Source organism: Quercus robur, chromosome 7 (assembly GCF_932294415.1).
Source record: "Quercus robur chromosome 7, dhQueRobu3.1, whole genome shotgun sequence".
Classification (NCBI taxonomy): Eukaryota; Viridiplantae; Streptophyta; class Magnoliopsida; order Fagales; family Fagaceae; genus Quercus; species Quercus robur.
The window spans coordinates 9,550,376-9,694,554 of record NC_065540.1 but is presented as its reverse complement, the minus strand read 5'-3'; the positions used below and the strand labels follow the sequence as shown (position 1 = coordinate 9,694,554).

The window sequence follows — 144,179 nt, the reverse complement described above, 5'->3', positions numbered from 1 at the left end:
AGAGAAGACTTCTTTTTCCCCTCGATTTTTAAAGCTAAAATTGAACCAGAAAGGACAAAGAGTTACAAATGCATGTATCTTTAGCTCTCAAATAATAAGGAAACCATTTTGAAAATGCTAAAATACTGCTGCTAGGAACATATGCCATATTCTTTTTGGCTGGATAATCTGCAGCTAGAATATTATTTTGGGATGTGATTACTGCAGTGCCTGACTATGGTGTCCATGGGCATCATTGATATGGGAATGTATATGTATCAATCTTATTGGAAGCTTAACATTGGCAAGTTATAATATTTGGGAAAATGAGAGAAAACATGGTTGGGGAGAAAGAAGAAAATAAACAAATAAGTAAAGAAATAAGAGATGAAACATGGGGCGTGGTGTAGTCAGTGGCGGAGCCACTTGATGACCAAGGGGGGCCTGGCCCCCCAAAATTTTTGAAAAAAATAATTTTTTTTTTTGAAAATATCCTAAAAATTTTGTAAAATTTTTAAATTACCTTATCATTTTGGCTCCCCATATCTAATAATATACATATATATTTAAGAAAGTCTAAAAATAAACTTAATTTTCATTTAAATAAAATACAATCTATAAATACATATGTCAACAAATTACAATAATTAAACATTCATCATCTTTAAAATGAATACATAAATATTTTAACAATTATCTCAACAAATAAAAGGGAAAAAATTGAGTTATGAAGTATTGTATATTATTAGTTTACATTTCACACACACATACAAAATTTTATATATGGCCCCCCCCAAAATAAATTCCTAGCTCCGGCATTAGTTGTAGTGAGAAATATCACATGAAGTCCAGCTACAGCTAGGGATATACAGAAAAAGTACTTTGGCTTCTAGTTATAGAAAAGCCACCTTCTTCTCCTTACTATTCTTGGAACTGAATCCCTTTTGCTTTGAAATGACCTCTGAGCACTAACACTCATTGCTCTCGGCAAATGTGGTGGAGTTCCTTTATGCCCTGAGACCCTCAAAGAATCTCCGAAAATAGTAATTTTCTATATGTGCATATGTAATCCAGGAAAGTTCTATGATTTTTGTTCAACAATTTCTACTTTTTTATTACCTTAAATGCAAAAGATGATTTCCCTATAAGAGCAATGTTCACAAAGAACCTTTTTTTTCTTTTGAGAAACGTTCACAAAGAACCTTGTTCATCAAAAAAATGAAAGGAAGAACCTTAGGAGTTTCCTCTATTTGCTTTATGTTTTAAATATAAAGAAGAAATGACAACTTTTTTAGGAAGGACCCCACGTGCAAAATTTATAGGGATAGTGCTAAAAGGTAACACAAGGCTATTATTTTAACAATCTCGACACTCCTATTTTTCAAAATTAAATTTCTAGACGAGTGATGGTAGAGATATTATAAAAATTTATTATATTGAAGTGCCACTAATCAATAAAAATGAGTTATACATTTTATTATGCTTTTTAAATCCATCAATCATATTTATCGTAACATTTGTTAATGTTTATGAAGTAAAATTTAAAAAATCATATAAAATCTTTAGAATTTTCCTATTCAAATATTACAAATAACTTGTAAATTGAGGACTTACAATATTTCATGCTGAAAATTTTCTAATTATATAATATCTTAATTTATAACTTTAACCCAAAAAAAAAATCTTATTGTATGAGATTTCATTTAGCTACAAATATACAGCAAACTAAGAACCAATTCCTAGGGACCCAATACGAGAGAGGGGGGCTTCACATACCTAGTTGATTTCATAGAAAACAAACCACTAAGCTCTTGACGTGCCTAATTATGAGAGAGAGAGAGAGAGAGAGAGGTGGGAACAAACTCAGTCTAGTAACCTCTTTTTCTAGATGTCAATTATGCTATTCTTTTATGCTCAATTAACCTCAAGGCACATTAAGATCTAAGTGACTTGTAGCCAGGGTACTTCAAACTACTATAAATATGCTGTTTCTATTTCCATGCCCAATAGCAAACACCTGAGTTATTCAACCTCTCAAGTCACTTCTCTCCCTTTTTCACTCTTTCAATGGCAAGAATATCTGAGCCTCTCATTGTTGGTAGAGTCATAGGAGATGTTCTTGACTCTTTCACACCAAGCATAAAAATGTCTATCACTTACAACAACAAGCAAGTCTGCAATGGGCATGAGTTCTATCCTTCCACGGTAACCACCAAACCTAGGGTTGAGGTTCAAGGAGGTGACATGAGATCTTTTTTCACGCTGGTACTTTGAATCCCCCTATTTTTCCTTATTCTCATTTCTCTATCTTCATTATTGTGTTGCTTTATTATATACCTCTCTCTCTCTCTCTCTCTATTATTGAAGTGCTCTTGATTTTTTTGCACCTTGTGTTCCCTCCCCTTTATTGCAGGTCATGACTGATCCAGATGTTCCTGGCCCTAGTGATCCTTATTTAAGGGAACACCTACACTGGTAACACATATATATAACAGCTAGCCCATGTCTAACTAAATGAAAAATAAATGTAAAGTTAGATAAATATATAGATAAAAGTGATTACATACACTTGGATATGGTTATTTCACAGACCCCAGATGTTCAGATACAAACAGCTGTAAGGCGCTTAAGACTGCAGAAACACTATAGCAGTTGCTGCTTGCTAGAATGCTTCATTTGTGTCATAGAAAATTGCAGAATAACCTTTTAGCACTAGCACATATTTGTCTATCCTTGTCCTTCTATATCAATGTTTTCCATAACTGTTGTAACCAATATGTAGTATATATAACATGGATTAAGTTCTTAAAATTTTATCCATTTATTTTGAAGCGAGTGGATTGAATTTTACCATATCATCAATATTTAATTTCAAAATGAATAGATAGGATTTTAAAAACTCCATAATTAATGGAGTTACCCTAATCAAAATGTTTGGATGATATATACTAAGCTAAAATTGTACAAACAGAACTAACCATTTATATATTATGTTACAGGATAGTCACAGACATTCCTGGCACAACAGATGCCACATTTGGTATGTTCATTCTATTAATTTCACATACTGGAAAGGAGAGAGTAATACAAAGATAAGGCTTTAATCTATAGTTTCATCTTTTGTTGGGTTTTTTTTTTTTTTGTATATTACAGGAAGGGAGGTTGTGAGCTATGAGATTCCAAGGCCAAATATTGGGATCCACAGGTTTGTGTTTGTTCTGTACAAACAGAAACGCAGACAGTCAGTAACCCCACCTTCTTCAAGGGATCACTTCAACGCTCGAAGTTTTGCAGCCGAAAACGATCTTGGCTTACCAGTTGCTGCTGTTTATTTCAATGCACAGAGAGAAACAGCCGCAAGAAGACGCTAAGTTAAGCCCCCCCAGCAAAAAATAAAAAATAAAAATGTTAGTGCAAATGTATTAGAATAAAGTGCTCTACTAAGGCTTTTTAAGAGTTACATCTCTACTCTCTATTATGCACATGTAATTATATAAAATTAAAATAAACTTGCAAAATATCAATCACTCCCTCCTCTTGTGCTCGCTTTCATTATTTGCTTTCCATTAAAAGCTAATGAATTTGTTACTGTTTAGCTGGTCTAAATTTGTGTATAACAACCTTATCATATGCTAATGCCTGTGAAAAATCAAGAGGAGGGGCGTTCTTATTTTCAATAAGAGAATCATACGTAGGACACGTGGCACACAACCCAATGTTCAATTATCTCTCCAGCTTTTTCCACTTGGTCCAGTTTAGGGTTTTGGCTTCAATGTTTTATAGTTCAGGTTCAAAGAAAAGCATGGGATTGGTATCACATCAGTCTATCATTTCCCATCTTCCTTTCTTACCAATTATATGTCAGGTGCAATATCAAAGCTCTCAGAGTATGAGTAGGAAGGGGGTTCATCTTAATGCTACGTTCACAATATTTTCATAATAATTTTATAATATAAATTATAAGTGTTAAATTGTTATTAATAAGTAAAATGTGATATTAGTGGTAGGTCTACATCTAAAATTTATTATAAAATTGTTATGAAAATATTATAAATGAAACACTACTTTCCCCCCCCCCCTAAATGAATAGTTAATTTCCATCTACACTCTACAGCACAACAAAAACTTCGCTATAACAGTACTTAGTGGAAGTATTTGACTGGATAATTTTCATTCAGAAACCTAATCCATCACCAGCATTCCAGTTCCGTGTTATAAAAAAATCAGCAAATTGATGGGTAATGATCATGTCTAATACAAACTTGCCACCCAAAATATCGAAGTCCAAAGTGCTCAAAACAAAAAGATCAGATGAAGGAGACGTGTGTGCTTAACGTATCAGTAGACATAATTGTATTGGGTGGTGTTTGTCGAAGTACTCAATGGTTAGCCATTAACATAATTGTTGAAAATATGAATCCAATCATTTTTTTGGAATCAATTTTTTTAATTAAAGATATAAGTTTGAATAATTTTAATGGAAGATATAATTAACATAATTTTTTAATCAATTTTAATTGAAGATATAATTAAAGGAGTCTTTTTCTTTTTTTCTTTTTTCTTTTCGGTTTTAGATATGAATCCAATAAGATTCAAACTTATGTACTATGACGCCCTTTCTATGATAATTATTTTTTATCATTATGTTAAGGTATCAATAAATTTTGTTGTAGATAATATTTGAACTCAAGTCTTTTATTTGACAACAAACGATTTTAACGGTTTAATTAATTATGACCCATTTAAAGGAGCTAATTGAGAGGATGGCAATATATAGGTGTTCAAAATATTGATTTTTATTTTCTTTGTTCGATTGTTATGTGTTTATATTAATAGTGGAGCAAGAGAACTAGGAAATACACATGCAAAGCTTCAAAACCTTATAAATCAGAAGTCCAATATTTTCAAAGTTAAGGCAATATTACTTTGTTATTTAGGTGGAAAAACAAACAAACAAAAAATACAGTAAATTTTCCTTTAATTAATGTATACTTTGCATAAGTGTGCCACTGATGAGCACTATCTATAAATGTGAGTTGACCACTGAGTAAAGATTGACCATCACTTTTATATTGATAAAATAAATTTAATTTTTTGAAAAATTTAAGCCATATAAATGACATAAATAAATTATAAGGGTATTTGCAAATCTCACATTTATATTTTTATGTGTGGTTCATTTCAGTCTTTGTACTTTCAATTTGAGAAATTAAGTATTAGAATATTTTCTTATTTTTTTTGTTAAATCTTAATGCAGTTAATCATAATATATGCACATGATTTAGTCACCACATCTGTATTTTTGAGTTAAAGATATCATATACACACATATAGAGAGAGAGAGAGAGACCCACAATATTGAATTTATTAAAGACATATTTAGTACATTGTATTGATAATTATATGTGAATATGAATCAATATAATAATGCTAGGATTTAAAATTTTGAATTTTTAAAATGTTGATTTATTATAATGTTGAATACATTTTGTAGTATATTCAGAGATTTTCTCTTATTATGGTTGATAGATTACATAAAAATTATTTTCTATTCAAACTTGGTATCAGAGAGATTTTTCTTTATCATGTTCTCATCAATTAGGAAGTACAGATACAGACACGGGTACAACATGATAACACGAGCAATATCAAAATAATTATAACATAAAATTGTTGGTACGACATCGGTATAACATGGGTACAACATCCAAAATAAAGTGTCTATACTTCCTGGTCCATCAATGATTCCTCTTCTTCTTCATCATCATCCTCTCTCCATCCCAATAACTCATCTCTCACTCAACCTTCACCACCTTCCCTCACAAAATGCCCATCATTTTCTCTACCTCAAACTCCCCATCACTAATTTCCTCTATTGGAAAACCCAACTTATTCCTTTTTTCCGTGACCAAGACCACCTTGATTTTATTGATGGTTCAAACCCTTGTCCACCAGTCACAGTAACACCCAATAATGAACAAGTTTCCAATCCGGCCTTTGTTTCATGGACTCACCAAGATTAGCTTCTAATGAGTCTCATCATTTCTTCCTTATCAAATGAAGTCCTACCTACCCATCAAAAAAATAAAAAATGAAGTCCTACTCTTGTTGTTGACATCTCCCTTCGTGATATTTGGATTAGACTAGAGTCGTGTATCTTGCTTAAGCCTCCACCACTAGATACTCAAATTTGCCTGCTTTGATGTATAAAACATGTTTGATTTTTTTTTTTTTTTTATTATAAGTACATGTTTCCTAAAAGTTTAATCCAACCATATTTTAAATAGAGAAATTCATAAGGTTTCAAGATTGTTATGCTTTTGGTATGGTAGAACTACACCAGATTTTATTAAAACAAATATCAATTAACCTAGATTTTAAATAAATAATGAGCTTTTCAGATACAAATAACATGAGAGAGAGAATATATTATGTACTAAAGAGATCACGAATAAGAAAACAAACAAACTCAGGGCGCACCTATAATTGGTGGAAGTAAACTTGTAAAGCCATGGACCAATGGTGGCAACAGGACTATTAAGAATGGATCCAAAATACCAATCAAATCAATTTTACAAGTTGAATTAGTTCTGCACGTTTTTTTTCAAGTGTAATATAAAATGAAGAATATATTCTACTGCAATCGGTTGATGCAAATCATCTGCATTCGTTTGCTTTCACAGTGTTCTAAATTCTTATCATGAAATGAGTCATAGTCGTACTAGTACTTAGGAGGCAATAGCAGACCCCAAAAAGAGATTTTGTTTTGAAGCCAAATCATCATGATATTTATAAACAGGTCAAGATAGACTCAACAATTTAGATTAATAACTTATTGAAAAAACATAGATGGATTGTTCACTTCCTCCCTCATTCTAAGAAGATCTCAAAAATTGTAGGTCAATAGAAATCTAACCCAATTAAAATTCTAAGTTGTTTCACTAAAAAGATTTGTTCTAAGTGTCAAATCAGCATGGATGATTAATTTCTTATAATGACTTGATACTTCAATGTTTGCAAGTAATTCTCCTGCATGATAAATTGTCAACTTTAGCCACTTTTATGTCTTAAATTTGCCTTTATTTGGACAAGTTAAGGCTGTTGGGTTATTTCATTATTAAGTGATAAATTAGGTTCTATTTTTTTTATACTTTAAATTTTATTCTTTAAATTTTATTTTGTTATTGTCATATTATATTTTATATTGTAGAGAATTTTTTTTGTAAATATTTTTTAATTATAAATGCTTATTAGTCAATATCATAATGGATGTAAAAGCTTAAGAAAAAAAAAAAAAAAAGGAATAGAAAAATTAATTGAATCTCTAATAGAAAATTTATATTGAATCTCACTATTAATTTTGCGAAAAGAATTTTTTTCAAAATTTAAATGGATAAAATCCTACTTAAAACCAACTATATCATAAAAACATTAAGCACATTAGTTCTATTATAAGTTGAAAATGAGATGTTCACAAAATCTAAGTACAATAACTTAATTAGTAATTGATCATCTCAAAAAATAAGAGGCGTGAATTTTAAATATTTAAAAAATGGGCACCCCTTAAAATTATCGTTTTATATCTCAAACTATATTGAGCTAGCTTTGATCAAATTTTAAGAGAACTTGACGCTAATTTAAACTCTTATAATTATGCAAAAATTATCTAATTTTTCTAAAAATGCAACAGTAAACTTTTTTTTTAAATTATAATTTAGTGATTCTTTGTTATGTAAATCAAACATAACAAAAGGAATAGTTAAAAGAAAGAAAAAAAAAAATCAATGGTTCAATAGACCAATGTTTTTCTTTTCTTCTCTTTAGTAGGCTTATTGGATTTGATCAAGTTTTTGAAGAGTGGGAGTGGGAGAGTAAACTTTTGAAAACCCAAATTAAAAAAAAAAAAAAAAAGTAAAAAAAAATGAAATTAAAAATTTTGAAGGCCAGGCCCCCCCTCCTCCCTAATAATAACGTGACACGTGGCTCCCTAACAGGTAGAATGGGCTCCCAAAAGAAGCGAATGCTAGAGCTCTGTAAAAAATTAAGGAGCGCCCAGAAAAGTGGTCTGGCATCAACAACAACAACAAGAAAAAGTATGTACTGTATGTCTGTATCTGTTGTACTGTGCATACATACAAAAGCACTTTGAGCGTATACGATTAATTTCCATTTATGCACCAGGCACATTATTGTCAGTACTTAGTAGTAGTACAAGAAGCACTCACTAAAACAGAGGTATAGTGTGAAAGTAAGTACTAAATACTTTCACGTTTTAGGTCCTGTTTGGTAGCTTAGTTTTAACACATATTTTCACATTTTAAATAATATTACACATATTTTCACATATTTTTTTACCCACAAGTATATAAAAAAGAACCTAAACAACATTACTCAAACTTCTCTACTAAACGGACCCTTTAAAATTGAAAAATATTTAGAACTATACGGTTTTGTGCCACAACTCTGATATGGCATACTACAAGTAATGAGTTTACTGTAACACAACTTTGGGCTTAAGGTATTATGGGCTCGTTTGTTACTATTGTTTAATCAACAGTTTTCAATATTTAAACAATATTACATGTATTTTCATACACTTTTTTACCCACACATATTTTCAAAAAATACAAACAACGTTACTAGAACAACATTACCAAACGGGCCCTGTATATGCAGAACATGCAACTTGATGCCATTGCTCAATGATATTTGTTGAGCTATTTAAGTTTGTGTTTGGAATTAAAAGTTTTTTTTTTTTTTTCTTTCTTATAGGAAAAGACAGAAATGAAAGAGCTGGTCTCCCTAATGTTAGGCCCTCCAAACCCAACTGCAACGCAACTTTGAGGTATTATGTAGAACCGGGGTTTAAGAATAGGAATTTTTTTAATACATTTCAACTTAATCCTCTAGTGAAAATTGAAATGTAATTGCAAAAATCTCCTATGATTCTATACCATTTAAATTTCATTGTAATTTCTTTTGACTCTAAAGCCAAAGGCTATCCTAAACTCTTGTATATAAACAACATTATGTTGTGTAGGATTAAGGGTTCAAATTATATATTGGGCCTTGGGCGTTGTCCAAAAGCGTGGGTAATCCGAGGAGGAACGAATAGTGAAGAACAATTCAGGCTCAAGATTTAATGAGTAAGATGCAAATAGGAAGGTTATCCGAGAAGGAATATCTCCTCAAATACAATAAATACAGCTCAAATATGTCTTCCAATGATCAGAGTGACCTTCCATGAAACTCCAATGATAGAAACATGCATCATGAACATACAAGAAGGAGGAGAATCCAAATTATCTAAGAAAAAGCTGATACCACAGCATTGAATGCACTGCGACTACTTTCCTAGCCGCATTCATATGGAGAAGACCTCTAAACTGTACTGCCTTAGCAACCACAACTCACAGAAAGCCAAAGAGTACGTCCAATGGGACATGTACTCAAGTGAAGGCTTAAATGATCAACAAATATAGGATCAAGATGGTCTTGAGGGAGATATATAATGTAAGAGACCTCCCATGAGGAGGGGATCGAAAAAACCGAAACTGAATACTATAGCAATCAAAATTGTACCTGTACTCTGTTTAATTGATTTATGTGAAGAATAACCTCCTCAGACAGTGAATTCATTTAGTTCTGTATTCCTTGTTCTTACTTGACCATCTTCTAAATCTATTCAAGCCATTATCCAATTCATTAAGGCCTAGTTCTTTAACTCACTCTCTACAAATTTATTGCACTGAGCTCATTAGGCCAATATCCCACACACTTTGGGTTTGGGCTGTCAAACGTGTCCCTACATGTTGTAATATCCGCACCTAATTTTGTTGGGTTAAAATGAATTGACCTCTTACAAATTAATTAATTACCCAAGTTAATTAATTAGTCAAATTACATGCAATGTCGTGGTAACATAAACAAATCACTAAATAACTAAATGCAATGGAAAATAAATTTGACACAAGTGATTTATTTATGAATGGGGGAAACTATTGAGGCAAAACCCAACTGGGAGAATTTAAGATCATCACTCCTGAAAATCCACTATTATCAATCACAAGCGGTTACAAGTATGATGAATCTTACCAAACCCTTTTTTCCTATTCCGAAATACCAACCTATAGTTGAACCCTTATCCCAATACCCAATTGGACTTGTATTGTAGTGGCAATCTCTCCTTTCAATGCACAAATCCCAATACGTGACTAACCAATAATGCACAAATCCTAGTACATGACTAACACACCAATTTGAGGAAGATTGTTGGTTGCAAAGTTCTTCAGTTCATCAACAATAAAAATCAAGAATTTCCTTGGTCACAAAACCCTTGATGTAAAGACGCAGTAGCTTCTACAGAGAGCATGATGAATTAGAGTAATTCCTGCCTCCGGTCACAATATACATGTATTATCACTTTGCATCACCTCATGATGGCCCTTAAAATACTTTTTATATATGTTTAGGATTATGAGAAAAAAAAAAAAAAAACTCTACACAAATACTTAAGGATATGCATGTAATTAGATCTAGAAAATCTAATTTCGTAATTCTCGACAGATATAGCTTGTGTCGAACTTCAACATTAAATCTCGATAAAAGTCTTTCTATCAAGATTGTTGTCGAGCTTTAATGAATAGTACTTCCTTCACTTATTTTTTGGTCAGACTTGCATAGCTTCAATACTTAACTTGAACACTTGTTTCTTGAAGTACTAAACTTATCCTTGATCTACCCAATTACAAGTGAAGTGCGTTTTATCAAAAGATTAGCCAATTACATAAATATGTCCCTAACAAATTCCATACTCAACTTAAAAAACAAAAATATTTGAGAATAACTTTGGTAAAATCAAACTGACTTTTTGTTCTTTAATTTGAAATAATAACGTGTAATCTGAGAAATTTTCTAAATTGATTTTTTTGTTATTATTTTGTTAACAAATTCAAATAAATTTTAATATATATAAACAAGAACTTTCACTAATCAAAGAAAAGAGCCAACATCAATACAGTCAACCATACAAGAATCCAAAATACTTTCATGGGCATGCTTTATTAAAACAGAAATGGCTTTTGAGCCTAACAGTAAGTTTTGCATTAAGATTGTCAACACAAGTTCTAGCATCACCTTCTACGATATCCTGTATCCAGTTCTCTCCAGTAGCAACGTTGTCGTCTCGGCTTGCAAAAGAGAGCACATCTCATGAAGCTTAATTGGCCTAGACCTTGAGCACTTCACTAGAACTGTCTCTAGCCACCACTACCAGGGCAATTAGGTTGTTATTGACAGTTGCATCCACATTTAGTTTGACCATGCATATAGGTGGGGGTTGTCATGCTTCAAGTTCAACAGCTCTATTAAAAATCTTAGGGCCTGTACAGTGAGTTAGTTTGAGTAATGTTGTTTGAGTGTTGTTGATATACGTGTGGATAAAAAATGTGTGAAAATGTGTGTTATGTTGTTTAAAATTTGTAGTTTTGTGTTTGAATAGGGCTGCCAAACAGGCCCTTAGAGCACTCACAGCAGTGAAGGCATATTGCTATATTGCTAAAATTTAGCTCCACAAACACAAAAATCTTACTGCAGCAGTGGAGCTAAATCTAAAAATTTTAGCTCCATTGCTACAGTGCACATCTATAAATAGATGTGCACCGTAGCTGAGAGCTAAAAATAATAATAATTTTTTATTCCTTAGCCAAATTAAAATATTATTTTTTCCTTTTTTTTTTTTTTTCTTTTTATTCTCTTCTCAGAACTCTCACAATCTCTCAACTTTCAGACCTCTCATGCTACCGCCCCCTGACCCACGCTGCCGACCCACGTCGCCGACACACACCGTAGACCCAGTTCCGACAACGGCAACCCTCACCACATCAGTCACAAATCCAACCATACCCACACTTATCAAACCCACCACCATCAATATCAATCACCACCTCCACCACCACGGCAACCCCCACAACCACCACATTAATCACAAACTCAACCACACCCACACTCATCAAACCCACCACTACCAGGAAAAAGAAAAAAAAAAAAAAAAAAAAAAAAAAAAAAAAAAAAAAAAAAAAAAAAAAAAAAAAAACATGAACCAGAGGTTGATAGAGGCATGGTGGTGGACCTACTAGCGTTGCTTTAGTTGGGCTAAGCGGAATTGAAGCTTGTGTCTTGGATAGAGAAATAAAGAGAGAACAATTGAAAAATGGAGAAGGAGATGAGAAGAAAAGGTAACAAAAAGATAAAACAATAAAAAAATAAGAAATGGTTGAAAGTTAAAAGGTGTGGCTGAGGGTGGATGAGATAAGAGGATTACGTGTGTGGAGGAGAAAAACAAAGAGGAAAAAAAAAATGCAGAAGGAGAAGAAAGAAACGTGCATTTGGATAAAAAAAATAAGATAATGGGAAAAATAAAATTAAGAATAATGAGAAATTAAAATTAAGAAATGTTACCATAATATTTTTGCAATAAATTTTAAGTGGTAGGTTATTACTATCTAATATTGGTGAGAAAAAAAATAATTTTTTTGATGGTGGCGGTGGTGGTAGTGACAGTGGTGGTGACAATGGCTATGATTATTGTTTATTGTAGAGAATATATTATTCTATCATGTGGCATCGGCGGTGGAAGAGTTGACGATGGAAGAGTTGGCGGCGGCGGCGGCGGAAGAGTCGGTGGCAATGGCGGTGGCGGCAGCGGTGATGGTGGTGGTAGTGGCAACGGTAGCAGTTGCGGGTAGTTATGATTGTTGTTTATTGTAGTGGATATATTATTTTATTGTGTTGAAAGCTAAAATAAATCCACTGCTACAGCATGTGTGTAGGTAAAATAGATAAAGTAACTTTTGGTGGAGCTAAAAAACTAAATTTTTAGCTCCACTGCTGTGGATCCTCACTAGGTAAAACCAAGGCATATTCCTTGACCCTATTCTGTATGATGTTAGTGATGGCCATAACATCCCCCACCATTATGCACACATTTGTTCCTCAAACTCCAAATTGAGTCCAAAGTGAAGGTCATATGCAAATAGCACATGGAAGCCTCCTCCCTATGTAGATGAGTACCTGAAAAGTGATTAAAAGGATCTTTATTAATGTCTTCATTTGAATTAATTGGGCAAAAGTCAAATCTCATCCCCCACTTGCCAACAAACAAGATGACTCTTGTAGCAGGGCATTTAAAGAACAAATGGGCAAAAGACTATTGTTAAGCCACAAAGAGCACAACTTGGATCATCAATGCCAATTATTTAGAGGAGGTTTTCTTAAGTAGATAATGGGTTGGAGCCAATCTTCCAAAGTAGCATTTTGATTCTTTCATGACCTTTGAGCTTCCATAGTATTTGCCAAGGCGCATTAGTATTAGATGAGACAGTTAGATACTCTTTAGAGATTCTATAAGCATGTTTGACAAAGAAGGCACCCTTTGGATTCTTTATCCAACATAAATTGTTAGGTTTAAGCTTAGCGAGGATAGGGATTCTGAGAATAGCTTGTATAGATATAGGGTCAAAAACTCATGTAACAATTTGACAACCCAACAGTGAAGTTCAAGAAGCCTGCTAACCATGGTATCCAATGGTTCAACCAAATGTTAATGGAAGCTCTATCACCTACCAGATAACAAGCTCCTTTAGTGATCAAGGTTTTCGTTTTCTTTATGGCTCTCCAAATTGGGGATGCATTCGTTGTAAGTTCTCTCCGAAGCCAATCTTACCTCACCTTGTATTTACTCTGAAATAGCCTTATATACAAACTAGCTCTCTTGGATGCTACCACCGATGCAAGCTTAGCAATGAGAGATTTTTTGATATCCTTTGCCTTTTTAAATCCAAGACCTCCAGCACTCCTACGAATGCACAATTTGTCCCAGGCCTCCAAAGCTAGGTCTCTACCATTTGAATTTTTGGGATTCCACCAAAATTTCCTAGATAAGGTATCCAAGTTGTCACAAATTTTAGTAGGAATGTCAAAAGTTGCCATAGTACAAGTAGGGAGGGCTTGTGCCATAGCTTTAATCATGGTACATCTAGCCGCCTATTAGAGGCCCTAGCTTCTTCAACCCTTCAATCTCGTCTCCGATATGTCTGAAGGAATTTAAAGTCCTTCGAAGGTGCTTTGGTAAGGGACAGAGGAGCACCTAAGTAAATGGAGTCTTTTTTTAGGGCTTTCACGTTAAGGGCCTGCTTGATAATTTAGCATGACTGATTAAGGGTGGACCTAGAGAAGAAGATGCTAGATTTATTCCTATTGATGAGCTGACCAGACCAATTACAATACTTGTCAAGGCAATCATTGATAGAAATAGCATCCCCCCTTCAAGTTTTGGAAAACAAAACAATGTCATCAACATACATGACGTAAGAATAACAGGATTCTCGATACTGACTTACACCTCACTAATTTTTAATAAATTTTACTTTTAAATGAATATATTATTAAATTGAATCACTTGCATATCGCTTAATGAATTTTCCATTCAATATTGTTAACAAAATGGCAATCAAATGATTAATTTAGACATTTCAATCAAAATTCAATGTAGTAACCCTTTGGAAATTTCAACTTCAAATTTAAACTTTGTTATGTTCTATTTTTTTTTTTAACCCCCGTCCCCCACACCCACACACGCATGTACCTGATGACGCCATTGCTCGGTCCCTGGTAGTATGTACATGTACGTGATGATGCCATTGCTCAAAAGATGAGAATCTCGAAATATTTATCCTTGTTTGTGAAAGAAATTTTCTTTTTTAAGAAGAAAAAAAAAAGGGATAGAAATGAAAGATCTAGACGGGACATTCAAAAGCATCAATTGGTTTTTTTTTTGATAATCCAAAAGCATCAATTGGTAGACAGGCATTAAGAAGACAAAAGAGTATCCAACTTATCTGTGGATATATGAATGCACTTTAATTTGGACGTTGCAAGATTATTATTTTTCGTTTCTGCTGCCGGCAGGGATTTAATGGTAGTCGTCTACCAGTACAAGCACTAAAAGAAGGTGTGCACTTTCACATTTTTACTTTACATGCTCATCACTCATGACCTGCTATTAACCCTCCGTGCTTGGATGTGATAGAAAAGCCAGTATCTGCCAATAGCTGTTTTGCATGTCCTTGGGCTTTGATTGTAGGTATAGGGAGCTGATGAGCACAGAAGGAAAATGAGGACAAAGGCATGCAATTAAACCATTGAAACAATTTGTTAGTTTCGTACGTTTTTATTTTTGTGAGATGACATCCCAGCAGAGATTTGATTCACCACAACAAAACCAATCTATATATATATGCCGACAATAAAATTTATACCCCAAACACAGACACATAAACATGCACATGCACATGCGCAAAACATATGCAGGCCGGTACATATACATTGCAAAAGAACACAGAGCACTATTTAAAATTCTGGAAAATTCATAAAAGGATATATATTATTATTATGTTAATTTGTTGGGCTTCTTTCTATATGAATAATCATCATGTTAGTAAATTTAAAGTCAAAATAACATGATGTAATCAGTAATGCTTTAATAGAAAATAAATGGGGTTGGCAGGAAAGTCACTCGAGATATGATAGATTGACTAAAAGCCGTGAGATAGGACAAGATTCTTGACAAAAACCGACTGTCCAACTCAACTCAACTTTGGTACTTACTAATTACTGTCCATAAATGCAGGGATAAGGGATCGGAGAGTGGTCAACTCATTTGTTTTGGATGAACTCCTCACTTGGTCAGTTAAGGTATTCCCATAGTCACGGGGAGACAATCTTCTGGTCAGGAACGAAGGAGTTGCAGAATTGGTTCGATGGCATTTGAAGCCTATGCGCATATTCGAATCATGTAAAAATTTACTCTTTTATTTTATATATTCATTTTTCAAAATAGTTAAATTATTTTCTTCTTTTTTTCTTTTTCTTTTTGCTACATTTCAATAAAATAATATATTTTTTATCAATTTTTTTATTATTATCTCAATTCATCTCTTTCTTCCTCTTTTAATAGTCAAACAAAACTAGTAAAATATTATTAAAATATTCATTTTCAAAGCTACAGAGACGGTATAAATTTACACAATTACTACATTACAAATATATTTTTCCACAACAATACATATAGACTAATGTGGGAGGTTTTAAGGGTTGGTTGGGCAAAATGTGAGGCTTATTCCATTTTACAAAGACTAATGTGAATGTTTTACAGCAATATTAGTGGACAGGTTTTTTTTTTTTTTTTAACTATATTTTTAATGTATATTTAAAATATATTATAATTTTTTTTTTTTGAAATCCATATAATTTCTTAAATTATGTGATGAAAAATTACTAATGGTATGTTTGGTGCACTGTAATAGGTCATGTAATAAATTGCTTATTCATGTGGAATAGCTATTGATCATTTGGTTAGATTTTTATTACAGACATTGAATAGTTATTTATCAGGAATAATCATTCTTCATTAAAAGTGATGTAATAACTATTCCTCAATACATATAATAACTTTAGAAATTATTTTATTTCCAAAATTATAAATTATCTTTATGTGCATTATAATTATAATAATTTTCAAATTATTGTGTTTCCAAAAAATAATTGTGGGTGCATTTTTTGCTACAGGGAAACTCATGTACTCCTGGCATTTTTGTTGTCCCACATCAAAGAAATCTCCCTCCCCCTTAGGCCTTATAAGCATGAGCCGAAGAAGTAATGGTACTACTAGTTCTTTAAAGAACTAGTGGTACCCTTACTTCTTCGATGTGGGACAGCAAAAATGCCAGGGAGTACATGAGTTTCCCTGAAGCAAAAAATGCGCCCACAATAAAAGGAAGAGAACTAGTGGTACCCTTACTTCTTCGGCTCATACTTATAAGGCCTAAGGGGGAGGGAGATTTCTTCGATGTGGGACAGCAAAAATGCCAGGGAGTACATAAGTTTCCCTGAAGCAAAAAATGTGCCCACAATAATAATTTGTGGCTTTGTTCCTATTTTAAAAGTAGGATTTTATCAAATTTAATATTGAAAAAAAAAAGTAATTTTGCATAAACTATCGTAACAAGTTTTTTTTTTTTTTTTTTCAATTAAATTCTATAAGAGTTGTATGCATTTGAAATGAAAATAATCTTTTATATAATTGAAAATTTGACAAAAAAATTTTGCATATACAATTGTAACAAGTTTTGTCAGTTAAATTCTATAAGAGATACATACATTTGAAATGAAATTATTATTTTGTTTAATTGAGAGGTATTATATTACATGTTTGATCATAATTATGATTATTTTTTATCATAATTATGATTATTTTCATTGTTATTTTTCCATTATACTATATCATTATCTACGAAGTATTTTTTATGATTTTCTCTTTGATTGGTGAGATTTCATATATATATTTTTTTATTTTCCTAGTAATAGATTTTTCAAGGGATCTTATTTGATATTCAACTAATTTTTTATTCTTCTTTCATTTTTTTTCCTTAAGTTTTTCATATCCAAATTGATATTTTTAGTGAGCATTTATTATATGAAAAATATTTAGAAATGAAATAAATACAATCTAATTATTTTTATTAATTTTTATTTTTTTAGAAATAATTAATTTTTATTTGGATAGGAAGGATCACATTTATTTTATTTTGTGCCATAGTTTAAAAGACATGTTAGGATAATGTTTAAAAAGAGAGTGGGCCGAACAATAATGTAGAGAAAGCATGATTAGTCTAAGGCCCATTTCTATCATGTCCAAAATTAGTTAGTTAGAAAACTCTTTAAATGAGAGAAGAGAGCCCAGTTTTAAAACGATTTAAGCACCATGTTGGTTTAATGTGCCCATAGTCTTGAACATTCTGGAAGACACCTCATACCTCCACTTAACCAAAATTATTCACCTACTAATTAAACACCATCAGACAAAGTTTGGCCTACACCAATTTGAAACTATCTTCCCTAACATGCTACATGGTGATTTATAAAATGTCCATGTGTATTATTTAAATAAAGGAAAAAGTTTAGTTCCAAACCAATTTGGAGCTATCTTTTTCAAATCCTCAAATTTATTATGTGGCAATTGAAGATATTAAATTTAGTTATACAGTTTTTTTAATAAGTCATGTAAATTGTTTAAATAATATACATGAATAATCTTACATAATTCGCCACATAATAGGTTAGAAAAAGTAGCTTTAAATCATTTCGGAGTTAAACTTTGTTTTTAAACCTTGTTGTGCCCTAGATCTGTTTGATCACACTACAATGTAGTGTATTCTCTAATCCCACGTAAGTTTAACCAACTTAAAGCCATGCTCAACCCTTAACACACAATCTTGTACTTACATTTATGTTCAAACTCCCAAATTTGACACGAATCTCATGTAAGTAAGCAAAAAATAAGGATATGGTACCAAATCCTCTTCCGTTTGCTTTCATGCTACTCAACTTTAATTCGCTTGACTACTTTCCTAGCATACCCTTTGGGCCAAATAATTCATGCTCATCGATTTTCTATCTTGTGACATAGGCAAAAGTCACATGACATATAATAATTAATAAGAGAGTGATAGGATTTACACAGCAAGTAAAAATGGACCCATTCTATTACCTCACTGAGCAATGGTTGTGACAAGCATATGTAGTATGATTACATGTTACTTTTTTTTTAAAGTGTATGTCCTTATTTGTTAGTGAATCTTTCCGATCATCAAAAAAAAGTTAGTGAATCTTTCCATCGTACAATCTTAGACTAGTCTTTTTGCAACAATCTAACCCAAGTTCTTTGTTTGCTTGCTACCCCTAATACCTAATCAAGATCTCACATCTGCCATTTCCAGGTTGCAAGATCATTGGAAAGAAATCATGCACGGTCTGTTTACTAGTGTAGGTCTTATCCTAGAGCATCCACAGCGGCAGATATGCTAAATGTGCCAAATGCTAAATATTTGGCACACCAAACACCAAAAAACCCTCTTTATGAGATGTTCCAAATCTCATAATTTTTGCTACATGTGAACGGTATCTTTCCATTTTGGAACGGTACGGACAAGAATGCTAAAAAAATAGTTTTTTATTTATTTCTCTCTCATCCTTTTTTACTTTCTCTCTTCTCTCTCTTTCTTAGTGTTTGGTGGGAGGAGTTAATATATTATTTTAATGTATAAAATTAAATGATAAAACATCTGATAAATAGGATGTTGTAAAATGATATGGTAAAATAATAAAGTAGGCTTTTGGTGTGTCAAAATGACATTTTTTATAGAACATCTGCTATGGATCTTAGTCGAACTAAGTTGATGCTATCAATTTGGTGTTTCTCTTTCGTGCTCTTTAAATGCATGTTGTCTTTACACGCTTTCCAACGTATACTAATGGTCCGTTTGAGTTGAGGGGGAGAGAGGAGCAGTAGAGCAGAGTAGAGTAGATTTAACCCAAAATTAGTCTATTTTCAGCCAACTCTACTCCCCTCCACTCTCCCTCCTTCTCCCTTCAATCCAAACAGGCCCTAAAAAACACAACACCTCATCTTTGTGTGCTATCCAAGTGTCCAAAGCTATCACATTTTTATTTACAAAAACTCAAGTATACACACTATGTGGTATGTAAGTTTTTTTTTCCATGTGTGTATTACTAAGGTGTCCACCAATACCAAAACATGTCATGAGTCCATGACATATCCAATATCATGTGCGTGAACAAGGACAACTACAAAACAGCTACAGCTTAACAAATTCAAATGAGTATTCGGAGAGATTCAACACAAATGTAACTTCTCAATTAAAGGTGTAAATTTCCTCTTTGGTATTGGGATTCCTATTACAAGCAAAAGTGGACATAAAATTTCTTAACCTCATAATCTAGTTTTAGCAACTTGTTGCAACCTATATATGTACTTCAAGAATCCATTTCCTCACTCCTTTACCAAAGCAACAACACTTACAAGGCCATCATATCACCATTGAAGACATGGTGAAGCTTCTTAACAGGTTTTTATTTTGCAACTACTTATTGCGGCGGTTTAAAAGCACAGTAATAGGTTTGTTAAAAAAAATAAATCAATTTTGACTATTGGACCTATTGCGACGCTTTTGAATCGCCGTAATAGATTTTAATGGGAACTACCTATTCTGGCAGTTAAACAGCTGTAATAGGCCTTGTATAAAAAGAAAATGAACATAAAAATTAAAGCGCCGCTATAAACCCATCAAGTGCCGATATAAATTTTCTGTTGTGACGCTTTGAAAACGACGCTATAGATCTAAGATTTCTAGCGGCATTTACAAAAACAACTGCAATACCACTTCAATAGATTACTTATAACGGCGTTTGCAAGAAAAACACGCCGAGATAGTCCCTTTTTTTTGTAGTGCCATCATCTCACTAAGCTTGGTGGCTCATCCAACTAGTTACTATAATTTAGGTTTCAGGTAAACCTAAATTACTATTCCAGATTTTCCCCATAATATTTCTGAGCAAATATACTTGCCCCCACTCAATACATAGTCATGCCCACGCAAAGGTACTAGAAAAAAGAAGGGCAGAATAGAAAAATGTGAGTCAAATCCAGTTGAGTGTACGAAGAGTTTAAACTATAAACAAGAGGTGGAAGGGCTTACTCTCAACAATAGAAGCAAAAGGCGGTGGTTGCTTCAAATACTCACACAGCTTTCTTTGCACTGGGGCTGCTTTCTATTTATCAGTCAAAACACCCAGTACATTGTGGTATTATTGGTTGATAATTGTTGGATTAAAACGTTTTACATGGTTATCTGTACAGGATCACGTACAAGTACAAGAAATACTGGTCGTATTTCCCAGTGCAATACAACAATGATATAACTTTTGTTGATTGGTCAAAGATCCATTCGGATTTCCCAGTACAATACAGCAATGATATTAAAAGTATAACTTTCGTTGATTAGCCAAAGAGCCATTGACGAGAAAATGAGCTTGAGTTAATAAGACACATTGTACTCTTATTAAAAAAAAATCTACAATCAGTACAATCACGTGGAAATATTTATTATTACTGCAGTTGGTAGGGAGGGACCAACAACACAGTTGATAGTAAAGATTTCTGCTGCCCAAACACGTTTGAAGTCTAAATTTCATTAACTTATTAATTTATTTTAAAGAAAAAAAAAAAAAGGTAGCAAAGGCAACAAAATAAAACAAGCCAAATTCAAATTTTTCGTTTATAGTATTGTGTAACAGCAACAGGCTAATCCTACTTCCTGCTAATAGGTGTCACTGGACACCCCGAAAAATGTACCACCCCTGTATTGTAATTGGTCTATCATATACATTATGCTTTCATTTGCCTGTGTGTCCGAGATACCCCAAAACCACCCAAGAAAGGTAGAAGCTCACCTAGGGGCATCGGCTCTGCAATCACAACAAAATTAGCTTCTCCCGCCAACGACAACGGCTCGCTTGATTTGGATACCACAGGGACAGCGCTAGAAACATCTTTGGATACAATCGGAACAGCACTGGAAACGTCAGATATGGGCAGGAGACAATTCGCTAGCAGCACATTTCCAGTCGCCGTGAAATAGCTATCCCAGTAATGTGGTGGAGGGATACTATTTACGGCTTCCAAATTGATCTCAAAAAGATCTTCATCCTCCATGTCTGCTAAACCTACACTGGACATATCATGTTCTACAGGATCTTCAACTACAGAACCCATGATGGCTGGCTTGTGTGATTTCATTAAATCACTGAAGTTATATATATATACCTTGAAATTTTTTTGGTGGTGGTAAGTTAAACAGCCTCCAACAAATGTGGTTGGTTTCAAAAGAGTATCTGTAGCAGCTCCTCTAAATTTGATCTACCATAATGCTGACACAGACCTATCCGTGTTCTCTTTCATTTTCAACTGTACTTTTTCAACACTAATAGTCTTTATAGAAACAATATAGTCATAAGGTATTTTGAAGTAAACACAATACATAGACTACAGAATTTAAAATTTAAGTCAAACTACTCAATTTCCTAACTTGGTAGTTAAATATGTCTCCAATATCCACGGATGTCAGTGAAAACAGCTTCGAAAACAGTATAAAACAACTACCAGTCGATAACAGAGCAGTGAGAAGCATCTTAAAATAAAAGGAAAGCTCATAATTTAGTCTTAATTGAGGCTTCTCATTCACATCTACCCAATCCATCAAATAAAGTCAAATGAAGTAGACCTAACTACCTCAACAGAAACTGACTATTTTGTACATTTTCTTATATCTATATATATAATCAAGCAACAGCAGCTTAAGTCACAACCAACCATGCCAAAAGCAGGACGACTACTCCAATTAGAAAGGTAGATCACAATATTTCTTTCAGTTGCAATTCCAATAACCGACAGCCCTGACCTATAATATCCTGATTCAAGGATTGTTTTCCCCTAAACAAAAGTTTTCAACTAACATCAAAGCTAAATTCCACTAAAATTTGTTCAAGGAGAAAGAAATAAGTCAAGAAGAGAGCCAACACATGAAAGAGTTGCGCTATTTCCACAACAACAAAAAAGTCACATTGTACTCAATTACGTACTTGATTTCCAAATTCAAAAGGAACTGCTAAATTATGAATTCATTGTTAATGGGACCTTGTGAAAATGACTCTATTACAAAAAAAAAAACATACTAGGGAGAAATGTGCTCCTGGGACATAACCCTGCCTGCTACACCTAAATACTAGGAAAAACTGGACACCACATTATCTATGGTTCGTCAAGAGAATCTCGTCTGCAGTGCTGATGTTTTAATAATTGAACCAATCAAGAGTTTTTTCTTTTGATAAGTAATAAGTTTTATTAAATGTATAGAAATGCATCAACCACGCTGAACCAGTCAAGAGCTGCTAGAACATTGCAGACTGAAAGGCAAGATTCAAAAATCTGTCCTGAAATCTCAGTGCCCTTGGAAATAACCAAGCACAATCCACGTGAACACATTAGAAGTCTCCTACACAGAAAAACTCCCAAACAGCTGACTTTCACTAATATACAAAATAGAGAAAAAAGAGAGGAGGGGGGGCATAAATGGAGAGATAATAAGAAGGATTCTCACAAACCCATTGGGGCTAGATTTCCATACCATAGCTAGCTTATAATTAATTTTATCCACAGGCCTTCTTGGCAACCAAGTAGATCACGATATCCTAATATCCATCAATGTTTAGAAATTCCCAATACACCAAAAAATTACCACAGCAGCATTGCAAGTTGCATTGATGAATTCCCAATAGGCATCCTTTGCAATCAAAGAGACAATAATATCCATCATCAGCGATGAATTCCCAATACACTTTTAAAGGAATACGGCCATAGATTTAGAAAAGGATGCTAAACAATTTTCATGTCCCTTGAGTTATACTTCATATTGAAAATAACTTTGTACAGAAACATGCTTTAAATTATGAATAAGCTTGTTAAAGTAACGAATACATTCCCCAACAATAACTAATAATAAAATATTCAGTTTTGCATTTCCAAATCTGGATAAAGCATGAACAGGTTGGAGGGGTTGGCATAACAAACAACTTACTTCATAATCTTTTGCCATTTTTGTTGACTGCAACAACATCAAAGTCTCAGCTCTTAGGTCTAAAACTTTGAGATTGGCTATGAATTGATAAGTCTTGAACCCATGACCATACTCTCCTCCCTGCTCTCACAGGGGGAGGAAGCGACCCCATGAACCCAATCCGACACCATGGATTGATTTTTTTTTTTTTTGATAAGTGACACCATGGATTGGTTTTTAATAGGTTGATAGGTTGAGTTCCATTTGAAACTCAGTTAGATTGGGTTTAGATTCACAAAAATTTCAACTTGATTAATCTGAACTAGTTAACACTGTTAATAATTTAAAATTTATTTTTATTTAAAAATATAAGTTTAATTTATTTTGAATTTTAATACTTAGCTTAAATTTATTAGTTAATTTATTTTGGTATTTTACCTTATAAACAAAAATATTTTGGAATTTTAAGATTTTTTGTAAAAATAATTCGATAGCTGGGGGAGTGAGGATTTGAAACCTAGATGTCTCCATTGGAAACACTTAGTGTCAACTAAGCCACAAAACTCTTCATAGAATTTAAGACTTAGTTTGATGGAGTTGGAATATAAGGTTCAATTGTGTAAATTGCAATCATTTATAAAATAAAAGACTTAAATAGTTGAAATAAAGCCATTTTTATTAGGTTTGACAAAAGTGCCCAAACCTAGGAACCCAGCCCAACCCAACCCAAGTTGGGTTAGGTTGGTTTTTAGGACTAGCATGGGTGGTCAAGGATTTCTCAACTCAGAGTAGGTGATGCAATGTAGAGAACACGGATAAGGTGTAGAAGAGTAAGAAATTCAAGCAACAAATAAATTTTTTTAGGCTCAAAGAGCTCAAGAAATATTCAATTGTGAAATTTCATAAAGTAGATGAGTAAAAGACTGCCTACAATGACTCAAAATAGGCTATTTATATTAGCCTTTAGAACCCTAGAATCATAACGCTTCATCTTACATATAGCTATAAGTATATAACAAATAAATCTTAGCCATCCAACTACATTAAAAGCTACATGCTAGTCACATGACCTTTTAAAATACTACATAATACTAAATAAAACATGACATCTAGAAATAAAAGACAAAATAATAAAGCACGTCTTTTTTTTTGGGCTTAACTTTTTAATTTATTCTACACTAGTTCTCTCTGGGTTGGAGAAGATTCGTCCTCAAGTTCAAACCATCCCCACCTCAATCTCTCAGATGTCCAACCAATCCTTTCCATCCTTGTATTCTCCTTTGCAAAAAAAATGAATCAATTTGCCACATATAAATCTTTTCTTGCTCATAATAAATCTTGATGAGTGAATTTTTATTCTAGTCCTCTTTTTCCATGGGGGAATACGTGAAGAAAATACTAAATAGGAAATGAGGACTCCATGCATACATTGGTAAACGTCAAATTGCCTCCTCCACAAAGTTTAACCAACATCACTCTTGCACGCCTCTTGCTCATCTTTCCTAATTCTTGTTCAATAAATTCTTCCCAAAAAGGATCAATAATGTTCTCCATTCATTTTTCAAAAGCAAGGTTAACTTATCACCAGGGAAAATTTAAGAGAAACTCATAAACTCTAGTAAAACCATAATGTTGAATGTGTTCAAGCTCTGGGAAATTGAAACTCCATTCAACAAAAGAAAACCTTTCTATTACTAAACAAGCTCATTAAAACATTGAATGATTGCCTTCTAAAAATCAATGGCCCTTTGTACTTGAACAGGGAAAGCCAATGTTGTAAATTATGGATCACATTGCATGCATATGACTTTATCTTCATCAAACCCAATCTTGTATCCGTGACTACTTTTACATAGACACCATATTCTGTAACTTGCTGTCAACAGACTTAGTTCAATAGCTTCGCTTGAAATACTTTCCAACAACCATGAAGTATCTAAAAATGGTTTAATAGATGCATACAATAAAATAACATTTTTTTAGGCTCCATTTCTTCTACTGCACCTTGGTAGACCTAATACGATTACTGCCTACTTCTCAGAAGACAATAAGTTGTGGCTAAAGCACTTACATGCACTAGTTGTTCAGGTCTTGGGTGCTGCTTATGTTTTTGTTCAAGCCTGGACGACTGCTAAACTTAATTTTCTAGCAATCCCAATGTTCATTGCTGGGACTATCAAGTATGGAGAGAAGACTAGGGCTCTCTGATTCCTCATCCCAACCCGGGCCCCGAATATATCAGATTCATGGTTTCTTCCTGTTCACATCTAATCACAAAACCATTGATTCACCCCCCCCCTTTTTTTCCCCCAAATACTTTGTATATTCCTACACTATTAGAAAATAATCACCAAGCCTAGATCATCATCTTTTTTCGTTCTTTGGACAAGCATGTAAAGGTGTCATTAGACATAATAAGAACAGTAAAATTATATTTTTCGGCCAAGAAAGATGAACTACAAAAAAAAAAAAAAAAAAAAAAACCCCAACAACAACAACTACAACTTTAGAATCTTATATTTGAACTCATCACAACAAAACCAAACAGCATAATGGCATTCAATTAATGGACTGTGACTACATATTTCATTTAATAATATCAAGAAAAAACTAAATCTAAATTTTCTTTTATTCTCCTATACTTTCTCAGCAACAAAAAGTTTCAAATTTCAGCAGCAAACAAGAATTTCTCTAATGAATTAACCGAAATAATATATGGCATTACTCTATCCAAGTTAACAATAAGTTAAACACATTTTTCATAATTATTGATGGGACCTATTATTAGTTGGTGCAGAATACAAGTAGCATAATTGGTGTATTAATAAATACATTATGTTTTTCCAATCACAACTTATAAACTTAACAAGAAAATAATGGGAATTGGGGCCAAGTAAAAATCCTTTTTTCTTTTTTCTTTTTTTAATTGAAGAGTTATTTAGAGAATTACTCAATTACCACAAACAGGTAAAAGTGTAATTGGGAAGTAGAGGCATTTTGCGACAAATCAATTTATCAGTTTAAATATTATATATCCCCTCCTCTACAAAGCTTCATTTCTCAAATCACCCATTAGCTAGATTTCAACTAAACGCTCACTTGATAAGGAAATTCCTTGTCTCATTCCACTAGATTAGTAGGGAAGCTATCAAGTCCATTTCCCAAACTGCTTCATTGCCCAATGGAGTCACTTGAGCTCTGTTTAAACTATCGATGTGAAAGCAATATTGAATTTTACAACAAAAATTACAGGAAATGACAAAAAATGTTATGGTATTTGTTAGTGTAAGACAAATGGTAAAAATCTAAAGAGCAACTATGGTCTGAAAGAAAGGGCAAAACTCAAAACTTAGGTACAATACCTTAAGTATAGTACCTTAAGTTCCCCTTTTAATATTAAGACACATGGCACTTAGCTAGACCCAACAAACGGCGTTAAAATTTCGCAAGAACTAAGGAAACCCAATCCAACAGCTCATTCTCTCTCACTTCGATTGAACTCAAGAAACAAAACTCTCTCAATCCACTCCTCTCTTTGCTAGAAATCAAGCACCCATACCATCAGTCATCACCTTCAATTGTAACAAACTGTGGAACTCGTCATATCCACCAAAGTAGCACAATTTTCATACGCCCAATTGCTTGGCTTATGAAAATATATCTTAGGAAAGAGATTAAGTGGCCATTAGTCTTGAAAATATACCTTTAGAAAGAGATCTGATGGTTCATTCTTCCAACTGATAACACATTGACAAAACATTGCAACCATAATTTGGAACATGTCAACAAAAACCACAGACAGCAAATCTTGACACCCTCTATCCAACCCGTTGAAGTTGCAGGAAAAATATCGACAAAGGCCCTAAATTGGATAAATTACTGAAGTGGGTTTGCATAACCTCCATTTACCACCGTGAATTTGTCAAGTACAATGCTAATTCAGTAATTCTTGACTAATTCTCTCATCTAAACTAAAAAAGATTGAACCTAAAACTCTAATTAATCTTCAAACCCAAAACCTGTGTATTTGCGTAACCACCCAAAACTTTTGTACAATGGAGAGAATCTGTTGTTATGAATTGGAGGGGCTAGATTTGAGTATGGGAAACTGCCGATCTGTTGTCTCCCACCTTCCAATTTCCAAAGCCTTGGAGTTCCACCTCTAATTCGAATTCCAAGCCCAACATCACTCCTATCAAAGCAAGTCTATCAAAATTGTTTGATTTCTCTTCAAAAGGGTATGGGTGCTTGATTTCTGGCAAAGATAGAAGAGGGAGGTTGAGAGAGTTTCACTTCTTGAGTCCAACGAAAGTGAAACAGAAAAGGCTACTGCTCAGTCCGTGCAAAATTTTAACGCCTTTTAGTGTGTCCAGTTAAGTAGCCAAGTGTCTTAATATTAAAAGGGGAACCTAAGGTACTAGTCATAAGGTACTGCATCTAAGTTTTGCCCAAAAGAAAATATCCTAATGAACAGGCCAATATTAGGCAAATTATCACAATAATCTTATATAAGCTGTTTCGAGAACAGAAGATAACAATTTATGACACAAAATAGCAGATTCTCTCCAAACAGGGTCAAATAATAAACCAGCACATGGGCACAGATTTCTCAATCTAGTTCAGCCTCACTTTCTCTTGTTTTGGTGATCAATGTTATAACTCAAATACATTATAACAAGTAATCACATTACACATGAAACTCCAACGCCAAAACAAAAATCTATCGGCTTTGAAAGTTCAACAATAAACACACCAATGTAGCAAAGCATTCACCTAAAACTTCAGACAATTCATTTACAAATAACATATCCATTTCCTCCATATCAAACGCTCATTATAGCACATTATAGCACAAAATTATAGCATTACGATCAATATCAATTATAAGCCAAAAATTACATCTAACAAAAGGTTTTTTTTTTTTTTTTTTTACTCTATTAAACAGAAATTTCAATACCAAACAGCGAATTCCAAAACCAAATCCCACTAGAATATAACAAGCAACGAGAACAGAGTGTAAATCAAGAAACACGCATACGCTATTAAGCTGCGATGCTCGTCGCCGCCATCAGCGAGCGCAACCATGAGTGCCGTGGAAACCCTAGTCGCCCAGAACACGAAGATCCCGGCGATCGAGAACCTGACCCCACCGATTTGAGGCAGGAAGAGCGACACGGCCGAAAAGATCACCACCGGCAAGAGACAGTAGCCAATCACGCTCGTGCACGTGTGCAGGTCCAGGTTACCGTTCCTTCCGGCGAGCATGTTGTACACCACGTAGAGGAAGATAGAGGAGACGACGATCCAGCCGAGTATAACGCCGAATTGGAGCTTACCGGCGAGTAATTGGAAAAGGCAGAGCGCCATGTAGAGGAGGATCGGGCCGGATAGATCCGAGTCCTTGTGTACGACCGGGTTGACCCGGAACGGGTTGAGAATCGACTTGGTTTTATTCCAGATTTGCTCCGGGTGGATCCCGAGCTCGTCGAGCAAGGGTTCCTCGTCCTCGAAGCTAGCACTTCCGGGCATAGAGCCACCTCCTCCGCCGATAGGACCGCCGTAGATCGAGGCTGAGGAAGTGGAGGCCGCTGCGGATCCCATATCGAATGACATGAAGGGGATGCTGGAGCTCGTGGGTCTCTGTGGCTGAAACGGTGCCGTTGGGACTCTCCTTTGCTGAACGCTGGTTCCGGCCACCGGATTTTGTCCGGTCGGGAAAACCACCGGCGGTACGGCAAACTCCTTCATTTTTTTTAGGGAAACGGAGAGAATTCAATTTGCTACAACAGTTCAGTTTGTTGTTTTTATTTTAGTGCATGAGGGCAATTTTGACATTTTGTGCTGAAAGTCTATCAATTCAGGTGGGTTTTAACTTTTAACGGTGCGATGTTTGAGAGGTGACGTTTCTTTGGATATGGTATTACCTTCTTGCCCTTCAAAAGGAAAAACGAATTACTTTGCCTTTCATGAGAAGAAACGCGTCTCTTGATACATCGAGTGGGAAGCACGTGGTGTCCAAATGTAAATTACGGTGAAAAAATGTAAATTACATTTAAATTTTGCACCAAAATATTATTTTGGTCCTAAATTAAAAGTTTCTTTTTTATCTATAAATTTTGAAAATTTCTGTTTTCATTATTAAATTTGTAAAGAGTTTTTTGTTTTTTTAATTTAGAGACAAAAATAAGGATGAAAAAAATAATTCTAGGATAAAAAATATATTTTAAAGTTTATAAATGAAAGTAAAATATTTTTAATGGTTTAGAAATAATTAAAAAACTTAATTTTATATAATTTAGGGACAAAAAATGAACTTATTAAAGCTTAGAAACAAAAAATAAAATTTTGGTAAAATTTAAGCACCAAAATGCACTTAAATTTTGAAATTGTATTTGTCTTGATTTTTACACTTTAAACATTTTTATGATGATATTTTACGTTTGATTTTATTATTATTTTACATTGACTTTATGTCTATTTAGTTAGTAATATCACTTCAATGATATTTAATATTCAAGTTACTAATAAAAATAAATGAAAAAATCAATATAAAAATGAAATTAAACGTAATGGTCAAAATTTTATAATAAATATTTAAAATGTAAATAATCCCAAATTTTGAGAGCTAAATTTATACTTTCATATATAAATTTTTTAATTTATTTTTGGTAGATGACTCTTTTATATATATATATATATATATATATGTGTGTGTGTTATTATTTCAAGTGATGGTTATGATTCAAAATGAAAACAATCCCAATTTTTTCATAAAAAATATAATTAGTTTTATTGAGAATAATCAAACATATACATCGGGTAAATTTTTTTTAAAAATGTATAGTTTAATTTAAAGCAAGCTTAAATTATTTTCCTAAAGTACATAAATAAATGATATCTATACTTGGAACTTTGACAACCAATTTTTAATAATTTTATAGAATAAAAATTAATGAAATTATCATGTTTCTCCCCTAATATATATCTTTATATATATATAATAGTTAGAGTTTTGTTGAGTATTAAATGTTCAACTTTGTCGTGATAATAAAAGTAAAATGTTTAAGTTTAGCTTAAGCTAGAACCAAACCTACAACCAATATTCGAGCTTGAGCTCATAAAAAAATCCCAAAACTTGAGCTTAACTTGATTTATTCGTTAAGTTTAACTCGATCTCAATATCCAATAAAAGTACATTATCAAGCTTGATATTCATCAGCAAGATATGAGTTTATTTTTAAAGCATATATCAAACTTATTACTAAGTCCATAATTTAGCCTAGGCTCAAAATGTTTTTTTTTTTAAATTGTAAATCAAGTTTTATTGCTCATGTGTTTGTTCACAAAACAATTTGTTTTTCATGGGCTAGACTCATGTGTTAAACAAGCCTTAAACTAAAACTCAAGTTTGGCCTATTGATAGACAAACAAACATAAATGAATTTATTGTCAAGCCATATCTAAATTTTTTATGAACGACCCACTTTTTATTGATCAAATACTAATGTGTTTTTATTTATTTTTTATTTTTTAAATCAGCAAATACTATTTGATAAGTCACGTCATTTAAAAAATTCCATTGAATTTTTCCATTACATACGTAAGCAAAAAAAAAAAAAAAAAAACTAACAAAAGTTAATGGAGAGACCAATAGATCTCATCTTTAAAACCTTAGGGGTTAATAGTATTCATTTCAAACTTCAAGAACCCAAAACACTAAGTAGGTAAACTTTAGGAAGCAAATGTGTAGTTTCGCCTATAATATTTGTGGGGGTAAATTCCGTCAGTCGACGTTGGGCCATAATACATGTACTAAGCCCAACCACGACAAGAAGAAAAGGCATGGGCATAGGATATCCCGGCCCAACCATGTTGGGCTGGGCCTGCTTAGGGGCGTCCGAGGAGGATTACCTCCTCGGACTCGCCAAGTGTGTGTCCAATTCATACCCTATACATGGCGAAAAGTCATCCAATACGAAGGAACAGTGCGTGACGTTCAGGGAGGGGGGCAACCACGATTGCCGCATTAAATGCCAAGGAGCTACTTTTCCAGCCGCATTAATGTGGAAAGGACAGGGGCACAGAATTATCTTGGCCAGTGCAACTCACAGAAAAGAGGGAGGATGTCCTATGGAACAGGCACTCAAGTAGAGGCCTAGATGATTAACAAGTGTAGGGTCGTGATCTTAGGAAGAATGCTATATAAGAGAAGGAGATCCCCATGGCCAGAGGATCGGAAGCAGAAAGAAGAAAAAGATAGAAAAAAAGAGAAAGGAGTTAGAGATAAAAAGCAGAAGATACAGCCCTACGGACTGTTATTCCAAAAGCTTGGAGGAATATCCCTACGTCCAACTGGTTGCATGGCTTGTTCATAACTACGTTTCCTCTGTCAAAAACCTAGTTCTGTAACCTACTCTCTACAAATTCATTGTTGAGGGACTTTTGGGCCAGAACCACCCGCCTGTTGGGCCTGAGCCCCAAAAACCGCCCCTACAATATTCATTCAAAAAATGTTTTTTTTTTATTTAATTATATTTAAGTTCAAATATAGTTTTTTTTTTTTTTAAATAAAAGATAGGAATTCTATTATAGTCTAATCTAAGGGCATGTTTGGTAGATTGTAATAGGCGCTGTAATGTAATAGTTATTCCTATAGTTTAGTTATTCTTTAGTTTGGTTATGTTTTTATTACAAGGAATAGTCATTCCTTATGAATAGCTATTCTTCAAAATGAGGAATAATTATTCCTCTTTAAAAGCTTGTATTAGCTATTCCTTAGTAAGTGCAATAATTTTAAAACTTAATATATTTCCAAATAAACTAACTTTCCATATACATCTAACAATTATAAAAATAAAAAATTATAAAAATTAACACATATCTCTCTCAAATTTACAAATAACAATTTTTAAGGAGATATAATTGTATGAGTAAGATATTTCCTAAAATAAATATTAAGTTTCATTCTAAGGTTATAACTCACAACCAAACTAATGAATAGGTTTAGTTATTACATTACAACACACTTTATTATAAGTAATAAAGATTACAATTCTTGTCGTAATGCTCATTCAATGTACCAAACGTACTCTAAGTGTATACGTGTGTGAAGTGAGCCCATAAAAAATTATACTTATAGAGTGACCATCGCGTCAAGAATGCCTGGTAGTAAATATAGTTTACTTAAAAACCAAAAAAAGTTGTGATAAAAAAGAGAAATGCTAAAACCACATCAAGTTACACAGCTCATTACAGGGCGCAAGTTGTGAATAGTATAGGTGTGCGTTTGGATATCGCTTATTTTGCTGAAAACTTATTGCTAAAAATATTATAACAAAATATTTTTTATTGCTACAAATTACTATTCACACATTTTTATCACTTAATTGATCATGAGCAGTGCCATGGGACCATAAAAAAAATTAAAAAAAATAAAAAAAAAACCCGCAATGCACGCAAACGCAACACTGTCGCTATGCAAACGCACCTTAGATATGGCGTATCTTTACCATGTAAGAAGTTAAGAACACGTGGCTAGTTGCAACAAATTTTGTACCATTTCATTTGTTCCTAAGAGCATCCACAACTCAAATGGTATATTGTATATGTTGATATATTTTACCATCACAGCCTTAAAATGTTGCTCTAACCTGACTTGCAAAATGTGTCAATTCTAAAAATTTTTACAATACTACTATAGTACCATCCTATTTCTAGGATGGTACTGTAGCAAGATTGTATAATCAAAAATTACTATTATATTATCTCTGATTCTTCTCTCTCTTCCTTTCTCATTTTTTTCATTTCCCTCTCTCTCTTGTCTTCTTCTCTCTTGTTTGTTCTCTCCTCTTCAGACCCAAAACCATGGTGGACATGAATGCCATCACCAAGCCACCATGGTTGGACCCACTGCCACAGGCCCCACTGCAAGCGACCTGACCAAGCCTCTCTCTTCTCTCTCATCCCCTCTCTCTCTCTCTCGCCATTGCTACCAATGCCAAGCTTCTCGTCTTCTCCGGGGATCATGGTGGATCATCTTCTCTGAGTTCTAGGTTGGTTTTTTTTTTTTTTTGTTCATTGTGACAAGTGCTTAAAGGAATTGGGTATGGCATTTTGCTATTGGTTTATTTTGATTTTGGGATGGATTTTTTTTGTGGGTTCATGGTGGTGGAGTTGGGGGTTGCCGTGGTTTGGTTTGATTTTGATTTTGATTTTGTGGGTTGCCATGGTTGCCAAAGTTTGTGGCTGGGGTTTTAAGAAAATAACAGTTTGGGTATGTTTTTCGTGGTGGTGGTGGTGGTGGTAGCAAGTGGTTACAGAGATGATTTGGGTTTTGGGTTTTTGTTTTTATTTGAGTTTTGGGATATATTATTTTATTGTGTAGAAATATTATTTTACTGTATTAAATTGTAAAATAAAAGTTAAAATGTTAGAATATTGTAAAATGATATTGTATAATTAATAAAATAACTTTTTAAATTAATAAAGTGGAATAAGATAGCATTTTGACTGCGGATTTACCTTGTTTGACAGTTTGAAACCTTTCCGTTTTTTCTAGTTATTTTTACCTTTATTTTTGGCTCTTGGACAGGCCTAGTGGTCAAGACAAGAAATAGTAGTGAGTACCGAGTACCAGTAGAAATGGTAGAGAGGGATTCCATAACAGTTACACTGAGCACAAGATAAGTATAACAAACCTCCAATCCGACCTTCCAAGTAAACCACAAAAACCAGCCTCAACGAAATTTCTCTCTCTCTCTCTCTCTCTCTCTCTCTCTCTCTCTGTTTTAGGGTTTGTGAAACAAAAGGTAAAGCTCATAGCAATGGAGGAAGAAGCCATTTCGAAATCGGCGGCGGTGACGGCCTGCACCGCCATGGCTTTATTGTACGTTGCGATTCTTCACGCTCCCACTTTGATCCTCCGCCTCCCACCTCCTCCCTCCTTCAACAGCTTCATGATCCGACGCTTCATTTGCGCCGCCATTTCCTCCGTTCTCTCTCTCCTCATCTGCACTCTCATCCTCCCAGTAAGCACTCTCTACTTTCACCAGTAGTGATAATGAAGTGGTCGCCTCGGCTTTTGTGCCGAGAGCGACCATTATGAATGAGTCACCTGACACCAAAATTAAGCAAAATTGAAATGACACTTGGCACAAATTTAGAAACTAATTTGAATTTTGATTGTGTATGATATAATGTTGAATAATTTCAGATAAGAAGTAAGGAGGCGTCAATTCTATTCGATGTTTACGGAATCCGAGTTGATCATATAGTGAGTTGATCGTATCGTTTATTTGATTGAATGTTTGCTAAATTTATGTTGCGAATGGTAACTTTTCGATTTGCATTTTTTTTTTTTTTATTTTTTTTATTTTTTTTATGGTCTGCAGATTGGAAAAAGAGTGAATGGTTGCTGAAAATTGCGATTTTGTGTATGAAACAGTGGCAAGCTGTGGTGTTTCCTGTTTCCTTGACTTGTTTAATGTACGCGGGATCTTTGGTCCTCAAGGCTCTGCTCTTGGTGGATAAGTGGAGAGAGCGTGTGAGTCGAGGTGAAGAACTTTCGTATGAGTACATCCAAGGTTCATTACAAGGGTTTATTGATTTGATAATTTCGGTTGCTTCCAATGTTTCGGCTTGGCGTAATTTTGTTGTGGTGAGTATCTTTACTGTTTGGTGTGCCCTTTGAATTTAATTTTAAGGATTTATGCCAGATGGTATCGATTTTTTTTCATGATTAACCATTGTAATGATGTGTACTATCTTTTTTATTAGAATATCCCATTGTTGCAATTTGTTTCTTGTAGGTGTATTGGAAAATGATAGATAGTAGATACATAATAATTTAGCATAATCCGGACGATAACTTTGAAAACTGCTAGTTTGTATAATATAGGAACGTTTGTGCGCGTGTGTGTGAGAGAGAGATACTCATAAGACTTCAACCATTGACGATATTAGGCCTAATTTAAAATGCGTAATGAATCTTACACCTGTTTTCCCCCAACTATTGAATTATCAAAAATAGAGTTTCCTCATCATTGCTTTGTTTGCTTATATTGCGAAATTTATCACGATGAAGGATTAGTTGATTTGTGATTTCCCCTTTCAATATTGAATCTTTACTGATTACTTGTAATTCGGTTGATTGAAAGATGGAACCCTAAGTATTTTCAATTATACCTCGATTTCTAATGTTGCTTTTCTGAACAGGCACCACTTACTGAGGAGCTGGTCTTCAGGGCATGTATGATACCTCTACTTCTCTGTGGAGGATTTAAACCGTACACTGCCATACGTCTGTGCCCTATTTTCTTTAGTTTAGGTAATTTGATAAAAAGTCATTTTCAGCATATGTTAAATCTATGATTTGGATAATTATGAATCATCTTTTGTGATGTACATAGAGCATGGCGTGATGGTGGTCACTTATGTATACCATCATTGATGTGTTTTAGGAATTAGATGGTCTTTAGGATTAAGGTAGTTATGCAATCAATTTCTATGAAACTGACATTCAGGTTTAATGTGAAAATGGATTTGCACATAATCTATCCGTCATTGCTTTGGAGTTAATTATAAGAAATCATGATTAATTTGCCCTCATGTTAAAATATGACAAAAGTGAGTTGCTATTGTGGAAAAGAAGGAGAATCCTCTTACACTTTGAAGTCATTAAATAAAAAATCCAGAGAATCCTCATCCTGAGTTTACCTGAGCATTTAAAATATTCATCCTGATCATTGTTTATTCCCAGTCTCACTGTTTTTTACATTCTTGGCAGCACACCTAAACCATTTAATGGAGTTCTACAGCAAGCAAAACTTTAGCTTGATAAAAACTTTCATGGTTGTAGGTAAGCCCGTGACTTACTGTTTCCATGGGATACATGCAATTTCTAAAAACTTTTCTATCCATCAGATGTCAATTCCCTTGTTATATGTGTGGTTTTCAGGTCTCCAGCTTGGCTACACTGTTATATTTGGTTCATATGCATCTTTCCTCTACATTCGAACTGGTAAGTGATTTTTGACATGTTGGCATCTTATAACTAACGCAAGGGCCAGAAGTATTTTTTAAAATAAAAAATAAATACTCGATCTGCTGGCTTCCAAGAGAATCTAAGATTGTACTATATGTAGTTTACTATATTTTTTGGAGCTGTGCTGCCAGTTGGTCAATAAGATAAACTACCGTGGGCCTAATTGAATTTTCTTGATAATAATTAGAGTGGACATAGACATGCATATAATGGTGCTCACCTCTATTTTATCTATAAGTAGTCCATAGCAATTTGCAATTAGGATTGTGCTAGGCTAGATAGCATACTGTATCATGTTTTCATTGCATTGGAAATTCTCAGAGTTTTGTTGATTTAGGCAATAGGGTAGTAGTTGTTACTCAAGTTTTAGAATTAATTATACCTTTTCAAAATGAAAATGGAAGGGTCTCAGGCTTATGATTATAATCACAGTAGACTGTAGAGTTTAAACTCTACAGTTTATTGTGATTACTGAAGAACGAATGTTATGCAGTTGTTTTAAGTATTTTTGTCATCTTCTTTTGAGTTATCTAAATTTATCATTTACCAGAAAAAGATGAATGTTTTATTATTTATTTAATCTTGATAAGTGATGTGTTATTTTATTTAGAAAATGTGCCTAAGCACAGATATTATTCTGTTCAAAGATCAATGACCCATGCTTGAATAACATAGTTGTTGTTGGTATTTGGGTTTGGCTCTTGATCCTTATATATAGTCATCCAAACAACTTAATTAAGATAATTCTAGATGCTTTTAAATTTTCCCTCTTTTTTTCCCCTTTAATATTTAGTTATTTTACATGGATTCTTTAACAGTTCATTCTTAGGTATTGGGAGGCTCCTTTGGTCTCTTTATTCATTTTATAATATTCTACCTCACTTGCTAAGAACCTTGTAGCTTAGTGGCATTACATGGTCTCCCTCATAAGGAGAACTAGGGTTCAAGTCCCCCTCACCCACTTGTCTTAACAATTATAAAAAAATAATATTCTACCTCATTGTTGTGAACTTTTACTCATTTCAGGACATCTTCTTGCTCCAGTAGTTGCTCATGTCTTCTGCAATTTTATGGGATTGCCTGCGCTGTTTTCACGGAGGAATGGTATGCCATTAGTTGCTCCTATGCTATTGAAAAAAAAAATCTTGGATTTATTTGTCACTACAAGTAGTTCTGACCTTTTCTTGATGCTGTTCTTTAAATCTGTTGATAAAATATCCAACTAAGTTGCAAGCCTCTTGGCAATGCTCTGACTATCTTAAAAAGAGGAGGGGTGGGAGAGGGGGGGGCGGGGGGGGGGGGGGGGGGTGTGGGACACCTTAATGTTCTGTCCAAATGTATGGTACTAAAGGTTGGGCTGTTAAGAAGCAACATGTACATAAAATGAGTGTAGTTGAAATGAGAATGTTAAGATGAATAAATGGAAATACAAGAAAAGATAAAATTCGAAATAAATAAATTCATTTAAAGATAGGGGTGGCCCCTATTGATGAAAAGATGAGGGAGAGTTGGTTGAGATGATTTGGTTTCAGAGATGAGCAATTAATGAATATGTTCATTAAATTTAGGGGAATGAAAAAAGGTACAGGAAGACAATAAAATTCATAGAAGTAGTACTGTAGTAAAAGGTACATATTAATTTAGGAAGTAACATAGAGTATGCTTTCAGATAGAATAATCAGACAATAAAATGGCGTAAAAGAATACATATGGCAGACTATAACTAGTTTTTTGAGGATCCATAGCTGACCGCAACATTTTTGGACTAGGGCATGGTTGCTAGTTGGTTGGCTCTCTCCAAATCTATGTGGGGAAACTTTAAAATAAGTTTTTCAATGTTGGCCAAGCTTCATCATCTTAGAAATTTCACCACTCTGTTCTGTCTTTGACTATAATCTAAACTGCTGGGGATTCTAATTTCAGTGCTTTGGATCTATTAAATATTAAACATGCATTTGCTCAATATAATAATATATTACAGATTTACATGCGAACATAGTAAAATCCTTTGAACTTCAATTTTTAAGTCCTTGATATCACATTTTATTATTTTCTTGAACCTTCTTTTATCAAAGCTTACCTCTGTTTTTTTCTTTTTATCAATTGTTTCAGGAATGGTAAGTGTAGCATTTGTTGCAGGAATGGTGGGCTTCCTCTGGCTTCTTTTTCCAATGACACGCCCAGATTTGTATAATGATAGATCAGATAGTTGCAAATGTTGGCATGGATATTGTTGTTGGAGCTAATTATGTGAAATTTTAGAGAATAGATAGTTTTATAAAAAATAAAACTTGAAGTTGAAAATTGGGGAAAATAGAAAGAAAGCAAATGAAACTGAAAAAACAAGTTTATGCAACCCCTTCGGTATATTACTTGTTACGTCATTCATTTCAGCTACTCTTGGCTATTATTGGGCCATAATCTCTTCCCAAATAGTAAGAAACCTTTACCTACCATGAGATTTTGTCTCTGGGCTACACCACATGCATATAACCATTGTCCCATTGGCATTTCAGCAAACCAGCACGCCAAGGGTGGCTTGTGTTATGTGAATTTGGTTTTGTTCATCTCAGTTTGTACATACTAAACCGTCGTCTTACTCCGTGTGTTGCACAATGTCCTATGTGCTATGTGCGAACATGGCAATGGGTTGTACTAGGTGGTTGATTGATTGAGACCAAGTTTGGGCACATTCTCATCTCCACTACACGTTAGCCATAGTTTTCAATTTTGTACTCCTTTTATCTTCTATGCTGTGGGCTTATAGTACAAGCAAAAAACATTTGTGAAACTTTTAATAATGTGTAAAATGGGCCTATCCTGGGTATTAATACAAAGACATATAAAGATTATAAATTTTGAATATGCTCATTCAAAGACTTCGGTGGAGTTATGGTAGAAAATGTTGTGCACGCAGAACCACCAAGATTCAGATTACACTTTTGGAGATTAGCATTCACTGCTCACGACACAGCATTCCATTGTTCCATGCACAGGTACCATCTTATTTGCTTCTTGAAGGGTATCATTATATATGGTTTGGATAAGAATTTTGGTCCGTTAGGTGTGTGTATGAAAGCGTAGACACTAGAGAATACTGCAAGGGTGCTACTGTTTTTGGGAAAATATGTTTTTACTGGTCTTAATTTTTTTCCCCTTCCTTTCTTCAAACGGTACAAACAGAGATAGAATAAGACCGATTCCCTAAATGCCTCTTTGGATATTCTTCAATATCCCGGCTATTCATGGAAGGCTTCCAGAAGTATCTCAGTAACACCCTGGCTTGCTTTGTCGTGGTGGTTGAATGATGGAGATGAGAGAGAGGCAGAGAGGTGGATGGGGTAGAGAGAGGAGAGACAAGGTCAATGGACCAGGTCATAGAAATGGATTCAGAATTAGGCATAATCCTCGAAGGATTAGGGGTAAAAAATTAAGAGGATGGTGTGTAAGATTTTCACACTTGATATCTGCCCGAATACCCAAAGTTTCGTCCATCTTAGATTTGTTACTTGATTGCCCAAGTGACTGAGTTTGCCCATGATCTATTGGGTCGAACCCAATTTGTTGGGTGGGTCGGTTTTCTAGGTTTTGAGCACTTTTAAATAATACAATCGGTTAGGAACCATGTCTCATGAGTGGAGGTTATTATTTTAATCTTCTCTTCCCATTTCTTTGGGCTAAAACTTACTTAAAATATATATATATATATATATAATAAAAAAGTCTTACTGATACAATACCTAGAGAAGTAGTTCTTGAAACTTCTTGTCTATTTTTGAAACTTCTTCTCTAGTGAGCGGTAATAATCTTCATTTAGGAATGAAGCACGAATACTTCAAATTAGTAGTTGTAACTGTATCGGGCATATTTGATTCTCCAACACTACAAAATAATTCTTCTTTCTTATTTTTCTTGGACTCACCCGCTAGCTTTCTATTTGATGAACTAATTTCTTATACAATTTTGTTATTTTTTTTTCTAGGAAAATAGAGTTTTGTTATTTAAATATATATTTTATGCCATTTAGCATATATAGATTATCTTTGAAATTAAAAAAAAAAAAGGAAAAAGAAAAGAATAGTATGTCCTTCTAATTTTTTTTTTAAAATATATATATATATATATATATATATATTATGTACCAAAGGGATTGGAAACCAATATTCATGAATGGTTAGGTCTCTATATCACCGTCAAATTTGCGACCTCAGGCCAACTCAAGGTGAATGCCAATTAAGCCACGCTGCATTGGCCTATATCCAATCATGATGATGCACAAAATCGTCAGTGAATAGATTATCCACACATGCGCCAATTAGGGTACTCGAAGAATAAGAGAACGAAAAACCAATAGAGAGCATTGGGTGGGTGCTGGCCAAAGACCCATGCGAAGGTTAAGTCAATGATAGGAAAATCTCCAAGAACTCAATAGTGTGAAAGTTAGGAATTTTCACATACCTTAAAGAAGAAGAGTTTTGGTGCTTATATAGTGGTGTAGAGCTAACCAAAATCTCTTGAATGTAGGAGCTTTTTTTGTAGAGAAGATTTTGGAGTTAAGGCTCCAAGATCTTAGAGCTTCTCTTCCCATTCAGGGAAGATATAATCATATGAACACCAATGCATAAGGTGGCTCCGCCCCTGGATATGAACATGTAGTAGGGGTCTTTAGGTGTAGTGTGCAAGTAATTTCCATGTAGGGACATATGTGTCGAGAACACATAAAAGCTTGTGCGACCTCATGTACTCAATTGTCTATATGATCATCCATTCATCGGTATGATCATCCATCTGTCAGTATGCAAATGGTGAAGTGTGAATCGTCCGAGCATATATGTGGGCTACCCGACTGGTCTTCAAGGAGAGTGGAGTGCTGAATCGTCGGGCTTTAAAGGGATTGAATGGGGACTTTATCCCGACGGGTCCTTGGTTGGTAGGTCCCATTGGATGAGGCATGTATCCTAACAGATCAAACACAAGATATTTCATCTGATGGGTCAAAGTGCCCAAAATACTTTTTTAGACGAAAATACCCCTAGCTAATAATATTAATCATAACTAAAATGAAAGGACACATTTGCCTTTGTAAATATTAAATACTGACTCACTGGGCCATCACAAGAAGAACCAAGAGATGAACATTTTGGAAATTGGGAGGGGGGGCGGTTTGGGTGTATTCTGATTTCTGAGTTTCTGACTGTTCTCATTTTACCTTCTGAACGCTTCAAGGTTTTAGATATTGTTATGATGACCCAGAATCTGCAGGGTATCTTAGTGAAACAAGGGAAAACTTGGCAAATATTATATTCAACCTGTTGTAGCCACACAAAAGCCATTTTACCCGTTTCAAAATATTATATACACACACAAAGGTCGTATTATTTAAAATGTTTTTGGATCGTTTCAAAAATCCAAATGCCACCTCTTGTCATGTCATGTGTTCATGACATTCATTCCGGCTTTGAGCAATAGCCAATAGTAGGATAGTTATTATAGAACCTAAGTTTTACTATAACCCTTTTTTTGTTTTTACTTTTTACAATTATTGTAGGTGATACTAGTTGCTTGTCATTTTTGTGTGGATCCAATGTTAATGAGTTGTGACAAAGTTATGACACAAAATGTTATAGTCCTAAATTTTCTCATAGTAAGAAGCATTTCTTATAATTTTTTTTCATAATTATTGATATGATTTTGTAATTAGGATTTTATTAACGTATGCCCTTAGGGCATAAGTTAATAAACCATTTTTATTTTTAATTTTTATTTTTTATAGAAAAGTGAAAAAGTGAATAACTTTTTAAACAGTCTTTTTAAATTTTTTATAAAAAATTTATTAAAATAAATGATTAACGTATGTCTTAAGGGCATATATTAACTGGACCATTATTATTAAAGTAGCATTATTTTTGTTATACACCAAAAAAATCAAGTCATTTGAATAATTGTGAAAAAATATTATGAAAGATATTGCTTAATTTTTTATTTTGATAATTCAATGATAGAAATGAAAATTTTAAATTTTGAATGTTTTTATTAGAAATACTTGACTGATGGTTGCTCTTGACAAATTATTTAGGGACCGTTTGGTAATGTTGTTCTAATAACGTTATTTGTATTTTTTTGAAATACATGTTGGTGAAAAAGTGTGTGAAAATACGTGTAATATTATTTAAAAACTGAAAACATGTTATTAAACAACTCTACTAGACGGGCCTTAGCTTTTTAGTATATATTTTTAGAAATTGGAACCGAGTCTAACTGTTAGCTGACCCCATTCCTTCCGGGTAATTCTAAAAGCCTAGATTCAGTCATCATAGCTTGGCCCTTAATTGAGCTTCCCAAATTGACTTGCTGAGTTGGTGACATGGTGTTGTGACTGGAGTCCAGAGGTCTATAATGTGCAGGGAGGGCCATGGAGATTGAGGCCTGGCTTTGTTAGATGCACTTGAGTTTTGATTAGACATTCTTCATATTATTGTGATGGGTTTGTTTTGTTTGTTTGATGGTCAACCTGGCAAATGCCATGGGGCTATGTCTTGTCCAAGAGTTTCATATTTGTGGCATTGTGGTGTGGGTTACCACTTTATCAAACTTAATAAACCTTCATTGACTTTTTTTTCTGCTGAATCTTTTATGACGTTCTCTTTGATTAGATCCTCCCATCAATTCTATTCTGAGACAGAATCTGAATGAAAAGCCCTTTTCTAATCTTAAAATTTTTTGGGTGAAAACTTTTTTCCTCTTAAAAAAAGACACACTACAAAGCTTGACTTCGTATCTTATGTAGTGATATGGTCAAGAGTGTACAAAGTTATGGCACTTGGCAATCTTGCCAAACCAGCACTTGTTTCAGAGTGTGCAATTTAAGGTCAAGAATAAACTGAGGGAGTAAAGAAAATTTTGCTTGCAAGGACTTTTAGAAGCTCTGCCAACATCCTCATTAGGATTCAGTTTTTCACAGAATTTCCTGGTGGATTAGGTATAGACAATGATGATCACGGTAGATTTGCGTGATAATTGGATTCTGAACAGCTAACAAGTATGACAGCAAACTTATTTGTTGGTTACTCTGCTTTTTCTAGTATTTGGTTGATGTAGAACTAAGAGTCCAAACTTTCATTGGTTATAAAAGTATCAAACTGTAAGAAGTTTGAAAAGTAAAATGCACTAGCTAGTAGAAATCATCATGGCCAATGATAGAATTTTACAAAATTTGGGGCAAGGAGTTTGCAGCAAATCCTCAAAATAGTGATATATCAATATTTGAGAACACCACCTCTCCAGGGCAAGTAAAGTGTTGAATTTTGCAGAATAGCTGTTGTTCTCGAATATTACACATCAATATATTGTAGGAAGTTTGCAGCAAATCTTTGCCCAAAATTTGGTGATTTAAAGGAAATCATCGTGAGAATCAAAACTCACCGTCTTATGACCATTACATATGCCGCTTTTTGATTAAATTCTTTTATTTAGGCTAGATCTATTCAAATTTGCTATTTATGATAATTTTTTCATTTTATTATAATTTTCAATCAAGATTTTTTTTTTGAGGAAACACTTTTTTTTTTTTCAATTAAGAGTTAGAATAAGGTCTTGTCAATTTTTGGGTGTTTCCTAGAGTTTGTAATATTATTTTATGTAATGTTCTCAAATTTTCCTATTTTTATCCTAATTTTTGACCTAGCATTAATTAAGAATTTTTTTTTTTGAGAAAAAAAAAAAGGGGACTCGCGTGTGGCAGTTATTGTCCCACGCCCCACAGTATAGTTGGGTAAGCCCATGGGTACCACCAGCTTGAATTGGAGCTCGGAAACTCCGAACCCACACACACCCCAGACTCTATTGGTTTCTGGGACTTCCAGAAATTGCAATTACAATCCTCGTGAGAACTCGAACCTAGGATGTGGTGAAAGCCTCAGCAGTCACCTACCAGTTGTACCACATCCGTTGGTGGTTAATTAAGGATTTTTAGCTGCCCTTAAATTTCTTTAGTATATAATTAGTAGTTGTAACTCATGGACATTCAGACTATTGAATAATTAAGATTTAGAATGTTTCTCATATATATATATATATGTATGTATATATATATATGTATGTATGTATTTATTTATGGATTCCAAAGAGTTTTTCCTTATGCAATCAAGGAGACTCTTAAGGATTTAAAGGATTATTCTTGAAATAAAAGTGTTCTATTTCTTGTGGCTACCCTTTTGATAGCTCACACAAGTTTACGTGAAAATGATTCGGCTCAACATATTCTATTTGATACGAGTAGGAGAAGAATCCAACTTGGTATTCTTAAAAAAAGAAAAAGAAAAAAGAGAAATAAAAAAACATGGTAAGGTAAGGTATGCCTTTTTTTATATTTTACTAGGCGACATCTAGATTTGAATTGGTGAAACACGTTTTACAGTCTCCCGCCTCACTGATCGATCCGTGATCATCCTTAATTTGTCTGATATTAGCCATGTGTTTAGACTTTGGACACAAACACATTGTAGATTATCTTAAAAAAAAATAGTAATAATAATAAAAATGCTCCATAGGCAGGACCTATACATTTGTCTGACATACGATACGACATGGTAGCCGTTTGGCATCATTTGAAATTGTCACCATCCTTTGATAAAAAAAGATGAAAAACATTATAAATAAATTATCATACATATTTCTAAAATGAACCAGTTTTGAGGGTCATCTTATCCTTTATGCTGAATCTTGGGAAATAAATGGATGCCACTTGATGTGGTTAAAACCAAAGAGTCATCTACAGAGAACAGGCCAGGGTGACAGTGCATTCTATTATCTTTCTTCTTTTCTATTTATTATTTTCTTCTGAATGGCTGCATTCTGATATAATGAATAATGAAAACAGCAACTGGCTCATTACAGCTAGCTAATAATGTAGATATTAATTTGATCTTAAATGTAAGAGAGAGAGATAAAAAGAGCTAAAATTATGATAAATATTATATTCCTGTCTAGCAGATAGTCTGATACATCCTTGTAGTTCAGAAATCTATATCTTAACCCCCCCCAAAAAAGAAAAGAAGATATGATAAAAGATAGAAATAGAAGCAAAAGTGACCCTGGTAGAAAGATACTACAACTGTCCTATATAACTGAAACTGGAACTAACACTGGCTGACTATGGTTTTACACAAAAAGAGGAAAGGGCATCTAAGTGGGGTCAATGATACACATATATCCTGCTAGATCAGTTGCTGGAACTGGAAGGATTTGCATTTGAGCTGGAGTTGAGATTGACGTCAGAAATGTTACTGTTTGGAGCATTGTTTTTTGGGTTTGGTCCCTTGGTCAGCTTCTGTTTGAGCTCCGAGAGCAGTGCTTGATTCTCTTGGTTAAGAAGCTGTGCTTTCTTCCTTAGCTTCTCATTCTCTTTCATTATGTAACAGTTCTGCAAGTACAGCTTTGAGTTCAGCCTATCCATTGTTATGATAAATGTGTTCCTAACTGCTTGTAAATTGTAATGCCCCTGAAACCAAAAAAAGAGAAAGAATCAGAACCATGAGAAAGAGTATCTTCTGATAATGTTTCTTAATACAACACATGAGACAATCTTATTATACTATATTTTATTATAACAAAATATCTAATATTTATACAGAAAGTGTACAAATATATATATTGATAGCCATATAAAATGATAAAGGAAAATTGTTAAGTGCACCTAGTTTTGTCATGGACTAGTGGTGTATGAACCTATATAAATATTTAAAGAAAAGTTACCCAAATTATTCAAATACAAGGTGGAAGTGGAGCCAGTGCGATCTCACACTAAAGGTCCAAAGACAAATCAAAATCTGTAGCAATTAGTCTTGCTTGGAAATTTCTTGCTGTACCCTATGCTTTGCTAGTTATAATTAAATAAATAAATAAAATGAGAGCAAGAATGGAAATTATATCACAGAAAAGCAGAGCAGGTGGAGGGCATGAGCAACTCAATATTTGGACCACCCTGACAAATATATAGAGCAAATTGGTTGTCTTAGAACAAAAAGAGGATATATTGATGGAATATGAGTTGCCTGAATCTGCACTCATTAGATTTCTTTCGGTTGTCCATACAAGAAAGAAAAGGATAAAGCTCATATAACATTCCAAAATGAAGATTTAAACTTGTTTTGTGTTTATATTTGTGTCTATTAAGTACAATTCTAAACATGCATACATACACCAAAGAAGATGCATCTTTTAAACAATAAAGCAGTGGGCCGAAAGTTAAATTATACATACAAATACAAATAAAAATTAAAAAAGAAAAGAAAAGAAGAAGACGGCAACAGCTAGATAAAGACAAGAAGACATTAGAAAAAGTAGGAAGAGAAGCAAATGTTGAGAATCCAAGGTGGAAAACATTCAAAAGACAAGAACATTCTCTCCCACAAAATAAGGTTTTTTAAGATAAACAAAGAAAACACAACAATGTGAACCCTCTCTTGCAACTATCATACAAAATAGAAGAAGGAAAAAGTGAGACAGAGTATGGCATATAGCATATAGCATATAGCATATAGACATAGAACTAGTTGAACTAGTTGAGAATTGCCACTAAAACTAGTACCCCTCTAGTGAAAGAATAGAAGATAAAAGAAGTTTGATAGAGGGAAAGAGAGAGATAGAGTGAGAGGTGGGGACCTCTTTCTTGGTTTCTCTCTCTTTATGTTTTCAAAAAAGATCACCTTTTAGTGGTTGGTTAGAGAGAGAGCCTTGGCCGAGGAAGTAGAAGTAGCAGCACTAAAAAAACGAAGAGTTGTAGTAGTGAGTGACAAAGTGAAGAAACAAGGGTGTCAATTTATAGAGCAGAAAAATAAAACTTAAAAGAGAGAAATTGATAATGGGGGGGTGAGTTTGAGTGAGTGAGTGAGAGAGGGTGTGGAGACATGCCTCTCTCTTTCTGACACAACAATCATGCATGTGTAAGCATGTAAGGCGGCGAGTTAGGCTTAGGAACCTAAAAGATTTTAATGTATTTTTTTTGTTTTTGTTTTTGTTTTTTTGGTTTCTCTATGAATATGAATATGATGATGGAAATTGGCGTCATGGGAATTATGATGGGTTTTTTGGGTTTGTGCAGAGAGTAAAAGGACATTTTGGGGCATAAATTGGTAGCATTATGGGTATGAGAGGGACAATTATGTGACTTCTGGCTAGGGCTTCTAAAATGATGGTGGGCTAGGCCGTCCCAAGATTCGCAATGATGGTTTGGATTGGCTTCGAACCATCATCACTATCCACCACACCCCTTCCTTCATCATCAATTACTCTTTTGTTTTATTTATCTATGTCTTCCTCTTCTTCTATTTTTAGTCTATTTTTTCTCTTCCAATTTTTTTTTTTATAAAAACTTCCTGGTGTTGGGAACTGTTGGTAATAATCATTTTGTGTTTAAGACACATTTGCGTATGTCATTGTTGTCTAATAATTATTCCCAACTATAGAGTCATACCAAAAGGATTACATCTATTTGTAGGGGGGTAATTATATAAATAAATAAAAAATTGGGAAAATCTTATTATTATCTTGGGGACAATATGTTGTTTCAAGAATTATTCATGATGGGTTTTAGTTTATGTGCCTAGGGGAGTGTATTGTGTAACCCAAATGCGAAATTTTAGAAAAGGGTTTTCCACAAATGAAGGAAAAAAGAAGGATTACATGATGGCAATGTTGTTTTAGTACGAGTACCTTGTGAAAGGTTTTCCTAGAGGATGTTGTTGCATGCCAACTAAAACACCATTTTTACCTCCTATAATTTGTACTCTTTGCACCATTGATGGTGTTTTGTTTTACGTTATTATTCCCATAATTATATTTGTAAAACTAGTATCATAAGTAAAGCATAATTTTTTGCCAAATATAGGGGTTTCTAGGCTTGAAATAATGGATTGGAGGGTTTGGGTGAGAGTTGGGGCCAGCCCTCATGGGTTATGAGTAGCTTAACGTGAAACATCATGGTTGACAGGTTGTGTTTTGGATGGGTCTCTCTTGAATGGGTGAAATTGTCAACAAGTTTTTGGTGCCCCCTCGTGGGGCTCGTTTATATCATATATATCACTCTTCATTTGGGGGGCTATATACTTACATCAATGTAATTATGGGGGGTTCTCAATCCATGGGCTGGCACTGCCTTAACTTACCTTATTAACCTTAACGGTTCTTTTCTTCAATTTTAATTTATTGAAGAACAAAATTCAATTAATAGGTGCTACATAGATACAAGAAATTTAAAAACTTACCCAAAAAAACCAAGAGGAATTAGAGATAAAAAGGCCATTTGCTGCATATATACTTCACAGTGTCAGTTTGTTTCTTTTAAAGCATTTTCCCTTACTTTTATTTAAGGTAGGAGAAATTTAAAAGTTGATTACCAAACATTTTTTTATTTTATTTTATATTAATTGTATGATAATAATGGAATGAAAGTTATAAATTTAAATACTATTGTGTCTATAATAGCTAATACAGAAAGATACTTCGTTAGATTTTTAGGATAGTTGCTTTGGATTATTATAATAGATAAACATGATATTTACAATAGTATTTTTTTTTTAAATGAAGAACTGGAGGTTGCATGGTAAAATGACTCCCAACTTATTGGTGTGATTGGCTGATTTTCGTGTCCACCTAAAAGATAAATTAGTAAACAAATAAAAAGGAAAGTAGGAGAGGCTGTCCTTGTGTTGTCTACCACTACCATTTGATGGAAAATGTCTTAAAACTATATATAGTAAAATAAAAAAGGAACTCCCAATCAAATCATATGTTGTGATGTTTGCAAATAATTGAAACTTCACTCAAAAAAAAAAAAAAAAAAAAAAAAAAAAAAAAAAAAAAAAAAAAAAAGAAAAGAAAAATAAGGAACGAAGAAAATGGAAATCCACTCCTATGATTGAGGAACCCATTTAAAATTCTTGATAATTTATGAAAAAAAAATAATAAAATTATTACTAATTGTAGGAGAAAAAAAAAGCACTATATGGGGTTCTAGTGATTGAGTAGATGATTTGCACAATTAATTTATACAAACTATAGGGTAAACTTCCACAATGGGAGATTAAAACAACTAATTAAAAGTTGATGAGAAACAATAAGACAATTTATAGATACGTAGATTGTTTTCTCGAGATATAAAGCGTTGGGCTGAAAACTCAAAGTTCTTAAATCTACTCAACTATTACAAGTTTCACTCCCTTGTTCTTCCTTAAACTTTTTTTCTTCAATATTTATGAACTCCCTCTCTGTTGCACCCTCTCCCCCTTTTTATAGACATTTTTCCTTCCCTTATCTCCCTAGTTGGCTTGCTTTCAGCTAGATTTTCGGGATACTTGTCACATCACTCCTCTGTTCTGCTCCCCTTTCATATAATGAAATAGGATTTTTGGGGGTGTCTACATTGTTCAGGTTAATCTATATGCATTTAATGTAGAACAGATTAGATAGATAACCTCTCATTAATTCGAAGGTGACTGCCTTTGTGATTCTTATCCTTTCAAGGTGTTTTCTGAAGCAAATTTGATAGTAGTGGCATCTCAGATCAAAAAGGGAATTGGTTGCCTGTGGTCCCCTACGTATCCGTCAAAGGACAAGCCCCGCTTGTTACCTCGGATAAGAGTTTTGGTAATGGTAGCTAACTCGGATCTCCATGGGACCTGTTCTGGGGAATTGCCCTTTATTCCTTAGGTGTTCTTGCTCCCATCCACATTTTTGGGTTTGGCCCATCTCTTAAAGCGTGAACTTCTAGGCCTTTGGGCCTTGACCCAGAATCAAGTTCATCCCCCCACACTAATTTTTATGGATTTTATTTTTATTTTTATTTTTATTTTTTATAATTCAATGGTGGGGGGTTTAGGAGAGATATGACTCATTGATGTCTCTATTGGAAATATCACAAAAATAGGAAGTGTCAAATAACTGAAATACAAAACTCTTGACATAATAAACTATTTATAAGTTGACATGATAATGAATATGATTACTGTTATCTCAATAATATAATAAATTAAAACGATGCGATATTTTTTATTTATTTATATGGTTTATTTAGGAATAATTTCTTTAAAAAAAAAAAAAAAAAAAAAAAAAAAAAACTCCAATCAACTTATCTCTTTTTCCCTTTGCCTATTATGTAACCAATAGCCATTCTCTTCATAGATAATTAATCACATTCAAGAGGGGGGAAAACTTAATTGTAATTTATTATAAATTTTTTGGGAGTTTAATTGCAATTTTTTTTAATTTTATAAATTAATATGAAATTGTATATTTATTAATAAGTCACAATAGGTGTTTCATCTTACTCCTTGCTAACATACATTTGAAAATCCATATTTACTTTTGTCAATAGCCTACCGGCCATTTTATGAAAGTTTTAATAACAACATTTTCATAAGAAATATAAAAAGCTGTAAAAAAAATATAGTTACTTTTTTTTTTTTCCTCATAAAAGGTTGCTAAAAATAGTTCCTAAGGCAAGAAAGAGTGGTGGTTTTTTCTTCTCCCCCTTCTCTTTTTTATTTTATTAAAGAGCAAATTACAACTAACCTACCTGTGGTTTGGCTGAAATTTAAGTTGCTTACTTGTGGTTTAAAATTTGACACTTTACCCACTTGAGATTTGATCGAAATTTAAATTACCAACCTGTGATTTGAAATCCCATGATATAAGTGTTTCGTTGGATCCTTTTTTATCTTATTTGATATTGTACTTTTATGTTCTTTGTGTTTTTGGAGGAGAGAGATATAAAAATGAAGCAAAATTCTATATTTAGTCGTGTTTTTAACAGAGATGAGTTATAGAATCTAACTAAGCTAACCTCAAGAGGCTAAAATGTCAAATTTCAAACCATAGGTAGGAAACTTAAATTTCGGCAAAACCACAGGTGGGTAAGTTGTAATTTGTCCTCTATTTTATTATTATTTATGAACTCTAATGGCTTGTGGGTAAGAAACATTTAAATTCAAATTAGGAAAAATAACCTAAACAAGAGTAATAAGTTATCTGAACGTGGGTTTTGTTTTTCTAGTTTGTCGTTTAATCATTTGTTACAATACTTTTTTTCACCTTAATTTGTATTTTTGAGAAAATAAACCTAAACTAAACAATAAGGATATTTTTTAAAATTACGAAAATTGGACACCAAGAGTTATATTCCAATCATGGTTTTAAAAACTAGTACGGTCTAAGAATTAGATTTAGATCTGTTTCCTGATTTTTGACCAGTTTTGGCAAGTTATAAGGCTTTTTACAGGACCAAATTAGTGCTCGATTCCCAGTTAAACCGATTGGTTCGGTCTGATTTTTAAAACTATGATTCCAATTATATATATAAGTTTCAAATATTACCATGATACCATCGACAAATAACAACATTACTTTTTATAAAAGAAATGATATAAGAAGAAATATTGTTAAAAACCATTATTAATCTTATTCTTTTTAATGTTAGTGGTACCCCAAATAAGGTTACTTTTTTTTTTTCATTTATTTTAAAACATATAAAATAAAATAGTTTAGTTCCATTCAATTCCAGACCTTTGGGGAGTCAAATATAATAATTACAAGTAGGACTATCCAGACCAACCGACCACATGATGGAACTATCTAATTTGGCACCACCTGAAATAAAACTGACTCGATCTAAGCAAAGAGGCGGTCAACAACGGGTCTCTGGCTTTAGCAACCATTGTGAGTGGATTGAGTGGTGGGTTAAGGGTTTGAAACTCGATAGAAATCGAATTGATTGACCCAAAATCATTAAGATCATCAAAAATCACAATTCTCCCTCAACTGTCGTCCTCTCTCTCTCTCTCTTAGTCTTAGATCCGACGAGATCTTGACTAAATCCCGTGACTTGCCTCACGACCGCTCCTTCATCAATTTCGAATGAATCCAACCATTGTCCACCCAAACTGGAAACGACTCGACCTGTAGTTTGTGGCTTTTGGCTTCTTCTGCCACCTGATGTGAGCAGTTTAGGTCTAGATTAAGCATATAAGACAACCCTAATAATGAGTTAATAAATTAAAGGTCATGTTAACGAGTGTCTTTAGGGCAATAATTAATAAACAATTTAAAGAAATTTTTTATATCACTTTTATGAAAAATTAAAAAAACTGTTAAAATATATATATATTTTTTTCATTAAAACTTTCTTAAAATGATTCATTAACAAATGTTTTTAGGGCATTCTATAACTTTTCTCATACACTAATTTGTAATAGAACAAAACCATACGGAATGAATTATGGTTTCCAAAAAGATTGTTTTTTTTTTTTTTTGAGAGGCCAAAAAGATTGTTAGTTACATTTAAAAGGGGTCATTCTACATTACTTGCTATGGTTGTGTGACTTTTGTCACATTACCACACTGTCGAAGTTGACAAGAATTTCTATATTAAATTGAAGTATCTACAAATATCGTTGTCCAAGTACATCTTGATTTAAAGTTTTAAACAACTATTATGAGTACTTGCATTGAATTTAAAGTCTAAACCACATTTCATTATTTCTGGCTCATAGAAGGCTCTACGCCACAACCTATACTCTTAGCTTGATCATCTCATTCAGTTCTGTCACACATCAATTAGCAACATTTTTCCAGGTCAGCCCATCCGTCATTCAAACTACGATACAGTCAAAGTATAGGGGGGCAAAAGGGGTCTGTCAAAACGTGCAACAGGGAAGTAAATAAATTTTTGGCTCAAAACTGTTAATGAATATCCAGGGTTATAAATCTTCTCTGAACACAGCCAATGATGGCACCCAAATAATAATGGTTCCTTCCCCTTGTAATCCTTCAAACCCCTCTTAAATAAAAAGCATTTCTCTTTTTTGTGCAGCAATTTAAACCGTCCTTTAATTTCAAAAAAGTTATTAAAAAACAAAAAGAAAAAAAAATGAAATGAAATGATTTTGGGGTTATGATTTAATGGTGGGTAAAGGGGTGGTTTATTTTCATAAATGTGTTTGGCAGTGCTCAAAAGATTTGCATGGCCACGGATAACAGAGGCATTCATGAATATTTATCATCATCATCATCATCATCTTCCACATTGCCTATAATTACAATTTTACAATTATGCAGTGTGGTAATGACCCTTCAATTTTTTACCCAAAGAAAATGTGTGTGAGAGAGAGAGGAGAGAGAGGGAGAGATGATTACCTCACCCGTGGGGGGAGCTAAGTGGTTGACCCGTGTATTATGATTGGACAGCATGATGCAACATACACGTGAAGTTTTAAAAGATTTCTATTCTCTATAAAATCGAACAAAAGCACAGAAAAAAAATCCCTAACTTTTTAAGTTCTATGATTTTATCCATTTCATGTAGTGATCTGATTGGCAGGGTTTGTAGTTTACGTGACCCACAGGTAATGAGTTAGGTTATGTTTTTAAAACCAGGCCATGGGCATGAGGTCATCAATATTATTGTGAGAGCCTTTAAGTCTCTACCACCCCCCCTTTTTTTTTTGTTCTGAAGTCATTTTAATGATTTCACATAATACCAATCCCTGCATGGCTAATGATGAATTTTTTTTACAATTATTATGGGTTAGCAAGTGCATTGAATATTTGAATCCTACACGTGAACTAAGAGGGGGTTTTTGATCTTAGGCCTTTGATCACTCATCAGTTACCATTAGTAATGTTGACTTTAAGGGACCACAAGTTGGAAAAAAAAAAAAAGAAAAAAAAAGGAGAAAGTACTCATGGAACCCAACTTGAACGCGTTGTCTTTGTGTTCATACGGCTTGAGTCATAACTTCTTGAGATTTTCTTTAGGATCAATGCTTTGCTTGGGAGGGTCATGGAGGGAATGATCACAACTAGATATTAATGGCTTTTTCTTTTTTCATCCTCGTTTAATTACATTTTAAAGAGTGTTTTCTTATCATGTCTTTGTATTAACAACGTAGTTGGATTCAATTATTGACAAACCAAGATATGGTACCTAAAAGTTTTGTCCTAAAAAAAAAAAAAGGTGGGGAGGGAGGGAATAATTACACTTTATCACCTTAAATTATATCTCTGATTACATTTTGCACTATGAAGTATAATTTTTGTTACACACTTTGCATCTTGATATTAAGTTTGTTGTTAATGTGAATGAAAAAATATGACACCACATGAAAGACCTAATTGTACATCTTCTCAATCTTTTAAAAACAGAGGAGTAATTACATTTTACCATTCTAAACCATAATCTTGATTACACTTTAGATCCTAAATATCTAATTTCCGTCCAAGTTAATAGTAACCTTAACGTTGGAATGCAAATTGTAATAAGGGTCATAGTTTAGGGTGTAAAATGTGCATTCGAAAAGTTTAAGGTACAAAATATAACATGAGGTATAGTTTTTTAGTTGACTCTCAAAAAAAAAAAAAAAAAAGAAGAGGGTATATTTTTTTAGTATAGTAAAGTGTAATTTCTTAAAAAAAGAAAAAAAACCTATATAATTTTACTAAGTTTTGTCCAAAGCTTTGATTTTGTTCTTTCATTTTTCAAAGATCCAGATTGAATACTTATCTCTAGTCTCAACTGCTCCCATCCTGTAATCTGAGCTGGGCCCCAAGGATGTTTCTCAAAAAAGAGATTTGGTGTTGAAGTATTACCACTAATGCTAAAAGGTTACCTAAAATAAAAGAGAAATCAGATTTTAATGTCTACAGCAGTTGACTATTTGAATGAAATTAATGACATAGTTGCGGCCATGGTCACCTTAATACGAGTGTTGAGTGGCTTTACTTTGTGCACGGGTAAGACATAGAGATCATAATCATCAATGCCATTGTTGAACTGATACATCCTTAGTGCTTCCAAATTCCAAATTTCCAATCATCTATTTTGCACTGTGGATGGACTATAGAGTGGAGTCATATCCTTGTGAGCTTTACCCACGGAAAAGTTGTTATTCCATCATGCTTGTTGAAAATCTTTGGTTAACAGCCAGCAACCTAATCCATTCTTTATTGGGTAAGCTTGACATATCTAAAGTGAAAAATAGTAATTTGCTATCTCAAAATTGTATTCCGTTGAATTTGTAATCTAATTTGGTTAATCTTTTTTACAAGCACTTTATTTGAAATGTTATACCTGTGTAGTACTCTTGTACCCGTATAGTAACAGTGTCCTATTTGTCATATCATGTTATAATTTTTCAAAAATTGTTCGTGTTACCATATCGTATCCATACTGTGCATCCTAACTCTAACTCTATAGTCTACACTCTACAGTAACAATCTAGTCTCTGTGGCAGCATGATATTCTTGGGCACAACAGTTTCCACATAAGACCATACTTTCATTTCATTGTGATAACGAATTATCATTAAGTTTAAATTAGGGAAAAATACAAAACAAAATGATGCTTTATCTCCTTTTTATTCCAAGGCTAAAACTTTCAATATACTTCTAACTTCTAAGACAATCCACAAGGGACCACCCCACCGCTGTGTACCTCATCCACACGTTCCATAAAGATTAAAGAAACCAAGATTTCTTCACTACACTCATTTGAGGTACTCCAGTCCACATCAAAACTACAGTTTCATAAAACAAGAAGATCACCATATTTGACTTTTAAGAACATCATTATGATTACAAAGCATAAGGCTCGGGTTTTAGGAGGCATAAATTGTGGCAAAGATGTCTTTAATGGCCCATGGATAATTATTACAAACTATCAATGTACGCCACATTGATAGGCAAGAACATAACGATGTTTGTCTACAAAATTTCACTTTGCAAAAAAGAGAATCTCATTTTTGGCCTGTGGATGGGTTGCGAGGAATGTCAAGGAGATGATCTGTGGTTGAAATCTTGTTGACTCATTTTTGGGGGACATCAAATCCAACTTCTTCCACAGCTATCATATTTTTCACATTGTCCAGTATATCCAGTTGCAAATCATCCTTGAGACCATATGGATAAAACCAGATATGGTAATGGAATCAGTAAAATATGAAAGGGGGAATTCTGAAATTACTGAGATTAAAAAGATCCTAATGTCCCAACCAAAGACAAAGAGGAGGGAGAAAAGTCCTAATACAGCTGAACAAAAAAATAATGCTGCACAAATTACGCTAAATTGTGATATCGATTAGCTTTCATTTACATTTGATTATCTCATGGCACCATTCTTTTGGCTAATAATAAAGAATATTCAGGGGGAAAATATAAAAGAACAAAAAAGCTGCAGCAGAAAAGTATTTGCTATGGGCAACACTTGTCTAGCAAGAGCAATCCAAACTCAAATTACATTAAAGTCTTGGGGAATCATGACCAAAAAGAACTTCAGGGGAATCAATGGAAGAAAAATGGGTGTGAAAGCACAATGAATCTTGCTTTTCACAAGATATTACGCCAAAGTAACCAAGCTTTAAGAAATGGTCAGAAAGTTTATATTATATTGTAATCTAAGCTGCACCCTGCAGCACTCAAACTCCACCCCCAAGCCTTAAGACTTGGCGAGGTACCAATCCAACTCAAACTCGGTTGGTTAAAAATAATCTTTTTCAATTTGATAATTCAATAGTTATAATGAAATAGGGGGGATTTGAATGCTAGATGTCTCCATTGAAAACACCAGAATGTGTCAGTTGAGCTATAAAAGCTCTTAGCATCTCATTCAACTTTCACACTGAATTTTTGATATTTGCATCCCATAATTAACCCAAGGAAATAGTACATTATATTAATAAAATAAAAATAAAGCTCAAAGAAGGATTCCATATCCCTTAGTGAGGGCTATCTTTCTTAGTGAGAATCTCTCATATTCTAAAAAGAAGTAGGGAAGGCGGCTATTATAGTCTACTTAATATTTTTCTTCAAATTTCGGCTGTCCAATATGATAATTTCCTTTGTATGAGTTAGCCATTTGGTGATAGAAACTTGTCCTGCGATCCCCTTCTTGTAGACAATTATCTTGTAGCCAAACTGTCCAAGACTTTTGCCTCTAACAGGTTTCTTCCATAAGTATGATCTTTTCCAATGCTACTTTATTATTTCTCTCTTCAAACAATAAAAATCCCTCCTCCTCCATGAAGTTGATAGCTCGTTTGCTTAACTAAGTGAATGACCCCCTTCTAGTGGAAAATCCACCAGACCAAGCTAAAAATAAAATTTGAGAACTCCCACATAGTTGAGGAATCTCTTGCACTTTGGAATCTGGTAACGTTGAAATCACCTCCTATATACCAAGGGCCCCCCAACTAATTCCTACAATCAGATTGTCTTTGTCTACATTTGGGCCATTGACTCAATTTCAAAGAATACCCAAGAAAAGCCATTAACTACATTTTTGAATCAACAAGAGATAGAATACTCACCAACGAATTCATCAATCTTAACAACTATCCTTGTGTCCCACAACATCCATATGCCTCCTGAAGCCCCAATGGAGCCAATCAACAAACTGATTTCCCCTGATACTTAGGACAGTTTCCCTGTTAGTTCCTTGCAAACAGACAACATCCACCTTCCAACTCATTAGAATTCTTACCCTTCACTGTTTCAACTTATCATTCGGACAATTTTATTTATTTATTTTTAAATTTGATGGTCACAACTATAGGGGAGGGGGGATTCAAACCTTGATTTTCCTCATAATTCATTGAGTAGATTAAATTCTTCAACTCCCTATATTGCCTTCCAGGATGATGACCGTCCTTTTTCAACCACCACCTCTGCACTCAGTTAAATTCAATTATTTTCCAAAGGTATTGGTGCATCTTTGGGCCCTGAAGACTTTGTCTGCCTCTCTGTTAGTCCTTATATAGTCCTTGGACCAATTTGCGTGAAGAGCTCAACCAATATGGCCAAGAGCTACCTTGCACTATCATGTCCCATGAATGCAGAACATAGATAGTATTTCCCCCTCATAGATCCTTAATGTGAAAACATTACCCTTTCATCCATCACAACCTCAAACAGTTTGGATTCAATGTGAAAAGCTGCAAGCCTACCATGATCTCCCTCAATCAGTAGTTCACTAGACCTATCGAATGCCTCAATGTGATAAACAGATAGAAAAGAAAAATCCTATGAGACTACCAAGTTTTGCTGTCAAAAGATGACCCAGAAGGTTTGGTGAAGTTACTGGTGTTTCCCTAAAACAAAGGAACACTTATAGTCTCTTCAGGATACCCTTCAAAAGCTCCTGCTTACTTTAGAATCAATACACCTAAAACAACTTATCATGAACCCTTTGTCTTCCCCATTCTGCCAAATTGACAATTTCTGTTGCTCTTATATTCCGTATAGAAGTACACAAGGTGGCTATTTTGGAATACTATCTACTAAGTTCGAAAGAGTGGAGTTTTGACCCAAAAAAAAAAATGATCTCCACCCATTTTGCAGCATGAAGACTGAAACTCATACTCCCACAGGGGCATTCTCCATTGGACCCACAAACACAAATATAAGCCTCCAAAGTTGCTTTCAGCATGGTGACAGGAGTAATCTTCAAGTGTATTTACCTATGTATGTGCAAAATGCTTGCCTCCAAAATCCCATCATAATTGAGTAAGCCTATAAGGAAAAGAAACCAGAGTCTACTTCGGTAAAATAAAATCCATTCAATACATATAAGCTGGACACTTAACAGAAGCAAAAGGGAAATAAATTCACTCCTTGTGTGATGGCTTTTTAATACGTGAGCAAATTTCATTGAAATGCGGAAAAATACACAGGAAGTATACAAAGACATAGTCAAAAAGGAAAAATACAAAGAAATTAACTTCTAAAATTCATACCGTCTAGAAATTCCAAGAAACAAAGGGAAGAAAATTGAGTAGTAATCAAGGTCCAGTCATATAAGGTCTTTAGAAATAGGAACTCAACTTATGTCAGCCTTTGGTAACTCCCCTTCCTCCCATCAAAAGTGCATAAGTTCCTTTTCCCAAATGCACTACTTATGGACAATGGAGCTACCATCCAAATCTCTCCAGAATTACATTTGCTAAAACTACCTTTCCAAGAGCAATCATTGATTTTGGCATTACCCAACACCCCAAATATTAAGAAAACTAAATCCCCATTAGATTAGAAAATGCAGCACCAATCCGCAATTACTATACCTCGTTTCTCAAATTATCAGCTGTCAAAACTTTTCCCATGCTATAGTTCATGTGAAAAAAGAAACTCTAGGTGGAGCTCTTACAGTCTTACTTTCCAAATACTCCTCCATGCACCTCCTTGTGTAATGCTAATGTTTAACCTGTATTTTGAAAAAAGTTGTAATATGTTTGAGATTATGACACTCTGGAAAAAATAAATTAAAATTTTTAAGCCCTTTGGTTGCACAGGGAACAAAAGGTTACTTTTCATCCTAAAATTTTTTATTCTTGAAATTGAAACCTTAGACATCAAAAGAAATTTTTTTTATCAGGCATAACTAACCCCCCTCTCTCTCTCTTAGATCACACAAAGCAAAGATTTAAACTTATACATTTTTGTTTTGACTAGAAATGCAAATAAATATGTAATATTTTCCCATATATATATTTTTAAAAAAAGGAACCTAAGATTATCAGCAGAATCATATAAACAAAAGCAAATTGAAATGCCTTTAAATAAAAAGAAAACGGAGCCTCTATCGATTAAAAAGAAGAAGATGAAACTCTAAAAAGATTACAAGATTTTTAGAAATACAACTGAGGTCCAACATTAGCAATACACCAAAGAGGTGCATCGCTTTCTTCACATGAACTATAGCATGGGAAAGGTTTTGACAACTGATAATTTCAGAAGACGGTATAGTAATTGCAGATTGGTGCTGCATGTTCTAATCTAATAGGGACTCAGATTTGGATGGTAGCTCCATTGTACCTAAGTAGTGCATTTAAAAAAAAAAAGGAACTCACACACTTTTGAGGTGAGGGAGTTACTGATGGCCTACTCAAGTTCCTATACCTTCTATGAGTGGACTGAACCTTGATTGCAACTCAATTTTCTTCCCTTTATTTCTTGGATTTTCTGGACGGTATGAGTTTTAGAAGTTAATTTCTTTGTATTTTTCCTTTTCGACTCTTCCTTTGTATACTTCCCATGTACTACAGTTGTGCCTCTATTTCTGCATTTCAAAGAAATTCACTTACTTATTAAGAGACCCTCACACATGGAGGTCAGGCGGTGAATATATTTCCCATTTGCTTCTGTTAAGCATCCATTTTATATGTATTGAATGTATTAAAAAGAAACATAGGCAAATGAACTTGAGAAGAATAATAAGGAGAAGACCTAGTTTGACAACAATTTCCCAAATCTTCGTTTCTTTCTCTCTCTCCTTTTGTTTTATATAAGAAAGTGGTGTCCCAGCCTTTGGCCAAACTATTATACTCCCTGCTCATGAGACAGCCCGGAAACCCCATAGTGTGGTAGATTGAATATGGGACCTCCGGGTTTACATCACGCCCCAAACCAATGAGCTCACCAGCCGGTTACATTCGTGGGGGGTTTTGTTTCTCTCAATTCACAATTTGCAGAAATAAGCGAAAGGAACCGACATTAGAGATAGTGTAAGTGCGTAACTCTGGTCATGATTTGAGTTGGGCTAACTTTAAAATTAATCATAAATCCTCACCTTGATTGAAATAGTCCGTCTCTGATTCAAAATTCAAACAGAGAGGATTCTAACACTAAAATGCTAGGAGTCACAGTGTTATACACACTATCATGTATTGACTTATTGGGACTAAATTTGATTTTTACGTTATAAGGCAAAATGCTTAATAAAATTGTAATCTTCGAGAAAATCAACTTCTTTATGCGTAATAATTTGCATTAGAATTCAAGTCCTAGTAAAGTAATTTTCTCTCTGAACAAACAAAACCAAACAGAGAGGATTCTAACACTAAATGCTAGGAATCACAGTGTTATACACACTTTTACTTACTGACTTATTGGGACTAAAAATTTAATTTCTACGTTATAAGGCAAAATGCTTAATGCAATTTTAATCTTCGAGAAATTCAACATCTTTATGTGTAATAATTTGCATTAGAATTCAAGTCCTAATAAAGTAATTTTCTCTCTGAACAAACAAAACCAAATCAGAAAAAAGAAACAAACAAAATAGCAGAGTGCAGAGAGAGAGAAGTACACGAGGAGTACGAAAGTTGAAGGCCAATGTTGCTCTGCTGATTGGAAGAAAACCCTAGCTCCGGTAATCAAACACCGGCTGCGGCGGAGGCCGATGGTGACGTGGCATATACGGTGGTGATGATCTGGGAGAGTGAGCTTGGATTCCAGCTCCAACTCTCTCTCTCTCTCTCTCTCACCAACTCTATCTATTTTTCTTTTTTCAAATGATTTTTTATTTATTTATTTTTTTTATATATAAAAATTTATGGGAGAAGTAAATGAGTTGATTCATTTCTACCTTCACCATATCATATCTATAAATTAATTTTACATATAACATAAATTTATTGATTAAATAATAAATAATATCTTATTAACACAAAATTTAAATCACAAAAAAACACAAAATTTAATGTATTAATGATAACTTATATTAATATAATAAAAATTGATGAGTAGTGTAACATAAATAATAAAGTATTTTTATTATTTAATTCAAAACCAAGCAATAAAAAATGTGTTTCTATAAAAAAAGAAAAGAAAAAGAAAAGATGTTTAGTTTCGTCGGTCTAGTCTTGTCCCTTTTTTTTTCTTTTAGTTTAAAAATTTATATATAACATAAATTTATTGAATAGATAATGAATAATATCTAATTAACATGAAATTTAATATATTAATGAGAACTTATGACCCAGTAGTTAAAATTTTTAAATATTAATTCAGTAAAAATTGATGAGTGGAGTAACATAAATAAAAGTATAATTTACGTTTTAACACCCAAATATTTTGTTATAATTGCTGGCTTACTCCTCTTTAATAAACTAGGGTTAGTACATTCCTCTCATTTGAGATTTTGAAAAATAACACTCCACTCCAAACTTGAAGGGGAAAATTATCATTTTTCTCCCGTTTACATCCATTTGATCAAATTCTTTTAAATTGATATTAAAAATGTTGTGTACTAACCTATTTTTTGCTTAAGGGGAGGTTATGCCCCCTTTCAAAAGCAAAATCAATAGATTTAAAATTTTAATTAAAGAGTATTTAAAAATATTTAGTATGACTTTTTCTTATTTTTTTAGTTTTTCAACGGGCTGTGGAGAGATTTGTCATTGCAAATATTTTGGAGCTTGATAAACTTTGCATTATTATTTTAAAAATTTTAGTTATGCTTTTACTAATCATGGTTAAACTTTGGTAAAGGGAATTATATAAAAAAAATTGAATACTCTGATACTAATATAAACAGAACTAGGGGGAAGTGTTATTTTTTTCAAATCTCAAGAGAGGGGAGTGTTTTTTCCCTCATAAGGTTTGGGGTGGAAAATTATTCCTCCAAACCTCAAGGAAGGGGAGTGTAATCCCCATAATAATAAAAAAAAAAAAAAAAAAAATCTAGTTTAATACAGAAGAATGAGAAATTTATTGTTTATTGCACTTTTAACACTAAATAATTTAAAGAAGCTGAAATAGGTTTCCAAGTACAGTGATTATTTCTTGGTAAACAATTAGGGCTTGTTTGGTATATTGAATTGGGATTATGATAGGACAATCATTGTTGTTGCGAATAAAATATGTTGCAATAGAATAATTAAGTCTATTCATAAGTTTGGTTGTGAGTTGTAATATTCAAATAAAGCTTAATTAAGATTTATTTTAGGAAATATTTTACTTAAACAATTATATTTCTTTAAAAATAATATATTTTTTTTAAATTTGAGAGAGAGATGAGTTATTTTTATGATTTTTTATTTTTATAATGGTTACGTGTAAATGGAAAGTTTGTTTATTTGAAAATATATTAATTTTTGATGAACAAAAATATATTAAATTAGATATTATTACACTTACTAATAAATAACTATTCATAAGAAATGACTATTTCTTATAAAAAAAAAACATAACCAAAATAAAAAATATTTATTCTTCTCAAAAGAATAAAAATAAATAAATAATAATAAAACCATAAAAATAACTATTACATTACAATACCTACTGAATGGTTAAACTATAAGAATAACTATTACATTATAATGCCTATTAGCTTATTACTATCTCAAGCGCATTTCTTTTACTCTATTTTATTGAAGTAAATGAAACCCAACTTTTTCACGCTTTAGTTTTACACTTCAAGTGCAAACGAGGTTAATTCTGCCGTTTACTCCCAAAAAAATTGCAAACGGGGTTAGATGAATGGCTTCTCAACCAAACCGAGTCACTAACAATTGGCTTATCATCTTGATTTCTGTGCCATGTCCAAAGCGCATTGGTTGCGTTAACCACGTTGAGTTCCCCATGCCCAAAGCTTGCCTCCCTAAAAACGGATATACTGGGCTTTGGATCTTGATACCTGTAAGATGAAGAATGCATGAAGTTAAATTAAATGAAACAATAGTGTTTGTCCTTGCTATGGGTATACAAAATCATTTTCATTTTAAATGAATCCATATTTTATGATTCATATTAACAATGTTATCTAACCAAAGCGAATGCAATAGTGCTTTAATTGAGTAGAGACAAATAAATGGAAAAAATGATTCCTATTGGATGTCTTTTGGACCGAATATCGTATAATTTAGTAGTATTTCTTAATCTCTTTTATAAGAAAAACTAAGTTTATAATCTCACTGCTCACTTATTGTAGCACATGCATTAATAAAAATAAAATATATACTGGAATAAAGTCTTTTTATTGCTTAATTTAAAACCAAGCGATAAAAAAGATGTTAGTTAGCTTCAATCTAAACCATTCACTACCTATTGCTACAAGTACTATATAAGCATTATTTTACGGTATTAAGTTGATCACAAGGTTAGCCATGATGTAGAAGATATAAATTATCTTACGTGGTGTCAAGGCCGTCACGATTTCCACCATCCTCAATGTTGATATAAACTGGAGCACAATTGTTCTGGTTCCCATCGTAAACGCGAGTCTGAGAGAGAAGCAACAATGACAAATGGAAACATATTAGCTAGTCACACACACAAAATTCTACTACTACTATTTGTTTCGACCTTAAATAATTAAGGAAAGTGATCTTAAAATAAGTTGGAAAACTATTTTCCTGCGTTTGATAGTGTCCTAAAAATAAGTTGAAAAACTATTTTTTAACTTTTCTTATTTAGTTTAGTGTGTTAGATAGAGCTATTTTCCGTATTTAGCTTCATTTAAGATGATAGAATTGTATTCTAGAATTTTTTTTACCGAAAACAACTCTATCTCATGCTAAGTTAAATAAGGAAAGTTAAGAATTGGTTTTCCTTTTATCCAATTTTTTCTAATACTACAAAATACAGAAAAATGCAAAAAATTATCTTCATATAAAGTTTTCTATTGAAACAAACAAGTAATTATTAGATACTTCTAAAGTATGGTAATATATATTGTATTTTTTGCCTTTTACATTCACGGTGGATTTTTCATAATCTTATTAAGTGATTTGTTTTTATTAGATGCAGATTTTTTTTTTTTTTTAAGAATACCCAATAATTTTCCTGAGTTGTACATATAGCATAGTCAGTCAAGCAAACAAAACTAAATTTAACAGATGGCAATGAAGTAGGGTAAAGTAGGACTTACAAAGCGCTCATAGGCATGTACATGTCCAGCAAAAACAATATCTACGCCAGCTAGAAAAATTAACGCTTCCATGGATTTCTTCATGTCATCCGACTCTTTCTCTCCTTGATGAGCAGTATTGGAATTGTACCATGGTGCATGAATAAGCACTACAGTCCATGGAGTTATCTTCCTATCAACTTTCTGCAAGTCTACCTCTAACCATTTATACTGTGGAGATTCAAAATCAAAGTTTGTGTATGAACCCAACATGATAACATGTACCCCAGCTACATCGAAAGAATAGTATAGGTTTGTGGTTGAGCCACTCTCTTCGAACGGCATGCGCCATCTTGCATTATAGGCTGTGAAGGGTTCTTTGTGAAACAATGGGAACTTCTCAACTTCGTGGTTGCCTTGGGTCACCATCCAAGGCCTCTTGCTAGCCAGTGGCTCCACAAGCATCCCAAATGAGTCCCAAAGAGACTGTAAGAAATCGGCATATGCTAAGTCCCCTGGCAATAGCAGCATATCATAGTTCGATTGTGATATGTGTTGGAGGGTTGAGTTGGTCCATTTTGTCTGTCCAAGATCACCTGCATTATGTATGCATTGAAAATTAAGTAAAATGGTATGAATATGAAATATGGAAAACATATGAGTGTCTCAACTCTCTGAGGGGTCATTTATTTCCCTGTGATGTTCCATTACACGTAACATTACATTATTATAATATTACATTAGTGTAATCTCATAATTATAAGAATACAACGTTACATTGTTTAGGAAGGTAATGTGATATATTTTGTAATTTTAGATTATGGTAATGTTAGAAAAATAAAATAAACCAAAAACCTTAATGTCACATAATAATAATGTGCATCACATCAAGAGCACATCATAATAAACCATAAATATCCCATAAGGGTTTTGATCTTGGAGGGGTCTAACATGGTTTTAAGGAGGTTAAAGTTCTTTTAGAGAAATTGTTCCTTAAAGTTGAAAACTAAAAACTGAAATTTGAATCTTAAAAAAAAAAAACTCTACAATCCACTATTTATCCTTTATAATTCCACAATTTTAAAACTTTGTTTAATGCAATTTGTCAAATACTCAAAATGCTAAAAGCTGTTTTAATTAGTTAAAACTTAATATAGTAAAATTTTTTAAATTAAAACTCTACTCTTAAGATTCTACTTCCTACAATAATGCCGAAAAGACACATGGTCCTCAAAATAAATTACTCATTAATTATAACCTGTTAAAGATATATTAGCCCATTAGCATAGGCCCAAGCCTAATTCTACTTTGTGTGCAAGCCAAGTCTCCTACTTATACTAGAAGTCTATTAGTCTAGGGTTTAGTCTACTATATATACACATGTTATGATTCATTGTAATACAGGATTTGTACTACACTCTAATATATTATTAATGTAACCCTTTAGGGTTTCCTCCGTAGATGTAGGCCGTTAGGCTGAACCACGTAACCCTCGTGTGTTATTGTGTTTTATATTTTATACTTTCGCTTCCGCATCTATACTAGCATATTTAACATGGTGTATCAATGCTAATATTTAACTTGGTATCAGAGCCACTTTCCTGTGGCCATGGTTTTCTGTCCTTACGGTATATTTAAGAGCAATCTTTGTCTTCCTCGGTGTTTTTCTTCGCTGCGTTCATCTTCTTTGGCTTCCTACTACTGCCGTCAAAACTCTCTGGTATAGTCAAGCCATCGTTAGAAGTCGCATCAACACTGCAAGACCATTGCCTTCCTCAAACTACTGTCACAGAGCCAAACTTCATTCAAGGGATCTTCTCAACCTTATCAAATCTCAAGATTTCATCAAGCTTCCATCTTGAGTTTGAGAGAGGGTGTTAAAGATATATTAGCCCATTAGCATAGGCCCAAACCTAATTCTACTTTGTGTGCAAGCCAAGTCTCCTACTTGTACTAGAAGTCTATTAGTCTAGGGTTTAGTCTACTATATATACACATGTTATGATTCATTGTAACACAGGATTTGTACTACACTCTAATATATTATTAATGTAACCCTTTAGGGTTTCCTCCGTGGATGTAGGCCGTTAGGCTGAACCACGTAACCCTCGTGTGTTATTGTGTTTTATATTTTATACTTTCGCTTCCGCATCTATACTAGCATATTTAACATGGTGTATCAATGCTAATATTTAACTTAACCTAATGTTTATTAATATATATATATATATATATATATATATGAATGTCACATTCTCTTGGTAGTAACATGTCTTTAGTTAGCTTTTACATACCTGAAACAGCAAATTTAATTGGGAATTCAGCTGGGGGAGTTTTTAAAAAGTACTCTTTGGTGGAATTTTCGCCGCAACGGTAGAAGTAAAGTGTATCAGGTTTCAATGGAGAAATTACTGCTTCATGAATTTCATCAGACTTGTACGCCATGTATTTGTACGAAGATGAAGTCCCAAGTACGGAACTCTGGTATACACCAGCAGTTTCTGAAAAATATACTATTGGCTTGGTTGAGGCTTTAGTAATCCATGTAATCCTCATTTTGTCTTGGCCAACTGAAGATAAATGCACCTGCATGCAGTCACACATTATTATTGGAAGGTATATATAAACCATTATAAGCCCAATATATGTTGATCATAGACACTTTGGGCTATTATTACACAATCAATTTTTGGTAAGAGAATGATTTAAGGTGTTTCAAGTACTAATACTTAAGCCTTAAGGTTGAAAAAAAAAAAAAAAAAATCTGGCTCTAAGGTGATGACAAGAGATCATATTAGAGTGCATCAAATCTTATATGAAACGAGAATTTCACACTACATGAAGTTTAAATTTAATAACTAGTTTTTTTTGGCCCCAAACCTAACTCGTAGACAAACTTCCTCCTCCCATGAAAGTCAACAAATTAAGCTGCTATTGAAACTAGTATGCATTTCCTAATGTTTAGGATTCAACATGAAACTTTCCTTCTTCTTTTTTTATTTTTTATTTTTTATTTTTTATTTTTTTTTATTAATCTTGGATAAAAACTTAACAAAACAAAAGGAGATTCCATACCCTAAAAAAAAACATTCATCATTGGCTGTATTCCATGCAAAAGAAAATTCCCCGTAATTACACAATTAGAGTATAGTTTTATTGATAAAACAAGAAGCACAAAATTTTGTTTCCACGATTTTCGAAAACAGATTCATACTGAAAACAAGAGTTTCCAAATATATATATATATATATATATATATATATATAACTAATTGATACCTGTTGTGGAGCATAATCATCAATTGGAGTTGGTTCTTCGTCCAAGTGACGATCAACTTGGTTTTTACACATAGGTGGGCGAGTGTATGAATCAATTGGAATTGGTTCTTCGTCCAAGTGATGATCAACTAGGTTTTTACGCATAGGTGGGCGAGTGTATGAATAAACGCCCACCTATGCGTAAAAACCTAGTTGATCGTTTTTGATGAATAAGATTATATAATTACAGAAGAGAGTATGTTATATTCACAAAGAGCTCTCGAAGAGGAAAATGGCCCACTTGTGAAAACTTTTCTCTCCCGTTATGTTTTGTCTCCTCTGATACAAGGATTGGTTTTATTATATACTAGTCGCTAACCCGTGCGATGCACGGGAAAGTTCTTAGAAATACTAAAATTTTCCAATTAAGGAGTGGTCAATCTAGTGAGAAAATGAATGTCACTATTAATGTTTTTGGAGGGTTGAGAGAAATTTAGTTAAGATAAATGGACATTTTCGCTATGGATTTTAAGGAATAAGTCACACAAATGGTTAATTACAATGGTTAATTACAACACTAATATTCAAAGGAATACACATAATTCATTAGAATGTAAAGGATTTGAGTTGGTGAGCCAAGGGGTGTGTGTGTGTGTATATTTAGTGATCTTGTCTCATATTTCTTAGTCTACCGACAAAATTTTGAAAAATAATATGATGTTTAAACATTGGTTATTGCCTGCACAACAAAAAAGGTAAAATTTCAAATCAAAATATTACATATCACGTCTAAAAGAAACAATAACAAAAAGTAAAATTATACGACATGCACTTATAACAAAAATTTATAATATTTGAAGAGTTTTGCAAATCAACTCAACAAAATCTTATTAAATTGGTCAAGGATAGCTTCACTAACTATATTTTATCAATATAAATAACTATTTTCATAAGACTTTTGTTTAAATTATCATACTAAATATGAGAAAACAGGTGCAAGCATATTGTTGTTGAATCTACACTGCATCCCAAAGAGTTTCTCTTTGATTGCTTCGTTCTTCTCTGGCTATACAGCGAAAGCTCCCCATCATAACGTTCCTGCCTAGTAAAACTTTGCAGACAAAGGCAAAAACTATAGTACATATACAATATATCTTACTCCCATATTCATGTGCTAAATGGTCTTGCTTTAATATATAACATAATAAGGATTTGTGTCAATACTAATATGCTACAAACCTAATGTAGATTTTGCTCTCATATATTTTGTGCCTTAGTGACAAAATTCACAAAAGTCCCATCCAGTAGTTTAGGCTATTGTTTCCATGTTTTGAAAAACAGAACCTAATATTTATTGAAAAAGGAATGAAATAAAAAAATAATTAAAAATCACAAAATAAAGAACCAAAAATCAAGAACATAGAGGGAGATTGTTGGAAGCAGAATTAACGAACCTAGCATCAATTGTGAAGAGTCAATTGGTAAGATTTTAGACTCGATTAGAAAGGAAGCAACTCTAAAAGTTGAAGCTCACCAAGCTCTCTTGCATTGTTTTTGTACCTCCTGAGGTACGGATACCAAGGGTTTTAATGGATGAGCAGCTAATAGACTAAACAAATTGGCCCGTATTTCAACCATCAATAACACGCCCAAAATGACAAAAATCTAAATGGATTAAAATGGAAGATGGCAAAAGAACCTAACAATTTATTTATAACTGCTAAAAATGTTATAGGATTTCCAAAATATCTATTCATTTCTTTATTGTTACTATTATTATTCTAGAAAGTATGGTTCAAACATGGATGGAATTCTTTACCACAAGAATTCGATATATTTTGAAGAAAAATAGCCTTTTACCTTCCACAGCCTTAGGGTGTTATCTTTAGAAGTAGCAGCCACAATGATATCTTCAACACCTGTATATAGAGAACAAATTTAACATTGATAGTGTAAAGAAGTAGAGTCACTGAAACATTTACCATTTGAAAGAAATAGATATTGGCGAACAAAGAATAGATGAAAAAAATATCTTCAGAAACTAAGTAGGATTAAAAAATGAAAATTATTACCAAATTGCTTTAGACATACAAAGTTCTTAAACAATTCAAGCCATATAGGTCCCAAGTTCAAGTGAAACAGTTATTTTTGGCATTTCTGGGAAGTAAAAATGGAGAAAGAAATACCCTTTCTTTATCTCAGATTTAGGCTTCTTATAAACTTCCTTTTCCTCTTTTTCTAACAAAGACAGTACCACCTTAACAAAAACAGTTCCCATGAATCAAAATTCCTAAGCAAATCTAAATATCCCCATAAGCAGAGCACTCAACAATAGGAGTGTAGGACTGCTATATTAATAGGAAATATTTTCCTTAAAGTGAAAGCTTATCTGAAAAAATTCAGTGAAGCCTTCTCATTGAAGTTAAGATTCAAAATAACTTTCAGAAAGGATGGAAAGTTTTCTATTAGATTTTTTTCCTTGTACTTCCTAAGTGATGGAAAGTTTGGTTTAGACATTTTTACAAATGCTTTGGGGAGCAAATAACATAGTCACCAACCAAAATCTTCAACTTGTAGTACAACTTTAAACAAAATACAAATGTATATAAATAGTTACTAAGTATTTAACATTTAACCACTGTAATTTATTACACACACAATGAAGAATACAAAAAAATTCCAATACTAAGAGTAATATAAACAAAGAGAAAGTAAGTAAAACACAGAAAGGACACTCACAATGTGGTTCATGTGGGTGTGAGAGATGCAAATGAAGTCTTGCTGTATCGCCTGCTAGGGACAATGACCAATATTGAAAGCCAAATTAGGAGTATGCAAACTTATGCAGGTTTTGTGGCATGTAAGCACCACAAATTTCCACATCTTCTCTTCCTGCCCTTATAGATGAAAAGTAGCTATTCATAATTATGAGGTTGTATCACAGGAACAACATCCTCTCCAATGATAAGTAAATGGTGTTATTCAATTTTCTCTCTAGAAAGACTTTAGGGCATCTAAGATTGGTTCAAACATTGCGTGAATGTGTGTCTAACATGAACAAAGGTATTCTTCAATAACTAATAAAATAAAAGTAATAAACCCTCCCTAGAAAACGATTTAAGAAGATGATGCTAAAATCATTAAATCAACAAATTTGGTCAACTAACAGAGTTAGCAGCTTCAACTAAACTTGAACAAATCAAACCTAAAAAATAAGAGAGACATATTGAAACAACACTGAGGCCAATATTCATTCATAATTCATTTACTAACCCAAAGCAAAACCAAAAAAAAAAGAAAAGAAAAAAAAAAAAGAAAAAGAAAATTAAGATTAATAAAGACAGATTCAGGGGTTACCCACCATGACAGCAACAAAGTCAGAATCGCCTTTTAAAAGGCTCGCACGACAGAATCTTCTTAACTTTCCCCTCATTTTCTTGTGTATTTAACACCAATAACCTAGAGGTCTGAGGTCAGTTCGTGTTTTGTGTTTTTCAGGGAAAAGATGGAGGCTGAGAGAGAGTTGAAGAAGAAGCAGATATCTTTGATTTTGCACGGGTTCAACCTTAATCAAAACCAATTATCCAAATACTTAAATTAAAGAAAATCAAACCAAATCCAAGTACCTAAATCTAAGATAACGAAAATTAAATCATATACAACACCAATTTTCTTGTTTAAAAATACCTGCACTTAGCTTTGGCGATATATGACGGTGGCTGGAGGCTGGCACTTTTTGCCACTAAAGGAGTGAGAGAGTGCCCATGGGCTATGATTTAGGGATTTTGAGAACTGAGAGAGGTAGAGAGAACGGCAAAGAAGAAAGGGTATTTGGTCTCTCTGGAGTGGGTATAAAACCTAAAATAAAAGGAAAAATAAAAGAGTGGGAGAACGCAGAGCATCAACTGAGAGAGGCAGCAGAGCATCAACTGAGAGAGGCAGAGAGAACGGCAAAGAAGAAAGGGTATTTGGTCTCTTTGGAGTGGGTATAAAACCTAAAATAAAAAGAAGAATAAAATAGTGGGAGAACGCAGAGCATCGACTGAGAGAGGCAGAGAGAACGGCAAAGAAGAAAGGGTATTTGGTCTTTCTGGAGTGGGTATCTAAGATAGTGGGAGAACGCAGAGCATCGGGTTGGGTTTTAAAAAAAGTTTTATTATTATTATTTTTTTAATATTGTGCTGACGTGGAAAATTGTGGAAGCTTCAAAAGTTTTGGTTTTATATATATATATATGAGAAATGCTATGTCTACAATATTTCTACAACATTTTTACAACAAATCGTAAGTGGCAAGTTGTTACTGGTTGTTTTTGTTGAGGCAAAAAAGTAATCTTAGTGTTAGTTTTAAATTTGAACCAATAATAACTAATCACCCATGATTTGTTGTAAAAATGTTGTAGACGTAGCATCTCTCTATATATATAGATTATGCAAAACCATAACCATCCATGGTGACATAATTAGCAAAGAGAATCATAAAAGGAATGTACGTACCTTAGATGCTCCTAAGATTTTAAAAATGGAAAAACAATTTTACTATTTAAAAAAAAAAAATTAAAAACTCGTCTTTTGATGAGAATTTGAAGAGCCTATTTACTATTTATATTTATATTGTCATGTATGCGGTAAAAAATTGTATGATAGTTGTTGGCGGTGAGTTTGCTAGGAATAGGTTTTTTTGCTAAACATCTTGTCGCAGTGTGTGGTTGTTGCATGCAATTGTGGACATGGCTTCCTTTTTCTGTGACAGCTTCGAAAACGAATTTTTAGTATTTGAAAAAATAGATTAATAAAAAATTATTTATGATCAATGAAAAAGGCTATTAAAAGTACAGTTTATTTTTGGCGAAAACACTATTTTGGTCCTTATATTTTGATGTCACAATTAATTTGGTCTTTACATTTTGATAGCAATCAATTTGGTCTTTATTATTTTCAACTTGCAATCAATTTGATCTCTACCATTAATTCACTAACGGAAAATGCTTACGTGGCTAACGGATTACACAGTTGACACACTTGATGCTTATGTGGCAAATAAAATAAAACAAAAATAATATTTAATATATATTTAAAAAGCTAGGTCAGCACTTAAATTGAAAAATAAAATCGATTTCTCAATTTTAAAGAAAGAAAAAAAAAAATGTTAGAGCATTCTTATAGTTTTTCTTGCTTTCCTTAGCAATCAAACACAAACACAAACACCAAAAAGAAAATAATAATAATAATAATAATAATAACGTGGAGAATTCAAAATTTTATGCTCCATTATTTTCACCATGTTTTCTCACGAACCAAACAGGAGCAGTTGAACTAAACAAAGGTGGATCTAACTAAAAAAATCAAAGCAGAAATGCGAAATCAAAGTGATCAAAAAAATTAAATCAGTTGCTAAAATTTACGAGATTGTTTTGAATTATTAGCCCAGATGATCATCCATGAAAGAAAAACCCATATTTCATTATCATTCCAAAGAATCTTTACATAACAAAAAGCCAATTCATTACAAATCTATCATATACCCGTAACCCATGAAAAGCCAACAAATCCAAAATGAAACCCATTTTTTGATATGGCTCGGTTTTGACTCTTTGATCTCTCTCTAGCATCGAATCAGTGGCAAAGGTTTGACAGCGGAAAGACTCGGTGGAGATTTTTGGACGTCCGAGGGTCGTGACAGAGCAAGGAGGCTTTGCCTTCTTTAAATCGAAGAGAGAGAAAGGGGTTATAGATTGGGTTTAAAGAGAGTGGGGTTTGGCCGTGAGAAACGAGAACCACCGCCTGGAGTGGTGATGGTGACGAGTGGCGACTACGAACGAGGGGTTCCTCTGCCATGGCTGTTCAGATTGCTTCGGCCACTGAGTCCAAGCCAAAAACGCAGAACAGATTTGGACATCATGAAATCACATAGAACAAATACTCACCAAACCCACTTCCAAACGGACCTTCATGGATGAAATGGCTAGAGAGAGACTAGAATTAGAAGTCATAACTCATAAGGAGAGAGAGATAGAGCCATGGCATTTGGTTTGTGGGAAGAGAGTTTAGAGTTTAAGTCTTTACGACCGCAGCTGTCAAATTTTCAAGGCAGAGGACAAATCTGGATAAATTATATGTTGCATTCAAATCTGGGTTTATGTAAATTATTTTGGTAATTTTGATTTTTATGTGTTTTTGTTTGGTTGCTTAGAAAATACAAGAAAAACAAAGCATTCTTTTAACAATTTTTTTTCCCCTTTAAAATTGAGAAATTGATTTTATTCTTCAATTTAAGTGCTGACCTGGCATTCTAAATATCTATTAAATATGTTTTGTTTTATTTTATTTGCCACATAAGTGTCAAGTGTGCCAATTGTGCAATCTGTTAGCCACGTTATCATTTTCCGTTAGTGAATTAACAGCAGAGACCAAATTTGTAAGTTAAAAATAATAAGGACCAAATTGACTGTTACCAAAATATAGGAACCAAATTGATTGTGATACCAAAATATAGAGACCAAAACAATGTGTTCGTCTTTATGTTTTTATGATGTTTTCTGTCAAGCTAGATAAGAGATGTCAAGAGATATTCTTTTAACTCATTTTGGTAAACAAAAAGGCTTATTGTAAATATTTTTTCTCACGTTTTGAAAATAAACTTTTTTTTTTTCTTTCTGTATCAGCTTTATTTCAAATATTTCACATTATACAAAAAAAAATTGCCTAAGCAAACTAAGATAGTTTTTTGAAATATGTGCATGGTTAACATAAATACAGCCAAACAAGATTAACAAATGCCCATCAAGTTACTAGTATAGTTAGTAAACTACGCAAGAGCCAATCACACTTCAATATGTGTTGGCAATGAGCTATCCAATTGAGTGCTGACATGTGTCATTGGAAATTAAGACATTTCGGCCAATCAAATGGTGTCATGTGTTTTGGAGAAAAAGTCTACGGATTTAAGCCTCCAAAACCCTAAAGAATTTCCACCATAAACCTTTGAAGACTAAAAGCACAAAGAACAAAAAAAACAAAGAATTTCTAACAAGCTTATAGCTAGAGATTTGTTGTAATCCTATTTCAAAGACCTTTGATCCATTCTTCAACCAAATTTCAAGATATTTGGCGTTCAAATCAAAATTACACTACTACAATTCGAATAAATAAATCTTTCAAGGAGATCGAATTATGAATCACGCTTTTGTAATTTTAGAGAATCGTACCACATATTCTTCAATACAAATTCACATTTGTGAAACTATTTTATTTGTTTGATTTTTGTCAAACTTGAAATTTAGTTGTTTATAGTTGCTCTGCTTATTGGAATTTGGAAGAAAACCCTAAAGCACTAGCTGCGGTAGAGGCTAATGGTGGCGTGGCATATTCACTGATGATGATTATTTGAGAGAGAGAACTCGAATTCTAGCTCCAACTCTCTCACTCACAAACAAGCTTAGGTAATTAATTAAATATATATATAGTTATTGCTCGGTCTAGTCTAGTCTTTTTTTTTTAAATGATTTTTTATTGAATTTATTGGAGAAGTAAATGAGTAAATTCATTGCTACCTTCACAGTAACTCTATAAATTCTCTACATTTCAAAATTTTACATATAACATAAATTTATCGATTACCTAATGAATGATATCTAATTAACACAACATTTTATGTATGGAATCTATCGATGAGTGGTGTAATGTAAATAATATTAATATTATTGATAAGTGGTGTAACATAAATAATAAAGTAAAGTCTCTGATAGTTGAATAAGAAATCTCTGGAGTTCAATCTCCGCCAAATTTGAAAGCTAAAAGCCTAAAACAGAGAGAGAGAGAGAGAGAGAGAGAGAGAGAGAGAGAGAGAGAGAGAGAGAGAGAGAGAGAGAGAGAGAGTTGAGAACCTGTTTGCATCGTTGCAAGGGGGTCACGGTCTTCCTCATCATCGATGAATGTAGTGCTTGACAGCAAGATCAGATGTGAAGTCCTGACTGAGTCAGGTGGGGTGGAGTGTTGGACGGTTGAGAGTAGAGAGGTGAAGGCAACATAGAAGAGAATAGGGATTAGGGATTCTCAGGTTCCGATTGTCGACAAAAAAACCAGCTAAGTTCTTATCTGAGATCAGAGAGTGAGAGAGGAAGATTTGATCTGTGATGGGAGCTAGAGGTTCGTGCACGTTTGGTGAACAAAAGGGCTAATCAAAAACGTTTAAATGTTTAATTTTTGAATTTGGTAAGAGTTGAGATCAGATGGAGGGTGAGGGCTTGAGAGTGGAGACTGATGATGTGCGATGGGAGAGGGTTGGAAATTTTGTACTATACTATTTATACAAAGCCTAAAGCTGTGTTTTTAACCTGCGGCTATAGGCAAAATCTGAAGTTGCGTTTAAGAAACGCAGCCCCATCCAAACTAAAGTCGCATTTTAAACACATGACTTCAGACTAAATTTAAAGCCACGTCTATAAAATGCGGCTATAGGCAAGCTAGAGCTAGATAAGATTAAAAAAAAATAATAATAAAAAAATAAAAAAGAGAAAAGAGAAAGGTCCTATAGTCACGTTTTTTAAACGCAGCAATAACTCCACCCCCAAAAAACGCGGCTATACACATTAAAAACGTGGCTATAGACATGGGTTATAGCCGCACGTATAAAACGTAGCTTCATATGAATAACTTAAGCCGTGTTTTTAAAAAACGCAGCTTTATCCCATTTGTAGCCTTGTTTTTGAAAACGCAGTCTAAGATCCGCGTGTTTTGTAGTGTCTTTTTACCTATAAGTCAAGAAATAAATAAAAATAAAAATAAAAAGGGCAAAAATCACGTCAAGATTATTATTATTATTATTTTTTATAACCGTTTTGATTTGTTTCAATGAAAAATGATTACTTTAAAATCTCACTCGATCTTGGCTCTCTTTTTTTTTTTTTTATAATATATATATATATATTATTTTTTATGCAAGTGTGATTTGTTTTAGCGAGATTTGGCATATGGTTAGCTCAATTAGGCTTGGATCATAAATTTATTGGATTAAAACGAATTGTCATTCTTATCATCCTATGACCCTTTAGACGATCTTTGATAATTTGAGTCAACTAAGAATGATCCATATTTTTTCATATAAAACAAAATTTGCCATACTGTTTAACCTCTTCTTTTCTATATATTTTCAATTACAAATAAAGAGGGGGGGGGGGGGGGAATCAAAGATAAAAGTTGAGATTAGTATCTAAATCCTTTAAGTTTATTAATTACATGTAATAGTCCACTAGTTTATTAATTACACAGAAGAAGAAGAGGAAACATGTATACATGTCATACCTTAAACATCAAATAAAGTTAAGCCACCTATCAATGCTTTTAAATTCAAATTTTTGCTTAAATCTTACTTCTTCTTTTTTTTTTTTTTAATACAAGATAGAAATTCTATTCTAGCCTAATTTAAGTATATATGTTAGTTCTCTAAAAAAAAAAAGTGTTTATGTTAGTAATATATCAAACATTGAAATATTTATATTTAAGAATTGCTTGTTAAATTGACAGGTAATGTCATTAGTATATCTTCATCTATAATATAACAAATTTAATTAGAATACAAACATTCATTGCAAATTTAATGAGTCAATAAAGAAATAGAGTATAAAATTTTATAGTAATTATAAAGGCTTGATAAGCGGGTCAAGTAGCGATGTGTTGAATTTAATCTAAGTTTTACCTATTAAAATTTAGGCGAAAATACAATGTTAGTCCCTAAAGTTTACCTGCTGAGCACTTTTGGTCCTTGAAGTTTCAAGTGAGCATTGTTAGTTCCTCCTTCAACTTCCATTAGTGGAGTGATGATGTGTCAATTTTTTAATGATATGGCAACAATTTTTATTATTAATAAATTACATGTTAGCAATTCCACCATGCTCTCTGTCATCTCAAGTTTTTCTTTTCCGGCCTCAAGTCTGCGTTTGTCTCAGACGCCACAGATGGCTCCAGTCAGTACTTCACTCCCTCCTCTTGGTTCTGCTCCCAACCTCTCCCCCTCATCACCAACATCAGCGACGACCTCAAACAAACTCAACGGCCATGGAAAGCAATCAAATGAATACCCTAGATTCCAATTTAGTCCATATTTTAAATTGCCCCTTGTGTTTTTGAGGTTTTGTGAGCTTAAACCTATTCTCTAACAGACCCAATTTTTTATTATTATGGCTGAGCTTGTTTCCAAAGAGACCCACTTCAAGATTTATAGCCAGATTTAATTTGCCGTAGCCGGGGCTATTGATTTTCATAAGAAATGTTTTGTAATGGGTTGCGTAATCCAAGCTTAGATCTTGGGTTGATCTTCGTCTAATATGGATTTGTTGCTCTTTGCAAAAGTTTAGTTTGTTTCATGGAGGTTGAATTTGTTTCACCGGTGAATGGTGGACATGAGGCACTGGCCACTGGGATCGAAAGAGAGAAATTGGGATGGGTGGTGGGTTTTCCATGTCATGTAATAAGTTAATAATAAAAATCATTGCCACATCATAAAAAAAAAACACATCACTGTTTTAATAGACACATAAGCAATAAAATTTAACAGAAGTTGATGAAAGGACCAATTGAGGCCATTTTTTAAACTTGAGAGATTAATAGCGCTCATGTGAAACTTTAGGAACTAAAAGTACTTACTAGGTAAACTTTAGGGACCAATAATGTATTTTTGCCTAAAATTTATATAAAACGTTTTATTTCATAAACTTGCAAGGAGATGGAAACAGTTTAGAAAAGGTACAGTGAAATATTCCCATTGCGTAGAGGTATAGCCTATTACTCTGAAAAAAAAAAAAAAAAAAAAACTCACTCTAGTTTTGAGTAAAGAATGAGAAATTTATTTTACATAATACTTTTAACATTAAATAATGTACAAAGACTGAAAAAGGTTTCCATGTACCACAATTATTTCCTGGTAAACAATTAGATTAATGTATCTTTATCATTTTTCTTTATTTTATTAGATTTAGTTTTGCACTTTACAAGCAGGTACAAATGATAGGCTTGTCAACCAGAGTGAGTCACTAGTAACAGCCTCATCATCATCATTTCTGTGCCATGTCCAGAGAGCATTGGTTGAATTCACAACGTTGAGTTCCCCATGCCCAAAGCTTGCTTCCCTGAAAAGGGATATATCAGGCTTTGGATTTTGATACCTGTAAGATCAAGATTGCATGAAGTTAATTATATGAAAATAATGCAAAAAAAAAAATAGAGTTTATCCTTGCTATAGCTATAATAATCACTTTCATTTAATATGATCCATTTTTATGATTTTGAATATATGAATTAGTATCTTACTTGCTAACAAGGCCTTCACGGTTTCCACCATCACCAATGTTGATATACACTGGAGCACAATTGTCAGTATTCCCATTGTAAACGCGAGTCTGAGAGAGAAGCAACAATAACAAATGGAAACATATCAATGACACTGAATTCTTCCACTCATTAGCACATCAAATGTGGTACTCAAAACTAATAAAAACAAGTCACTTAGTATCCGTTTGCGGATTCACGTTTGTATTTCTTTCCTTTTTTTTTTTTTTCCCAGCCACATGTTTTGACTTTTTAGCAGTGAACAGTGCACCCGTACACTGTTCATGGGTCCCACAGACTTTACTTTTTAGCAACTTTTTCATTAAAAATGGTCTCACTACACTATTCACACATTTAAAAATTATTTTGCTATAATGTTTTTAGTTTTCAGTTTTAGCAAAATAAGTTTTATCCAAACGGATCGCTTAATATAAAAATTGAACATTTTATGTAGATTTCTTAAATTCATATCATTTTCCTGAGTTGTAAATAGAGATTAGAGCATAGTCAATCAAGCAACAAAACTAAATTTAAGAAATGACAATGAAGTAGGGCAAAACTAGAACTTACAAAGCGTTCATAGGCATGTACATGTCCAGCAAAAACAACATCCACACGAGCTTGATAAAGTAACTTTTCCATGGATGCCTTCATGTCAATCGACTCTTTCTCACCTTGATGAGCAGTATTGGTATTGTACCATGGTGCATGAATAAGCACTACGGTCCAAGGAGTTTTATTCCTATCAATCTTCCCCAAGTCCGCCTGTAACCAACTATACTGTGAAGAATTAGGACCAAAGTCTGTGTACGAACCCAACATGATAACATGTACCCCAGCTACATCGAAAGAATAGTATAGGTTTGAGTCTGAGCCACTCTCTTCAAATGGCATGCGCCATCTTGCATTATAGGCTGTGAAGGGTTCTTTGTGAATTAGTGGGATCTTCTCAATCTCGTGGTTGCCTTGGGTCACCATCCAAGGCCTCTGGCTAGCCAATGGCTCCACAAGCCTCCCAAATGAGTCCCAAAGAGGCTGGATGAAATCGGCATATGATAAATCTCCTGGCAATAGCAGCATGTCATAGTTTGATTGTGCTATGTGTTGGAGGGTTGAGTTGGTCCAATCTGTCTGTCCAAGATCACCTACATTATACATTGTACATAAGTAAAATGGTACGATATATGAATATGAAATATCGAAAACATATGGGTGTTAATTTAAGGCTAAAGAATTTAAATGAGATCCTTAAAGTTGAAAACTAAATTTAAGGCTAAAACTGAAATTTATTTTTATTTTTTAAGAAAAAGAATAAAAAAGAAAAGAAAAAAGAACACTGTAATTCGTTTCAAATACTCAAAATGTTAAAGAGATTTTTAGTCAAAATTCTATATCATAAATACTCTTTATTGAAGTTCTACACTTAAAATTATACATCCTGCAATAATGTCAAATAGACACATGGTATTCAAATTACTCACTATTTGTAACATAATGGTTAACAATATGCATATCAAGAAATGCTATAGACAAAAATAGTTTTAACAACAAATTTCAAGCATGTTGAGTTGATAAGTTATTTTTAATTCTCAAATGGGCTCATCATTGACATTACTTTATTATTTATCATTTACAATTTGTGACTTCAAAAAATTGTGAAATTTGTTGTGGTATGCTTTTAGACATATTGATATGCATAAATGCCATATTCTATTAGCAGTAACATGTGTATAGTCAGCATTTACATACCTACAACAGCAAAATTAATTGGGAATTGTGCTGGTGGAGTTTTGAAACTGAGCTCAGGGGCCGAATTCGAGCCGCAACGGTAGTAGTAAACTGTATTAGGGTTTAATGGACCAATTACTACTTCATGAATTTCACCAGACTTGTACATTGAGTAATCATATGAAGATGTAGTCCCAGTTACAGAAGTTCCTTGTGCCCTAGAAGTTGTTGTATATTCTACTGTTGCTGGGGTTGAGCTATCAGTAATCCATGAAATCCTCATTTTGTCTTCGCCAACTAAAGATATATGCACCTACAGCAACACATCAGTATTATTTATTTATTTATTTATTTTGTTGGAGAAAAACACATCAGTATTATTGAAAGGTATAAACCATTTCAAGCCCAATATATGTTGGACATAGACATTTGGACCATATATTAGTACTTAATATCTCTAAATTAACCATTCCAATAGGGTGTTTGCATGAAATGAATTGTATAGGTGTTTCAAGTAATACTTATGCCTCAAGGTTGAAAAAAAAAATTCAATCAACTAATCAAGGTTGACCACAAGAGATGTTATTAGAGTTTAAGAAATCATTTTTATAGAATCAAATCCTATATTTTGCTTCGAAAATTTAAACCATAATATTGGATAATATTTGTTGCACTCAATCAAATAAAACTATACACACATGAAAATATCATAAACCAAAACTCAGTGAATTCTATTTAAAATGATACTTCCTTTAATCATAACGTAATAAAATTAGAAAGTAAGATATCTGATTTTATAATAACTGTTGCCTGTTGGATAGGTGTATTACTATTATTACTTGGGTAATGCTAACAAGTGTCTTTAGGTTATTGATTAACAATCTAATTTAGGAAAATTTTGACACAATTTTTATGAGAAATGAAAAAAAATTATCAAAACATTAATTGATTATTTTTTCTTTTCCAATAAAAACTTTTTTTTAAATGAATTATTAATCAATACCCTAAAAGTATTAGTTAACATTTCCCTTAATAAAAACTTTTTCAAAACCATTAAAACAAACAAAAAAGAAATTAAAAGTACATCCCAAGTCCAGTTACCAAAAAATGGGCTACATGTTGACTAACTAAATTCAACACAGACCAAGCCCAATTATTTTGGGTCATGGAAGTTGAAGTCCATCCGATCCATGTAGTAATCAAAATATCACAATAGATTTTTTTTTTTTTTCTTCGATAAGAACTAACTTAATAACTCACGCAGAAAATTAATAATAAATAGCTGCCTAACTCTTAGAGGCCGTTTGGATTCAGCGGAAACGCTGAATCCAAGCTGCGTTTTCTGAAATTTTTTTTTTTTTTTTTACTTTAGCTGCATATTTTGACTAAATCAACTGTGAACAGTACATTCGTGCACTGTTTACGGACCCACAAATTCTATTTTTCAGCAATTTTTTCATTAAAAATGGGTCCCACGATACTATTCACATATTTAAAAATTATTTTGTTACAGTATTTTCAGTTTCAGTTTTCAGTTTCAGCAAAAATAAGCTCAATATTAATATTAGGAAGTCTTTGTCAGAAAAGGATATTCCCAGGTATATAATAAGGTATGAGTATATATGACTTTCCATTGTGGAACCAAATTTCTCTCTTGTTCTTGTTTTCTTAAGATTGGAAGTGTTCGGCGAATGAGCTAGCTGGATATTTACTATCGAGTTGGGTGCATTTGCTCTAGTTGTTTTTTCCATTGCCGAAGACTAGCTAATCTGTGTACTTAAAACCTGGGAAGCTAAGACTAGGATGAAGATAAAGAAACGAATTAAAAAACAAAACAAAAACTGCTGCCCAGGCCCACTTACGGCCATATTGGGCTTAGTTTGGACTTTCTCACTAAGTGGCAAGATTTTAAGATTTTAATAGATACTTTTAACATTTTCTAAGAGAGTCTATTTTTGCTGAAACTAAAACTGAAAATATTGTAGCGAAATAATTTTTAAATGTGTAAATAGTACTGTGTGACCCATTTTTAATGAAAAAATTGTTGAAAAGTGTAATTTGTGGGACCGTAAACAGTATATGGGTGCACTATTTACAGAAGACTTAGTCAAATGTTGCGGCTGACAAAACCTAACTCGTAGACAAACTCCCTCATCCCAATTCCCATCAAAGCCAACAAATTATAAGTTACCATTGAAAGTTTGAAACTAGTATGCCTTTCCTAAAGGTTTTTTTTTTTTTTGAGAAACAATGAACCCGGGTCTAGCTTTTCCTAAAGGTTTTAGGATTCAACATCAAACTTCTCTCTCTCTCTCTCTCTCTCTCTCCTTTTTTTTTTTTTTTTGTTCTTCGATATAAACAAAACATTCCTCATTGGCTGTATTTCATGCAACATAGAAATCCCCGCAATAAATACACAACAAGAGGATAATTAATTATATTGATAAAAAAAGACCGACAAAATTTAGTTTTCATGATCTTCCGCAACAGATTCATACACTGAAAACAAGAATTGCCAAACATATATACATCTATGAAGGCATAAAATTAATGAATACCTGTTGTGGAGAAGAATCATCAAGATCTTCCAAGTGACGAACAATGAGGTCCTTGCGCATAGGTGGGCGATTGTATGAATAAACGCCACCAATGGATCCAGCAAAGGCCAAAGCCACTGCAAATGTTAGAACTAGTCTCAACTCTCGCAAATCCATGGTGGTTCTAAACTAGACGAGGTTTTTTTTCTTCTTTGAGAGTAAGTTATATATATATATATATATATATATATATATTCACACAGAGAGAGCTAGCCCTCAAAGAATAATAAGAAGAAGATGACAAATTAAAGAGGCTCACATGTGAAGAGGTACCAAACGGAGTTGAAATTTTTTTCTCATCCGTTATGTGTTTTTTTTTTTCTCAGATACAAGGATTGGTGTCATTATATATAAATACAAAATCATGACCATGACATTAGCGTCTTAGACCAAACTCAATGGACTATAATCCACACGTGAATGGAATATTTCTTTTTTACTATTTATATTTATAAATTTATTTTGTCGTGTATGTGGTACAGAATATGATAATTGTTGGTGGTGACTGGTGAGTTTACTGGGGTTGGTTTTAATTTGTTGCCAAACATTTCGTCACTGTGTGGTTGTTGCATGCAATTTCGGCCACGTACGGCTTCCTTTTCAGTGACAGCTTCTGAAAATGAATTTATAGCTAGCACGCTGTTTTGGCGTCGGTTTGACACAAGCTTATAAGTTTTCTCGTCTAATGAATGTACAGATTTTTAAAACTTCATTTTTATTTAATATATAGTTTACTTTTAACAAAAAAAATAAAAAAATTAGCTAAAAACCAAATTGGTGCCGACAAAGACTTACATACCTAAAATTACCGTTTCGGTTTTGTTCAGACAATATTTTTGGGGGTTTATTAAGTCGAGAAATTCATTTAAGTATTTCCTTACGAGTCTAGCTTTGGCATTACTCAAGAAACAGAATTTCTGTTCATGAATTAAATGCGCAGTAGAGTTTTATCCATATTCATCTTCGGCCATATTATGGCATAGAGTCTAATTTTGTGGTCAACATAAATATGGCCAATATAAATGCTCATTAAGATTTTTTTTTTTTTTTTTTTTTGGAGAAAGAATGCTCATTAAGATGATAACATAGTTACTAAAATACGGCCAATATAAATGCTCATTAAAGTTGATATCATAGTTACTAAAATATGCATATTATACTGTATATTATATGAGTCCGAATTTAGTTAGGATGAAGTGTAAAATCTATATTTTACATAATTTAATAAGAGATTGTTACATCAGTTTTTTACTTAAAACTCAATATATCATACCACACATATCTCAATAAACTCACAATTAAGTTATATTTTCAAATAGGTATTAGAATTAATTGAATATGATTGTGCTTATTCTTTAATATATAATATGATGATATAGCATGCTGGGATTGGTAAAGTAAAACTTGTGTTTTATACTACATCCTTACCCTTATAGAATTTAATCTCTTCTGAAAAATTCACATTTTAAGTTCTATATTATAAAATTTCCATATACTGTACAGAATTCCATATATTAAGTAGGTTAGGTTAGGTATAGGGTTCAACCCAGTCAGGTGGTGATTATCATTGAGCTGGCCACTATTGAGCAAGAGATCCATGCTATGCTCTTATCAATGCAGGTTCCATATTTCCTTTATTGGCTGCTTTCCTTTGTTTAAGCAAGTCCTAGGTATGGTGAAGTATTTTGTGGAACAATCCAAATTGCCTCCTTAGACTATTTACCTTAAGTTTTGTAGGGAGACTTCAATAAAAGGTTTTTCTAGTGAGAATAAATTTAGGGGGTAGACCAGATAATTGATGTCCTGCCTAGAAGATAAAATTTGGAGGGTAAGCCAGTTAGTCTAAATTATTCCCTTGCAAATGTTCTACTTTTTTTTTTTTTAGATAACAATGGCATGTGTAGGGACTGGGTTTGAGCACTATTCCTAAGGGATAAGTGAATTCAAGTCCAACAAACCCAATACAATAAAGTTGTAGAAAGTGGATAAAAGAACTGGGTTTTAATGAGTGTAACAATTGTTAGGGATGATTTGAAGAATGAACAAGTAAAACAAATGTGGACTTGAGCAAGCAATTCAGTCCTCGGCTCTGGTCCGAGGAGCTTCTACTTATATATTTCTTCAGTAACAGTGGTAATGGTTACAAAGTTGGTTCAGATCGCTACAGTGTATCTTCTGGTTCAATTTTCTCCCCCCCTTTCCTCAGGGCTCCTTATTCTTTATATACTACTTTCCTTCTTCATCTTCACCGTATACATGCAAGTCGGATCTGATGTTGTTGGTCCTTTCACATCAACCTCCTCCTAAAGCTCTTAGGTAGTAGTTGTGAGTCTGAAAAGTCATTGCTCAGGTATCATTTCCACATTAATGCGGCCAGAGTGTTAGTTGTGGAGCATTTAATGTGGAGGCAACAGCTTTTCCTGGAATTGCTCTACCGCCATGCTCTAGTGTGCTTACTTTCTGTACCTATCTTTTCCTTGGGATGCTTTGGAAGATTGTCTTTGTTGGTAAATCAATTTTCTTCTACCTCGGCCTTTGCTAGCTGAGGTCAGCGTTGTCCTTGGCATGGTTTTCAGGGTCGCAATGATTTACCACTGTCTTCTTCATATACGATTTTGGACTTCGGCCTGGGCCTTAGGCCCAGTACGAAAGGTGGATGTATGTCACTAGGCCTTATAACCCCACAGCATGTATTATGACAGACTCTCTTCCACAGTGGATGCTAACTTTATTTTGTTAAGTCTTTTAATTTTATTGAAGTTTGCTATTTACCAAAAAATAAAAATTATAAAAAAAATCGGCATCACATATTTTCTTTCTACTATTTTATAACAAAATTGTTTATTTTCTTTTGAGTCAATAGTCAGTTAGTCAAATTCCTAATCCCGTTATAAAAATAGTGTCAGTATTTTAACTTTCATTGACCACTAATTTTTTTACAATCTCATCTACGACCTCCTTGGTCTTCTTTTATAGATATACTATCAGAAAAAGGATTTTCCGTTTGATCTTATCCTTTAAATTGTCATAAATAATCCTTTAAATTATTAAAGAGGCCTTATGTTCAGTGCAAAATTATCCAATCCAATTCAAGGACAACTATCATTCAAACAACTAAACAAACGTACATGCATTTCCACTCAACTTTTCAACAAACTTAAGGGGTACACCCATTACACATTTTCAGTTTTTAAACAATATTACACGTATTTCTACATACCTTTTCACCTACATATATTTCTACACATGTTTTCTAACAACAAAACACGTTTTCAAACACCCCCTAAACACGCACATGTTTCACAACTAACATGGACACATTCATGCGTATGTGTTTGTAAGAGAGAAAATATATAAATTAATAAGAGAAATCAAAGAAGAAGATGATGAGAACTTCTTTTCTCATTCGCCACAATTAGATACTCTATAGCGGCAGCTTCTGATCGCTACAACAAAATGGGTGAAAAACGATTTTCAATCTATAACCGTTGCAAGAGGGCTCATCACAACAGTTATTCATATATTTGTGTTCTGTACAACCGCCATTATAAGCTATTGCAACGAATACTTAATTATTAATGGCAGTTTTATAAGCTGTAGTGGCAGTTTACTAAGCCACAGTAAAACCTTTTTTTAAAATAGATCATTTGCATTATTGGGTTATGATCGACGTATATATTAATGAAACTTACTAGCTAAAATTCATTCACTGGTAAGACCAAGTATCATATTCATATGTGAGATTTACCATGCAAATAAATTGGATTACACAATTTGTTTGCACAAAGTATTTGCGTGACTCAATTAACGAAACTATAGTTCTGCTTAACCCCTTAATCGACTATTGTTAGCAGTCTTCTAAATGATTATAGATTATAGTGTTCTAAAGAGGAATTGCTAACTTGTAGCATGAGTGCAAAAATCCTATAATGAAATTAAATTATGCATACAAATCAGATAATAATATATCAATATTTCCTAATTCAAGCAATGCAAGTTGGTTTTAGGTATAAATTAAGATGTCCATGGACCATTTTTGCAGCTCACTCTAACTCAAATAAGAGATTGTAGAGACTTTTTCAACAAAAATGTGAAAGTATAAATTAAAACATTTGTTGCTGACAAGTTTCCTGTTATTCTAAAATTTGGAAGGAAATTTGAAAAAATAAAACTTTATTCAATACAAGAATGATGACAAGTACTAGGGATCTTATCCATCTATGCTTTCTTTCATAATAATGTAATTTGAAGTTGAACCAAGAAATTCTTGCACTAGATACTAATAGGGTTGTACTTTTGGCCTCTCAAGGACAATCTTATAATTTCAATATTCTAATAGTATGAAGTAGACAACTGGATAAATGAATTTCATTGATTGCTTAGTTAGTTCCAATGATTTTTTTTTTTTTTTTTTGGCTGAATGAGTTTCAAACTTTCAATGATTTTGAAATGAAAAAGTATGTTAGGTACATATGTACATGCGACTCCATTTCTAATCTTTCCAAAGATCTTATCTATTTCGCTTTCTTAAGGTCAGATTTTACTGCTCACGAGTCAACTAATTGGCAAGCTCAATTATTTTGTATAGAAAATTTGGAATCCTTGAATAAAACTAAGATATTAACCCAATTTTAATTGAAGTTGTTGCTCTGAGTTGAATGGTGAGGCAATTATAATGTTTTTTTCACTCTCTTGTTGTTGTTGTGTATTTCTTTTTAAATACCCATGAAAATTTTCATCATAGGTACTGTTAACGTGTATTATGTTATGGGCTTTAGGCTCAGCTAGTTTACTTGTATAGCACACTTGTACTTGTACTTGTACTACACTTTACTTGTACCGCACACATATGCCTCCTATATAAAGGCATTCATGTATATTCTTTGATCATGAAATACAATACAATCATTCCGTATTTCTAACATGGTATCAAAGCCATTGCTTTAACCTTCTTGTGTCTTGCAGTCCTGTCTTTGTTGGTATTTTCCGCTGCCTCAACTTCTTCGGTCAGTAAACCTTTTCTGTGCCCTCAGAGGTGCCAAGGTTGAATCTTCACCGCTAGAAGCTCGATCACCACCACCAAGATCACTGCCTCCGTCGGGTCTTCCACATCAGACCTCCGATTAAGACATAAGAAATATCAACGTGTAGATTTTCAACCGATCTACACAAAGACGCCGGAATCATCATCATCTGACCTTCCACGCGCCATCAATAATGCTCCGATCATCTCACCGCCACCGTCATCGGAATCGTCTTGCTCCGATTTACATCACCGGCAAAGAATCGGCTTCATCGGACGCTCCACGCACCCTCACGCGCCAACAGAAGTTTCGGCAAAGATTAAACCATGCGCCGCTGGGTCACTTGCTGACGTCATCACTGCCACGTCAGCATCTACGTCAGCCCTAGCTGACATCATCAAATTACGTCATCTTGTTGACGTCATCACTGGGAGTTGACCTTTGACCGTTGACTTTTCCTTATAGTTAACTTTTTTGCAGTCTAGGTGCTCCTTACCCAGTTTTTCGCGTAGAGTTCATTTTTGCAGTCTATTTTTGCATATTTTGCTTTGAAATGAAGAATAAGGACAAGTATTCTTCCTTTTGCAATAATCGTCGCCAACAATCCAACAAACGTTTTTGCAATTTTTGAAACGTTTTGGCCATAATATTGAGACTTGCTATCAACGCAACAAATCAGCTGTTTCCATTTCTGCTGCTATTGTTGCTAACACTGAGAGTGTCCAACCTATGGCTCCCGTCTCTGCACAGCCTCAGTCTTCTGGATCCACTTTCACCATTTCAAGAAATGACCTTATAAATATCATCATCAATGTCATTCGTATGGTTGGTAATGCATCTTATTCCTCTTCTCTCTTAGCTTTATCTGGTATGTCTCCTACCTCTTGACTTATGGATTTTGCTTGTTGCAATCACATGACAGCTCACTCGTCCTTATTTTCTGACCTTAAACCTACATCGTACCCTCTTAATATTCGCACAGCAAATGGTTCCATAATGTCTGGTCATAATATAGGTTCCATTGCGACCTCCAATCTCTCGGTTCTTGGAGTCTTTAATGTTCCTGACCTTTCTTATAATTTATTTTCTATTGGACAATTAACTGAGTTAGGTTATCGTATTATCTTTGATTATTCTAGGTGTATTGTGTAGGATCTGAGGACGAGACGGGAGCTTGGGACCGATCCCAGAGTTGGGCGTATGTTTCCCGTGGACAACCTTCGTCTTCCACTTGTTGCTCCTGTTTTTGTTGCTGCAGCCGCTACTGTTCCTTTTATTCCTTCCCTTGCACTTTGGCATGCTCGACTTGGTCATGCATCTTCTTCTCGGGTACAACAATTGGCTTCTAGAGGTTTGTTAAGATCAATGTCTACAGAAAATTTTGATTGTGTTTTATGTCAGTTAGGAAAACAACCAGCTTTGCCTTTCAATACTAGTGAATCAATATCCACTAATATCTTTGATCTTATTCATTCTGATGTTTGGGGGCCTTCCTCTGTCTCTAGTATTGGTGAATCTCGATATTTTGTTGTCTTTGTTGATGATTACTCTCGCTATAGCTGGATTTTTAATATGAAACATCGTTCTGAATTGTTGCAAGTATATTCTAATTTTGCAAAAATTGTTGAAACTCAATTTTTCAAACATATCAAAATTTTTCGATCTGATAATGCTCTTGAGTACACTCAATATGCTTTCCAAGCTTTTTTGCATTCTTATGGCACTGTTCATCAACTAACTTGTCCAGGTACCTCTCAACAAAATGGTAGAGCCGAACGAAAACTTCGTCATATCCTTGACACTGTTCGTGCTCTCCTTCTCTCTGCCAAAGTTCCTGCTCCTTTTTGGGGCGAAACTGCTCTTCATGCTGTTCATACTATTAATCGCATTCCAAGTCCTGTTATCCAAAATCAAACTTCATATGAGCGCCTTTTTGGGTCACCTCCAGACTATCACCACTTTCGCTCCTTCAGTTCTGCTTGTTTCGTTCTTCTTCAGCCACATGAGCATAATAAACTTAAGCCTTGATCAAGGCTTTGTTGTTTTCTTGGCTATGGTGAAACTTAAAAGGGGTGTCAGTGTTATGATCCTGTCTCTCATCGTCTTCGTATCTCCCACAATGTTGTCTTTTGGGAACATTGCCTCTTTGTCGAGCTCTCTCACTTCCGTGCCTCCCTATCTTCCTCCTCTGTCTTAGATCTCTTTCTAGATGAGGCACATATTCCTTCTATAGCTACTTCTGATCCTCCTATAGTTGCTCCTGATTCTCCTGTAGACTTCTCTGTCCAACCACCAGATATCACTGATTCCTTTCCTAGTTCATCTTTTAATGAACAGGTGGAAGATGAACGGGTCGAAGACGAGCTACCCAACCCGAACTCTGAGCTTGGGTCCCCTGCTCCTGCTTTGCCTGAAGATCTTGCACAAGACATTCCACCTCGTCACTCAACTCGGGTCAGATCTATTCCTGCACACTTACTTGACTACAATTGTTACACTACCCTTGCTACACTACACGAGTCTCACACCTATCGTGAGACTTCCACTGACCCTTTATGACAAATTGCAATGAAAGAGGAACTTGATGCATTATCTAAAAACCATACTTGGGATTTGGTGACACTCCTCCCGGGGAAATCTGTGGTTGGTTGTAAGTGGATCTACAAGATTAAGACTCGCTCTGATGGGTCCATTGAGCGCTACAAAGCTCGTCTTGTTGTAAAAGGGTTTACACAGGAGTATGTGATTGATTATGAAGAGACCTTTGCTCTGGTTGCTCGTATCTCATCTGTTCGTGCCCTCTTAGCTGTTGCTGCTGCCAGTAAATGAGACCTTTTTCAAATGGATATCAAAAATACATTCCTTAATGGGGATTTAAGTGAAGAATTTTATATGCAACCTCCTCCTAGTCTCTCTGTTGATTCAAACAAGGTGTGTCACCTTCGACGTGCACTTTATGGCCTTAAACAAACTCAACAAGCTTGGTGTGCCAAATTCAGCTCTATCATCTCTCGCTTAGGTTACATGGCCAGTCATTATGATTCTGCCTTATTTCTTCATCGCACTGACAAAGACACTATTTTACTTCTCTTGTATGTGGATGATATGATCATAACTGGTGATGACTTCTGTGGCATTCAAGAACTCAAGGATTTTCTCAGTCAGCAGTTTGAGATGAAAGATCTTGGACATCTCAGCTACTTCTTGGGTCTTGAAATCACTCATTCTACAGATGGACTTTATATTACTCAAGCCAAGTATGCTTCTGAACTCTTGTCTCGAGCTGGACTCATTAATAACAAGACTGTTGACACTCCAGTTGAGCTTAATATGCATCTGACTCCCTCAGGAGGGAAATCATTAGCTAATCTCTCTCTTTACAAACGCTTGGTTGGCAACCTAGTTTATCTCACTGTCACTCGTCCAGACATTTCTTATGTTATTCACCAGGTGAGCCAGTATCTGTCTGCTCCACGATTGACTCACTATGCTGCTGTTCTACGCATTCTTCGATACCTAAAGGGCACTCTATTCCATGGTCTTTTCTATTCTACTCAGTCTCCTCTTATTCTCCGTGCATTTTCTGATGCTGATTGGGTAGGAGATCCCACAAATCGCAGGTCCACCATTGGTTATTGCTTTCTTCTTGGTTCTTCTCTGATTTCTTGGCGAAGCAAGAAACAAACTCATATGGCCCGTTCCAGTACTGAAGCGGAATATCGTGCCCTTGCTAATACCACATCTGAGCTCCTTTGATTACGATGGCTTCTCAAAGACTTAGATGTGTCTACATCTTCTACTACTCCTCTTTATTGTGACAACTAGAGTGCCATTCATATTGCTCACAATGATGTTTTCCATGAACAGACTAAACACATCGAGATCGACTGTCATTTTATCTGTTATCATCTTGTCCATGGTGCTCTTAAACTGATCTTAGTCTCCTCTAAAGATCAACTTGCAGATATCTTCACCAAGTCACATCCTAAGGGACGCCTTTGTACTTTAGTTGACAACCTCAAGTTGGTCTCACATCCACCTTGAGTTTGAGGGAGGCTGTTAACGTGTATTATGTTATGGGTTTTAGGCCTAGCTAGTTTACTTGTATAGCACACTTGTATTTGTACTACACTTTACTTGTACCGCACACATATGCCTCCTATATAAAGGCACTCATGTATATTCTTTGATCATGAAATACAATACAATCATTCAGTATTTCTAACAGATACATAATATTATAAAAACGGAATAAAACAGAACTAGGGCCAGGTTAATTATGAATGCATTATTAACGTAATAATATTCTACAAGTATAAGTATTTGTAACGTATGAGGAATGGAAGAAAAAAAAGACTAAGTTCAAGTTTTTAAAAAAAATTTACATATACATTAAGATTAAACTATAATAAAATTTTACCTCAATAATAAAAACAAAAAGTAAAACGACCTTATAGCTTTCATTCGCCACGTCTATTAAAAATTGTTTTCATACAAAGGGTTTCTTAATTTGTTGCCATGGATTCTTTGTCTCCCATCTAAACCCAGCAAGGTATACTTAAGAAGTTAACATGTGGCCTTACTTACATGGAGCGGTGGAGCTCTGTTTGACAAAGTAGATACCACTTTCATTCTTGTTCATATTTTATAATTTTTTTTTTTTTTTGAGTAGATTCCTAGGATATTCTAGTAGGAGATGGCTCCAAATATTTGTGTGCACGATTAATTAAGCCGACATTCAAGTTCTCAAATACGTCTTTATCAATTGAATTAAGCCGACATTGAGTTCCCAAATAAGTCTTTATCAATTGAGTTTGTACATTTTTTGTCTTTTTCGTTTTCGAGAATCGAGTTCGTACAAATGATTCTCTCTCTCTCTCTCTCTCTCTCTCTCTCTCTCTCTCTCTCTCTCTCTCTCTCTCTCTCTCTCTCTCTCTCTCTCTCTGAGCATGAGAACATCAAAAATAACATTGGCAAATGTTAAGAGCACTAGCATTGAGAAATGCTATGCTATACTATTATACCATCCCAAAAAGCCACTTTATTACTTATACCATCCCATTTTACAATACCTCCCACATCCTAAAACTCTATTTTTATTAAAATATTATTCTTTAATCTTTTTTTATTATTTCTTTTTAACCAATATTTTTTTTCAGTTCCACTTTCCTAGGCTTTCCAACCATTTTTTTTTTTTCCTCAGCCTCCCTCAACCTCTAGCATTGGTTCATCTCACAGAACCCCACACACACAGACCCATCAACAAAGCCACACACAGCCACACACACAATCCATCAAACCAGAGCCAACAACGGCCACCACACCCACCACCCAAGCCACCGATCAGAAACCACACCGCCGATTTGAAACCCACCGGAGCAAACCCATTCAAAAAACCACAACCAAAAACACCGGACCCAAGCCAAAAACAACCAAAAACCAGCCCCAAAAACACCGGTCACAGCCAAAAACCACAACCACCACACCCACGTCGTCACCCACGACCCAAACACCGGACCCATAACCCACCCACGACCCAACCAAGACCCAAACCCCGGACCCAACCACGACCCACAACCCCTTTAAGCACAAAAACCACAACAACAACCAAAAACCACAACCAAAAACACCTGACCCACGCCAAAAACAACCAAAAACCACAACCAAAAACATCGGTCACAGCCAAAAACCCACTCTGATCTCCGATCTCCGTGACCCACGCCATGACCCACTCCGATCTCCGTGACCGACAACTCACCTCAGCCATACCCACCACTTCTTTTAAGCCCCGGTCATAGCCAAAAAAAAAAAAAAAAAAAGCAGACGAGAAAGAGATGGATGATGTTTGGGTTTGAAAGAGGAAAGAGCAGATGAGCGGTGACCGGTGCTTGAAGAGCAGATGAGCCGATGAGAAAGAGAGAATGAAGAGAACGGAGCGGTGATCGGTGCTTGAAGAGCAGATGAGCCGATGAGAAAGAGAGAATGAAGAGAACGGAGAGAGCAGATGAGAAAGAGAGAATGAAGAGAGAGAAGATTACAGAATTTATGGGAGGAGAGAGAAATTATGGGTTGATTAAAATATATATATTTTTTTTACAATTCCTGTGTTTAGCATCCTTTGATGCAGCACATTTTGAACCATAAAATGCTAAAAAGGACCTAAATATGACATTAGCATTTTTCAATGCTAGTGCTCTTAAGAGCATTACATCCGGGACGCAATATATATATATATATATATTTTGCATTCTCGAATATTAATTTATTAATTTATTTTACAACTCGTCTTATATCTCAGTTTTTATTTTTACATACAACCCAATAAAATAATATAAACTACTTAATAAAATAATATAATATACTATTCTCTCTCTTTTTCTTCCCTCTCACTTTTTCTCTTCACACACAATCACAAGATTAAACTAATATTTTTTTTTTCAACTTATGAATAGTAAGGTTGTATATATGCAACCTTTCTATTCATAAGTTGCAATTTTTTTTTAGTTTACAAACCCAGATAGAGTGGGTTTCAGGTGGCTTAGGTTGTAAAATAGTAACTAGGGGTGTTTATACCCTTAAGCTAGTGCTCTAACAAGCACTGCATAGGTGCTTGTTAAGGTTGTACAAAAGTGGGTCTCATTTAATAAAAAAATTAAGTAAATAAATGAAGGGTCAGGCTAACGAGTGCCCTAAGGGCACTCATTAATAATCAATTTTAGAAAAGTTTTGACATCAATTTTATGAGAAATGAAAAAAACTGTCAAAACATTAATTTTCTTTTTTTTTTCCCCATAAAAGTCAAACTTAAAAAGTTTAGACATAATTTTTGAAAAAAGTCAAACTTTTTTAAGTTAAATTTTTTTCTTTTCCCATAAAAGTCAAAAATTAATTACTCTTTTCGTCTCACTTTTTTCATTTATTAATTTTAAGTTCAATTCTTAACCGGTACTGAACTTCATGCATAACGCAGTTCCTTCAACCCGCTTGAGAGAAATATTCGGCCATTGCAGGGGCAGCACTATTCTATATTCAGGGGGTTCAAATGAACCCGACTTCCAAAAAAAAAAAATTATATATATAAAATATTTATTTTGCTTTTGTTAATTTAATACTTTAATTTATTTTTAAAAATATTTTTGCATACCCTGATTTAAATTTTGTACACCCTTATTACAAGTATTTCTAACTCGAAGAGTAAAGAGTCAGTGTTTGTGAATTGTAAGTATCACTCTTTTTTATAAATTTATATCATGTGTGTGAGTGTGTCTAATATTGATAGCGTGTATTACTTTTTGTTATAATGCTATTTGTATGAATTATGATGTGTGTGGACATTTGTGTGTACAATATAAATATAATATAAATTTATATAATTTAATAATTAGGAAATAGAGATGATTTGTTACATGTGTGTGTATTGTTATCATGTTATAATAACTTTTTTTTATAAAGTTAGTAAAATTTAAGAAAAAAATTGTAAAGTTAGTGATTATCCAAGCATTTGGCTGGTTAAGTAGACGTAAAGTGTATAAGTTTATATATGAATGAGTGTGGTTGTGTGCCTCAATAATTAATACAAAACTAATTAATGAGTTTAGTTTAGTCATTTAGTTTAAAATATTTTATAAAAACAATAACAAATAGATAATAATAACTGCATAAAAATAAAAATATTAGATAGACTTAACAAAATAAAATAGTCATAACCTCATAGTCATAGCTACCCACATTGGGCATAAATACTCATAATAAACTATCATACAATTTAAAATTTGAAAATTTGTAGAAGAAAATTGTAAAACTTCATGTATTAATTTTATTTTGTCGATAATTCGATATATTCAAGTTCTTTTTTATTAAAATTTTTTAATGACCCCCCTAAACAAAATTCCTGGAGCCGCCACTGGGCCATTGATGCTAAATTTCATCTACTGATGCTATGACTTGATGTTATACTTCATATGGTGACTATGTTGAATGGTTGATGTGAAAACTTTGTGAGAGTGACAGAGATCTACAGGAGACTAGATTTTTTTTTTTTTTTTTTGGTTTAGATCTAAAGAAGAGAGAGAGAGATTTAATAAGAGAACTTTTTAAGAGACTTTTTGACTGTATTTAGGACTACAGACGTGTAGAGCATGACTACCATTAGAGGACCTACTACTTAGTAAGTAATTACATGTTAGATCTAAGAGTATATCTTTGTGAGATATACTCTTAGGTGTGTTTAGATATCGCTTATTTTACTGAAACTAAAAACTTATTGCTGAAAGTACTGTAGATAAAGGTAAAAGTTAGTTGGAATAGTATAATGAGACCCATGAATAATACCAAAAAGTGCAATGGGGCCATGAATAGTAGCAAAAATAAGCTGAATAATAAAATAATTTTAATTTTCCATCCCAATCCAAACGCATGCTAGGATTTATTTGGATATCGCTTATTTTGCTGAAATTGAAAACTTATTGTTGAAAGTACGGTAGATAAAGGCAAAACGTAGCTGAAATAGTACAGTAAGACCCATGAATAGTGCTAAAAAGTGCAGTGGAGCCGATGAATATAAGCAAATATAAATTGAATAGTGAAATAATTTATAATTTTCATCTGTATCCAAACAGGGGCTTAGTGTGTGTTTGACTACAGATTAAAAAGTCAATTACCTAAATATGATGGGTTATTTATTTATTTACTTTAGGAAATTGAAATAATAGATTGCATAAATTTAAATTTTAATAAAATAGATGGACATGTGGCATGTTTTTATTTGTGGAGCAGAAAGAGTGGGACAGAAGATTTGGACTCAATTGGAATTTGGAAGTGTTTGGATCAAGAAAAATTTTTTTTTTCTATAAAAAAAAAAAGGGAAACAATTTATTCTTTTCTCAAATTTTATCAATCTAAAAAGATGCAAAAATTTAACAGAAAAAGCTAGGAGAAAGGGAGGGAAGTTTGTGTGAAATTTTCAAGTAGGCACCGAGTTTTAGAATTAAGTTTTCTGGATGACTGGCGGTGCGGTGGCATCCTCGTTCCCACTAGTTATGGTTTTTTCCTTATTCTTCTTCATTGTAGTCATTCCTACGATGAGAAAAATCAAGTTAAAAAAAAAAAAAAAAAAAAGGAAGTAAGAAAAATAGAATGGACAATACTTACTTTGACGAGTGGTTTCCTTGTGACCAAGATTCTCAGCAGTAGGTACTGAGCCAAGTCCTCACGCAACTAGATGACTAAGAGTCACTAGATCGTGAAAAGTTCTCCCAAGGAAGGCACAAACTTGGTCAATTCGATCCAAGTAAAGTTTGTCCAAGCGTGGACGAACAACAACTGCATCAATAAAGAAAAAAGGATTAAACGACTAAAAGTTAGAAAATATATAAAGAGAAATGAAATAAAATGGAAAGGAAACATACCCTTAGGACGAAGGCAACCTAGAGGGCTGGTAAAAGGTGGGATGGGGGCATTACTCACATCAATTGGGTCTCCACCCCAATTTCTGGAAATAATAAAAAATTCTCTTTTCCAGAGCCTGTCAAACAAGCTACGACCCTTTATTAAACTATAGTAAGAGCCCCTGGATGAGAACTAGTAAAAACCAGCAGACTTCTTTATCTCTGAGGGCTTATAACAGTAGAAGAACTCGTCCACTATGATAAGACAATCCCCTTCCAATGTCTCACGCCACAACACTTGCATGGTAACTACCGTCCTCCATCCATTGGGGTTGAGCTGGTTAGGTCCAATACCCAACCTATGGAGAAGACCTCTACAAAAAGAATTTAGAGGAAACCTAAGGCCAACTAAGAGATAAGAGGTGTACACTTCTAAACCAGAAGAAGGAGAACAACACCATTCTCCTTCCATGGGTAGATGAGGCTTAAACTCCTTAGGGATCTGATATCTATCTACAAGGGTTTTCAACTTAGCAGCATCTAAAATGGATGCTACTTCAGGGGCACAACTATAAATAATATTTTCTTCCTCCTCCTCGTCTTGAGGAGGGCTAGGTGGTTGTCTGGACGAGCTAGCCCCAAATCCAGAAGTCATCCCACGTTGTAATTCCTAGAATTCCTCGAAGGGAATACTAGGAACTCTAGACGAATAGTGCTCGTCTGAAGAATTACTACTAGCTGTACTACTTTCACTACTCTCATAACTACCCTCACTCCCAGAAGAAACGTCTTGATACTCATCTATCCCCCTCTCTAAACTCTACTAGATGAAGACATGACTGAAATGAAGAAAGATTAAGACGAAAACCTAAAAAGGAAGAGGAAATACCTGACAACTAAGAGGAGGGCTAGACGAGGCTCTTGGACGAGATGACAGAAAGGAAATTGTGAGAAATGTGAGGGGCAAGAGAGGGAATGCACCTATTTATAGGGCCCAGAAATAGGGTCAATGAAGCGACGCCAGCCATTCAGAAGAAGACGCGTGGCAGTCCCTTTGGAAAATGCAATCGATGCCACGGGTTAACCAACGAAGTCGTGACACGTGGCCCAGATTAAATAAAAAAAAAAAATTGGTTAGAACCACAAAGGTGCGCATTAAATCCCAATAATGTCTTTGGATGACCATTGGACGAGGGGGCAACTGATGGGATAGTGAAAATTACATCTCATGTTCGTCCATATGGATCGTCCATGAGCCTTGAGCCAAGTGTTCAATTAGACCGTCTATGAGCAAAAGAGTCATCCATAGGCAAAGCACATGGACGATCACATAACACTTGAGAAATCCTCAGGTGTAGACTCATTCACGTGTGTGGAGGATTCGAGCCACAAAATCTTGGAGCGGTTACCAAACCCATATTCATCACCACAAATTCCTCATAAGTACTTAACTTCCACCAGCGGTTGTAACTCCTATAGCCGTTGAGGAAGTTATGTCCGAACTCACTGAGTTCCACGAATCTTGGGGAAGTTACTAAGCCAATAACCGCTCTAAGGTTCTCTATATAAGGACCGGTCTGGATCAAATCAAGGTAAGTGTGCATTTTGAGATTTTACTTCTAAAAATGTTGGAACTCTATTCTTGTGAGAAACTAACTTAGTCATCGGAGGGTTTTTGGCTGATCCACCCTAGTCCCCTTTGATAGTGTGTTCATCTTCGCAGGTCTTCACTACAACAAGTAGCCCCATTGAAGTCAGAACATTCAGCCTACTGATTCCATGAAGCATCATACTGTATGTTATTTATACGTATGTATTTTCTAGTAAAACTCGCATTTACAATTTAAAAGAAAAATATTATAACGTTTCAGTTCTAATTACAAAATTTTCATAAATTGTTACTAGCTGAATTTCATTTCTATCGTCCAGAAGACAAGGGAAATAGGCATAGATATCATCTTATATTTGGAGTTCAAGTCTTTGAACAGTTGTACCCACCCACTCTTTTTACCTATAAGTCAAGAAATAAAAAAATAAAAAAAAGGGGGCAAAAATCACGTCAAGATTATTGTTTTTGATTTTTATTTTATAACCGTTTTGATTTGTTTCCATGAAAAATGATTACTTTAAAATCTCACTCGATCTTGACTCTTTTTTTTTAATATATATATTATTTTTTATGCAAGTGTGATTTGTTTTAGTGAGATTTGGCATATGTTTAGATCAATTAGGCTTGGATCATAAATTTATTGGATTAAAACGAATTGTCATTCTTATCATCCTATGACCCTTAGACGATCTTTGATAATTTGAGTCAACTAAGAATGATCCATATTTTTTCATATAAAAACAAAATTTACCGTACTGTTTAACCACTTGTTTTCTATATCTTTTCAATTACAAATAAAGAGAGAGGGGGGGGGGGGGGGGGAATCAAAGATAAAAGTTGAGAATAGTATCTAAATCCTTTAAGTTTATTAATTACGTGTAATAGTCTACTAGTTTATTAATTACACAGAAGAAGAAAAGGAAACATGTATACATGTTATACCTTAAACATCAAATAAAGTTAAGCCACCTATCAATGCTTTTAAATTCAAATTTTTGCTGAAATCTTACTTCTTTCTTTTTTTTATTTTATTTTTATACAAGATTGAAATTCTATTCTAGCCTAATATATTAGTTCTCTAAAAAAAAGTGTATATGTTAGTAATATATCAAACACTGAAATATTTATATTTAAGAATTGCTTGTCAAGTTGACAGGTAATGTCATTAGTATATCTTCATCAGTAATATAAAAAATTTAATTAGAATACAAACATTCATTGCAAATTAAATGAGTCAATAAAGAAATAAAGTATAAAATTTTATAGTAATTATAAAGGCTTGATAAGCAGGTCAGGTAGCATTGTGTTTGAATTTAATCTAAGTTTTACCTATAATTTATATAAAACGTTTTATTTCATAAACTTGCATGGTAAGTGTGGGAGGACTTTCGTCTCAACCCCCAATCAGGTATTGTTCGCTTTGGGATGGGCAAGGATCGACTTAGGTCCCACTTGCACGAATTTGCTCAATCCCACATCGGGGAGAGACGCCTCCCGCCCTTGCCTTATAAGCCTTTGGCCTAAGGAATGGTGTACCTAGTGTGGAGGAGACTTTTTTAACAACTGGGCCAGTGAGAGATTTCATACAAATAATCTAACCTATTTGTAGTAGATTTACGAAGGGAAAGATCAAAGACAGGTTTATCTTCTTGACATTCTGTCAAAATGCTTCTCTAAATCTCTCCTTTCAAGTGAGCAACACTTCATCAACAAGAATTCTTCTCATGCTACTTTTGAATAATGGGTTGTCGAGCCAAGAAATTCATTATGGACAATCGTGAAGAAATCTTCTAGTGTGTTGCATTGAGTTGCCTGTCTTTGCCTATATTCTCCTAAATTGATCCACCATTCTCGTAATCTTCCTGTAATCCTTGCGACAAACTTAGCAATAATCTAGAAAACAGTGGCATTTGGAGCTTGAAATTCAGCTATGCACCAAGAATACATGTTAAAGAACTCATCATGCCATCTGGATGGAGGAATATTGTCGAGAGTGAATAAATGTTTTGAATCTGTAGTTGGTGAATAAGTCAACCTTGTTTGATATTCTGGAACAAAGGGTGGTGGAGGGAAGATTGGTGGTGGTGAAGATGGAGGTTTTTTAGGATGAAGAACATCATCTTCTTCTTCTACCTTTGGCTCAGTATTTGTCATAAACACTTCCTCTAGACCAGGATCAGACAAGGCTAGGTCTGTGTCATCAATTATTGGGAGCACAAAAGGTTCTCTTGAATCTTCAAGGGTAAGGGTTTTGAGAAATGATGAAATTGGGTTTGGAGGGTCAGGATCCACAACCAACATGTTCATGTCTGGGGGTCTTGATGAAGCACCAACAATTGGATCTGGGGGTTGGTATAATGGTCATTTGTCTTTCTTTATAGGAGAAGGTTCATTTTGTGGTCTAGTTTGAGGCTCTTGTTAAGGTGGAATTGAATACGAAATGGCAAGAAAAATTCCACTTGGTTTAAAAGGGTTATGGTCAGGATGTGCTATGGCTAATGGTTGGAGGTTTTGATAAGGAGAAATTGGTGTGAATGGAGAGGTTAACGGTATGGACAGGTCTTTGTATAATGATTGTCGAGGTTGAAAAGACATATGAACATGTATTGGAGGAGTCTGAGTGGCTTCTTTCTGTGATCCTTCCATAGATTGGAGTTGTAACAATAATTGTTTCCTTTCTTTTTCTTTTTGCCTAATAAGAGGAAAAGAGACAGACAGATCTTTGATTGTGGAAGCTATGGTTGCCAATTCCTGTTCAACTACTTTGATTTTCTTCTTCAGATCTTCAATAAGGGAATTTGAAGATGAAAAAATATGAATAATTGCCTCAGCCATCTTTTGTTGATTATCCAAAATTTTTGAAAGGACATGGTTTTGTGTCATTGCATTTTCTGCTTGCCAATTTAAAGCTGCTTCTGCCAAAAAGACTTGTTTCTTAGTTCCATCTGGATTGTTTCCTACAAGATTTTTGATTTTCCAGACATGTTTGGTGTTGGTTTAAGAATGATTAAAGCTTTCTAATGGAGGAAAATTCTGTGCATAGGAAGGTAAAGCTTGGTCAAACATGTAGCAAGGTAAGGGTTTTTGTATGTGGGTTTGGCCAGTAGGAAGGGGTTGACATTTTGATATTTGGGGAAGGACTTTCTGGTAGTATGGGATTATTGGAGGTTTTTGGGTTTGATCATGGTTTTCTTTGCATGGAGAGAGAAAAGGAAGGGTTTGCTTTCTGGTTCTAGGATAGAGGACATAATAATCAAACTTTCCAGAGGGTTCTCTAAGGAGGTCAACTTTTGGATCTCCTGCTTCATATCTTTCTTTGAGAATCTATTGAGAAGATTTTTTCTTTCTTCTAGAATAGTCTTGTTCAAAAACTTCTTCCTTTTGACAATCAGCACAATCACAAACATCCCACCATATATGACCAGAAGGAGTTTTTCCTTTATAACAAGGTTTTCCGTCATCTCGAAATGCTTTAATTTTAAGGCCATCTTCACAGTCATAAGATACTGATTAGAGCATAGCAATTTGAGTTGGGAAGATAGTTACATCTTTCTTCTCTGGTCTGTCAAGAATCTTGTCTCTACTTCACCATTTGCTTTTCTGATAAAGAGAGGATCATTTGACTGGATCAGTTTAGTTGCCTGATGAAGCATCTCATATTTCGTAATCCATGATTCTGGAAAGAGAGAACTCATCTGGTCCTTGTTAAGTTGTCTTGGAACAAAAGTGCACATGGGTGTCATTCCAGGATCAACTTAAATCAACAAAGCACCATTAGATTGGGCTATTTCTGGAACCGCCATGTCAAAAGCATGATTCTGAAGTCTATAAGCAAGTTGGTAGTGCAGTGTGGCAGTAAATGTGTCTTGCACTTGAGAGGCTCTTGTAATCTGGACCTGTACTTTGAGAGCATCACAGAGATGGGGATCTTTAAGAGACATATTAAAGTTGGGAAAAAGTGTGACAAAGATTGTTCCCGCATTTAGAGTGGTCTGGACTGTTCCTATCACTGCATTTTGGTATTCCAAGAATCTAGAATCAAGAAGTGAAATTCTGGAGACTACAGGAATTCCCTTTCTTCCATGGAAAGTTAATGCCAACCTGACAGCACCAAAGTGAAGGTGTGTATATCCTTGTTTCTGTCATGGAATTACAAATTCTCTAGGAAGGGCAAGGGTAATAAAATTTTCTGTCTCACTTACTGGAATATTATACTGATCAAACTTAGAGGTTTAGACATATTCTTTTACAGTAGAAGCTTGAGAAGGACCTAAAAACTTTTTTATGGATTTTTTGAAAGAAACTTGGGGTTTATCAAACACGGTATAAGGATTTACAATAGGAAAATCAATAATAAGAATCTTACTATCTTTAGGTACGTGGGAGATTTCATACAAATAATTTAACCTATTTGCAGTAGATTTACGAAGGGAAAGATCAAAGATAGGTTTAGTGGTATCGGTGACTTCTGAAGATGAACTTGCCATGACAGTTTCTTTTAGAAAGAACTGTTTACCAAAGGCCTAACAGGACTACAATGCCAACATAAGTTTAAACGTCCCCAAGGAAACAATGGAAAACAAGGTTCTTTAAGAATTTTGAGAGCAAACTCCTTAGTGTTCTACTTGATTATCAAATCCAGTGTTCTGATGTGATTGATACAGAGAATCCATGTATTGTGGCAACTGTAAATCACAAAACATACTAATCAAGACAATAATCAAAGTATACTAATCAGAGGAGTGAGAAACTAATCACAAGGCTCTGATACCAACTATTGAAGGCTATAAAGGAAACGAGAGAAAGAGAGTGTAAGAAGATTATGGAAACTAGTTAATAACATATATCACTAAGAAGATATAAAAGATAACGTGAAAATATGGGATAGAACACAGCACAAGATACAGCAAATTAAGAGATATTATATTCAACAACTTTTTTACAATAGACATAAAAGATACTGATGGACATCTTACAAGAACTTCTAAGGGTTTTCTTGTTTCTCTTCACTCTTGCCTCTTCAGAGTTACATGGACTCTATTTATAGACCATAAAGCTTAAGGATAATGTACATTATACATTTCAGAAGAAAGTAGGGGCCTAATCCATGAATTTACAAGTGGCAAATCAGGTAAGGGCCTGGCTGTAGATGAATCTGCTTCTGGATAGAGTTCTGCCATGGTTATAATGGTGGATGTCAAGATAAAATTCTCACGTATCAAGAGTAAAGGGCTTGGTTGGAGTTGATGAACAAGTGTCAACCCATGTAGGGTTCCTGTCTGCATGGGTGAGATCTCTTAGATATGCTTCTGACAAAGGGATGGATATGTTACTGTTAAGAATAAGAGTGCTACGTCTGAAGATGTTTGTGAGACATTTTTTTTTTTTTTTTACACTGCACTACCAGCTTGCTTATAGACTTCAGAATCATGCTTTTGACATGGCAGTTCTAGAAATAGCCCAATCTAATTAAATTTTCTGTCTCACTTGTTGGAATATTATACTGATCAAACTTAGAGGCTTGGATCCCCTCTCACAGGTAGAGATCTTCTCATAGGGTTTGATCTTCTTTGTGTGGGTGGGACGTAGGTCGATCCTTGCCCATCCTAAAGTGAACAATACCTTATTGGGGGCCGAGACGAAAGTCCTCCCACAGTAAGAGATGGAAACAGTTTAGAAAAGGTACAGTGAACTATTCCCACTGCGTAGAGATGTAGCCTATTACTCCTCTTTAAAAAAAAAAAAAAAAAAAACTCTAGTTTTGAGTAAAGAATGAGAAATTTATTTTACATAATACTTTTAACATTAAATAATGTACAAAGACTGAAAAAGGTTTCCAGGTACAACAATTATTTCCTGGTAAACAATTAGATTAATGTATCTTTATCATTTTTCTTCATTTTATTGAAGAACATGAATGGAACATGTATTTTCACATTTTAGTTTTGCACTTTACAAGCAGATTCAGATGATAGGCTTGTCAACCAGAGTGAGTCACTAGTAACAGCCTCATCATCATCATTTCTGTGCCATGTCCAGAGAGCATTGGTTGAATTCACAATGTTGAGTTCCCCATGCCCAAAGCTTGCTTCCCTGAAAAGGGATATATCAAGCTTTGGATTTTGATACCTATAAGATCAAGAATGCACGAGGTTAATTATATGAAAATAATGGAAAAAATATATATATTTTATCCTTGCTTTAGCTATAATAATCACTTTCATTTAATATGATCCATTTTTATGATTTTGAATATATGAATTAGAATCTTACTTGCTAGCAAGGCCTTCACGGTTTCCCCCATCACCAATGTTGATATACACTGGAGCACAATTGTCGGTATTCCCATTGTAAACTCGAGTCTGAGAGAGAAGCAACAATAACAAATGGAAACATATCAATGACACTGAATTCTTCCACTAATTAGCACATCAAATGTGGTACTCAAAACTAATAAAAACAATTCACTTAATATAAAAAATGAACATGTTATGTAGATTTCTTAAATTCATATCATTTTCCTGAGTTGTAAATAGAGATTAGAGCATAGTCAATCAAGCAACAAAACTAAATTTAAGAAATGACAATGAAGTAGGGCAAAACTAGAACTTACAAAGCGTTCATAAGCATGTACATGTCCAGCAAAAACAACATCCACACGAGCTTGATAAAGTAACTTTTCCATGGATGCCTTCATGTCAATCGACTCTTTCTCACCTTGATGAGCAGTATTGGTATTGTACCATGGTGCATGAATAAGCACTACGGTCCAAGGAGTTTTATTCCTATCAATCTTCCCCAAGTCCGCCTGTAACCAACTATACTGTGAAGAAGTAGGACCAAAGTCTGTGTACGAACCCAACATGATAACATGTACCCCAGCTACATCGAAAGAATAGTATAGGTTTGAGTCTGAGCCACTCTCTTCAAATGGCATGCGCCATCTTGCATTATAGGCTGTGAAGGTTTCTTTGTGAATTAGTGGGATCTTCTCAATCTCGTGGTTGCCTTGGGTCACCATCCAAGGCCTCTGGCTAGCCAATGGCTCCACAAGCCTCCCAAATGAGTCCCAAAGAGGCTGGATGAAATCGGCATATGATAAATCTCCTGGCAATAGCAGCATGTCATAATTTGACTGTGCTATGTGTTGAAGGGTTGAGTGGGTCCAATCTGTCTGTCCAAGATCACCTGCATTATATATTGTACATAAGTAAAATGGTACGATATATGAATATGAAATATGGAAAACATAAGGGTGTTAATTTAAGGCTAAAGAATTTAAAGGAGATCCTTAAAGTTTAAAACTAAATTTAAGGCTAAAACTGAAATTTATTTTTATTTTTATTTTTTAAGAAAAAGAATAAAAAAATTTTTAAAAAAAAAAACACTGTTATTCTTTTCAAATACTCAAAATGTTAAAGAGATTTTTAGTCAAAATTCTTATCATAAATACTCTTTATTGAAGTTCTGCACTTAAAATTATACATCCTGCAATAATGTCAAATAGACACATGGTATTCAAATTACTCACTAATTGTAACATAATGGTTAACAATATGTATATCAAGAAATGCTATAGACAAAATAGTTTTAATAACAAATTTCAAACCTATTGAGTTGACAAGTTATTGTTAATTCTCAAATGAGCTCATCATTAATATTACTTTATTATCTACCATTTACAATTTGTGACTTCAAAAAGTTGTGAAATTTGTTGTGGTGTACTTCTAGACATATTGATATGCATGAATTCCATATTCTATTAGCGGTAACATGTGTATAGTCAACATTTACATACCTACAACGGCAAAATTAATTGGGAATTGAGCTGGTGGAGTTTTGAAACTGAGCTCGGGGGCTGAATCCGAGCCGCAACGGTAGTAGTAAACAGTATTAGGGTTTAATGGACCAATTACTACTTCATGAATTTCACCAGACTTGTACGTCAAGTAATCATATGAAGATGTAGTCCCAGTTACAGAAGTTCCTTGTGCCCCAGAAGTTGTTGTATATTCTATTGTTGCTGGGGTTGAGCTATCAGTAATCCATGAAATCCTCATTTTGTCTTCGCCAACTGAAGATATATGCACCTGCAGTAACACATCAGTATTATTGAAAGGTATAAACCATTTCAAGCCCAATGTATGTTGGACATAGAGATTTGGACCACATATTAGTACTTAATAACTCTAAACTAGCCATTCCAATAGGGTGTTTGCACGAAATGAATTGTATAGGTGTTTCAAGTAATACTTATGCCTCAAGGTTGAAAAAAAAAATTCAATCAACTAATCAAGGTTGACCACAAGAGATGTTATTAGAGTTTAAGAAATCATTTTTCTAGAATCAAATCCTATATTTTGCTTCGAAAATTTAAACCATAATATTGGATAATATTTGTTGCAGTCAATCAAATGAAACTATACACACTTGAAAATATCAAAAACCAAAAGTCAGTGAATTCTATTTAAAATGGCACTACCTTTTATCATAACGGAATAAAATTAGAAAGTAAGATATCTGATTTTATAATAGCTGTTGCCTGTTGGATAGGTGTATTACTATTATTACTTTAATAAAAACTTTTTCAATACCATTAAAACAAACAAAAATAAAAATAAAAAAGTACAGCCCAAGTCCACTTACTAATAAATGGCCTACATGTTGACTTACTAAATTCAACACAGACCAAGCCCAATTCTTTTGGGTCGTGGAAGTTGAAGTCCATCCGATCCATGTAGTAATCAAAATATCAAAATAGATATTTTTTTTTTCTTCGATAAGAACTAAATTAATAACACACAGATAATTTTAGCAAAAATAAAATAACACACAGATAATTATATATACAAAATCACCGTGAAAACAAGGTTGTCAACTTCATAAAGGAATATTCATCGGGAATCTGAACCAGGTTTTACTTTGGGTAAATATATCTGGACTAATTTCACTTAACTTAGTCCCTCCTCCTTTCACTTAAATAATCTCTAAGACCAAACCCGGATTTCACAACTTTGACAAATCACTCCCATTTCTCAGTTTTGATTATTGGAATCATAAAAATAATCTACACTACATGACTACAATGCAAGAAAAGTTGCTACTGGAAAGAATAATAATAAATAGCTGCCTAACTCTTAACCTCAAAATACGGAGCTAAAGTCTAACATCACATTCTACAAATTTCATAAATAAAAAATATATACACACACACACATATATATATATATATATATATAATACAGCGTTGTTCTTGCTCCAGATCCAGGGACAACGATGGTCTACAATATAAAATTACATGAATAAATTTCTTTTCTATTTTTTCAACGACAGACTAAAAAAAAAAAAAAACATAGACTGCCCAAGAATTCAATGAATTGAGTACCTGCTGTGGAGAAGCAGAATTAAGATTTTCCGGTTGTTGCACAAGGAAATTGGGACGAGCCGGCGGGCGATTGTACGTTTGTAGATTGCCCAAGAATCCATTGAAGGCTAGGCCAGTGGATACCAGAAACAACCCCAGCCCTCGCACAGCCATTTATGCCAGCTTAAACTGGATATTGAGCTGATTTTTAATTTTATTTTTTTTACATTATCATATATGGGTGAGAAAATATCTTCCATATATGTATGTCTTTTTCACTCGTTTTGCATGGACAGAAATTTCAGTTACATACGTTACAAGACAAGGGCTAGGGTCCCATTCCCATAGCATTAATGTTACTCGATAAAATTTATGGGATACAAAGTGGAATAATCTGACTAAAAACTACGACACTACTTCCTTATATCAACAAAATGTGACGGACAAATCTAGCGGCTTATTAATATCGAACGTACACTAGGGAGCACATATAATATTAGGAAGTCTTTGTCAGAAAAGGATATTCCCAGGTATAACCAAATTTCTCTCTTGTTCTTGTTTTCTTAAGATTGAAGTGTTCAGCGAATGAGCTAGGTGAATATTTACGAGTTGGGTGCATTTGCTCTAGGTGTTTTTTCCATTGCCAAAGGCTAGCTAATCTGTGTACTTAAAACCTGGGAAGCTAAGACTAGGATGAAGATAATGAAACGAATTAAAAAACAAAACAAAAACTGCTGCCCAAGCCCACTTACGGCCATATTGGGCTTAGGTTGGACTTTCTCACTGAGTGGCAAGATTTTAAGATTTTAATAGATACTTTTAACATTTTCTAAGAGAGTCTATATATAACCTGATGTAAACATCTCATCTTTCGGTCTTTGTGTTGAGTAAGAAAATCAAATTAAGATTAAATTTAATAACCTGTTTTGGCCTTAAACCTAACTCGTAGACAAACTCCCTCATCCCAATTCCCATCAAAGCCAACAAATTATAAGCTACTATTGAAACTAGTATGCCATTCCTAATTTTTTTTTTTTTTTTTTTTTTTTTTTTTTTGAGAAACAATGAACACGGGTCTATTGCTTTTCCTAAAGGTTAGGATTCAACATCAAACTTCTCTCTCTCTCTCTCTCTCTCTCTTTTGTTCTTCGATATAAACAAAACATTCCTCATTGGCTGTATTTCATGCAACATAGAAATCCCCGCAATAAATACACAACAAGAGGATAATTAATTATATTGAAAAAAAAGACCCACAAAATTTAGTTTTCATGATCTTCCGCAACAGATTCATACACTGAAAACAAGAATTGCCAAACATATATACATCTATGAAGGCATAAAATTAATGAATACCTGTTGTGGAGAAGAATCATCAAGATCTTCCAAGTGACGAACAATGAGGTCCTTGCGCATAGGTGGGCGATTGTATGAATAAACGCCACCAATGGATCCAGCAAAGGCCAAGGCCACTGCAAATGTTAGAACTAGTCTCAACTCTGGCAAATCCATGGTGGTTCTAAACTAGACGAGGTTTTTTTCTTCTTTGAGAGTAAGTTATATATATATTCACACAGAGAGAGCTAGCCCTCAAAGAATAATAAGAAGGAGATGACAAATTAAAGAGGCTCACATGTGAAGAGGTACCAAACGGAGTTGAAATTTTTTTCTCATCCGTTACGTGTATTTTTTTCTCAGATACAAGGATTGGTGTCATTATATATAAATACAAAGTCATGACCATGACATTAGCGTCTTAGACCAAACTCGCTGGACTATAATCCACACGTGAAAAGTACATACGAAAAAAGACGTGGCATTAATGGGAACTGTATATTGGCATGTACGTACGTTAAAGGCTTACGATTTTTTCAAAAATGGGAAATTTCTTTTTTACTATTATATTTATAAATTTATTTTGTCGTGTATGTGGTACAGAATATGATAATTGTTGGTGGTGACTGGTGAGTTTACTGGGGTTGGCTTTAATTTGTTGCCAAACATTTCGTCACGGTGTGATTGTTGCATGCAATTTCGGCCACGGCTTCCTTTTCAGTGACAGCTTCTGAAAATGAATTTATAGCTAGCACACTGTTTTGGTGTCGGTTTGACACAAGCTTTATAAGTTTTCTCGTCTAATGAATGTACAGATTTTTAAAATTTCTTTTTTTTTTAGTATATAATTTACTTTTAACAAAAAAATAATTAGCTAAAAACCAAATAAACTGGTGCCGACAAAGACTTACATACCTAAAATTACCGTTTCGGTTTTGTTCAGACAATATTTTTGGGGGTTTATTAAGTCGAGAAATTCATTTAAGTATTTTCTTACTAGCTTTGGCATTACTCAAGAAACAGAATTTCTGTTCATGAATTAAATGCACAGTAGAGTTTTATCCATATTCATCTTCTGCCATATTATGGCATAGAGTCTAATTTTGTGGTCAACATAAATATGGCCAATATAAATGCTCATTAAGATTTTTTTTTTTTTTTGAGAAAGAATGCTCATTAAGATGATAACATAGTTACAAAAATACGCATATTATATTATATTGTATATTATATGAGTCCGAATTTAGTTAGGGTAGAGTGTAATTAAAATCTATGTTTTACATCATTCGGTTTTTTATTTAAAACTCAATATATCTTACCACACATATCTCAATAAACTCATAATTAAGTTGGATTTTCAAATAGGTATTAGAATTAATTGAATATGATTGTACTTATTCTTTAATATATAATATGATGATGTAACATGTTGAGATTGGTAAAGTAAAACTTGTGTTTTAATTATACTACATCCTTACAGAATTTAATCTCTTCTGAAAAATACACATTTTGAGTTCTATATTATAAAATTTCCATATATTGTACAGAATTCCATATATTAAAGAGGTCAGGTTAGGTATAGGGTTCAACCCAGTCAGGTGGTGATTTTCATTGAGCTGGCCACTATTGAGCAAGAGATCCATGCTATGCTCTTATCAATGCATGTTCCATATTCCCTTTATTGGCTGCTTTCCTTTGTTTATGCAAGTCCTAGGTATGGTGAAGTATTTTGTGGAACAATCCAAATTGCCTTCTTAGAACCTTAAGTTTTGTAGGGAAACTTCAATAAAAGGTTTTTCTAGTGAGAATAAATTTAGGGGGTAGACCAGTTAATTGCTGTCCTGCCTAGAAGATAAAATTTGGAGGGTAGGCCAGTTATTCTAAATTATTCTCTTGCAAATGTTCTACCTTTTTTTTTTTTTTTTTTTAAGAAAACAATGGCATGTATTATGACAGACTCTCTTCCACAGTGGATGCTAACTTTATTTTGTTAAGTCTTTTAATTTTATTGAAGTCTGCTATTTACCAAAAAATAAAAATTATAAAAAAATCGGCATAACATATTTTCTATCTACCATTTTATAACAAAATTGTTTATTTTCTTTTGAGTCAATAGTCAGTTAGTCAAATTCCTAATCCCGTTATAAAAATAGTGTCAGTGACCACTAATTTTTTTACAATCTCATCTACTACCTCCAAGGTCTTCTTTTATAGATATACTATTAGAAAAAAGATTTTCCGTTTGATCTTATCCTTTAAATTGTCATAAATAATCCTTTAAATTATTAAAGAGGCCTTATATTCAGTGCAAAATTATCCAATCAAATTCAAGGACAACTATTATTCAAACATCTAAACAAACGTACAAACATTAAGAAACTCTTTTTTTTTTTTTCTTTTTTGAGAAGAAAACATTAAGAAACTAGACACACACATGTTTCACAACTAACATGGACACATTCATGCGTATGTGTTTGTAAGAGAGAATATATATAAATTAATAAGAGAAATCAAAGAAGAAGATGATGAGAACTTCTTTTCTCATTCGCCACAATTAGATACTCTATAGCGGCAGCTTCTGATCGCTACAACAAAATGGGTGAAAAACGATTTTCAATCTATAACCATTGCAATAGGGCTCATCACAACAGTTATTCATATATTTGTGTTCTGTACAACCGCCATTATAAGCTATTGCAACAATACTTAATTATTAATGGCAGTTTTCTAAGCTGTAGTGGCAGTTTACTAAGCCACAGTAAAACCTTTTTTTTTTTAAATAGATAATTTGCTTTATTAGGTTATGATCGACGTATATATTAATGAAACTTACTAGCTAAAATTCATTCACTGGTAAGACCAAGTATCATATTCATACGTGAGGTTTACCATGCAAATGAATTGGATTACACAATCTGTTTGGACAAAGTATTTGCGTGACTCAATTAACGAAACTATAGTTCTGCTTAACCCCTTAATCGACTATTGTTAGCAGTCTTCTAAATAATTATAGATTATAGTGTTCTAAAGAGGAATTGCTAACTTGGAGCATGAGTGAAAAAATCTTATAATGAAATTAAATTAGGCATACAAATCTGACAATAATATGTCCATACTTCCTAATTCAAGCAATTCAAGTTGGTTTTAGGTATAAATTAAGATGTCCATGGACAAATTTGCAGCTCACCATAACTCAAATAAGAATAAGAGATTGTAGAGACTTTTTCAACAAAAATGTGAAAGTATAAATTAAAACATTTGTTGCTGACAAGTTTCCTGTCATTCTAAAATTTGAAAGAAAATTTGAAATCCTAGAATGAAACCTTACTCAATACAACAACGATGACAAGTACTAGGGATCTTATCCATCTATGATTTCTTTCATATATAATAATGTAATTTGAAGTTGAACCAAGAAATTCTTGCTCTAGCTACTAATAGGGTTGTACTTTTGACCTCTCAAGGACAATCTTATAATTTCAATATTCTAATAATAGTATGAAGTAGAAAACTGGATAAATGAATTTCATTGATTGCTTAGTTATGAAATGAAAAGTATGTAAGGTAAGTGTATATGGAACTCCATATTTCATCATTGTAAAGCATGCAGTGAGTTCCAAACTTCCAATGATTTTGAAATGAAAAAGTATGTTAGGTACATATTGTACATGCGACTCCATTTCTAATCTTTCCAAAGATCTTATCTATTTCGCTTACTTAAGGTCAAATTTTACTGCTCACGAGTCAACTAATTGGCAAGCTCAATTATTTTGTATAGAAAATCTGGAATCCTTGAATAGAACTCAAAGATATTAACCCAAATTTAATTGAAGCTGTTGCTCTGAGTTGAATGGTGAGGCAATTATAATTTTTTCTCTCTCTCTTGTGCTTCTTGTTGTTGTGTATTTCTTTTTAAATACTCATGAAATTTTTTTATCATAGGTACATAATATTATAAATACGGAATAAAAGAGAACTAGGGCCAAATTAAGAATGCATTATTAGTATAATAGTCATTTCATAAATATAAATATTTATGACGTGTGAGGAGTAGAGAAAAAAGAACTAGAGTTCAAGTTTTCAAAAAAAATTTATATATACCCTTAAATTAAATTATAATAAAAACAAAATCAATAGCTTTCATTTTCTTTGTCTATAAAAAATTGTTTTCATACAAAGGGTTTCTTAATTTGTTGTCATGGATTCTGGGTGTCCCATCTAAACCCAGCAAGGTATGCTTAACAAGTTAACATGTGGCCTGACTTATATGGATCAGCGGTGGAGTTCTGTTTGACAAAGTAGATCCGACTTTCTTGTTCATATTTTATTAATGTTTTTTTTTTTTTTAAGTAGATTCCTAGGATATTCTAGTAGGAGATGGTTCCAATTATTTGTGGCACGGTTAATTAGGCCGACATTGAAATTCTCAAATACGTCTTTATCCGTTGAGTTTAAACATTTTTTGTCTTTTTCTTTTTCGAGAATCGAGTTCGTACAAATGACTCTCTCTCTCTCTCTCTCTCTCTCTTTTTTTTTTTTTTTTTTGTAAACCTCTCTCTCTCTCTTTTCTTGCAAAAGTATGAGAACATCAAAAAATAACATTTATCTCCGGCTAAGTAAGAACCGTCCATCATAGAGTAAATAAATGGTCATGATATATTGGTAGGAAGCAAGGTCCAATAAAAATGCAGATAATGGCTTAAAATTAAGCCCGGAAAAAAAAAAATATTTTTATATATCATATTAAAAGATATTTTTAAATAAATTTTTAATAAATTATTTTTGAGAAAATTTTGATATCACTTTTATGTGAAATAAAAAAAAAATATAAAAACATTAATTACTATCTTTTTTTTTTTCATAAATTAAAAAAAAATGATTCACTAAAAATGCTCATAGCTAGGGCATCCATTATTTTTTTCTTATCTTAATTAAATAGGGTATTTATTTTTCTCTTTTTGTAAGGATGAACTGATGAAGACTTTAGAATCTTGGGATAATTACACATAACCCACCTGTGGTTTGGGCGAAAATCACTTTGCCCACCCATGGTTTGAAAAGTATCACTTAACCCACCTGAGGTGTGTTTCCGTCACTCTCCGTAACCCACCTCGGTCTCTGCCGTTACAAAAACACTTTTTAACCCCAAAACAGAACATAACGCGAATCAAAACCCCTAAAACTCAAACATTTTTCGAGAGAGAGACCCAAGGTGCAATCAGGCTTGTTCTTCGTGGTTTGAAGCGTGTGAAGAGGGAGAAAACACTTGTTTTGCATCATCGAACCTAGGCAAGGTATGTGTGATTGTTTTTCATTTGCATTTGGGTTCTTGATGTCATTTTTTTATCGTGACCCACCCACGTAGTTAGGTTTTGCTGTTCATCTGCACAATAAATTTTTTTTTGTATGTTAAATGTGCATTTTGCTATTTATGTGTAGAATCGCTTAGGATATGCATTTTGCTATGGTTGTTTCTATAATGCATATACCTGAAAGAATCAAGTTTATTTGTCAATGATTGCACTTGTTTGTGAATTGTGGGTAGTGTGGTCCCTATGAATTTGTTGGGAATCTGGTTTTGCATGTGCTTTATGTGGTCCTTTGTTCGTGTGTTGTTGTCAATTTGTTGGCTTGTTGTCTCTTTTGGCTTCTTGTCATTTTCTGCATGTCAGTGTGTAAACAAAATACTTATTTTAATTGCAGATTGTTGACTTCACATTTGACCTTGAAATTCATGTTGGGGGATGTTTTGTGGAAGAGCCAACCATACAATATGTGGGTGGGTCTGTACGTTTACTGACAGAGATTGACCCTGACAAGTTGAGTTACTTTGAAATTCGGGATTTATGCCATCTAGTTGGTGCTCCTAAGGAACACAGTAGATATAAGTATTTACTTCCTGAAGGTGATCTACAGCATGATTTAAGAGACATAGAAGCAGATACAGATGTCATAAACATGACTAACCTTCATAAGGCATGGTATGCTGAAAAAATCATAATCTATACTGACATAGATGTGGAGCCATTGGCAGTTGAGTATCCTGATGCAGGGGGAGTGGCAGATGGTGGTGTAGATGGTGATGGAAGGGGAGTAGCAGATGGTGTAGGTGGTCATGTAGGTGGTGATGTAAGTGGTGATGCAGTAAGGGTTGAAATAGAATTGGATAGTGATGATGATGAAGATGATGAGAATGATGATGAGAATAATGATGAGAGTGATGATGAAGAAGATGTTGAGGATGTTGACATTGATGCAAGAGATGAAGAACAAAATGTTGAAGGAGATGATGATGATTGGCTAAATGAAGGCCTAGAGGGGGATGACTTTGGTGATGATATATTTGCTGCTCAAAACTCAGCTCCACAAGGTTCTGCTCCCAATACAAACCCAGAATCAAGCAATGCACCCTACACAGCCCCAGAATCAAGCAATGCATTCCATGCAGACCCTGAGTGGGCTGAGCCAGCCCTTGAGGATGACCTGGTAAGCATGGATGGGTCTGATGATGAGCAGGCACTTGAGCAAGTAGAGTTTAATACTAAGAGTGACATGAGAAATGTTGTACTGAAGAAGGAGATGAAGTTCCCTAATGCAAAGGTGTTCAAAGCTGCTTTGAGGGAGTATGCAATCAAAAAACCTATTGACATCAAATTCAAGCTTAATGAGAGGACCAAGATATCAGTTCACTGCAAGAATGGGTGTGGGTAGAGATGTTATGCATCTCAAATAAGTGGAGAGCTAACATTTCAAATTAAGACCTTGACTGATGACTGTACTTGTCCCAAGTCTTTTAAAAACAGACAAGCAACATCAGCTTATGTTGCTAAGAGGTTCATTGAGGATTTTAGCAAAAATCCAAATTGGGAGGTGAGTGGTGTACACAACCATGTGATGCAAAATTTATCAGTTGACCTAAGTGTAAACCAAGTGTATAGGTCAAAGAGAAAGGCAAAGGATTTGATGAATGGAGATGAGCAACTGCAATATGGTGTCCTTAGGGACTATGCACAAATGATAATCACTGTAGACAAGGGGAGTAGGGTTATACTGCAGACAGAAATGGCTGAGGAGACTTCCCAGCCAAAATTTAAGAGGATGTATGTTAGATTCAATGCTCAGAATGTAGGATTTTTAGGTGGATGCAGGCCATTTATAGGTTTAGATGGTTGTCACATAAAGCACAGATTTGGTGGGCAAATCTTATTTGTCACTGCCAAGGGTGCAAATGACAACATTTTTCCAATAGCCATGACTGTTGTGGAACAAGAAACCAAGGAGTCTTGGATATGGTTTTTGGAAATTTTTGCTGATGATATAGGGAGGCCAGAGGAGCTTCAGTTGGTCTTCATTTCTGATAGGCAAAAGGTATGCAAGTTTTGTTTTGTTCAGTTACACTTGAATAGTTGACTTTGTTTGCTGAACTAACTTGTTTTGTTTGTTTGTTTGCTTATTTACAGGGGCTTATACCTGCAATAAAGACACTATTCCCTACCGTGGAGCATAGATACTGTGTGAAACACATCTACAACAATTTCAAAGTTGATCACAAGGGATTGGAGCTGAAGGATGCATTGTGGAGGTGTGCTGCTGCCACAACAGTAGGGGAGTTTGAGAGATGCATGCAGTACATAAGGGATTTGGATGAAAAGGCATATGAGTATCTTGCAAATATTGCACCTGCACAGTGGACAAGGTCACACTTCACTCCTAGGGCCTTAACAGATTGTTTGGTAAATAATTTGAGTGAGTCTTTTAATGCAATGATATTGAAGTCTAGGGACAAGCCTATCTTGGCAATGTTGGAGTGGATTAGGGTTAGACTTATGACTAGACTTTACACAAAAAGAGAAGGGATACAGAAGTATGCTGGAAAGTTGTGTCCAAGCATACAAGATAGGTTGGAGAAATTGAAGGTTGAAAGTAAGGCATTTAGTGCTACCCCAGCTGGTAATTTCCTTTATGAGGTAGGCAGTCAGTATGAGAGGCATGTAGTTGATTTGGTGAAAAAGACATGTAGCTGTAGGTCTTAGGATTTAAATGGCATTCCCTGCAAACATGCCATAACAGCCATTTATACAAACATTGAGATACCAGAAGACTATATCCACCCATGCTACTTCAAAGAAACTTACATGGAGATATACAAGGAGGTATTTCCTCCTATGCCTGGCCAGTCAGAATGGGCTGAGACTGGACAGCCTGCTCCCCTGGCACCTCACATATACAAACCACCAGGCAGACTACCCAAACAAAGAAAGAGGGATTCTGATGAGCCTAGGAACCCTTACAAAGCAAGTAGACTGAACAGACCTGTAAGATGTGGGAAATGCAAAAAGGAATGACATAATTCAAGAGGGTGCAAGGCTGGCATCATTGGGAAGACACCATGGCAGAGGAGACAGAGACTTCAAAGAGAAAAAACTGTAAGTAATTAGGATTTAAATGGCAAAAAAAAAAAAAAAAAAAAACTTGTTTTTAAACTTACAATAAACACTGTATTGAAACTGGGTTTTGTTGTAGGCAAGGGAAGGGGTGCCTGCACCTAGATCTGCACCTCAGCCTGCACCTCAGCCACCATCCCAGCAGCCTACCCAGACCTACAACATGATGTCTGCCACTCAGCCTTCATCCTCACAGCAAGGAAATCAACCTAGGCCATCTCACAAGAGAGCAGGATGGTTCTCTTCCTCACAACGAGAGTTTCACACACCTAGGGAGACCTGGGATACCTTACCAAGTTCTTCACAAGTAACTTAGTCCTGGATGGTTGTGTAGCTTAGGATATTTTTTAACAAGTGGATCTATTTTTTATTTTGTAGCCTTCACATGCAAATGGGAGCACTGGTGGTGTGAGGACTAGAGGATAGCTTGCTGCACAAAGGCCACCAAAAATGAATCCAGTGGGTGGAAAGAGGAAAAAGTAAAGAGTAAAGGTAAGAAATGAATGAAGCTAGTGGGTACGCATGCCAGCATTGGGAGTAAAGCTAGTGGGAACATATGGGCCTTTTTGTTTTTTTTTTTTTTTTTTTTTTTTGTGAAGACCACTGTTGGCCTTTTATAATTATCAATTAGTGTAAAAAACAATCACTGCTGGCCTTGGAATGTGCTTTTTTGTAATTAAGGTACAATACACTCCAGGTTGTTATATGGAAGTTGTGATATTACAGTTTGTATGGAACAATATTTGTCCAAACTAGATTATATGAAAGTTTATTTATTGCTACTACAAATTGTGTCCAAGTATATTTTTCTAATAGAGTGTATGGAAGTTTTTATTGTGGAATGATTGTTATGGTATGCACAGCCAAATTATATGGAAGTTTATTTATTGCTACTACAAATTGTGTCCAAGAATATTTTTCTAATATAGTGTATGGAAGTTTTTATTGTGGAATGGTTGTTATGGTATGCACAGCCAAATTGATAATTGACCATTACTTCTTCCATTGAATGGTTGTTATGATATGCACAAAATACTCAATAATTGACCAATTCTTCATTCATTGACACATCAAAACATTACATCAGTAGGCTAGTGCTATTACAATGCAAATTCATTAACACCATTGCCATAACTATCTCTACTAACCAATTAACTACTTCAGGGGCAACAATCTAGATCTCTTCACTCCAGAGAACTCAATTGAGCCAAAACACAACAACATAACAATAACAAAAAAGATCCATGACAAAATGCATGCAGACTTCCACATTCTTTGCTTCTCTTCAGCAAGAATGGCTTTTTCCTTAGCTTTTGCACAGACAGCTCGAGCCTTTCTCTCCCTCTCCTTGGCTTTGGCTTTCTCTTCAAGAGCCTTTTCTGCCATTTGCCTAGCTTCTTCTGCCGTTTCCAGAGCTGTCTTTTCCCTCTCATTTGCAAGTTGGAGAGCAGTCTAAAACCTAAACATCTTCTCTAGAGCCAAAGGTGCAGTTTCATTCCCACGAGGACAGGTTGGGTTATCAATCCAAATAAAGAAAGGACACTTAGGACCAACCTTATAACGGTTACAACCCAAGAACCTCCTCCCAAAATTGTACAAACTCAAACTTGTTCTCAAAACACAAGTCTGCTCATTGCACATATGTCCACATGAACCCGAGAAATTACCACTTGATGAAGACATATCAACATAACACGATTCCTGGGAAGTACAAATTTAGACTTTCACACAGTAAGTTCACACTTGAACAAAATCTGAAACCCTAAATCAAGAACAGACCCAAATGCAGATGAACAGCAGTCACACATACCTTGCCTAGGTTCGATGATACAAAACAAGTGTTTTCTCCCTCTCCACACGCTCCAAACCACGAAGAACAAGCTGATCGCACCTCGGGTCTCTCTCTCGAAAAGTGTTTGAGTTTTGGGGGTTTTGATTCGCGTTATGTTCTGTTTTGGGGTTAAAAGGTGTTTTTGTAACGGCAGAAACCGAGGTGGGTTACGGAGAGTGACGGAAACACACCTCAAGTGGGTTAAGTGATACTTTTCAAACCACGGGTGGGCAAAGTGATTTTCGCTCAAACCACAGGTGGGTTATGTGTAATTATCCCTAGAATCTTAGATTCAACTTATTACTAATTGGAAGTATTTGGATTAAGAATTTATTCATTTTTTTTCTATCAAAAAAAGAAAATTTCTTTTTCTCAAATTTTATCAGTCTAAAATGATGCAAAAATTTAACAGAAAAAATTTAGGAGAAGGGAAGGGAAGGGAAGTTGTGTGAAATTTTCAAGCAGGCACCGAGTTTTAGAAGTTCATCTTTCTTTTCTTAATAATTGCTAAGATTTAAGAGTCAGGGATGGAGCCATTTATTGGCTTTGCACTACAAAAAAACAGGGCTATCCCAGCGTTTTCAAAACCGCTGGGATAGCCCCAGAAAGCGCTGGGATAGGGTCAAAATTCCTATCCCGGCGTTTTTTTTCCTAGCGCTTCAAACCGCCGCGCAGTGAATGTGGGTATAGGGTCGACGAACCTGTACCGGCGCTTTTCAAAAGCGCTGGGAAAGGCATATGCCCTATACCAGCGCTTTTGAAGCGCTGGTATAGGCCTTTTAAATCATATTGATTCAAGACCTATACCAGCGCTTTTGAAAGCGCTGGAATAGGTTCTACCTATGCCAGCGCTTTTGAAAGCGCTGGAATAGGTTCTACCTATGCCAGCGCTTTCAAAAGCGTTGGTATAGGTCTTAAATCAATATAATTTAAAAGGCCTATACCAGCGCTTTTGAAAGCGCTGGCATAGACTATACCTATTCCAGCGCTCATAAAAGCGCTGGTATAGGTCGTGAATCAGTATAATTTGAAAGGACCTATGCCAGCGCTTTCAAAAGCGCTGGTATAGGTCCTTTTTTTAAAAAAAAAAAATTTAGCACCTGTAATGTACCTAAAATACATATTTTTCAATACTTATTTTATAACACCTGTAATGAATCATAATTCATATTTTTCAATAGCAAATACAATACCACATTAAACCAACAAATTAAATATATCTACTTATAATTATTTACAATAGCAAATGCAATACTTATTAATGATGAAAAATCTTCAGATGTTGAAAAATCTGAACTTAATCATGGGTAATAATCAAAAATATCTTCAAATGTTGGCTATAATGAAAAGCCATAATTTTGTTCAAACTCAGACCACATATCCTTGGATTTCATTTTTTGGAGCAAATATATATCCATGTCCTCACTTTCTAACTCATCCAACTCAATCTTCCCCTCATCAAACCCACCTCTAGCCCTCAATCTCTCATCAAGGGCATTAAGTAATTGTCCTTGTACCATAAATTGCCATGCCCATTCTTCCAAAGGAGCCATACATATACTTATCGATGATGAAAAATTTGAACTTAATCATGGGTAATAATCAAGAATGCCTTGAATTTGACTCCATAGCTTATGTTGAAAAAGTTTTAAGATGCTAGACCACTCCAATCACCTAGGAACCTAGTGTTCACGAAACTAAAAAATATAAGTCTAAGTCAAGTTAGATCCATACTTGGTCTGCCTAGGGCTAATCACTCAAGTAGCAATAGATAAAAAGTAAACTTAGATGATCACATAAAAGGCAGAATTATTAAGGAAATTCCAGCAAGAATGACTAAGTTCATTATCAATAATTATAGCACAATAGGAACAACACAATCAACACTCCCAAAATAAAATACACTATCTTATATCTTCGTGCAAACAACCCGCTTGCTCCAAATCAACAACCTACCACAGTAGAATATTTGAATTTACTAAGAGGAGACAAAATAAATTCACACATAGTTGAACAATAATATCACAATATTCACAAGACAATCAACACTCCCAATAATGAAAAGTAAACCACCTTATATCACCGTGCAAGCCACCCACTTGCTCCAAATCAACAACTCACCACAACAAAAAATTTGACATATAATTATATACTAATAGGGTATTTTGAAGTAGATTTTACTCTCCCTTGAGCAATTCATTGGTTTGCTCCTAGAAAGAGGAACTCAAACTTACAATGAGCTGCTAATCTTACAAAATCTAAGTCTAAATTATAGACTACTAAGATCACTTAAAAGACATAAATTAGGTGACTTCACGTCCAAAATCATGTAAAAAGAGAAGAAACTACTAAACTAAGTACATTGAGAGAACAAACTATAAACTAAAATAGGGAGAGGTGTACAAAGATATACAAACCAGAAGATAAGCTCCAATATTTTGCTAGTTTGCATTTGTTCCACAGTAAACATGAGCTATTTAATAATTTAATCATACGTAGTCAGAGAATGAGAGGTTAACTTACTAGTTGCTACCTTGCTTTGCTCCATAGGGGATGCTAAAGATATTGCAGTAGCCACCAAATGTTTAATCTAGCAATTTAACAAATCCAACAGTCAGAATTGAGTTGTTTTTTATTTTAATAAAAAATACAATGACAAAGTAAAATAAAATTATCAACTAAATTGAGTGGAAAGATTAATGCATAGAAGCATTGTTAAAGGCACTTGCTTGATTCATGTTTGAAATATTGATAAATTAGACGTGCCATAACAGACTTGTAGTTCTAGTTGTAGTTGTAGCTCTCTCTCTCTTTCTCTCTTGGGATATATATTGATGGATGATGTATCTAAAATCTTGCACTCTCTTACACTATGCAAGTATTTTTAGTATAAAAAAAAATTAAAAAAAAAAAAAAAGATTGCAAGAAGTCAAGAGCAAAACTCACTCATCAATTCAAAAGGAATAAAAATGGTAGAAATTATTTAATTGTCAAATTGCAAAGGCATGTTACATATTAAATAATAGTATTTATACATTATTGTCATTCAGGTCAATTTAGATTGTTATTTGGAACTAGCTGTTTGCAAATGTTAGCTATATTTTTAGTACTAGTATACTTGGTCAATGCTACATTAAGCACTCAAAAAATAAAATTCAATGAGTTGGGTCCACTTCAGACGAAATGGTTGGCTAAGAAACCAGACATGAATTGACATAGATGAATGAAAGCCTTCAGTTTGACAAAAATGCCCTGCAAAGTACCATGTTGGCAAAAAAGAGGTGGGGGGGGGGGGGGGGGAATATATATATAACGTAGCCAAGTCTAGATACTCAATAAGGATGGTGAGACAAGGACATTTGACCCATAACCTAAAAATCTACTAATAAAAGAAACGGCCACATTTTAGGCCATGAAATGAAAGGACCAAAATCAGAAAACCGTTCAGTTATTAGTACTGAATGCCTTAGCCTTTTCACATCTCAATTACATCAAGATGTAACTAAAAATCATTGAAAGAACTCTTATAAGAAGACCATACCATAATCGAATGCAATAACAGGCTTCAATTTTACCTCTTCTTCCTGAAAAACAATCAACAAATAAAAACTAAATAATTGGTAAAATTAAATGACTAAAACAAGATTGTAGTTAAGGGTTAAAAAAAACTTCACACTAAACTTGCAAAAGAAATACAACAATAGCAATAATACAAATGAACTTAGTAATATCATAAATAAGGGTGAAAAGTACCAACTCATCACTCATACCTTCACCCTCAGTTTCTTGGCTAGCTTAGATACATGACATTGAGAAAGCTTCCAACTTTGTTGATCCTAAACACAAGTAAAACTATAGAGGTAAAGAAACAAAATTTGTAGGCATAACTAAAGTGGACATCACTTAGAAATTTTTCATGTGATTAAGAAATTCTCACAATTAAATCAAGGTATAAAAGTGTCAAAGACCGCTACATGAATAGACAAGCTCTTAAAGCAAGCACTAAAAAAAAAAATAGTTTGTTTCTCAAATGTGTTTAATGTAAGACCCAATGAAGACATCCCTCATATTTAGCATTGCAAAAAAAAAAAAAAAAAATTAAACTTGTATATGATAATTAAAAAAAATTAATAAAGCATATATATATACACACAAACCTAGTAAATTTCGATCCCCTACCAGCAGTTTTCCCATAATGAAAATAGTATGAACTGGCAGCCCTAGTCCAAACTCATCTTCCTCCACATACTTCCAAAACTTCCATTCTCCACCATCAATTACCTCAAACCCCACTTGTTCCAATACCTATAAATATCCCAAATTCACTACTATAAAATTCAAAGTAACTCACATTTTCTCTGCATTGTTAAAAAATCAAATACAACTAAATTTTACGCACTTAAGGTTTAACTTCTCACTAAATACTAACCCAAATTCATTATTAGGAAAAAAAAAATACAAATGCCTTTAAATGGCTTTATTAGAATCGTAAACTCAAAATAAAAAAATTACATGGTTACAATCTGATTCGCATATGGTGAAAATATAACATTTCGAACATAGTTTCCAAATAAAATTAAAAAAAAAAAAATAGAAAAGGAAAAAGGGTATACCTTTGTGAGAGCAGAATGGAGATCGAAGTTGGTCAAATTGATTCCATTTCTATTAAAAATCAAAATTCCTTCTCACTTAATAAGATTGTCAAGCTCTTCTTAAGCATCAAGCTAATAGCCTTAAGTGACAAGCATCTATAGCTAAGCCAAACACATGATTATAGTCAAACCCAAAAAGACAATTCAATTTTCATTCCCAAGAAATTTGAAAGCAAGCACCAGAAGGTTTGTTGCACCATAACTTATACCCATTCTTTTGCAGTTTTAAGAAAAATTCCATTGGAAGTGTAATAATTCTATGAAGATAAAAAAGGGAGCAGGAGCTAGGATGCAAGAGAGAAGAAGAAAGCTCTAGTTAATAATTCTATGTACACCCTTGCTAAATCTTGTGTCCAAAGTTCTAGTTACTTAAATTTTAAGATTTTAAAATATATCAATTTTGACGAAATTATTGCTTAAAAGTCTTGCCTCCATGTAACAGACCAAAAAGATTTGCAAGCAGTTCCCACTCCCTAGATACAACTAACTCAGCTATCTAACTATATATTTAGGAAATAAGAAAGTTTTGCAAGCCGTCCCCACTCTTTTTATTGCTTTGATTAATGAAATCAATAGTAAATAGCCCGGTAACATTAATATGATTGTTGATCTTGGTAATATATAATCAATACAAATATCAATTCCCATATTAACGATTTAAAAATGTGCTTTGACTAATCAAATCAACAAGAAATGGCCTAGTAAAGTTAGTAAGATTTGTTAATCTTGGCAATATATAATCAATACAAATATCAATTCCTATTAATGATTTAAAAACATTTAACAATGAATCGTTTAATAAGGAAATATATACAAGCAATTGATAGTTTTAGAATCTCACTAACATTTGAAAAAGTTTTCTAATTACTAAAAAACCAGAAATTTAACATCAAATATATATACAAATATTGCTACAAAATAGAAATGAGAGCTAGAGAGACTTACCTTGCTTTGGGTAAACTTTAATCAAAACCAAATCCAAAACTGAAACCCACACAATCAACCAATAGTTACACAAAAATATACACATAACCCAAACCAAACTTCAACCAAAATCAAAACCCACACAATCAACCAATAGTTACCCAAAAAAATACGCATAACCCAAACCAAACTTCAACCAAAATCAAAACTAAAAAACCAGAAATTTAACAACAAATATATATACAAATATTGCTACAAAATAGAAATGAGAGCTAGAGAGACTTACCTTGCTTTGGGTAAACTTTAACCAAAACCAAATCCAAAACTAAAACCCACACAATCAACCAATAGTTACACAAAAATATACACATAACCCAAACCAAACTTCAACCAAAATCAAAACTAAAAAACTAGAAATTTAACAACAAATATATATACAAATATTGCTACGAAATATAAATGAGAGCTAGAGAGACTTACCTTGCTTTGGATAGGGTTTGTGGTTTAGGGTAGTATTTTTGTGCTTAAAATTTTGGAAAAGAAATGGTGGGTTTTGAGTAAAGAAGAAGAGAGGAGGAGGGGAAGTGGGTTAAGGAAGAGGGAGAGGGAGAAAAAATGTGGGTGAGAGGAAAACAGCTGAACTAAAGAAGTGGGAGACCAAAAATGAGAGACCAAAGTGGTGGGAAGGTGAAAAAAATAAGTGGGAAGTCTGAAAATTTTTAAGTGGTACGAGGGACCTATCCCAGCGTTTTTGGAGACCTATCCCAGCACTTTTGGAAGCGCTGGAATAGGGTCCACCTATTCCAGCGCTTTCGAAAGCGCTGGGACAGGTCTATCCCCATAAAGGAATAAGTGATCCTATCCCGGCGCTTTTGAAAGCGCTGGAATAAGGTCTACCTATTCCAGCGCTTCCAAAAGCGCTGGGACAGGTCCCTCCATTCCCTCATGGAGAGAGGCCTATCCCAGCGCTTTTTGAAGCGCTGGAATAAGGTCCACCTATTCCAGCGCTTTCAAAAGCGCTAGGACAGGTCTCTCCATTCCCTTATGGAGAGAGGCCTATCCCAGCGCTTTTTAAAACCCTGGAATAGGTGGATCCTATTCCAGCGCTTTTAAAAGCGCTGGGATAGGTCTTTCCATTAGCATTTTCTTGATTAATAAAAATTATATTAATTAATAAAAATATTTTTTAATAAATTAATAAAATAAATTATATTAATCAATAAAAATATTTTTTAATAATTCAATTTAACAAAATTGAATTTAATAATTCAAACTAATTTAATATATTTTAATTTAATACTTCAAATTAATAAAATATAATTCCTCACTAAAAATTACTAAAATATAATGTGATAGCTAAAAAAAATTTGTAAGATGTGACTTGAGGACCAACAATATTAAAATATAACCATGAAACCTACGAAATGACCAAAATACCCCAAAAACCAAAAAAAATTACCAAAATATCCCCAAAACCCAAAAAAAGACCAAAATACCTTCCAAAAACCAAAATTTGACAAAAATACCCCCCAAAACCTTAAAATGACCAAAATACCCGCCAAAAACCAAAAAAGACCAAAAATACCCTTAAAACCTTTAAAATGACTAAAATACCCCCGAAACCAAAAAAAATACCCAAAATAATCATGAAACCTACAAAATGACAAAAATACCCCTAAAACCTAAAAATGACCAAAATATCCCCGAAACCCAAAAAACGACCAGGGGTATTTTGGTCATTTTATGGACTTCAGGGGTATTTCGATCATTTTTTAGGTTTTGGGGGTATTCTGGTAATTTTTAGGTTTTGAGGGTATTTTGGTCATTTTTTGGACTTTAGGAATATTTTGGTCATTTTTTGGACTTTGGGGGTATTTTGGTCATTTTTTGGGTTTTGGAAGTATTTTGTTCGTTTTTTTGGTTTCAAGGAGTATTTTAGTCATTTTTTTATGTTTCGGGGGTATTTTATTTTTAGGTTTTGGAGGTATTTTGGTAATTTTTTGGGTTTCGGGGTTATTTTGTTTTTTTTTTTTTAGGGTATCTTGGTCATTTTTTATGTTTAAGGGGTATTTTGCTCATTTTAGTGGTTTTGGGGTATTTTAAAGTTGGTTGATTTGTAGAAATGATACTTGGATCATAATTAGGTACCCATTTAAAACGCAATAAACATTAATATTAATTGGGTTAATACTCATTTCACCCAATTAATAATTGAGTGGGTTTGAGTCTCATTTAAGTAGGTGGGTTTGGGTGGGCAAATGGATTTAGGTTGATTTTGCCACCCCTAGTGTTATTCAAATAATCAAGGGGGTTTTCCACCTTTCATATGCATGGGGGGTGCTTTTGTCATTTTCTAGTTTTTAGGATTCATTTCAATGTTTTGGGGATATTTCGGTCATTTTTTATGTTTCGGGGGTGTATCAATCCTTTTCTGGGTGTCAGGTGTGTTTTGGACATTTTTTGTCTTTCTAGGGGCATTTTGGTCATTTATTTGACTTATAGGGGTATTTTGTTCTTATTTAAGTAATCGAGGGTATTTTGGCTAGTTTTAGACACAAGGGGTACTCTAGTCATTTTCAATGCCTTAGGGGGTGCTTAGGTCATTTTTTATGTTTTGGGGTTATTTTAGTCATTTATTAGGTTTCGGGGGTATATTATTCTTTTTCTAGGTATCGGGGTGTTTTTGCTATTTTTCAATGTTTTGGGGGGTACTTTGATCTTTTTTTAGGTTTAGGAGAGTATTGGTCATTTGATAATTAACAAATCCCTCCACAAGTATAAGTGTTTGTGGGATGTGAGGGGCAAGTGTCGGGGTTAAAGTCTTTAGGAGGAAATTTCATACATATATACACTTAAATTAGGCTATAGTAGAAATTCTATCTTGTGTTAAAAAAAAATATTTAAAAAAAAAAAAAAAAAAAACCTATAGGTGACCTATTCCAGCGCTTTTGAAAGCGCTGGGACAGGTCCTTCCATTCCTTTAGGGAGAAAGACCTATCCCAGCGCTTTTTGAAGCGCTGGAATAGGTTGACCTATTCCAACGCTTCCAAAAGCGCTGGGATAGGCCTCTCTTCATAAGGGAATGGAAGGACCTGTCCCAACGCTTTTTGAAGCGCTAGGATAAGTGACCCTATTCCAGCGCTTTCAAAAGCGCAGGGACAGGTCCCTTATTCCCTTATGGGGAAAGACCTATCCCAACGCTTTTTGAAGCGCTGGGATAGGTCTTTCCCCATAAGGGAACGTAGGGACTTGTCCCAGCGCTTTTGAAAGCGCTGGAATAGGGTCCACCTATCCCAGCGCTTTCAAAAGCGCAGGGACAGGTCCCTCATTCCCTTATGGGGAAAGACCTATCCCAACGCTTTTTGAAGCGCTGGAATATGGTCGACCTTATTCCAGCACTTTTAAAAGCGCTGGGATAGGTCTTTCCCCCTAAGGGAAATCAGTAACCTTATCCCAGCGTTTTTGGGCTTCCTATAACAGCGTTTTTGAAAAATGCCGCTATAGGCCTCCTATTGCAACGCTTTATAAAGCGCTGGTTTTGAGCCGCCGTAATAGGATTTCCTATACCAGCGTTTTCAAAAAGCGCTGGTACAGACTTATCTATTACGGCGGTTTGTAAAAACGCTGGGACAGAACGATTTTTTTGTAGTGTTGGCCCCCCTCAATTTTTTTATTTTTTCAAAATAGTAGGTATAATTAAGGTTTATTTAGAATTTGAGCCCATCGAAACAAAACTTTTCCTCCCTACAATTTCTTTGACCCTCTAAAACCAAAAAATAGCCCAAATAACAACCACAAAAATTAATCTAAATAGCACAAACAACAACAAAAAATTTATCAACAAACTCATAGTTTAAACCTTTCAAAAACAAAAATAAAAATCCAGTCCGTAAAATCTCTTCAAATTTACCACAAAAAAAAACCCTAAAATAAAATTAAAATCTAATAGCAAATGAGACTGTGAGAGAGCGTGTCTCATGAATCACGCCTCCTTTAATCTGGACAATGATGCCATGCCACCACCAGCAACAACAGGCATTGTCTCACCGTGCTTGGCCACCAAAACTAATCGAAGATATCTGATTAGATATGCGTCACATGTCACAGTTGCCGCACAACTTGCTCTCCTTCTTTGGTATTTCATCTCTCCCATCTCTAACTCTCTCTAGTTTGTTTCTCCTTTCTTTCTCTCTTAAATCTAAGATTCTAAAAATTTGATATCTCTCCCATCTCTGACTCTATCTCTAACTGTTTTAACTTTACAACAAGTAAAGTTACTGCCTTTTGTTTTAATAGTAGAAATAGTAAAGTGTGGCCATTTGATTGGTTAATTTAATGATACAGTATAGTAGTGTATTATCTAAATTGGCAATAATGGATTTGTGGTGTGGACCTGTGGTTTTGTTTTTTAGTTGAGATTTTTATGAAAGATAAAAACAAAGACAAAACACATATATAACAATAACAACAATAGCAAATAAAACCTTAGTCTAATCAATTATAATATTTGGTTTTTTTAAATACAGGAAGAGATGCTAGTTTGAATTTTTTACATTGCAAGGAAAACTTCTGACATTTTAGTACAAAATAAATAATAAAAGATTTTTGAGATTTAAAAGAACGGTGAGACCTTTTGATAAATAATTTACAGTGCAATGTTTTAAAAAATGATTATTTTGTATATTTTATTTTATTTTTTGTTAACACTAAATATACTAGTTTGGAATTTCAAGATTTTTTTCCTTCGAACTTTTGCCACACCCTTCCCCCTCTTGGTTGAAAGTCTGGCTCTGTCCTACCAGGAGTACTGGTATTTTTTAGTTTTTCTCTTCTATACAGAAGATTGGATTAATTACGTAGCAACATTAAATCTCTCACCCTTTTTTTTATGGGAAATCTTTACACATTTTGTCAATGAATAAACACCAAACATGCACATGACAACACGACCCCCTCCTTTTCCTTTTAATCATGTTTACACATCTAATGGTTGTGGGAACTTTAGAAGTTTAGAGTTGAATTGAATTTATGAAATAAATATATTAGGATTTTGAAAAATAATTTAGATATTTGCTTATTATGCTAAGAATATTATAAATTTTACTACATAAACTTTACTAACAGATATTATCACTAAAAAATAATTTAAATATTTATTTATTATATTCTTTGAAGTGACATCAACAGATCAACTATATTTAATGACACATCAATTTATAATTAGTTTATAATAAAATTGATAGTACTTTTGATATTTTCTTTCTAAAATATAAACTTTATCATCTCACATAATAGTATCTCTCATAGGTAATTTTATAATGGAATTTATCCTTCACCTTAAAAGGAGTATTATTCTTGGAATATAAATTTCCTAACTTCTTGGATACTTCACACTAGTCCATAGTTACCTAGCAAAAAAGACAGCTTAACAAAAATTTCAAATAGCTTGTCACTGTTATTTTAGCCACAAGACACGGCCATTAAAGTGTACTATACCGTTTCTCCAAAAAAAAAAAAAAAAGTGCACTATTTACTGTCCTGCTTGGTACTATGTTGTTTATTCTCATTATATGATTATTATTAAAAAAAAAGAGAAAAGGATCCTTAGAATATTCTTAATTTTGTTAATTAAAATAATAAAAACAAAAAGTCGACATAATATTTTAATAGATACGTGTAGGTATAGCAGTAGATGTGCAAGTTTCTTTGGATATAGAAAGTGAACTTTTTTTTGATCACGATAGAAAGTGAACTGACTGAACACGAAATCTTTCATCAAATAAAATAAGAAAGAAGTTAAACATAAGAGTGAAAAATGTACAACAAATGAATAGTTTGGACAATTGGACCTGTAATGTTGAGTCAAACCTATTTTACTTTAGAAATCGAACATGACTTAGCCAAAGCCTAGCCAAATTTAGCTAGCTACTTGCGGAAAAAAGAGGCAAAGAATATATATTTTTGGAAGTGTTCATTCTTGTAAGCATATCAAAAACTGTTCCAATTGCTTCACGTCTTTGCATTCCAAAAACTATAATTTATATCTTCAAAAGTCTCAAAGCCACGCACTTCTTATATCCTTAGCTTCTTCAAACATCTTATAGATCCATTGAGCTTAAAAACAATAAGGAAAGAAAATGTGGGCACGTATAATATTTCCTCTCCTTTTTACCATCTTCGTCTTGCCTCAACTCCCACAAGCTCGTGATGATTTTTCTCGTCAACCTGCTGGTCAAGTCATTCTCACTCGACACGATCGATCAGACTCCGATCCTCAACAGGTACACACTGTTTTTTTGTCATGTAGAATTCAATTTAAAGGTTCATGCACAAAGTACATGTTAACTACTTTTTTTTCTTCATGTTATCAATCATATGTTAGGTTCATATATCACTGCTAGGAAGTGATCACATCAGAGTTTCATGGATTACTGATGATAGACAAGCACCATCAATCGTCGAATATGGTACGGAATCAGGGAGATTTGATGTAAAGGCAAGAGGGGTACACACATCGTATACTTATTTCCAATATAGCTCCGGCAAGATTCACCATGTTAAGATTGGACCATTGGAGCCAGACACCACCTATTTCTACAGGTGTGGAGAGTCAGGCCCGGAATTCTCTTTTAAGACACCTCCTTCCACATTTCCCATTGAATTTGTCGTAGTTGGTAAGTTTATCTGACTTTTTTCTAAATATTAGTTTAATTATTTGCTTAGAATCCAACATCATCTAGAATCCAACATCACCTATTTGCTTGGAATCCAAAATAATGTGTTAAGGATATGCTTCTTTGTAAAGTCTCTAATTTGGAAGAGTTGTTAGTTGGAAGCATAGTTATTGCTGTTAGTCTAAGCAAAACCGGTACTAAGTTGAAGAGTGTACACTATCCGTTAGTAAACAATAACGATAACAGTGCAATATGTGTTGCTTTTTCTTTTCTTTTCTTTTTTGGGTGATAACGAGATACCTTAGATAAATTAGGCACGTTTGGTAATGTTATTTTAGTAACATTATTTGTATTTTTTGGAAATATATGCAGGTTAAAAAATGTGTGAAAATATGTGTAATATTATTTAAGCATTGAAAATTATTGTTTAAACAACCGTAACAAACAAGCCCTCATTAAGAGATAACCCAGATAGTTTGTCTGTACATATGCTAGTGGTCAGAGCCAAACTCAAGACTTTTTATTATAAATATTGGAGTTGGAGAAATCAATAAGTCTTAGATGACACCTTGGTTATTGGTTCAATTTAATTATCAAATTGATAAGAAAAAAAAAGGCTGTTTGTGCTAGTTGTGATAGGTTTCAAACTTTCAACTTGCAAGTTTCTGGGAATAATCTATTGTCCTTATTATCATGTAAACAAGTTGGTTTAGAATCTTTAATTCAGTTTGGTCTAACCACCAGTCTTTAATCTAGTGGAACTGTATGTCTACTTCATTAATTTTAAGAAAGAGGTTTAGGGTTGAACCATCATAGCTAGGTAAGGGCTTTGTGGAACTTTGTGCTTCATTTTAAGAATGAGGCTTGGGGTTCAACCCTCATATGGATTGTAGTAATCAGGGGTCTAACACCTATATTAAGGTATAAGAAGAGGGGAAGGGGGTTAAAATTATTTAGGGATTTTAGTGTAACTCCAATGTAGAGAACTTCTTAAATCTTATCCGTCAAATTTGAAATGAGTGAATTAAAATTTACCATAACATCAATGATATAAATAAATATCAAAATGGTAATAATCAACATTTTTGATGATACGTAGAATCTAATTCATTCATTTCAAAGTGAATAGATAAGGTTTCAAGAACTCTATGATGGAGTTACCTAAAGAATTCTAGAAGATCTTAATTATTCTGAAGAGAGTGGGTAGCGAAAAGTTTAGGATTGAAAGTTGAAACCCATAAAGATGGGGGCAAATCATACTAATGGAAAATTGTAAAATTAAGGGAAAAGAGTGATGCTATATATACTAAAAATTTATTTTACTACAAAAAGTTTCATATATAGACTTATAGTTGACCTATCTTGCTTTTAACCAAATTCTAACCAATTAAAAGGAAAGGATTTAAATTTTTTTTTTAAGGAAAAGGAAAGGATCTTAGGTCATACAATTAATTTCATCTTTATTTGTATCAAGAGTGTTGTAACTTAACTAACACATTTTTGTGCTTTTCAATTTAGATATTTAGAGTTTAAATCTAATGGTCAAATTTATTTTTATTTTTAAAAAACAATGATATTTGTAATGTAGTAGTAATATTGATGGATGTGTATCACTAATTTATGATGCATCCCTACATAGAAAATTCCTGGAAAAGAAATCTTTTCCATTTCAAAAGTTTTTTATTTTTATTTTTTTAAGGTAATTTATATTAGTAATTCTTAACAGTTTATCCCCCACACTTATACTAACAGCTAACCTTTACAGGCGACCTAGGACAGACAGATTGGACTGCATCAACGCTAGCACATGTTGATGGTCAGGACTACGATGTGTTTTTATTACCAGGTGATTTATCATACGCCAATGGCCACCAGCCACTTTGGGACTCATTTGGACGCCTAGTCGAGCCTTCTGCTAGCCGCCGCCCATGGATGGTGACTCAAGGGAACCATGACATTGAGATCTTACCTAACCATCCCAAAGGCTTCGTGTCCTATAATTCAAGGTGGCCAATGCCATACGAAGAGAGTGGATCAACCTCAAATTTGTATTACTCATTTGAAGTTGCTGGGACACACATTATAATGTTAGGGTCATACACCCATTTTGATGTAGACTCAGCTCAGTACAAGTGGCTTGAGGCTGATTTAGCTCGAGTTGATAGGAATAAGACCCCATGGATTCTTGTGTTGTTGCATGCCCCTTGGTATAATACTAACACAGCCCATCAAGGTGAAGGAGAAAGCATGAGACAATCAATGGAGGAGTTGTTGTATAAGGCTCGTGTAGATGTGGTTTTTGCTGGACATGTTCATGCATATGAACGATTTGTAAGTCACCCCTTTGCTTTATATTCTTTGATAAATAGGGTTAAGAAATTTAAAATGTGAGCATATTATAGTCTAACCCTTTACTCTCTCTTTCTTTTCTTTTTTCTCCTTTTTTTTTTCTTTAATATAATAATATCTTAGGTATTGTAACTTAGATTTTCTACTCAAGTTCAACTATACAATTGTGTCAATAACCAATTAAAAACAACTATATGATTAATTGATCAATATAATTATATGATTGAATTTAATTATAGAACATCATGTATTATCTAAGAAATTATACTTAATTTTTATTAATTAATTTTGGGTTCTCTACCTATGTTTTGCAGACTAGGGTTTATGATAATGAGAAAGACATATGCGGTCCAGTATATATTACCATTGGTGATGGAGGAAACCGTGAAGGACTTGCATTAGAGTGAGTACTCTTGAATAATGTGACTGTACCAGCCTTTAAATTCATGCTTTACCAATATTCATTGACTTTTAATGCACAAATTTACTGAATCCATGTGTTGTCTAATTTGGATTTGATTGCAAATCAATTTGAGGTAGTTGAGAACCGTGGGTAGCCATTGCTAGGTTACCCACCTCCTCTTCTCAACCTATTGGATACAGTCCAGTAGTTAAAGCCTCAGAGGCAAGGTCAAAGACTTCTTTCTTTTTCCTCCCTTTATGAGTCTCTTGCCTAAATTTCTAGGTTTGTTATACCCTTAAAGACAAGTTAATATACTATTGCATATGGATCAGTTTTTTGTTTAAAATTTTATTTATTTATTTACTGAAAATTGAGAAAAAAAAATTATAAAAAAAAAGTTGTACATAATCAAATTGACCAACATAAAAAATAAAAGAATAATAATAATAAAAAATAAAAAATAAAACTAAACCAAAGGAAATTAAAACTATTCCATTAATTTTTGTTTCCTTCATGAAACTCAATAATGTTAACAACGTGTACTTATTATATATATGGTGTAATGTGTAGTTATGAGGAACCTGTTTCTCCTCTCTCATTGTATCGGGAGCCAAGCTTTGGCCATGGACGCTTCAGGATTCTAAACGAAACACATGCATTTTGGTCATGGCACCGCAACAATGATGCAGACGCCATTGTTGCAGATGATGTCTGGTTTGAAAGCTTAAGCACGTCTAAAGCATGCTGGGATACTGTGGATGAGCAAGTATCATCATCATTTTCTAAGGATGAACTCTAATTAAGCTGACGCATAAATTTGCGAGCTTAAGTGGATGCATATATATCTTATTGTATATTATTTCAACTGAAGCATGAAACTCCAGAGACAATTTGGCTAATATTTGCATTGTTGCAAACATCATTTCTTCTAATCCATGCATGGATGCATGTTCTATATCTTACGCGGTGATGAATATTATCTAAATCAAACTTAATCCTTATAGAAATTATTGTTGATTCCTTGCTCAATTTTATGTATTTATCAGAATTCCTTGCTCAGTTTTTAGTAAGTATAATAACAACTAGAATGAAATTTTTTCCTCTTTCGTGGATATTCTCGACAAAATTTTCAAAATCAAACCAATTAATTTAAAACCACTATCTATATAATAAAGAAAGCATATAAATTGAAGTAAAAAAGAATACAATCACTCAATTAGTATCACAGCAATGTAATAAATAAATTATTTAATTACATTTTTGATTTGATTAAAAGTTGACATTTGTAAAACTTACATAATAAAGTGGGAAAAAGTTAACAGATGTCTTAAGGGCATTTGTTTAGGAAGCATTTTATAAACTTTTATGAGAAAAAAAAATAATATTTTTTAAGGTTTCTTATATTTTTTATGAAAATGTTGTCAAAATTTTCTTTAAATAGTTTATTAATAATTATCCTAAGGACACCTATTAACATGACTTAATAAAAAAATAAGATGTCCATTTTATTTTTTTATTATTATTATTAAATATGGGAAAAAGCTATCTATAGAGAGTATTAAGTACAAGATCGTCAACCGAATAATTAAAATTAATAAAAACAAAGAACGTTATCTGGGGGATATGAAAGCATATTAAAATCCAGATCTTGATGAGATCCCTTTCTAAAGCTGCCAATGTATCATCAAACTTGTTTGCTTCCTCCCTTGTAGACATGCTTGAATTGACTTCTAGGTATGAGATATATATCCTCCACAAGATATACCTCACAATCATCATCAACTAGAGAGATTAATCCAAGGTGAACTTTGACAGCACTACCAAGAAAAGGTACCACCAACAGAGCATCTAGTATAATAAAACCATGGAGAGCAAGGGATAGATCCAGTGACGAAGGGAGATTTTTTTCTTAGGGTCCAATGAGTAGAACTAAATACATATTTTTCATTTTTTATAAAATTTGCAAGAGTGAACAGGGATTTTTTTAAAACCCGGGTGCCATGGCCCCTCTCTACCCTCTCCCTTTGACCCAAGGGTGGCGTTACCATGCTTTAGGGGTTCAAATGAACCTTTTGACTTGAAAAAAAAAATGTATGTATAAAATATCATTTTATTAGTTTAAGTTACCTTTAAAAATATTTTTGCACATCCTAACTTAAATTTTGCACATTTTGACATAAATCAATTCAACCCAAAACTAAACAATACAAATCAATCCATTCTAAACCAACCAATAACATAAATCACAAATCTATCTCTTATGAATTTTTTTTTATTTGACTATTGATATCTCCAACTTTAAAAGTAAATATTGGGTGTTTTTCAAATGTAATTGTATCTCTTGTTATTATAAATTTATATATTATTTGTATAAATGTGTGCGTGATACTAATTTTGTACGTTGTTTATTTATTTATTTTTGTTATAATATTATTTGTGTGAATGTGTGCATGTATAGTATAAAAATAATATAACTTTATATAATTTAATAATTAGGAAATATGGAGGGTTTGTTATATATATGTGTGTATTGTTATTATGTTATAATAACATTTTGTTGTAAAGTTAGTAATTAAAAAAATAGTAAAATCAGTGATTCTTCAAACATTTGATCGGTTGAGTAGACTAATAATGTATTATTTATATATATATGGATAAGTGTGGCTCTTTGGGTCAATAATTAATAGAATGCACGTGGGTTGAGTTTTGTCATTCAATTTAAAATATTTTTATAAAAACAATGACAATAGATAATAACAATTGCATAAAAATACAAAATGTTAGACAAACTTTACAAAATAAAATTGTTACGCCTACCCACATTGACAATAGATAATGAAAACTCATAATGATGTTAGAATATGAAGACTTTTAGAAGGAAATGGTATAATGTCATGTATTTGTGTGATTTGTTTTGTCAATAGCTAGATATATTCAAGTTCTTTTTTTTATTAAATTTTGTTTTATTCAAGTTTCTTAATGACCTCCCCTTAAAAGAAATCCTGGAGCCACCACTTTTTTGACCATCCCTAATAGTCCAAAGTTTTGCTACTCACTAACAACTTTACATGTAAGTTACTAAAACTTTATAAATAATTATTTTTAGGGTTTAATTAACGGATGCTCTTGGGACATTTGTTAGTGGATTATTTTAGGAAATTTTTTATGCCATTTTTATGAGAAATATAAAAAGATGTCAATAAATCAGTTACTTGATGTTTACAATATAAAAAATTCCAAGGCAATTGATCGATGTTTACGATATAAGACCACAGAGTTACAATTAGCTTGCAATCACTCAATAAGAGGAAGGCCAAAGTGACTATATATAATAGAGGAAGTCTAATGTATCTTTCTAAAGGGGAAGTGCTTCTTTCCCTACTTTCACATTTAACTTTCCAAAATGTCTCAAGGATCCATCTGAAATTATCCTCTACCTTATGACTAATGTTTCCGAGTTCACCTTAAAAAGTTAAAGTGACTAAAGTCTAAACAACTTTCCAACAAAAATACACACCACACATGAATAGTTTGTCCATTTTTTTAGGTTCTTGTATTTGGAATAAAGCTCCGCATTAGTCTTACTCACATAGTCGTGTAATGATAATCCACAATGATAGTGAAGTCGGTTCAAGACTTTAAGTGCATTTTTGTGCCTTGAACACAACATGCATGTATAAGTCCTGAGCCTTTACCAGTTATCTATATCGAAGTTATACAACTACATAGTCTACATATGTTTGCCTTGTTCTGCGTGTGCAAGTAAATAGAATCTAAGAAGTGATAGAACTTTGAGTCTTTGACAAATTTCATTACATATTTGCTACGTACATCAGTAATGCCGAAGAAAGAATATTCTTCTTTAGGAAGCACATAGGATGGAAGTTGAAATTAATTATGAGTTATTCTATTTTGTGTAACACAGAAATCAAACCTACCAAACAAATACGGAAAAAATAATAATTTAAAATTAATTTGAGTCTATCTATCTTCTTCTTCCACCTCATATCATTGAGTCTTTCTGCAACAATTTCCATGGCTACCATTGGGTCGCCCTCAAACTTATTGTCTTTTACCTCACGTAACTTTGCTCAATGTATTTCTCTCATTTTGGAATGCAATTTTGTCGCTTGCAAAACAAGGAAAAAAAAATCATACAAACTAAATAAGTCTTTGGTTATTAACTCATGCCTAGTGGTAAAATGGAGACATGTTCTAAAATATTGCAACAACAAAAAGTATAGAGTAAATTTCAATTTGCACCTATGGGTTATTCCACAAACTATATTCGAATTACTAAGATTTGAACAAAAATGGAATCATTAAGATTCCATTTAAATAAAGTGTGTTCTTTATTTTAATACAAACTTTATAGGGAAAATGTAACTATTAAAAAAATGTAAGATTAAATTGTGATACTGATCCAACAACAATAAAGTAAATAATTTGTCCACAAAATTTAAAATTTTATATGAAATGCTTGTTCAAAATTAATTACTTGGGAAACAATTGAAACAAATGTAAATTATTAACATACAATGAAAAAAATTGTACATATAAGTTTGTGAAAATAATTAAATATTTACCACAAGAGGTTCATATCTTTTTTCAGATTTTAACAATTTTCATTTCTTCTATTTCTAATGACATTTAATGTATTTGAAGTTGATTCTCCAAATTTTATAACATATAATAAGTATCATTCATGGGCATAAAATTATTTTTACACATCACATGCATGTCATGCGGTACTTCGACTAGATTTTTTTCTTTTACTAAGATTACCCTCTAAAAATTAAAATTTATACTTATTTAGCATTCAATTATCAATAAAATTTAGTCTAAGTAATTTCTATCATTTTGTATTCCATATATCTCATTCTCACATAGTTAAAATTAGTTGTGTACTCTTCCTTCCTCTATTTTCACGTCACACGGACCACTTGTTTAATATGAGAAAGAAAATTCTTATTAAAAGAATAGATTCCTTGTTCTAACTGATTAAGTGATTATTGAGATAATTATAATTAATTAGTATTGTGTTTCGATCTTGAAGAAATTTTCACATTAAATAAATATATTCTTGGATAAATTCACAATCTGCCGCGATGGGTTATGCGGTCTTCAGTCTAAATCCATCAAATCCAAGGCTGTTTTAGTGTTTTACCTAATTTGATGTACAACTTCTGTCACCATATACTTGTATTTTTTTGGGGTGTTCATTGTTCAAACCTCCACGATTTGTTCTCCAGAAGTAGATTCTTGGGCATATTCTGCTAAGTGATAATTGGTTGTGTGAATTTTAAGCTGACATTAAAATTCTAAAATGTCGTTTATCGAGATTTGACACAATAACATTGGGCTAAGAAACAACATTGGACTAAGTAGTACCATGTGACAAAGTCATGACAACCTAAAAAAAATGGTATCAAATAATACAATGTTATCTGTATCAAAATTCAATAAATAAGAAACATGTGTGCATAAAGTACTACATTTTAATACGTCTTTCATTTGTCAGTAGAGTTTTTTTTTTTTTAGACATATCTCACACTTATTAGATTTTGATACCGATTACATAGTATCATTTGATATCAAATACCTTCTCATCTCTCTCTAGCGTGTACACGCAAAATGAGATCGTAAGAAATTTGAAACAACACTCGTCCCATGAGGGTTTGGTGCTTAGGAGTCGCATATATGCTGGAGTGTTGATTTGGGGTGATTAATTAGTTGATAGTTTGAAATGTGTCTCTAATCTCTAATCTCTAGAGCTTGCTTAGACAAATGAGTCACCGACTCACCAGCTTATCTTGTGGTCCAAATAGATTCCCTTTCTTTGGGTATTTGAAAATAATTTTGGAAGGAAAAACGTGTGATGTTCTGTATTTTTAAGTACGAATAGTATTGCATTCTTACAGCTCCAATAAGAGTTAAGAGGGTGCCATTATCTTTTATCTTTAGGCCAAGTGTGTCATTATCTTTAAGCTCGGCTTTTGAAAACAAATCCTGGATTGCCATTGGCTTCAAGTTTTTCCTTCAACAATAAAAATATTGATTATCATATATAATATATTAAAGTTGAAACACAATCATAAATCAAATCAAACTCAAATTAGTTTTCAATTGTAATCAAATCATATTTTAATTTTATTAATTTTGATGTTAAGTAACCTAGTCATAATACTCAACAAAAACCAAAATAACCATTTTATCATTAATATTATTGAATGTTTCAGTACATAAACACGAATTACGATTTACTTAGATTAATGATAACGTTAATTCCTTGTTCCTTCCTTTATTCTTCTTATTGTAAGTAAACACAATACACATTATTGTAATTGAATATTCTTATTCATATGTTGCAATTCCACTTAATTCAACAGCCATATCCAGCCATGAAATCTTTGAAAAGAAGTAGCATGGGGGTGTTTAGTAAATGATAAATTCTTCTACCTCGCTATAATTAAGAAGATATGTATTTCGTCTACTATTTCAATTAAGTCAATTAGTATGATTAAAGGAAGAGAAAAAAGGTGTGCAGTGTGCCATCATCTAATCAAATCAGCCAATTAACTCAGGCAACTATTTCTAACAGGTCAACAATGTTATAGTACTTATTTAGGCCCTCAAGAAGTCCTTTGTGTCTATTTTAGATTTTACTCGGTAGACAGATAAGAAGTGAATTGGTGAAGTTTCCCACCAACCCCACACCCCCCGACTAGTTGGTAGTACAAACAGAAAATGGGAAAATTTGAATCTAGCCAAGTTCTCCTCAAAAGGTGCCTGGAGTTTGGGCCACAAGGCTTTTAGCGGACTTTGTTTTCTTTTTTCTTTTTTCTTTCTTTCTGAAATGGAGGTAAATCACTTTTACATTATTCATTATATTTGAAACATAGTAATCATTCATTTATTTATGAATGATTAAAATTTTAAGTTTTTGATAGAGTCACCTTAGGAGCTTTAAAAATTAAAAATCTTAATTCTAACATATAAATGAGAAAAAAGTTTGTTTCTAACAAAAAAAAGAGAGAGAGAGAGAGAAAAAAAAAAAAAAAAAGTTTAGCGCGCGCACACATATATATATATATATTTGTGTAAAAATTGTCTGCGGGTCCAAGATTTGCTTCTAGCCAAAAATAAAAAAAATCAAAGGCAAAGCCAATCCTAGAGAATTGGAAATTAAGTGTGCGTTTGGGATGAGCTGAATTTTTCAGCTTATCTCCACTTTCAGTTTATTTTTGTTATTATTTATAGGTTTCACTATACTTTTTGATACTATTTATGAGTCTTACTGTACTATTCAGCTTATTTTTTAACTTTTTTTTTCTACACTTTCAGAAAAAAGTTTTCAATTTCAATTAAGAGTAAGACTTAAGTACAGTACTTAGGTGCTGTTCCTTAGGTTCTCCTTTTAAGATTCTACCATATGGATTTTTTCTTATGGGATGAAAGTGTATTTTTAAGTTAAGTAGTCACATGACTGAATTTTAAGGGGAGAACTTAAAAAACAACTCTTAAATTACTATACCTAAGTTTTGTCCTTCAATTAAATAAAGATTTTTTTTTTTTTTTTTTTGGGTGAAGCCTTAGGTTTTGCTGAAAGCATGCCTAAAAACTATTGGTATTATTTTTGTTAAAACCAAAAATTATTCCTAGTGGACTTACTTGACGACTTTGCAATCCAAATTATTTTAAGATTTTACCATGTGGATTTTTTCTCATGAGATGAAAATGTATTTTTAAGTTAAGTAGTCACATGGCTGAATTTTAAGAAAGGAACTTAAAAAATAACTCTTAAGGAGTTAAGGTATTGTACCTAAGTTTTGTCCTTCAATTAAATAAGGATTCTTTTTTTTTTTTTTTTTTTTTTGGTGAAGCCTTAGGTTTTGCTGAAAGCATGCCTAAAAACTATTGGTATTATTTTTGTTAAAACCAAAAATTATTCCGAGTGGACTTACTTGACGACTTTACAATCCAAATTATTTTAAGATTCTATCATGTGGATTTTTTTTTATGAAATAGAAGTGTATTTTTAAGTTAAGTAGTCACAT

At 33.6% G+C, this 144,179-nt stretch overlaps 7 protein-coding genes and 2 long non-coding RNA genes across 18 annotated transcripts; 3 read left to right on the top strand and 6 right to left on the bottom strand.

The window, feature by feature from the left end:
• The first annotated feature begins 1,967 nt into the window (after positions 1 to 1,967).
• LOC126692113 (CEN-like protein 2) lies at positions 1,968 to 3,503 on the top strand. The gene is made up of 4 exons (XM_050387597.1): positions 1,968 to 2,244; positions 2,393 to 2,454; positions 2,979 to 3,019; positions 3,133 to 3,503. Exons 1-4 carry the CDS (start codon positions 2,047 to 2,049, stop codon positions 3,348 to 3,350), a joined length of 519 nt encoding a protein of 172 aa, XP_050243554.1. The 5' UTR covers positions 1,968 to 2,046; the 3' UTR covers positions 3,351 to 3,503.
• Positions 3,504 to 28,268: 24,765 nt separating this feature from the next.
• Positions 28,269 to 29,304, bottom strand: LOC126692112 (uncharacterized). Its single transcript, XM_050387596.1, has one exon. The coding sequence runs from the start codon at positions 29,256 to 29,258 to the stop codon at positions 28,497 to 28,499; it is 762 nt and encodes a 253-aa protein (XP_050243553.1). The 5' UTR covers positions 29,259 to 29,304; the 3' UTR covers positions 28,269 to 28,496.
• Positions 29,305 to 34,094: 4,790 nt separating this feature from the next.
• On the top strand, positions 34,095 to 38,945 carry LOC126692111 (CAAX prenyl protease 2). Its single transcript, XM_050387595.1, has 8 exons — positions 34,095 to 34,537; positions 34,723 to 34,782; positions 34,954 to 35,166; positions 35,724 to 35,835; positions 36,295 to 36,366; positions 36,466 to 36,528; positions 37,579 to 37,656; positions 38,665 to 38,945. Exons 1-8 carry the CDS (start codon positions 34,334 to 34,336, stop codon positions 38,796 to 38,798), a joined length of 936 nt encoding a protein of 311 aa, XP_050243552.1. The 5' UTR covers positions 34,095 to 34,333; the 3' UTR covers positions 38,799 to 38,945.
• Positions 38,946 to 45,503: 6,558 nt separating this feature from the next.
• LOC126692110 (protein LITTLE ZIPPER 4-like) lies at positions 45,504 to 47,443 on the bottom strand. Of its 3 annotated transcripts, none has more exons than XM_050387594.1 (2): positions 47,215 to 47,443; positions 45,504 to 46,051 (listed from the first exon to the last, which is right to left on the bottom strand). In XM_050387594.1, the coding sequence occupies exon 2, from the start codon at positions 46,004 to 46,006 to the stop codon at positions 45,773 to 45,775; it is 234 nt and encodes a 77-aa protein (XP_050243551.1). In that variant the 5' UTR covers positions 46,007 to 46,051; positions 47,215 to 47,443; the 3' UTR covers positions 45,504 to 45,772. The 3 variants fall into 3 exon arrangements, with proteins under 3 accessions (XP_050243551.1, XP_050243549.1, XP_050243550.1); XM_050387592.1 differs by having other exon boundaries at positions 47,259 to 47,436; XM_050387593.1 differs by lacking the exon at positions 47,215 to 47,443 and adding an exon at positions 46,306 to 47,112.
• An 8,680-nt stretch (positions 47,444 to 56,123) lies between these two features.
• On the bottom strand, positions 56,124 to 61,868 carry LOC126692109 (uncharacterized). Its single transcript, XR_007644944.1, has 2 exons — positions 61,679 to 61,868; positions 56,124 to 56,489 (listed from the first exon to the last, which is right to left on the bottom strand). It is a non-coding gene; the product is annotated as an uncharacterized LOC126692109 (long non-coding RNA).
• Positions 61,869 to 63,804: 1,936 nt separating this feature from the next.
• On the bottom strand, positions 63,805 to 67,804 carry LOC126690986 (probable purple acid phosphatase 20). The gene is made up of 4 exons (XM_050386075.1): positions 67,516 to 67,804; positions 65,243 to 65,817; positions 64,507 to 64,595; positions 63,805 to 64,009 (listed from the first exon to the last, which is right to left on the bottom strand). The coding sequence occupies exons 1-4, from the start codon at positions 67,775 to 67,777 to the stop codon at positions 63,805 to 63,807; spliced, it is 1,131 nt and encodes a 376-aa protein (XP_050242032.1). The 5' UTR covers positions 67,778 to 67,804.
• A 1,504-nt stretch (positions 67,805 to 69,308) lies between these two features.
• Positions 69,309 to 72,595, bottom strand: LOC126692108 (uncharacterized). 5 transcript variants are annotated; one of them, XR_007644943.1, is made up of 5 exons: positions 72,166 to 72,595; positions 71,840 to 72,043; positions 71,218 to 71,268; positions 70,339 to 70,397; positions 69,309 to 69,589 (listed from the first exon to the last, which is right to left on the bottom strand). It is a non-coding gene; the product is annotated as an uncharacterized LOC126692108 (long non-coding RNA). The 5 variants fall into 5 exon arrangements; XR_007644940.1 differs by having other exon boundaries at positions 69,309 to 69,580; XR_007644941.1 differs by having other exon boundaries at positions 69,309 to 70,397; positions 72,166 to 72,336; positions 72,474 to 72,595.
• A 6,703-nt stretch (positions 72,596 to 79,298) lies between these two features.
• LOC126692107 (probable purple acid phosphatase 20) lies at positions 79,299 to 111,406 on the bottom strand. 4 transcript variants are annotated; one of them, XM_050387589.1, is made up of 5 exons: positions 110,867 to 111,406; positions 81,552 to 81,843; positions 80,373 to 80,947; positions 79,785 to 79,873; positions 79,299 to 79,639 (listed from the first exon to the last, which is right to left on the bottom strand). In XM_050387589.1, the coding sequence occupies exons 1-5, from the start codon at positions 111,020 to 111,022 to the stop codon at positions 79,450 to 79,452; spliced, it is 1,302 nt and encodes a 433-aa protein (XP_050243546.1). In that variant the 5' UTR covers positions 111,023 to 111,406; the 3' UTR covers positions 79,299 to 79,449. The 4 variants fall into 4 exon arrangements, with proteins under 4 accessions (XP_050243546.1, XP_050243545.1, XP_050243544.1 ...); XM_050387588.1 differs by lacking the exon at positions 110,867 to 111,406 and adding an exon at positions 84,089 to 84,443; XM_050387587.1 differs by lacking the exons at positions 79,299 to 79,639; positions 79,785 to 79,873; positions 80,373 to 80,947; positions 81,552 to 81,843 and adding exons at positions 105,906 to 106,275; positions 106,420 to 106,508; positions 106,760 to 107,334; positions 107,945 to 108,236 and having other exon boundaries at positions 110,867 to 111,191.
• Positions 111,407 to 132,689: 21,283 nt separating this feature from the next.
• LOC126692105 (purple acid phosphatase 22-like) lies at positions 132,690 to 137,151 on the top strand. Its single transcript, XM_050387586.1, has 5 exons — positions 132,690 to 132,977; positions 133,079 to 133,370; positions 135,136 to 135,701; positions 136,034 to 136,122; positions 136,693 to 137,151. Exons 1-5 carry the CDS (start codon positions 132,834 to 132,836, stop codon positions 136,919 to 136,921), a joined length of 1,320 nt encoding a protein of 439 aa, XP_050243543.1. The 5' UTR covers positions 132,690 to 132,833; the 3' UTR covers positions 136,922 to 137,151.
• The last annotated feature ends 7,028 nt before the right edge of the window (positions 137,152 to 144,179 follow it).

What these genes read in the sequence shown, in the direction of transcription:
- LOC126692110 (XM_050387594.1), bottom strand. Translation starts at nt 46,006, where the DNA reads ATGGATAGGCTGAACTCAAAGCTGTACTTGCAGAACTGTTACATAATG.
- LOC126690986 (XM_050386075.1), bottom strand. Translation starts at nt 67,777, where the DNA reads ATGAGGATTACATGGATTACTAAAGCCTCAACCAAGCCAATAGTATAT. An exon ending in AATTAAATTTGCTGTTTCAG is followed by an intron (nt 65,818 to 67,515) that starts GTATGTAAAAGC and finishes TACATAATGCAG; the next exon opens with GTGATCTTGGACAGACAAAA. An exon ending in CGTGACGGCCTTGACACCAC is followed by an intron (nt 64,010 to 64,506) that starts GTAAGATAATTT and finishes TTCATCTTACAG; the next exon opens with GTATCAAGATCCAAAGCCCA.
- LOC126692107 (XM_050387589.1), bottom strand. Translation starts at nt 111,022, where the DNA reads ATGGATTTGCCAGAGTTGAGACTAGTTCTAACATTTGCAGTGGCCTTG. An exon ending in AATTAATTTTGCTGTTGTAG is followed by an intron (nt 80,948 to 81,551) that starts GTATGTAAATGC and finishes TGTATAATGTAG; the next exon opens with GTGATCTTGGACAGACAGAT. An exon ending in CGTGAAGGCCTTGTTAGCAA is followed by an intron (nt 79,640 to 79,784) that starts GTAAGATACTAA and finishes TTGATCTTACAG; the next exon opens with GTATCAAAATCCAAAGCCTG.
- LOC126692111 (XM_050387595.1), top strand. Translation starts at nt 34,334, where the DNA reads ATGGAGGAAGAAGCCATTTCGAAATCGGCGGCGGTGACGGCCTGCACC. An exon ending in AAAAACTTTCATGGTTGTAG is followed by an intron (nt 36,367 to 36,465) that starts GTAAGCCCGTGA and finishes TGTGGTTTTCAG; the next exon opens with GTCTCCAGCTTGGCTACACT. An exon ending in GCTGTTTTCACGGAGGAATG is followed by an intron (nt 37,657 to 38,664) that starts GTATGCCATTAG and finishes CAATTGTTTCAG; the next exon opens with GAATGGTAAGTGTAGCATTT.
- LOC126692105 (XM_050387586.1), top strand. Translation starts at nt 132,834, where the DNA reads ATGTGGGCACGTATAATATTTCCTCTCCTTTTTACCATCTTCGTCTTG. An exon ending in CAGACTCCGATCCTCAACAG is followed by an intron (nt 132,978 to 133,078) that starts GTACACACTGTT and finishes ATCATATGTTAG; the next exon opens with GTTCATATATCACTGCTAGG. An exon ending in TTCATGCATATGAACGATTT is followed by an intron (nt 135,702 to 136,033) that starts GTAAGTCACCCC and finishes TATGTTTTGCAG; the next exon opens with ACTAGGGTTTATGATAATGA.
- LOC126692112 (XM_050387596.1), bottom strand. Translation starts at nt 29,258, where the DNA reads ATGAAGGAGTTTGCCGTACCGCCGGTGGTTTTCCCGACCGGACAAAAT.
- LOC126692113 (XM_050387597.1), top strand. Translation starts at nt 2,047, where the DNA reads ATGGCAAGAATATCTGAGCCTCTCATTGTTGGTAGAGTCATAGGAGAT. An exon ending in TTAAGGGAACACCTACACTG is followed by an intron (nt 2,455 to 2,978) that starts GTAACACATATA and finishes ATTATGTTACAG; the next exon opens with GATAGTCACAGACATTCCTG. An exon ending in CACAACAGATGCCACATTTG is followed by an intron (nt 3,020 to 3,132) that starts GTATGTTCATTC and finishes TGTATATTACAG; the next exon opens with GAAGGGAGGTTGTGAGCTAT.